The sequence below is a fragment of the Xiphophorus hellerii genome, chromosome 20 (assembly GCF_003331165.1).
Source record: "Xiphophorus hellerii strain 12219 chromosome 20, Xiphophorus_hellerii-4.1, whole genome shotgun sequence".
Classification (NCBI taxonomy): domain Eukaryota; kingdom Metazoa; phylum Chordata; class Actinopteri; order Cyprinodontiformes; family Poeciliidae; genus Xiphophorus; species Xiphophorus hellerii.
The window spans coordinates 18,821,807-18,925,756 of record NC_045691.1 but is presented as its reverse complement, the minus strand read 5'-3'; the positions used below and the strand labels follow the sequence as shown (position 1 = coordinate 18,925,756).

Below are 103,950 nucleotides of genomic sequence, written 5' to 3'. Positions count from 1 at the left end.
ACTGTTCATGGATGCTTGGATTAACAGAACGAGCTTTACTTTGTAAAATTATTTCTGCATCCGCCGGACTCTACATATTTTGTAGTTTTTAACACAAATTTCTACTCTATTGTATTAAATAAATGTTCTTTCATAGCAATACGTTTTACCTCAAGCTGTGAAAGACCAACAATTTATATACTGGTCAAATGTATATTTTTAAGTTTCATATGATCGTTTCCTGTGACATGATTGTCTGCGTCTGACGTCACACGAGACGTGGTTGTGGAGAAGGAAGTGAAAGGAGAAGCCAGATCATAGGCTGGGGTCCTGGGTAGTTAGCTGATTGGGAGACAAGAAAGCTAGCTCTCTGGCGAAGTGCTAAATTTAAAACTATTTATTTCTGTATTTCTTTCCTCAATTTACGATCGGTTTTAGTTTTTTGGTGTTTACGCCAAGGAAAGCACATTTTTTGGGGGCAGTTTGAGCCGAGTCGTTCCCTAATTATCGCTGGTCGACCAGTCGAGCTCCGGAAAGCTAGCTGGCTAACGCAACGCCTAATTCGGTTAGCTGTCTTGAACAATAACAGCTAGTTAGCTCGCTGCCCGGCTCCGAAACGGTCCAGAAGTTGGCTCTAAGGAGTGTTCGCAACTTTAAGGTGAGTTTCAAACGCCAACAGTTCGTTCATGTTGTTTAAATGTCTGCTTGGTGGCCGGTGTACCCTGATGTTGAAACCATTAATGGTGGTGCAGTGTTTTTTTTTTTTTTTTTTGAGAAGCTGGTTGATGTAGAAAAACAAAAAAACAAGGCCGGCCTTTGGCTCAGTCTGGGTCGATTCCAACGAGGAAGGAGAACCGGTGAGCCGAGCTAAGGGAACATCGTGAAAAGAAGCTTTATCATATGTTCGACGGTTATTTCTTTGCTTACATAACAATATTTAAAATGCCATGTATGTGCCGAGAGATGGAGGGTTGGTCACCACCCCATTTCCAAATGTTGGGCTGGTTTTGGACCTTATGCTACAGTAAACTTTATGCTGACGGGGGTCCAGGTTTGACTCATCACCTGACAGCTGGCTGCGGGAAGCATCTTTTTTATATTTTTGTTTTTGTGTTGCCAGGCAGTGGAAACTTGCCAGTGTTCTGTGACAAGTACTTATTGTTTAGCTTATGAGTCACAGAGTTTGCGGAACAGATCATGTACTTTAATCTTAACTTTAACAGTTTGGTTGGAAAATTTGGGACTTATGAGGAAGTCGGTATTAAATCAGGTGTACTTTTAAACGACATCTTTATTTGTTGATTAGCGATAGCTATGATTGCTTCCTAGTTGGTACAACTGAACAACTCTTCTGCTCTGTACCACTTCCATTTTCCTATGCAAGAATTTAGACATGTTTAAAAATATCTGGTATTTATTTTTGATTTATTAAAACAAAATAGAAGACCTAAGATTTTAGTTCATTTGTGTCCCTCACTTTTACATTGCAGCTTGTTTTAAATAAATTTTTACCCAATATCACAGAATATTATAAAGGTTTAAATAAATATTATTTAGCTATTACCATGAAATATTTAATAATTTTGAGTTTTTGATAAACGTTATGCCTTTTTGATACAAAGAATGTCAGAGACTTTAAAGCTCAAACAACAGTGATATTAACATGCCGACATCAAGTCAGTTGGATTTCCCCATGTTGGCACCTAAATACCTGAATGGTGTTTGAGTTTGTAACTAAAGTTGTTGATGTCACCTTCATCGTCCATTTGCATTTCATTGAATTTCAGCCCTTTAGCGGGTCAGATTAATCAGAGGATAACAGAGAAACACAACATGAATGTTGGAAAAGGATGTGGGCATTTTGATAGATGGATGGTTTGTTAGAACAACTTTTAGGGAGATGAATGAAAGTATTTTATCAATCAGTAACGCAAAGGGGAAAAAAAGCCTTCAGGTGTTTATGAAATAATTGTAAAAGCTTAGTTTTTAAATTTCCAAACCAGTTATCAGACGGTACATTTTTGTTTAGTCTGTTTGATTTTCTAAAAATCTAAATTTAACCTTTACCGGACGGCCCGTCTTCTTGCCTCGTGATGTGTTTTTAATGATTGACTGCTGTCATTGGCAAACATTCCCAGAACGTAATCAACTTCTTAGTTTACTCAATACCAGTGAATGACTCAACATACCAGCCTGTTGTCTTGGAATGGCTTGAATTTTGGTTATCGCTCGGCTTTGTTTATTCAGTCCACAAGTTTAACATTTTAGTGTCTGATGTTGTATATTGTGCCTTAAAAAACAATTCTAAACTACTTTCCTATTTATTCGTTTCTCTGCAAATCTAGAAAATACTGAATTTGTTACAACAGGTTGTTTCTGTTTGGCTCTTGTGCTAAAAAATGATCTCTGTTCTTTATTAGTTTGCTTTTTCCAAGTTATGAAAACTTACCTGAACCCTTAAAAGTGATCAGACTCTGAGACAAACTGAGCAGCGAGAAACATTTTGCCTTCTATGTTTAATCCTGCTTGTGTGCATTCTTAATCCATGTCAGTGAGTAGATTTTAGCTGCTCTCGTCTCAAATATGCAGTCTGAAAGGAATAACTTTGCTTAAGTTCATTGAGTCACATTTTTCAACACATTTCCCAATTTGGATTCAAGAGCAGTTATGTAATATTGTACAGTTTTGGTGCAATGAAACACTTTTTTATTGTTACTTCAACCTACAAAGAAAGGGTTATAATTGACCAGAATAATTAGTTGGGAAATAAAAAAAACTTGTACAGATAAAATGTATTGTGCAAATCTTTTTAAGTAGTGATGGGCAACACAGATGCGTCAAGCCCATAGACAGAACCCCGTGTCGGTGCGCGTATTGCTTTCAGCAAGTCACGTGACCGATACAGGAACTGTTTCCAAATGACGCTGGCGCGGCAAACTGTGTTTATTAGGAGGCAAATCTGTCAACGGGATGCATTTGCCAAAAGAATTCTTCATCTTTTACGCTACAGCGTCAACTATGGAGCAGCCTCAAGGCAAACGAAAGATTTCGTAGTTTGGTACCACTTTGATCTTACTTCAGAAAATAAGGTATTGGTTATCACTTCGTTGTTGTTTCATTCAGTTCTTTTCAGTTTCTACTTGATCTATCTGAATCCAAATTCAGCTGAAATTGACTCTTAGTTTATTTTCATATTATGTTCTGCAGGTTAAGTGTTGCATATGTTTGACAAAACTATTTATTTAAATAAATCCACCTCCTCAATGCTGAGGCATTATAGGGCCAGGCATCAGAATGAAGTCCCAGATACACCTAGAATAAACTCAGGTATACAGCCATTCTACAAATTACTCAGTTGCTTTTTATAAATTATTTTATATAAATGTATTGTTTACTTCCTTTTTTCTACAGCAGGAGAAGTTGTGTCATAAAAGCGTAACAGACTAAATTTCAAAATGTTGGAAAAACGTATTTTTTTTTAATGAAAATTTGTTGAAAAAAAACCCCAGTCCACAAGCATCCTCATTCCAAACACGTTCACTGAAATTTTCACTTTATAGTACATGTTCACATTATTTATTGACTGTATCTAAGAATATCAAATATATTTTGAATTTAACTGAAGATATGACATAATACAATATATAATATACAATAAAATACAATGACTTAAATCTTATTGTATAGACTAAGGTCATCAACTCAGTCTGTCAACTATGTTGCCTGTAGGGATTTTTAATGTCCAGCAGGTGTCAGTATTCAGTGACACAGTATCAATACAGTTTTGCTATGGATCGAAACGCTTCATGACGCCTCATTTACCCATCACTATTTTTAAGCATTAATTCCCACCATAAATAGGAAACCTGTTGTTACAGCTCAGTAAAACATTAAATTATTTGCCACTTCGATTTTTTTCATGTCAGAATGACATGAGCTCTTTGTCCGCTTTGTCAAGCCGACTTTCTTTCGTTTAGAAACACATCTCCTTTCTCTCAGCTGTGCTTCAGTGATACCTGATCTTGCTTTGTTCAGTACTCATGTGACTGTGGTCTGAACACGTATTCACTTCAGGTGCTTGCTGTTGTTCCAGCTCCTGGCGTGCTTCACAGGAATGTTGTCACTGGAGAGCCATCCTTGTTCTCTTCATGTGCAACACAAGTTTACTTTGCTGCTCTTGAGGGCTACAGCTCAAGAGTTCTGTCTTTATTATTATTGTTTTCTTTCAAACAAAACTTCTTGGTCTAGAATTGATTTAAACACAAAATAATAACAGTTGGGACCGTTTTATTGTCCTGCCGTTCATGCCAGGATGTAAGTTGACCCGGAGCTGATGGGAAGTGGTCAACTTTTCTGTGAAATTGTTGTACAGTCCGTTGTTGTGTTTCACTGGCTTGAAAAAAAAGAACAAAGCAGACATGTATTTCCTTTTGTACTAACAACAGAGGTGCTGGATGATGATTATCAAACTGAGAATAATGAGTGTTTAACTATTTAAAACATCTCTGGATAAGATATGAAAAACACTTATGTATCTGGGACATAAATGGCTGGGAAAACACTGCTAGATATTACAAGGTGTGCAGCAGTTGCCAACTTGTTGTTTTTTTTTCTTTACTCAAGGAATGCAGCGATTCCTTGCACCTAAACCAAATTTCACAAACGTCTGAGCAGAGATAGAGCAGACTTTTATTGAACCGTTGCTTCTTTAGTCTCTCTCCTGTTTGTGGAGGGGAATGTTTAAGATAATCCTTGGAGACTAAGTGTATTTCACTGTGCATTGGTGGTAGCTTTGAAGATCCACCATCAAAACACATGTCCCAAGCCTTTATTTGTTGTTTTTATGAAACTTTAAAAAAAAATATACATTAATGTATTTGGAAACTGAAAATAGTATTTTTTCCCTGTTTTTGTATTATTTGTCCTCTTCATACAAGGAACATTCAGAGATTGAGTAGATCTCTAGTTTTAGAGCGTTTGATAAATGCTTTGAGAATATCTATACTTCACTTATTGGTTGTGCAATTCAGGGATTAATTTTATTAGCCTTGATAAAACACCAAAAAATAATAGTGCTGAATTTCCTATTTTTAATTTTTTTAGCTTTAATAATTCATAATATACTTTGTATCGCCTATCTATGTCTTCTATTCTGCAAGGACTACCTATCTAATAAAATTAAATACTAGGATAAAACCACAATTTGATCAACCCATCTTGTCTTGTGCAATTTACTCATTTCTTGCAGTCACTCATGTATTCTCAATGACAGCCCGTTTCTGCTACTTTTAACCCCAAGTTACGTTGATTATGGTTTGTTAGAGTTAAGGTCCAGAACCTGGAAAATATTTGATCCAAAATATTTTACTACAAATCTGTTCTAACATGAAAGACCATTTCTAAATTAGAGTTAAAACATGATGTTTCAAGATGTACCAATCAGTAGAGAGCAGAACCAGCCAGTTTTCCCATGATCACCTCTAATCAACAGTTCACAAGTCAAATAGTGAAAAAAATGATTTCCCCTGTATTTATTAAGTGTGTCAATAGGTAAAACTCTTCCCATTTATAAATGCATGGACTTCCAATCAAACTTTTTCTTTTTAATTCTGAAATCAGATTAAGATTTGAAATGTGCTTGGATAAATAAATAGGTAAAATCACTTTATTGAAAACTCTTGCAGTTTTCTTTCATTTCCTCGTCCATAGACAAAGTCTGAGCTGTCAGGTGAGACCAACCATGTAGTTTGTAGAAGCAGTTCAGATCGTCTTCCTGAGGTATTTCTGATGTTTGCTTGGGTCCTGGAAATATGTTCTCTATCAGGTCATTATCTCTGTGCCGGTAATATCTGCAAGGGTTGACCCTGTTCAACAACTTCCTGCTGTCTGCGTGTGTAAGAAAGAGAGAGAGAGAAATAAAAGGAGAGGGATGTGTGCCTCGTGATTTGCTCGACAGCTTAGGAAGCACATGACTGGAATAAGTCGCATTCAAACTTTACTGCCGCAGGAGCGTAAAAACTGAGCTCAGATTTCTACGCTAATGTTTCTCAATAGGCCAGTGATCGTTTAGTTAACTGTCAATTTTTTTTTTTATCATCATGAAGCTGATTAGTTTTTGATCTAAAATGAATAGGTTAGCGGGGATATAAAGAGTTTCAACAGTTTTATTTTTTTTCTTCCTGCAGCTGAACAATGACGTCTAGGAAGAAAGTGCTCCTTAAAGTCATCATCCTGGGAGATTCTGGGTGAGTCATAAGATGGTCTATTATTTTTCTTCATGCCAAATTCAGCAGGGTGAAGGACCACACAGATCACCACTAAATATAGTTTGGGGAAAAAACTTACTCTTTTTTTTAATTTTCTTTTTCTGGTAGCTTTTCTGGTTGGAGCGAATGCTCAGTGCTACTTCCTCATTGGCGTCAGCAGTGGCCATAAGCTGTATCCAGGCAGATTACCACCTCTGCTTTCTCTAATGATTTTAGGGTTTTACCCGTAACTTAAAAAGCTTGACTTTTAATCTGCGGAACTGTTGGAACATGGCCACTGCTGTCATTTAGAAATTTTCTGCTTGTTGTGACCATGAAGCAACACTTTTGTTTAGTGATTTCAGTTCCATTTTCTACCAGAACTGAAACTATTTTTCAGGATTCATGTTTAGTTATCAGTTTAAAGTAAATGACAAGAGGAAGCAAGTTAACTTAGCTAGAAAATTGCTGCTTTTTGATGTAATGCAGTTCCACCTTTCACTTTAAAAGAGAAAAGTGAACATTTTGAGATCCTAACAAACATGAAAATGAAATTTATTTGCTTTGTTTGCCCCGTTTTAGCAATTACCTAAACGAGTTTATACATTTGGGCAGCTGATTTTGCAATTGTTTTTACAGCAACGTTCAACCTTTTTCACTGAAAATGAACTAGATCTATTCATGCAGCTTACTTTTTATTTCACTTTCAAAATGACTGGCTTTATTTGCTTGTTCAGTTGTTTTTTCTTTCACGCAGCCATTTTGTTACTTTATTACTGTTCTTCTACTGCCACCTGCTGTCTGTATTATTTAGCTTTGTCTATTCAGACATGCAGTTGGTGGAGATGAGCTTAATGTAAATTATTTTACTAAGCTAAATTTTATTAGGCTATTTCATAATTGGAAACACAGTTATATGGAGTTGACTAGAGCTGCTGGTTTTACATAAAACAAGAATAAAATAGTCATGACATGTCATTGCTTTAGATTTAAAAGTGAGTGAATTTTTGTTCACTCACACTTAGTTGCAGTTCGATTGTTTTGCATAAACTTTGCATTATATCTTCCGTTTCCTTCAGCATCAAAGATGTTTTTCATGGTAAAATTAATGTTAATATTTGCTTAATATTACTATCTAAAAAAAATAAAATTACTTGGATATGTGCATCTTTGCTCTGTGGTCGATGCAAACAGCATCTCAGTACACGGATAATATTTCAGTCCCATTTAGGAATCAGTACTCTATCAAATACGCCCTTCTGCTATGCAATAAAATGTCTAATTGTGATGAATTTGCATGAAATAATCAATCATGCAGATTTTTTTTTTATGTGGTGCTGTAATTCATTATTTTTAAATGCTCATAAATGTAATAAAGTCTGTTTTAACATTCTGAGAAAAGCGTACTTCAAGTCTTGATGCTTGACAGAAGTTGCCAGCATTGCACAAACTAAAATCTGTTTAAAATATTGTAGAAGTTGTTTTTCTCATGTTATTTTTTTTTCACTGAGAATCAGATTTTACTGTACAAATATGACAGCATGCTTTTGCCTTATTTAGTGTAACTTAAGGAAATAAATCTTTGTTTTATATTTGTATGCTATATGCTTCAAATTGATTTGTTCCCATGCCTGTTTTAAACAGAGTAGCTCTCATGTTTAGTTTTTTTTTTTTTGCTTTCTCCTCAGAGTTGGAAAGACCTCCCTAATGAACCAGTATGTGAACAAAAAGTTTAGTAACCAGTACAAAGCAACAATAGGAGCAGATTTCCTCACCAAGGAGGTAATGGTGGACGACCGACTTGTTACAATGCAGGTACATTTCCAACTTGATGACTCATTTTGTGACATTAAAGTATTGTTAAAATAATTTATTGTTATTTTAAAGTATTGACATTGTTTGAGTTGATTTATTCTGTTTTTTCCTAAAATTTTTTTGTCAGATCTGGGACACAGCTGGCCAGGAGAGGTTTCAGTCTTTGGGTGTTGCGTTCTACCGCGGGGCAGACTGCTGCGTGCTGGTTTTTGACGTGACTGCACCCAACACCTTCAAGACGCTCGACAGCTGGAGGGATGAGTTTCTAATCCAGGCCAGCCCCCGAGACCCCGAGAACTTCCCTTTCGTGGTGCTAGGCAACAAGATTGACCTGGAGAACAGACAGGTTGTTATCGGTTCCACATTCCTGAAACAGAGACCGTGTCTAATGCCCACTCTGAAGGACTGTGGTGCAGGAAATGGGTTGCAAATCTTCCATCTGCATGTGTGCATTCTTATGTTTATGACTCGCTCTCTACATTCTGTTATAATTCTTCAGAGCGACCATAAAACCCTAATGGTTTTGCTGTGCGTAATTTGACTTATGAAGATATGACTGTAATTCCTCAGTGGAGAAGTGCTGTAAAGGAGCAAGTGGTGACAGCACACAAATAATTAAACCTTTCTGATGGGAAGTAAAGCATTTTGCCCAGACCTGAGGATATTGCATCAATATATGTCTTAAAAGTCTCTTATTGAATTTGTTTAATATGCTCATTAGCAAACAAAATCCAAACTGAAATGAAAAATATTTTAGGAATCTAAAATAAAATGGTTGCAGTTTGCATTTGAACTGGGAACAGGTGAAGGCAGGTGGAGGCATCCGGACACTGAGGCAGGAAGAACTTCCTTTATTTGCTCTCATGTCAGCAGCGCTGCTCTAGTTTTCAGTGTATTTTAGGATTCAAGACTAAATTATTTGCATGTATCCAAAAAGAAGTTGCTAACAAGTAAGATAAAAGTGGGGTATGATGATACATGGTTAGATTGTAGAATGTCCTGTTGTTCTGTTCTCCTCAGCAGAGCCACCAGTTTTATTTCCCTCCTCTTCCTCTTGTGTCGCTGCAGTCCAATTTATCTGAATGTTGTTTTTGACCTTTATGTTACGAAGCAGTTTTTAAGTTTGGCAGAACAGTCTGAGTCTAGTTTTTGTTGGGATTACCTACACATTTGGCCAAAATGCTCCCCATGATAGCTAGCATGAATTTCACATATAGTTTTGGTCAAAATAATCCCAAGTGTGTTTTAAAAATCGTGGGTTTTGCCTTTTGTTTCTGGATGGGGTGCTGAGGCGGTTGGTCATGTGGTTTGGGTTCAGTCATGTGATAGTGATGCAGAACAGGATTGTGGGTAGTTCAGCTGAAGCAGTGGTGAAGTCAGCGGTGTGGTCGATATTTTTCAAAGGTCGAGGGAATACTGAAGTTTCTATGTAACATTGGCCTTAAAAGCAGTATTAATACCGTGTATTGATATCAACCGATTTTTCATAGAAAAAACAAAATGTGCTGTGTTTATATGTTGCGATGTATCCGAAACATTTTATATTTCTCTTTTTTTTAAAAATCTGATTTCCTTTAACCTTTTATTTTTTGATGTTTGCAATCCATCGAAAAATAAAAATTAGAAGAACATTCGTGTTCATGCATCAATGTTAATGTCCCTAATCATTTTGATTTTTGTCTTAACTGCAATATAGTGTGGATCACTGCATACCCTGTTTATTGGTTTACAGACTATTAAAGGTAGTTTTCAGTTAATAACAAAAAAAAAATACATAGCCTCCTGATCACTGAGAACTGGCAGCTTTTAATCACAGTCCGCTACTCGGTACAAACTGGCTGTTTAGTGAATTATATTCTTTAAAATAACAAGTCAGGCAATTCTAGTATTCGAACTTTCCATGTCATCGTTGATGGATGTGTTTTTTTCTTTGTGTTCAGGTGACCACTAAAAGGGCTCAGGCCTGGTGTCAGAGTAAGAACAACATCCCGTACTTTGAGACCAGCGCCAAAGAAGCTATAAACGTAGAACAAGCATTCCAGACTATCGCACGCAACGCTCTCAAACAGGCGAGTTGAACAAGAAAACAGAAATTTTAACATTTCAGTGTATATTTGTACTATTAATTAACAGAGAATAGTTACTAACTTGTGTTTTTTTTTTTCCTGTATGCTTCTCAGGAGACAGAGGTGGAGTTGTATAATGAATTCCCAGAGCCCATAAAGCTGGGTAGGAACGACGGAGCTAAACCTTCTGCAGAGAGCTGCAGCTGCTGAGGGACAAACTGGACCATCTTCTCTCATCTCATCATCACCCTGTTACATGTCATCAACCTCGCTCCCAGGGAAAAAAAAAAAACAGTTTCCTTATCGGTCTTCCTCACACACCGCTCATTCCATCGACACCACCCCTCACATGGATGTACGTCCCCTCTCCCCCAAACCTCTTTCTCGTTCCCCACTTAGTACATAAATTAATACACTAGTTTCCCCCTCACATATAAAACGATGACAAATCCAGCGCAGTAAAATCACGAGAGAAGAAACGCACCCTTCATGACCTCACACCCATGACTCAGTAGTGAGTGAACTCCTGTATTTTGCCATGTTTGTCAGGTTTTGCCCCTGACTCACTCTGAGAGGGCGAGGTCGTGGAGCCATGTTCAGGGTGCAATTAGGAAATCTGGACGGACTCCAGAGCTCTCAAAGCAAGCTCTGTTGTGAGGTGATGTTGGCTTTTCCCCAAGATGCAGCATCCCGAATATCATTCTCTGCTTTCTACTCGTTTTCTTTTGCGCCTTTCTCATGAAATAAACTAGCAGAACTAAATAAATATTTGTTGTAATTGGCGGTTAATTTAAAAGCCGATCTTAAACATTTGTGGTTTTGCACTTTTCTTTTTATGTTTTTTTTTTTTTTTTTGCCTTTAAGTGTTATGGAGGGATGACTGATTTGTTTTTGTTTTTTAGTTTATTTTTTGGGCAACATCTCCTATCACATGCCTTTTGGTAAGCTCTAAATTTATACCTCCTCCCTCCTTCGAATAGCTCCTGAGAATCTTCTGAACAATCTGATGATTGTATTGCCTTTTCACTTCAGGATTAGGGTTTCTAACTGCCTCACACTGCTGAATATATGTTACTGTGTCAAGTAAAAGCTGATTAGGCAGTCACAGTGTAACAAGTTAAAACCTTATGTAAAGTTTGCCTTTTATGTAACATTACTTGTACTGCTACTATTACTGCTGTATGTGTGATGTCCTCCTTATCAGACACCTTTCAATGGTAAAGGGTGACCACATGCATCACCAACACTGCATACACCCGTCTCCTGTCCCGTCTTTCACTATTGCTGTTCTATCTATCTGCTTGTAGCTCAGGTTGGCTAAGTACTTAATATTTTTAACGGATTGTGTATTACGGTGTATAGATGGTATAGAACTGAAATGTTTCTTCTTTCCATTTAAAGAAAATATTCAACAATTTTCCCTGGTATTACTCTTATTATTTTTTTTCCTTACAGAAAACATTACAGCAATGCCAATGATGTTGTAAAAGAAAATTTGAACGTCAAATAATAAAACTCTTGAATATATGAAGAGGTTGGTGTTTCATGTCTTACAGGTGCATCTTATAGTGGATATTAAAACGTTAATTTCAGTAATTGAAAATAGGACTAGACGCTTTAAATAATTAAATTAAAATTAAATACTTATTTCCAGAGAGAAATTCAATGCAGCTCATATTACATAATCTTCAAAGAGCTGATGTAGATGCTGTGAGCAGGAAGAATCTCCTGTAGTGGTCTGTATTACAGCAGTTCAAAAGAAACTTCTGACTGAAGACACATATGTAACAGTCATGAAGAGGACGCTTACGGCTGCTAGTAAACATTTTTATTTTATGTAGAATCCTGTGCACAATAGTCTAAAATTAAATTATCTTTATGCTAACCTGGATGTTTGTACCAATACTTAAAGTTTAATCTTTCTAGATAAAGTAAATACAAAAAGAATGTTGGTAATCAGTGGACAACTTCTTAGTTGCTGTCTGGCAGCAAGAAGCTAAATGCTGTGAAGGTTGTCTGTAATGTCATTGAATGTGACTAATTGCATAGAATGTACACAACAGAATAAAATGGTTTTGGTTTTACTTCCATCATTACGCTGCATTTTGTTCGTTTAACTGAATCCTTAAAATATAAATGAAATAGGTTTTTAGATTTACAATAAATGGGAAAAGAGCATCTAGAATTGATAAATTAGCTCAATACTAAAATGTGTACTGTAAATTAAAGATTTCTTTGCTATCCTATTTTTTGTAAAACCGTCAAAATTCAAATGACAAAATAAAATGGTTATAGTTTAAATGCAGAAGATACATATTTAATTTTTTTTATATCTTGTGAGGTATTTATATATATTTATTCAGGCAGCCGTGGGCACTTCCGGTGTGTTGGCGGAAAACGCAACAGTAACTACTTCCGCGTTTAGCTCCCTCTGCTGAAACTGAGAAATGGTGAGAGAAATTTGACATATGTCCGAATAAAATGTCCAATTTTAACTATTATTTATATCAGATTTTTTGTGGTTAGTGAGTGTTTTGATATTACTTCCGTAGCTAATATAGACGGAGGTTATTTCTGTCCATCCTGTTGTCATTTGAGACATAGCTTCGCTGCTAACGATGGCTAATCGACAAGCTAAGAGAGATTTTAGGGTTTTTCCTAATATCAGGTTGTAGCAGGAGGATGTCTTTAGTTGTTTTAGTAGCCATCGCTTTGTAGTGACATATTATAGTAATACTTTTTAGTTTAAAACAGGGCTGCAACCACTTAAAGGAAAATTATATTTGGTGAAGCTTCCTACTTCCTTTTTCATTAGACCTGATGATGGTAATAATGATAAAATTGAAAAAGATGTCATGTATGTTTGCCGTCTAGAGCAGATTTCTCCCCATCATTAACAATTGTATGCTAAATATTTATTTAACCCATGCAAATAAAGGCGTTTCACCAGATTGCTTTTTATAATCTGTTTGAGTTCAGAGATTTAACCACCAGGAGTTTGTTTCAGGACGTTTATTTTAGCGTCGTAAATTAAAATGTACACTACTGAATTTAATGTAATAAAAAAAATCTAATTTCTTATTCTGGGAATTCAGAAAACAAACATGTACCACTGGAAATGTTTAGTCTTGAGTAATAAAAGGGGTCTGTCGTTATACGGTGTTCAGATCTGATTTCACTTATAAGTCATTTGTAGTTGTGATTATTTCAGTATGAATAAATGAAATGAAAACTTTCCCTCCTATTTGTTCGGTAATCCTGTGGGTCTGTTGTGTTATAGGAGGTGTTATCAGTTAATACACTTTGAATCCTCTTTAGACAAGAGGACCACTATGTGTCAGTGCAATCCTCCAAAACATTTCTAACGTAACAGAAATGGTCACTTTGGTTTTGAAGGGATTAGAAGCTGTTGGGAGGTTTCAAACACACCTGAATCACATGACTGAATTACTTCATCATGCCATCAGGTTTGACAGAGGCCTGGCAATGGGCCATTCATTTGCTTCAGTTGTGTTGGAGCAGGAATGCATCTAAAAGTTGCAGAGCAGTAGCAAGACATTTTGGAGGAATCAGCAGGTTAAAGGTCTCCACAGTCATTCTTAATACACAGAGTGAGAAAGTATCTTTTGGAGAGCTGGTTATTCATCAACCAGAAACATGTTGAATTCTTTTAAACCAGTTCAATGTGTGGTGAGGTGCATTCATTTTTCATTGGAAAGCATTTTTCCTCAGTTCAGCTTTTTGTTTTCCACCATCAGACGGCCACTCTGCGTCCGTATCTCAACGCGGTGCGTGCCACGCTGCAGGCCGCTCTTTGCCTGGAGAACTTCTCCTCTCAGGTGGTGGAAAGGCACAACAAGCCAGAGGTGGAAGTCAGGTGAGACAACCGTCACAGTTGAGAGAAAGATATTCAGTTTGCCACTCATGGTGACGTGCACTTTATTGGCGTTTTTGCTCGTGTCCAGGAGCAGCAAAGAGTTGCTCCTCCAACCTGTAATCATTAGTCGTAACGACAAGGAGAAGGTTCTGATCGAGGGCTCCATCAACTCTGTCAGAGTGAGCATCGCCGTGAAGCAGGTCAGCCAGATTTCTGTCCAGAACCGACACAACGATGACCAACACCTGAACAGCTTCCTGGCTTTAATGGATGCACATTTTATTTGCTGCTGCAGGCAGATGAGATCGAGAAGATCCTGTGCCATAAATTCATGCGCTTCATGATGATGAGGGCGGAAAACTTCTTCATCCTGAGGAGGAAACCAGTCGAGGCAAGTGACTGAAAATGCCATTGAAACTATGCATTCAGTTTTATAGCAGACATGTACAAAATACCTATGACATTGATTATGTCCTGTTAAACTCTTCTATGTCCACTCATGCTGTGTAGATACATTATTTTTTCTTTAGGAGATGAACTTTAGTTACTTTAAGATATTATTGAAATATTAACAACATTATGACTTACCGCCATCATGATGAGATCAGGAGTAATCTCATCATGATGGCATCTGGCATTAACCTGTCCATGTATATAGCCTTGTTTTTTTTAAGCTTTTGTTTCATAAATAAATAAAGTCAGTCAGGAAGCAATCTTTTCCATTAGTAGTGATATTCAGAGTGGAGCTCTGCAAGCTAAAATGTTCAGTCTTGACACTTTCTTACTTTAACAAACTGGTAAGTTTAATTGCTTAAACCAAAGTTACCTTTTTTCAAATATATAAATTTTAATTTTGAGCCTTAATTCTTTTTCTTCGTGCAAGAAACAAGTGAAAAATGTATCTTTGTAAGGATATGAGTATTTCACAGTACTAATCTCGAATATTTAATCATGAGATTTGTGTTTTGCAGGGATACGACATTTCTTTTCTCATCACCAACTTCCACACTGAGCAGATGTACAAGCACAAACTAGTGGACTTTGTTATTCATTTTATGGAAGAAATCGACAAGGAAATTAGTGAAATGAAGCTGTCCGTCAACGCCAGGGCTCGCATCGTCGCAGAGGAGTTCCTCAAAAACGTACGTCCGGTTTTCAGTTGCTCTTTCATTCCGTTTTCTTGTGCAGCATTTTCTGCAGCTTAAGCTTGAAAACGGCATCTTGTTTTATTTCTGCAGTTCTGAAAGCGAGCGAAGACCTAAGAACACATTCCTTTTGCAATACTGGCCGTCACTGTGGAGTCGACTCACGGCACGGCAGACCTTCACTGGCGTTATCCGCCAAGAGGAGAAAAGAAGATAAAGAAGTGCAGTGAGGCTGTGAGGGCCAATGGGGCTTTTTCCCTTTAACCTGAAACTTGTCCTGTGCTCAAATTATTGATGTTTGTGTTTAATATTCCCCACCACACCTTCATTTCTTGCTGTGAAAGGTCAACACAGCCTCTATAGTATTGAGCACAGGATGAAACAGATTTTTTTAAAAAGATAATTTAAATGTTTTTAAGTATATTTACATATATATATTATATGCACATAAATTTCATTTTGTTACCACAAACATTGAACCATGAGGGCAATCAGTTAATGTTTTATTTCACATGCAAACAGATGAAACAAATTTACACATCTGGCAATTAATAAAAATAAAAATAAAGTATACTTTGTAGTTTAGTGGTTCTTTTTCATCTGTTTCACATTTCCATTTCCAGAGCTGAATATTCAGCACAGTTACGTACAATAACATGATAGAGATGTGCATCTACCACACTTCATACTTTAATTCAGAAAGCAGACCAGGAACAGGACTGCAGATATATTTTCAGTTTAGTATCTAAGCATGAAAATCAGCTACGCTAAAAGTCCTTGATTTTACTGCAGTTGTCACATTTTGGATTATAGCAACAAAAACACATTTAGAGTCTTCTGTAGTTTGTCCTTCAGTGGAATGCATACGGTTGATCTGGCTCTGTTAGTTCTTGCGGCACCTTTTTTTTTTTTCCTTTATAGCTTCAGTATAAAATATAATGCAGTGAGTTAAAAAAAAAAGCAATGATCTAAAAAAAGAACACGTATTTGTGAAATACACCATTATGAGGTTCTTCTGGAGTTCTGAGTTTTTCAGTTGATTAAAAACATCTTCCAAGTCAACGGAGCGCTACAGTCACAGATGATACTGATGAGATTATTTTAGCACCAGTAACAGTGGTCCCACAGATAAGGAATAGATTTCTCCCAATAGAAACTAAAAGTACTGCACGGAGTCGATTGAAGCTGCAGAGCAGGCGTCGTTTACACCGAATGAGGTTCCTGCTGGAGCAGCGATTCCAGATATTAGAGGTGAGCTGGAACCGTCTGCAGAGCGTCTTCGGTGCTGCGCTGCACGTTCACGTTCTGCAAGAAGCAACAGAGGGACGGTCGTTATCACAACCTGTTAGATCTGAAAAGTACTGACACAGTAAGAGAAACTTTCAAAACTAAAATCCTGCATGAAGCGAATGGTGGGTATGATCTTATGAAAGAGGCTTTTAAATGTTAAACACTATTTCAGGTTATGTAAGAGAAATAATCTAAGCAGATTAATTTGTATATAGCGTATTAAATGTATATTATGTCCATTTCAAATGCAAATGAGCAAAATTAGACATTACAGACCACTAGAGGGCAGCAAAGGCCTTCCACTAGGAGCCTTGTGGTGTGTGGAATATGCATTTTCAGGCATAAGTGGCTTTGGTTGTTTCTAGGCGTAACTAGATGTATAAAAATCAGAGACAATATGAAGAGGCTGTAGAATACATTTAGTTGTCTCCAACCTTACTGCTCTGAATATAGTGCTGAAATTTTATGTAGAATGAAGAAAACGTCTTTAAAAATATAAGCCACTATGTCTGCTTTACTTTTGACAAAATAAATGATAATTTGGCCAGAAACAATAATTGAAATGAACTTGTTTTATTTATAATGCACAAACGTTAACAATGTCAACATAAGACAAATTACATTCGATTGAAGTATAAAACACAAACTTCGAAACTTAACAGCAAACTGAAAACATTGCTGGTAAATATCACAGGTCAACCGTTAACATTTAAAAACAATACTTAGCTTAGGCTCAAGGTGCAGCTTTAACAATGACTCAATAGGCAGGACAATTGTGCGTCGTGTGCAGCATGATTCAGGTTAAGATTTCAAATTGTATGTACAGCAGCGACAATAAATAAACTAAAATTAAACTTATGATGAAACAGAGAGGTTTGAACTAGAGATTAACCACAAGCACGCATACAAAGAAATACAGATGCACCAGTTAATTATCCAGAGATTGAAATATGATAGTTTTCTCTTTATCAGCTCTAATCTGCAATCAGCTGGTTAAATATTAATGTATGTTAAGTGCAGTGATTGTTTGTCCCACAGGACTCTCCGTACTGTATTGATTTGTCACACTTTGTTTATAGAAACACAAAGCTGAATTATTTTCCTAACACTGGAAACAAGAATGAAATGATGGGTCAACAGATTGGGCTGTTTTGTGATACATTCTTCATATTCTGTCACAACAGGAACGGGCTGAACTCTGACAGCTGAGCTGCAGGGGGATTCGGACCTGAATATGTAGGATGACGTGATGTGCCTCCTGAAGAGCTTAGGCACAAAGTCACAGTCTGTGTGTTTAGAGAGAGGAACCCCCACCCGACCCGACCCCGGCCCAGATCTGGACGAGGTTCACGGACGGCGTGAGGTTGATGACGCAGCGAAGTCAACGCTCTGCTGTCAGACTTCTCAGTATGCTGTTTGTGATACCCACCTCTGGTCGGTCTCTGTGTGTGTTCACAGACTCCACGCCTAAATACACAGACTCCACTTTACATCCTGAGGAGGAGAAAACAAATAGGAAAATAATACATTATTCAGAGGAAATAAGTTTTGTATAGGCACGATAATAACCTCTGTGCGCATCAGGCTGCAGCTGGTCTCCTTTAGCTCGTGATGAAGCTGTTTTCAGGATTTCTGAGAGTTTCACTGCTTTAATTTCAAGACTTCCTAGGACTCTTGAATTAAAATTTAAAGGTGTTGTATTATGTATTTTCCAGCCACGTAGAGCACAATCAAGTATGTTACCTCCAGCTGTTATAAAAATGCTAAATATATATATCAAACATGACTTAAAAGACATTTGACTTTCCAATTGGGCTTCCATCACTTTAAGAAGCTCCTGCTCTGACACTCTACCTTCAGGAAGTCATCACAAACATACTACTCCATGATGCCGTTTACAATCGTTCTTAAGAGAGTTGGACTGAGGAGTAGTTTGTATGATGAGCTCAGCAGACACACAGTTACACCAGGTGTTTGCTAGTTGCTGCTGCTGCTAGTCTGGTGGAGCTGAGTGAGAGAGGAGCAAGCGTTTAGGCACCCCCAATGGCTGCTACCAGAAATTCAAGGATTCTTCAAACATGCATGAATCTAAGCAACACTCCAGTTATGTTTTTGATGAGGGAATAACATTATAACATGACATAAAGCTTTAAGACTTAAATGAATTATAGAACATAACTTCCCAAAGAAATTTCTACATACTTAATAGCTGATAATATGAGAATAACTTTCGTAGCAGTTACTGATGACAAGTTTTGTCAAATTACATAAATGCCTGTTTTCAAGCCTAACCTGTTTCACACACACTATCCAACTACGAAGGAGCTGTTAGCGTAATGCAACCAGAACGCTACACTGCCTGAACAAGCAATACGGCAATTTCAGATGCGGAATGACTTCACAGGGAAGGCTGGTTGTCCACAGAGCTTATTGCTTCTCTGCATTATGAGGTTGTAATTTGTCAGTATAAAAAACATCTCAGTTCCAACCCAGAACTACACAGTGTAGAAGAACGAAACACTGTATAAAAAAACAAGTGGAAGAAGCTAAAAATAAACACATTTTTGACCTATAGTGGAAATTTTGTGGGGTTTTAAAACCTAAAATGAAGATAATCACATTAAATACCTATTAATATCGATAGCCTCTCAATATACAGCATAATCTGGCTGAAAGAATACTTAGAAAAACATTTATAAACTCCCCAAAAATGCTCACCATAAGCAACGGGTGTCAACTTTAAGACGGTGTGCAGAGGACACTTGAGATAAGGCAACTCATCTGTAGGAAAGAGAGAGAAGCAGAAAATCACAATAAGTCCTGGTTGGAGTTCACTTCAAACCATGAAGGAGAGGCTGTAATATAAATGTATATCTAAAACAGCTGTCGTTTTGTATTTAAAACAACAGCCGACTCTTTATAATTTTAAGCAAGAGTTATTAAGAGCCATTAAAGCTCTGGAGCTGCAGGCTGTAGGTTTAGATTGAGACATACTCATTAATTAAATTGGCCCAGTCAAAGCCCTGGCTACAATTCAGTTGAGAATCTGTGTAAGGACTTAAATGTATGCACTCACATGCACTACATTAAGTATCTGCTTGAGCTGGTTGCAAACAATTGTTTATGAAATGGCTGAACACAAATGGATGGCAGATTCCAATTTTTACTTGCATACAGACTTGAAACCATATAAAGTTTTCCTTCTGCTTCAGACTTACAATTCAAAAGATATGAATAGACACATTTTAAGGAGACACAGTCTCTCTTACGTGAAGTCTTGTCCAGGAAGTACGCCAGCAGGCAGCGCATCACAGCCTGGTGACAAATGACCAGGACATTCTCCTGTCTCTCCAACTCCATGATCACAGGCTCCAGCCGCTGCACCAGGTCTTCATACGACTAACACAGAACCACAAAATACTCAAAATATACCACAAAAAAACTCGTCTAACTCATGTAAAAAATACAGTAAAACATTCAGAGAAATCCCTTGAATCACCTCTCCTTTTGGATAGCGGTAGCGGTACTTGTCTTGGTCTCTCAATGCGAACTCCAGAGGGAAATGCTGCTGGATCTCCTCATACATCATTTCTTCACACACACCCTTCGTAGAAGGAAGAAAACAGATTTCAAAATGATACTTTGGCAATGATATCTCTTCTTAAGGGATGAGACCAGAAGTGAACTTACAGCGTCGATCTCGTTGAGGGATTTCCATTGTTCATATGGAATGCCAAGGCACTCTGCTGTCTGGATGGTTCTCTTCATCTGGCTGGTCCAGATCTTCAGATCCTTGATTTTCTGCTCTTCGAGGTAGCTCCTCAAGCGTTTAGCAAACTGCATGATAAGAAACCATTTCATGAAGATCTTGATCAAGTTTAATCCAGGAAGTTACAATCTCAACCATTAGGACAAATTCACTTTACATTCGCAAATTTTGCACAGACTTGCAATTTTCATCAATCATCGCAATTTTTCCACAAGTCTGACCAGTTATCTTAAAATGTTCTTTCCTTATTTTCTGACCAATCACTGAAATTCAGATGAATTTTGATCAGTCACCTTTTGCCCCTTTCTAACTTGTTTTTCGATGTCTCTTAAATCCGAAGCCGCAAGATGAAAGCTTGTGTGACGCTGACCTCTGACCATATGAAATTCTACTTTTGCACTTTGACAATTCCTCAGAACATTATTCTAACTGCATTAAGGGTGCTACTTTACAAAGGTACTCGAAAATGTTATTTTCACTTAAATATTTACTGTTAAAATACTTTATGGGGAGGTCGTGTGAAGCAATTTAAACTTTTTTGAAGACCACGTTGGGGCAAAACTAAAGCTTAAAAACCACAACTTTTTAGGAAAAGGTGCAGAAAATCTGTAATTTTAGGCCACAACAATCATAAAAAAACTTTGCAACATCCTGAAAGGGCTGTTTAATGTGACAGAAGAAAACAAATAATTGATAAATGGAAGAAAAATGACACTGGCTAGATAATTTGTGGAGTCAGATATTTCTACTTAGTGGCATTTCTTTAATCTTTACAACATGAACAAAGGAAAAATACTTTGCCAAAAATCCATGTGAAGTTCAGGGTAGAAAATGTTAACAGGCAAAGTTTTTTTAATCACAAATGCAAAATGTATAAATCTTTTGTACAGTTTTGGCTTAATTACTGCAGTGAATAAGTTCTTCTATCAGCAAACAACCTTTTGGAGGATTTTATGGTCTGTATGGTTAATGATTAATTGATTACTAAATTAATTGACAATTATTTCAATAATCGATTCTTCACAATGAATTTGATGAATCATTTCAGCCCTGTCCCTTAAATGACTAATAGGAAACTATGTACAATCAAGTTTCTTATGCCTTTCTTCAATGAAAGCCTAAGGAACGTTTTGCACATTCCTATATGTTTCAGACATGTACAGAAACTGACCTCTTTCCCCCTGGAAGACAAGCCGGAGTCTCCTCCGATGCGTCCCTTGATGTTGAGATCGCTCTCGCCATGACGACAGAGGTAGATGGAGCGTGGAGTGATGTGGATATTCATCAGGTAGTAGACGATTCGGCTCTGGACGTGGTCAACAACGCGGTTCACCAGGTATCGACGGCCCACATCCATGATCTTTATGTAAGACATGTCACTGAAAAGAGAGGAAAATCGGTCAAACTTCCTCAACACTGAGGTGATTTCATCATCGGGTCGGTTCGTTTGTGGATCTTCACCTGTCCAGATCTTCGTCCAGAGGCTGGTAGGAGGTCTCGTAACACTTTACTCTCTCCATGAAGTCTTCGATGGCCTCCTCTGAGCTGCAGTTCATGTAGTCTGGGTTTCCCAGCTTTACTTGCTTCAAAGAGAAAACAGCATGTGAGCGAAGGAAAAGCAGGAAGCAGACGTTGGCTGAATCAAAACAAACCCGTCCGCTCGCGTTTCTAGAAGGCAGATTTACACAGCTGCATATTATTTGATATAAACACAGAATCAACCCAAATGGTGCTCACCACGATGTTTTGTGCAATGACCTCTGGGTCTTCACACACAGACTCCACAAAAAATACCTGCAATGAGAAGAACATACTGTAAAAAACTTGGAAGCTATCAACTCGAAGTTAAAAGCAGATCAATCGATCATACTTTGAACCCGTTCTGTTCGGCGAACTTCATGATGGTTCCTCTTCTGTCTCTTGTCGTGTTTGTGGCGTCAAACACCTGAAACAGCAGGAAAGAATTATTACTGCAGCACTTTCACATAATTGCTGTGCAGCTGCTTTGCTTGCAGACATCAGGGAGGAACTGAAGGACTTACAGCAACTTGTCCTCCTTCAACACTCAGATACTGCCGCACGTCATTCAGCGCAGACATCGCACATTGACTGTGAAAGGACACAAGAGGAGATGCTCCTTAAAACAATTTACAGATGAGTCCGTCAGGACTCACTGAAATGTACAGAAATGGATTTGGACATTTTCCAAGTCGGGGTAAGTAGGGGAAAATGTTTCAGTTTTTAGAGTTTATTCCTTTCTCTATTGATGAATATATTAAATTCAGGATTTCAAAATTAATAAATGACTTTTTACATTGATTTCTATCTAGACTGCTTCATTTATCAGCAATCTACTCACCAAGAACAAATATAAAGGCGCACCCATTAAAAACTTTTAACAAGTGGGAATTTTTGTGCTTTTGTGTCCTCTGGGCCTCTTATATCATGATTTAAAACTGCATTGTGGTTCTTAAACTGCACACACTTTAGATGCTAAACAAAGCACAAAACTATCAGTGACTTATATTTCTTGTAATTTTCACAAACAAGATAAAAGTATCACAGATCAGAAAGTATCTCCATTCAGTCTGGATTTGATAAGTACAAGGGTTAAAGATTTTGAAATAGAGCTGATCCACGTTGGTCCAGATGCCAAAATAAAATGGAGCAAACGGCTTTTTCCCACATTGCTGCATGGGAAGCCAACAGTTTCTGATGATCTTTGTAATAAAACATCCTAAAACCCAATGGGGTAAAGGTTTTGTTTAGCGTTTTACAAAAGAATCTAGGAATTTAAGCTTGGAAAAAACTAAATTTCAAATGGAAAATCTGGCCAGCTCAGTGTCACTCTATTATGTTTCCTCTCCGCCTATATGTCTGAATACTTTAGATCCTTAAAACGTCTGTGAAAACTCACCGTCTGATTTTAACGCCCTCTTCGTTATCTGGACGGAAAAACTCGAAGGACTTGTAGATCTTCAGACACTCTCTCCGATAATCACCGACGTTGAACTCTGACAACCAGACAGTCGCGTTTCAAACCAAAGAGAGCAGCTGCTTTTCACTTTGCCCTGCGGATAATTGTCAGGATAACTTCTCTCATACCTTTGGTTGGCACTCCTATCCAGTTCAAGTAGCGGGTGAGCTTCTTTGAGATGTACGTCTTTCCTCGGGCAGGAAGTCCGACGGTCACGATGAGCGTTGGGCAGTTTGTCATGCACACTGAGGGAAGACGAGAAAAAAATGGAAAAAGGAGTAATTCAAGTATCTTACATTAAAGTGGCCATATTGTTATTACTACTAAGTTAAAACATATGAAAAAGTAGAGAAACAATTGGGCCCAGATTGGGTCCAATCAGACTTGTTAAGTGACTAAGCAGAGACATGCTCTTGTTAAATAGGGGCAGCATTTCAGATGTTGGACAAAAGCCAGGACTGAGCTTTACAGTTATTTAAAGTTCACAGCTTCTATGTTGATGCTCCAGGATCAGGGAAATATTTAATTGCAATACTACACCTGGACACTGCCATGTCAATATTTGAAAACAATTAACCCATATTTTCCTGCCAATTTCCTGGTTTTACCATTACACAACTCTCAGCCGGCTTTAGCCTCTCAGCTTAAGGAAGACTAGAGTCCATCCACAGAGTCCAAATATTTATAGGCAGCCCATAAATCCCCAGCCAATAGCGTCCAGGCAGTCCTTTGAAATTCAAATGTTGCACATATTTAACCACTGGGATCTGATAAAATGTGCAGCTCTGCTGGAGTTCTCACAGTTGTTGCGATTTTGCATAGTAGCAGGTTACTCAAGGCATAAACGAAACTATCAAGGCTTTCGCAAAAGCTCTCCACTTTTTATACTCAAAACAGATGAAAAAACTTTAAATTATGTTCTAGAGGAATAGTCAGATGTAAATGTGACTTGAAGGTTAAAATGTAGGTTGTGTAAATTATATTATGTCATTTTGGATGTACATATTTTCCCTTTATCCTTGTTTTATTTTATATATGTCTGTGTACTGTGAGCGCTTGAAAATCAAAGTTAAATTCCTTGTTTGTGAACACAATCTTGACCAGTAAAGCTGATTCTAATTAAAATAATTCTAGTTTATTTCATATCCTTTTATTAATGTAGGATTAAGGACAAACACATGTCTTCTAATTATACAAATTAAAATATTCAGAGTTTAACAGTTATTTTTATCTAATTTATGTTGCTGGTTCAACAGTGTTTTTTCTATATGGTTATATTTTTGCTTTTAATTATTGCGGTTTATGTTTCACTACGTTGTAAGCAATGTTATACTTTGTTCAGGACTTTAGTAAATTATGCTAATTTAAAATGTGATACAGAAATAAATTTTGACTTTATTTTATTGGTCAATCATTTATGCTCATTGTGTCCGTATCCGAGTCGCATTCATGCACTTTGCTGCTGAAAGTTATCTGTATGATAAAAACACAATTTTCCATGGCTGCTTGTTAGCAAATGGAGAAAATCAGAGAAATAACCATATCTTCAAAATTTATTTATGGCTAATCATTTAATAATTAACATGAATAAATTGAGGGTCAAGCAGTTTAAATGTTGGCTTGTTATCGTAAATCTTGAAATAAAAGGATGATAAATATGTCAAAGATTTAAATCATCCCCAGGCACTTTAAACAAAATGTTACAAAAGGTTTGACAGATCCATGAAGTTAGCCCTTACATAATGTTCACGTCCCTTTAGTGGAAACCAGATGCTGCAATTTGAATTAAACTCAAGTCAAGTCCTACTTGACGTTTTGGTGCAACAAAAATATCAAATAGGCACTTTGCTAGTTATTGGTATTGCAATGTGCAGATATAGTGGTAGATAAAGACATTTGTCCCTTTGTCAAAACCTTATTGGATTTCTAAGTGATTTCTGATCAAATTATTTGGAATCAAATTATTATTATTTGTTTTTATTTTGTTGATGTTCAAAATGAACTTTTATGGGTCATGAGACCTATTAAAAAGTTCAAATCTAAGCTGACTATTGTTTTATTAAAATGAACAAACTGACTAATTGATTTTCTGACTATACATTTAATATAGTGTTTTAATTAAACTATCAAATGGCAAAATGCATTTCCTTATTTAACATTTTTTAAATTTTCAGATGATTTCTTATTTGTTTTTTATTTATTGGCTTTTTGCCCTTGATGTTTATGAATTATATGTTATAGTTATTAAATGTTTAATAAATAAAAGTGAAAATTCCTGTGAGACTAAGATCATTCTAACAACATTCCTGCCATTATGAACTAGTTCCTTTTAATCAAGGCTACAACCACCTGTTTAGTTTTTTTGAGTAATAATTATAAGAATAATATTAACTGGAACACAATCATTCTTGATAATTTTGATGATGGTTGCTTGTTTCATAATTGGTTGCTGTATAATGTTTTTATTGTTTAAGGCACTTTGGACTGCCTCAAATGTGTTAAATAGATTTTACTTGACTTTGTTGTACAAATTCAAATTAAAAATACAGGCTACATATATTGTAAACTGGAAGATTTTTTACGATGGGAGCAGAATATCGTCACTTTCCGAAAATAATGGGTTAAGTCACTTTTTGCCAAGTCATTTTGGCAATAAAAAAAATCATATATATATATATATATATAGCCTCTGTCCTCTTGCTGAGGTTGTTCATTAACGGATGAACACCTGAGACAGACTCTGGTGCCTTCACTTCAGCTTTACTTTACTTCCAGTAGCAAAATTATATAACAGTTTTCCTTGTCTGATATCAATTAAAAACGTACATACTTCTTACTATACTGCAATATGCTTTTATGCCTTTAATCCCCCTTCAAATTGGAGTGTCTGTTTTCTCCCAGAAGGGGGTGCAACCATTTTAAGGAGATGGGATTAAATTTAAGTGGGACCCCCAAATGAAAGTCTGCTCAGGGCCCCATGCAATTTTTGGCCAGCTCTGGCATTTTCTAAAATAAAACATTACATCTTTTTTTTTTTTTAAATTACTGACAAAATAAAGTTACTAAACCATTTATATTTCAGTTTTAAAAGGGTTTAATCGCAGTAATCTTTGCATTGGAGCTGCAGAGGGTGTTGTCCTGTCCTGGACTGGTTGCAGCTATTAAAAAAAAGGAAAGCAGAGTTTTGAGTCAGTAGAAACGCGAGCTGCAGAGAGAACAAACCAGACAGGGAGCAAAGTGCCGTGTGAGATTAAAGCGCATCTGCCAAGTCTCACACCCAGACAGGTTAGTGCTGTTTCAGGCTAAATTAAGTTCCTTCTCTGTGCTCCTGAATGCCTTTCCTCTAATCCGTGGAAGCACCGATTGTGCTTCCGCGGATTAGAGGAGCATGATGCAACACTTCCAGCCTCACCGAGCAGCGCCTTAATGAGTTAAGAAATCAATCTAACATGAGGAAAAATAACACAAGCCGAAAACTGACGCAAATTGAGCAAAAACAAGAAATAAAAAAAAATAAAATATCCGCAGATGTCTGTCCCGGTCGCATCTTGTGTTGGCGCACTTGCAGTGGGGTCAGCCGCATCTCTTACCCCGTCTGTGCCCGATGTGGCTGTTCTTATGCGGCATCCAGATCTTCTTCAGCGGGTTCTGGGTGAGTTCCCGCGGGTGGTTCTCCAACAGATGGTCCTCGTTGTCCAACATCTTGGGTCTTAGGGTCGTTAAAGCGCCTGTCTGCAAAGTGAGGCGGTGGGCTGCTGTCCTGTTAAGTCCTGACTGAGGAGGCTGCCGGGGAGTGGATGCCTCATATCAGCTGAGAAACAGCAGTTTCTCGTTACCGTAAGAAGTGGAGGCGGAGCGCAAGGAGAAAGAGGGAAGGAACAAAACACGTCCGGGACAAAATGTTGATGCATGGCTTGGTCCTCTCATCTTAAATCACCCGCCTGCGTGAGTTAATTTTTAGAATCATGTGTTTATGTTATGTTTTTGTCTGGCAAACACTTATCACATACATCCCTCATAAACTTTATATATCCTATATAAGACATAAAAGATACATATATATATATATATATACATTTTTTCCCAGTCGCTATAATGCACTTTTTATAGTGCATTCTAAAAATATAGCTGCCATATTTTTTTTGTCTCTTCTTATTCTGTTTATTTCCTTCAGACAAACCAGAATCTCCATTAACTGAGAGTACCAGGGTTTCGACCTCTCCCCTGAAGTCCCGAAAGAGTCCCGAAAGACCTGAGTCCAAACTGACGACTCTGATGGCTCAAATTAGCATCCCTTCTTCAATTGTAAATGTGGCCGTTGACCGTCAGGCCAGAAGGTAGGAGTGTGAATAGTCCTTGTTGGGGGTGGGTATCTATGATACCAACAGGAGATCAGATCTCCTGTCTAGTTTTGAAGCATACATGAAGTGTTTTTGGAGAGATGTGACCTTTTGCAGCTGATCCATGATGTTGTGCTGCATTATCCAGGTCATTTTGCCAAATGTACATAGAGTTTGCAAAACATACAATCTGTTTCAAGAAATATGCAAAGGTTTTTCTAAAAGAAATTAGTAATGTTTTTCTTTTAAATAAAGCTAAGTGGGTTTAAAATGACAGTTTAGAAATAAACTAACCAAATTAATTGTGTTGATCCACCTCAAAAAATCATGCAAAAAGTGTAAGCAAAAGAAATCTGGGAGACTTTGCACATGCAAATTTGCATGCAGCCTTTTGTGCTGTGGAGGATAAATAGGTGACTGCTTCACCTATTTAGTTCACAAGAACTAATGGCATTTATTTCAGTCATAATCTTGCGGGGGGTGACCAAGGTTCCATCACTATGTGACAGCTGGTCAGCAAACCTGGCAAACATGATTGACATGGCAGCACTGAATGCACATGTGCTTTATCAGGCATGCATTGGGGTGCAGGAGAGACGGGTGGACTTCCTGGTTGAGCTTGCAAAAGAGTTGGGTAACTCTCATGTGAGTGAGAAGAAGGCACACAAGGAGAAACTGCTTCGGCAACAACCTTCCACACCCAGCTCAGGCAAAAGGGCGAAGTGTCAGGTCAACCATCGATGCAGGATGCGTGTCCTGAGGCCGAAACATCATCAGTGACCCCTCACACCCCCACCATGGACTGTTCTCCCTGCTGCCCTCTGGAAAGAGGTTCCGCAGCATCCGGTGCAGGTCCACCTGGTTCCGAAACAGCTTTTTCCCACTTGCCATCAGACTGCTGAACTCTTAACTGGACTGCACTCAAAAACTGGTCTCCACTTTATACCTTGCACATGTACAGAGCTAAATAACTTCTATTTTACTGTCAGTCCTGCACTTTATATTTTATATTTAGATTTATATTCATATTTTATACTGTATTTTATTTTACTCACAACATTGGAACCTCAAACATTGTCCTGAGCCGTATGCAACGAAATTTTGTTCTGTATACACCCTGTGCATGCAAAATGACAACAAAGTCAGTCGAAGTCGAAGTCGAAGTCTAAGGAACAATTGTGCAACTGTGAGATGCGTTGAGGCCATTACCAGGGTACTTATAAGGTAATGGCCTTATTTACAGAACAAAAGCACCTGCTAGATAAAATCCTTCAGGTCAGTTGGCCCATCTCTGGACTCCAAAGGTAGAAATACAAAATGGCCTTTCTCTGGTACTTGCAGTACCTCTTTTTCAGTGGATTTTTTAAAATAATTTTTGCCATTTTGTTGTGTAATGATAGCAATACTGATATATGAACATAAATCTTGAGACCTGTGCCCCCTTGAACATTTGTGAGGCAACATCTGCTGTATTCGTTGTCATAAAGAGAATTTCTTCCTATACATACAAATTTTACAACTTGAGGAACTAAGCGCATTGTATTAATAAAAGAAACCCTCCTATGTTCAGCTTATGAATGCACCATTTAACAGCCTAATCCACTCTTTTTGAGTTTAGTAAAAATCAAATAACAGGGCATATATATTGATCTTGCAATCGCGTCACTATAAGTTAGATTAAAAACTCCTACCACAATAAACCCAGACTTTTTATGATTTATGTAAAAATCCTTAAAAACCGAGAGGAAAACAAAGGAACTTATATTAAGTGCTGTGAAACAATGTAAAAATAATTAAGATACAATAATTGAAACTCACTGAAGTATGTCCTTTTTAAAACTAATTGTACAAATGTATCATAAAATAATCTAACTGGTGAAGGGGGATGTAAAAAGTAAAAGCGGTAGCCATTACAAAACATTCTGCACTTAAAACTCCTGTTACCAGCTGTTTTTCCTGCACTGGTGTGACACTGTTTTGAATGGAACCATCCAGTGCATGTTCCGGATTCCTTCAATAAAACGTACTAAAAAAACATCTTCAGTACCAGGATGTTCGGTCCTCCTTTCTGAGAAAACGTGTTTTGAAACGTTACCGTAATGTTTCAAGTACGTCGGCAAGCAAACATGCGAGAAGAAAATAAGCGTTCTGTTGTTCACATGATCCACACATGGACAGCGAATGCAGCTCAGAAATCAGCCAATCAGAGGACAGAGCAGACGCTCGGCAGCCAATCGGAGAGGAGAAGGGATGAATGGGAGGCGTGCTGCCTGCACCAGGCTCACGAAAACACATCCACATGAAAACTATAAGTCTCGGCTTTTACACGAGCCCGTCACGGGCCCCACGGAGTTTTCCTTACACTCAGTAAGCAGCTTCTGACACGCTCCCCACTCTTAAGCAAACAGAAAGAAAGTCATGATGTAAACATGTTGACTTTCTGCTGTCAGACAACGTGAAAAATAACAGATTGCTTTTCTTTGTTTGAGCTTGTATGTTGCAGGTCGTCAGGTTTATGAAAGTATAATGGAGACTGCATCCAACTGCAGTCAGTCTGCTACTTTGATATATTGGACAATATTTTACACAGAAGAAATTCCTAAAGATACTCAAGTTACACTTAAAAATCAATTTATTTAAATGCATTTTGTCATTATCAAGCCACAACACAAAATGCATTTCGTTCCGCTCATGATACCACACATTGTGACTCTGCGTCTGCAGAGTAAGAGACAGAGAGCTAGCCATACAGTAAATAAGTGAAGCTACACGCAACGAGTCTACGTGTAGCTTGGCCTATACAGAGAGAGGGGAAAAGGTGGTTTTGAGTTGTACTTCAACTCAAAAGTAGTTGTGTTTTCCCAACATTTCCCTTCCCCTTTGCTGTGCAGCATAGCACTAAATTAATAATATCTATATTTCCAAGTTTCATTGAGTTAACGGAATTATTCTACCTTGACAGCACGGCTATAGATGGCATGTGAAAGTATCAGTGTTGTATAAAGTACTGAAATCTCAGAGTCAAGTAAAAGTATAGGTACCTCTCCAAAATATGACTTTGGTAAAAGTCCAAGTCACTGACTGAAATGTTACTTGAGTTAAAGTCTTAAAGTATCTGAAACTTCTTGTACTTAAGTATGGAAATTGCTGTAAAAATGGATGTACTCAAGTAATGTAATGAAAAGTACAAGTAAAAAGTAAAACAAGGCAAATGCAGTTTGAATGACATTTTTTATATTTTGGTAAACTTGTCAAATACACTTAAAATAATGTACACAACCAAGTGCAGGCAAAATTAAACCTGCTAATAGATATACCTGCAGGCATCATTTAGTTAAGAAAATTAGGTGCTTTACCTATAGCACAAGGTTAACTTAACCTGCTTTACAACTGATTATTATTAGTTAAATTCAGTCTAAATTGCTATCACTATGGCTTCTGTCCCCCCTTGAACAGAGGAGTCTAGGTAGCCTGCTACAGTCAACATTAGGCCTAAGCTAAATACACCACGTGTGGAACTGAAACAATGCCAAACAAAGTTCATTTATACAGGTAACGTTATGCTCAAGATTTCACAATAGTGCCTAGTGACCAAGCTATAGTTACTGAAACAGGAGGATTATAACCATTTCATAAGACGTTACCTCGATGTGTTTCTTCAAGTTGGACGGGGAGTTTTTGTAAGATAGAATTTCCACATCTTCGGGCAGGAATAACATAAACTTCATGCGGTACGACGAATCTTTAACACCCACGAAAGAGTATATTGTGTTTAAATAAGGCCATGGGCTCTCATCACCAGCTGGTGGTTCCCCTGGAGCCACCAGCAGTCGTTGTGGTCTCGGTCTCCTCCTCCATGTGGCTGCTGCTGATTGAGAGACTTGCTTTGTGTTTAATGGGAGACGCGAAACAGGTGTATCCTATTGGTGGTGATGAACAAGCCCAGGCAAGCAGGCTACCGACTTTGTTGCAGTCAATCAGTAGGTGGGGTCAAAACACTTGCGTTTCTCTCTCTCGCTTTTTTGTAACGAGTAACTAAACCACACATTGAAAATGTATCGGAGTAAAAGTACGCAATTAAGTTCGGAAATATAGTGAAGTAAAAGTGAAAGTTATCAAAAATTTTCATACTCGAGGAAAGTATGAAGTACTCCAAAATATACTTAAGTAAAGTAGTGAAGTATTTTTACTTCGTTACTATACAACACTGGAAAGTATACTGTAGTCTTTTTGCCCTTCAATGTTGTCTGCATGCATGAAATATCCGTATGTAAACAATAACATGCAGGGGGTCTTATAATTTTGACTAAGTCAGTGCCTCACCAGACTAGTCTCGGTATCAATCCAGTTGTTCTGTAAAGATCTTTTAGAGAACATTGAAAAGCACAAAGCACCATGAAGACCAGGGAGGGAATAAATCAGTGATAAAGTTGTGGAGAAGACGATTGGGTTATAAATCAAGAGAGCTCTGTTAAATTATTTATCCAGAAATGGAAAAAAATGCCATAACTTGAAACGTAAAAAGAAAAAGCTGTTCACCTGAACTGCTGCTGCCCGTCTTTTTACCAACATATCTCACCTGTTCTGTCATCTCTCCCCTGTCTGCCTGTGTGACAAAGAATTGGTTTTAAAATCTTTTTCTTAAGTTTTGAATGTGTTATCGATCTCACTCCTCCATACTTCTCTGACCTGCTGCAGCTTTATGTTTCACCACAGGCCCTTTAGCTGACTGAATCATTTCCAGTCGTACTTCCAAAACTAAAAGCTCCCATTACAAAAAAAGCACTTATTTTTAATGGCATTTGATACGATATGAGTTGGTTTGTTGTTGTTTATTTCTATGGTACAAATCCCATTTTATTCAGCTTTTATTATTTTCTTTCATATTTTCTTATTATTTTAATTTGTATCTTGGTTTGATCTGTTTTAGTACTGTACAACACTTTGGTTAAAACATTTTTTTTTTTTTTATGAATTTTTTTTTTAACATGAAATCACCTTCATACTGTTCTTGCTCTAGCTTTTCATAAAAGTCCTACTATTAATGTTCTGATCTGACTACAAGTTGTTTTGTTTGTATTATGTATGTACTTTGGTAGCCTCTGGATGTTTAGGATATTAGAACTAAACATCCAGAGGTGCGCCAGTGTGGTTTTAGATAAAATTATAGTCATGTCAGACTGACTCATTCAAAGCCAAGCCCTAAATCCAGCAGACAATCTGTGGTGAGTCTTGAAATGCGACATTTCAAGATTATATTTTGAACATTATTTTCCACAGAAAATGGGCTAGAATGACATCTTTTGGATGCACAAAAGATTTGTTGCATAAGTTGCAGTGGAAGTATTCACTCATGGGGGCATGCCACACTTTTCAGATTGTATCCACTTAAAAGCTCTGTACTGCTTTGTGCTACAATGATGCTTGTGGTTGTAACAAGACAAAATGTGAAGAAGTTCAAAAGGCATGAATACTTTTGCAATTGTGGTGTGTTGCTCATGTTGTTAATTTATTTAAAAAGTACAATATTCTAGTTTAATTGGTAACCTTAGCCAACTGACCTTAAAGAAACTGACTGATTTTACTGATTTGCAAAACGAACAGTTTTCTGATTGTCATAATTTAAAACATGTTTGACATTTTTATTTCTAAAGGATAAAGAAGGAGCGTGGCCATAAATGAAGAAGCTAACTTAGACGTCTCGCTGCTCTCCATTACTCTCACATGTTGTGTGAATTAAGGGTCAGGCACTGAACAAAGTTAGCTGGTTCAAGAAAAACATCCTGTTCTTTTGGCAGCTTCTCATCCTGAAGAAAAAAACTGCGTAGTGCTTCAGTAAATTCACTAGAGGGCAGTGTGCTACCACACTTAAAATAAACATTTTCTTTTAAGTCTATTTCACCAGTTTATGCACAAGTTACGACAAACATGGGTGTCCTGTGTGAGAACAAAAGAGTTCACAGCTGATCAAAAAGCTTTGTTATCAACTCAGCTTCTGTTGTGAGATGGATTGAGGTCAGAGGGTGTTAGGAAGAAGTCACCATGTCAGCAGGATTAGTAGTAATCTGTTAAATTTACTACAAGACTTCTCACTAATCCCATAAACACACACAGACGTGGTCGCCTCACCTGCTGTAAAGAGAACCTGTACATCTGAGTACATAAACAGTGGGATGGATAAATTACTAAAGTTGTTTGAAAGCATTTAATGACATTAATGCACAAATAAAAACTAAATATTCAGAAGCACAAATAAATATTTAAGTCAATAATTTTTTTAAAGATTTTTTTTGAAGAATATATATTTTTAATAGGAATGTAAAATAAAATTATCTCCAGATCCAAGTAATCCACACAAACAAAGAAATCAACACAAATAAATCCATTAATTACGAATTCAAAATGCCTGCAGCGGAGAACCCAGTCACATGCTTTGCTCAAGTTTAAGGACAACAATATCAATGTTTTGGAGGGGCCATCACAAAGCTGTGATTTCAGTCCCATGGGTAGTTTCTGGGCAGAACTAAAAAGGTGTGTGTGAGCAATGTAGGCTACAAAGCTGACCCAGTTATACCAGTTCTCAAGAGGAATGAGCTGAAATTTAAGCAAGACGTTTGTGAGAGGAAACTCAAAACACCTGATCACAATATGAAGCTTGAAAGACAACTCTATCAAATAATAAGGAAATGTATGGCAAGTTCTGAATATAAAAATGGGTTTATTTGAAGACACTCTAAGTTATCTCTATAAACATAAATAATTTTTGTCCTAGCTAACCTAATAAAGTAAACATTTAAGCTCTTAATGTCAGACAGAATGAAAAAGAAGATACCGTATTTTCCGCATTATAAGGCGCACCTTCAATGAATGGCCTATTTTAAAACTTTTTTCATATATAAGGCGCATAGAATAGACGCTACAGTAGAGGCTGGGGTTACGTTATGCATCCATTAGATGGAACTGCGCTAAAGGGAATGTCAACAAAACAGTCAGATAGGTCAGTCAAACTTTATTAATAGATTACAAACCAGCGTTCTGACAACTCCGTTCATTCCCAAAATGAATAAACAGCTGTTTTATTATTTTCCCAAGGAAAAGTAAGTGACGTGGTATTTTCATGACACAGTTTATCTTTTAACAACAGCAAGACTTAGACTTAGACTTGTACTTTATTGATCCCTTGGGAAGACTCCCTCAGGAAATTGAAGTTACCAGCAGCTCCCAGGCAAAAAACAAAGATAACACACAGTAAGCAAAAGTGCAAAAGAATACAAAGCAAGGTATAACATATAGTGGAGGGGAACTTTTCCTCGATTCAATAAACACGTAAAAAACAGTCTGATACTGTTACGGTAAATCAAACGTTAGTGCAATCACAATATATATCCACTTCCGCACCTCTGATTCGTTCATGTTAAATTCTCTCGCTGCTGCTCTATTCCCGTGTTCTACTGCGTGACTGATCGCCTTGAGCTTAAACTCTGCGTCGTAAGCGTGTCTCTTAATAGGAGCCATTTTGGGGTCTTTACACAAAACCCAGCGTGCACCGCTGGCTGCATCGGCGGCTGCTTTCTCCCGTTTCTTCTTCTACGGGGGAAAATGAAGTCAGCGGCTGCTTACCGTAGTTGCGAGACCTGTTGTGGCTCAATATTGGTCCATATATAAGGCTCACCGAATTATAAGGCGCACCGTCGGCTTTTGAGAAAATTGAAGGTTTTTAGTTGCGCCTTATAGTGCGGAAAATACGGTATATGTTTTTTCATACAGCATTTGGTTTCAATATACTTAGTGAGAAGACTGATTGACCAACACTCTTGTTTTTGGACAGTTGGAGAGCAAGAATACCTAGAAAGGATGGACAGAGAGAAAATGCAAATGCCATGCACAATTCATTTTCTTTTCTTTTGAACCCAAAACTCTCTTGCTGCGGCACAACAATGCTGCCAACTGTGCAGCTCATTTTACTGAGCCAATAAGATTCAAAAGGATTTAGACCAAGGCTACAAACTTTTAAAGTACTCTTGACATGATCGACAGTGTTTATTGTTAGGAGTAAAGCTAAAACCAACATACATGTCTTGTTTCCTCTAATATTTAAATGCCTTTTCCACTTGAACAGGCATAACATTTTTGGTTACACATATTTTAAAGTTAATTATCTAGCTTAAGTTCAATCAAAACAAAGGTTTGTATTACAAACCTGCTAAACCTGTTGCAAAGGTGTGTCACTTCGGACTGCGTGCAAAACAGGCACATTCATCACAGTCTTGACATGTTCCTGCTGTCACATGTCCCTGTAAGATAACCATAGTTTTCACTTTTGTTCTTTGAAATCAACCTAATTTTGCTCCTATTTCTTGGCAGTAAGAGAAAGTGAAGTCGAGACTGGAATATAAAAAAAACACAGTACAGAGTTTATCTTAACTTTAGGGAGCTACTTTAAATATTAAAAGAACAATAATAAACCCAGGTGAATCTTGTTTCTGGGTTAAACATAAAACCTTTACAGCTATCCCTGAGACACAGAAACAAAAAAAACAGTGGTGACCTCATTCTGGATTAAGAGTTTCAGTGATAAACGGTGACAGGCTGATAAAGTGTGAAGCTTGATTAAATACTGTTTTGATTTTTTTCACCAGAACAGTAAACAGATAATTGCACATATATTGAATGCAGTCAATGCTTTTCATGTGGCTACTGGGAAGCAACAAGTCAAGACAAGGGTCATTTTTGTAAAAATCCCACAACAAATGTATTTGAACGGATAACAATAGTTTGTTTGAAAGGTAAATAAAGGTCTAATTTGCTGTTTATTGAGGGAAAGTACCAGCATGGCAGTGTTTGTGGATTAAAGAAAGAAAGTTTCTTCTAGGGTTCAATACTGCAGCATCAGTAAGAAGTTTACATACATGGGGCGTCGTGAGGTCAGAGTGTGCGCCACGTATTCAGAGGCGGGACGACTCAACGCGGCCGTCCTGAGTTTGACTCCCATCCTGGGTTTCCTTTGCCACATGTCTTCCCCTTCCCCCCTTTTCTTTGCCCCCTGTTGTATTATTGTCAGATAAAGGCCACCAGTGCCAAAAAATCTCTTTAAAAAATTAAGTTTACATATTCATCATGCACATTTATCAAAATGGTACTGTGAATGGAACAATGAAGAACTTACTCTAAAATCTTAAGTTTCACCTCAACTCAACGACAAGATGATTGAAACACAACTGCCCAACTTAATTGCTGAAGACACCAAACTTATTTAAAGGAACTTTGTCAATTGTTATATAAAAACTGACCCAATATCAAGGCAGGATTATCATACCAGAAGCTTGTTGAAGGCAACAAATAGTTACATAATCTTGTCCAACGTCAGTGTCTGACCTCACATATGTGCTTCCGGAAGAAAAGTCAGTTTAGACATACAGTATGTCTGAACCTTGTAGACAGCCTTCTCAGAACAGTTGAAGTGGCTCTACTTTATTAAAGCCTTTGTATTTTGAACATTGTCATACAATCCCCAAAAGAATGGTTTGAATGTGTCTCCATAAAAGACAATAATTAATTAAACATTCATGTACCTGAATTGCATATTCTACTACATTCCTACAGCTAATTCAAATAAAAAAAATACCATAAACCAATCCCAAGCTGTGATGGTCAAACATGCCAAAGAGTCAGCTGTGTCTGTGCAGTGCTCAGTCACACAGTTGCTGCACTGCCACAACACAGGCCCGCCTGAAGCCGTTAATGTGATTCTGTGCAAGCGGGTGAACTTTCCCCCAGATAAAGTCGACACACACAGAGAGGGAGGGCGGAGTGAGGGAGGAGAGGAGAGAAAGCTCTGCTTGGAAGGACAACAGTGATCATCGAAGAGGGCGATTCACAGCAGAAATCTGTCACAGATATGAATGCAAAAACAAAGATTTTTGATAAAAAATCAAATAAGGGAAGACAAAGAAGAAATAAGGCTTTTTTACTTCAACCAGCCTATAGCTAATGGCATATACAGCTATTGTTGTGGGTATATAATTTCATAAACACTACAGAGGTCTGCTGCACCATCTGAAGTGCACCACTGCACATGTAGGGAACAAAGACTCACAGTTACGTCTGGCACTCTAGTAGCTGAAATAAATACCTACCTGTATCAAAGTGAAGGCGTTTAAATGTCTTAGAATACATAAAGCAGTCTCCACAAGAAGCAAGATGCACTGTGGTGTGTTTTTAGGCACAGCCCCTCCTCTCAGGAAGTGTAAAAATGGAGCACATCTCCATGCATCTGCCCATAGCAGCCATCTAAACCACTGTTACCGCACTCGGATCTGTCTGACTGCATGCTGCTTGGTAAACATGACAGCCCAGCAATATTACCCTACAGAGGCTTCCAGGACATATGACTCATGAAATTGCATAACAAAACCTTCTCACAATACATGAGACTCTGTATTATATAGGTCAGAGTACAAATCCTTCCCCAGGTGCATCATGCTTACCTTTCTCCTCAAAGAACTTCTCAAACATAAATTATATGGTGGGTTTTATTATTTTAAAGTAAGGCAAACAGAAACTTAGTGGCATTCAGATGTTAATGTGAACACTGGAACACATTCTGGATTGGATTTCAAACCCCAAATTAACACAGAAATCTCTCCCTCTGTCCGGTCCATGCCAACATATGTTACCTGCAGCAGGTGCAAACAGTGCTTGTGCTATTTCACTGTGGGTCCAATTCAACCTATTTTATACAAGTTTTAAATTAAAGCCATAAAATGTAAACCTTATTTATAGTAAGTGCTCAAAACATAAGCGTCATGTAGTGTCAGGGAACTAGGATGCACAATCTTTCTGCTAAGAAATTAAGGATTATGTTTTAGTGAATTAAAATATTCTCTCACTCCTTTTTTAACATTTTATTTTAAATGATTTTTTGCAATAATAATAATAATAATAATTTTTTCATGCATTTATTGGGTGACTTGCTGGAAACAGCATTTTTTTGTTTGCTTTTTGATTAAATTATTTACTTGCTGAAGAAAAAAATCTCTTGTTTACTTCTTCCTGGTAGCTCCTTATCAATCTAGATGCAGAAATAAACAGAAAAGCCTCATTTTTGTTTACTTGTGAATATGCTATATTAGTGGCCTATTTGTTTTCTGAAAACAAAATCTTTTGAAGTAATATTTATTCACTTATTATCCTGCCTTATTTACTTAATGGAGTATTTATCTTTTGAAGACATATTACCGAAGTGATAGTGAAGTTAAATTAGTCTGTGACAAACTTACTGAAGCTGAGTTCCGACCTTATCATGTGATGTGTTTCAGAGGCATGATGCACTAATAAACTGCATGCATGTGTAGCTTCCTTCAGGAATCAATTTACACTTTCTAGATTTCCCTCTCCAAGCAGTCAGCTGCTCATAGGCTGCAGCCAGGCTAAGCAGCTGATAATGAGCTGCTAACAACAAAGTCCTCTCCATTTTACCAAGCTTTCTTTCCACTATATAAACCCGAGAACAACATTATTTAGCCAGTTTCACGGCTGTAAGTGGCAGCCTGCTCCGCCTTCCCCACCCGTCATCTCTGAAGGAAGCCTACGTGACACTGGCTTGTTTACTTCATCCGCCTGCTAACCCAGCTGTAGCTCTGTCTGCACACAGTGTTCGCTCCCCAGCAGCTCCACAACGTGAAAACACATGAGAGCGCGGAAAGGATCCGGTTCGGTGCCTACCTGTCCTGTCCCGCGGGTTGTTCGGGTGGCAGGAGCCCCTCATGGTCTCGGTTTAAAGCCTCTTGCTGTCAGTGTGCAGAGCGGCTTGAGTGGATGATGTCCACAGCAGAGCGCAGGCAGCGATGAATGAAGTGGGAGAGCTCGCGCGCTCAGCATGCTGCTCCGTGAACACGGGCGCGTGCATGTTCCCCTCCACGCAAACACAGAGAGCACATGTTTGTAAACCTGCATGACTGTGTGCGTGACCACCGTCACTTACCAGTTTCTCCAGTTTTTCCACGCGGAAATACCGAGCTGAAATCAAGTTTCTAGAAATGGAGGAGCACAGCGGGAAAGAAAATACTGAATAAAAGTTTGTTTTATTTGTCCCAAACTTTATGTTTCTTTGTGTTGCATCCATCCGTTCATCCTTCCACCCGTTGAACCACTCTGCAGTGTGAAATTATTGCAGGTTCTTCATATTCTGAGACAATTATTGTTGAAGTTGTATATTAAATAATGAGAACTCTGGAAGTTTGAGTCTGGAAAAGTAGATGGAAATTCAAATCAACCAGACTGAAATAAACACAGAGCCATGGTGTGAAAATGGTTTATATATGTGTATATTTTATTAACTGTTAGTCTGCCAGACTATTGTTTTAAATCTTCCACACTCTGGAAATATTTTTTGTCTTTTGTATTGTCGTTGTCCTACACCAGCGACCTGCAACCTACGGCTTTGGCCCCTCAACTGTGGACCTCATAAAACCAAAACAAAAATGTTTTTGATTATGGATGCAACAAGAAATTAGAATTTTAGGACTTTCTTGTATGTTCTTATGCAAAATGTGCTTTCAATATCTACAGCAGGCTATTAAAAGTAACTAACTTCAAACTATGTTACCTATCTTACTTTGTCACAAAGTTGATAAAGAATTAATTTTCTTCTAAGATTTGAAAATAGAATAAAATTTTAGTTTAGTTTTGTTAAGTTTTCATTGCAAAATATTTTATGTTGTTTAAAAATGGTTTCTTGCAGCTCTAGGCAAATTTTATTTTGTGGCAGCAGGGGCAAAAGTGGCCCTTTGAATGTAAGAGGTTGCTGAGTGCTTACGATTGTCCTACATCATTAATAGGTAAATTTGCACATTTTGTTTTCCTTTCAAGCCCTTCTGTGACATTTTAAAGTTATTTTGTTCAATATTTGGATAATTTTTAATCATTTCATCTTTGTTGTGTCACATTTGTCTCTCACTTCAATCCTTTTTGTCTAATAATTATCTTATGTTTGGTCATGTGTAGCCATTGATTGGAATGTTATTTCTCCTATCAGTTTTTGGATGTTTTTCACTATTTTATCTTTGAGTGCTGTACTAATCTATTCTTGGCAGTGCTGTGTGTTTGGGATGGGTTCAGTTTTTCCCCGTACGCCTTGTTGACAGTTTAGCAATTCATTTACACCTTAAACCCTGGGGGAGCCTCAATGGAACCGTTTCACTCCAGTGCCGGTTCTTTTTAAAATAGGTTAATTATCTTCATATATTTCCAAAACACCGTTACAATGTTTTTGTTGTGACTGCCGTTTAAAACTAGGTCATCTAGAATAATGTTGGAAGAACTCAATGGCTTGTATTTTTATACAAGCCACTGTATAAAAATACAGATCACAAATGTGATGTGAAAACATCACATTTGTGATGTTTTCATTACAAATGAAAACATCACAAATAAAAAGCCCAAAACAGACTTCTAGAACAAATTCAAGCTAACTACTGTCTCGCGTTTCCCATGTAAATATTTTATGGCTTCTCTGTAAATAATCCCCAAATGGAAAAAAACGATGAAGTTTTATCAACAAAACATCACAGAAAATCTTGGACTTTTCTATGTTTATTGTGAGAAGGTGAAATACGAGTGTTCAGTTCTTCACAGATAAATGTGTGACCGTCACAATTCATGATGCTTGGAAACATTACAAACACTGACGTCAATTAAATAGTTAAATAATTAAATAGAGAGCCTCCGTGGATCTTGTTCCAATTAACTGAAGAAGTAGTCAGTTTTGAAAGCTATTTTTAAAACTCCCGCCATAAACAAGAATCCAACACACATCATTTCTGCATATATTTATTTGAAAGCTTCTGTGGAAACTTGCTGGTGATCTTTAAGTTTAAAGACGTTAAGTTTACTGAGTTGCAGACGATCATCACTTTCACGTCCCACCTATTACCTGCAGAACTTTCTTGCTGCTGCATTAATGACTTTGGGTGAGAACAATAAAAATCATAATCAGCTCATATATTGTAAGTCTTGCATATCTTAATGCATCTGCTGCTCCACCATCTACCTGGCTTCCTTAATGTATTTCTGTTTTCTTTCTTAAGTCAGCTTAATTTTGAAATTCTCGTGAGGTTTGCCGGAGCATCTGCTTTTGATTGAATACTTCTCTCAGCGCCTTCAGGATGAGATCGCTTTTTTGTGGTTCTGCTGACGAGCCCACCTAAAAACACAAAGCAGTTGGCTTGGTCTTTTAGTTTAAAGAAATACAAATGCAGACAGACAGAGACTCGAGCTCCTCTTACATCTTTAAAACTGGCACTTCTTCTCAATCGTCCAGGTCCGGGAGCAGCAGGAGGAGTATACTGACTGTCACCTGTTCTGGTTGTGCTATCTGTTGTCTGCTCAGAGTTTTGGGTTGAGGGGACCGGTGGTAGAGGCCCTTTCTGCAAAGCGAGGGAAATGGATGCCCCTGCAGATCTTGGTAAAGTCTGTGAAACTGTGCCTATAAAATGTACCAGAGAAGTCACTCAGACTTATTCAATTGTTGATCTTTTTAAATAAAAAAGTTAGTAACTGAGAGAAAATCCGTTGTTTCTAAAAAAAAAAAAATTCCTTTCGAGAGACAAATACCTTTCTTCTTCAGCTCTTTTTGCACAGCTTTCAGTCCTCCAAACTGGTTAATGATGCAGTCGACAACTTCAGCAACGTCTTTGTTTTTAAGGTCTTCCTCGCTTAGTCTTGCCTCCATCAACAGCTTCTTCATATCAGGATCCAGATCTGAGAACTAACATCAGAAAATGGAAAGATGTATAGAGACCTTACAGTATTTCTATAGTGTTGTTGCAGCCGGCTCACCAAACTTGGAGAGGCTGGAACCGGTGGGAAGCAAACTGGCTTTTTGTACAAATGATCCTCTTGTTTTTCCCTACAAAACACAAGCAGGGTGTAAACTGCCTTTTCAAAAGATTTCTCAGTCTTCTCATTAAAACATCAATAAAATGTCTTACTCCAAAGCAGGTGGGTTGCTTCTTGAGAAGATCTTTTCTTCAGTTTTTGACTTCCCAATCATGGCTGTCATCTTTTCTTCAAAAAGAAACATGTAAAAGGAGATTAACCAGGAATATGTCTTGTAACAGTTTCTCTTTTAATATGATATGTTATGAAGAGGACCAAACAAATTTCATGTGAGACAGGACAGACAATTGATCTGCTCCTTTTTCTAACCTTGAACATCCTGCACTGCAGACTGAAACTCCTCTGCCTCAGATTCGTTTGCAAAGTTGAGACCGACCTGGTCGGCCTGCAGGGAAGAGACAAATATTCCGATGGTGAATTACAAAAGTATTTGTTTCTCATTCTTTTTTGTTTGTTTGTTTGTTTTCAAACTAGAGCTACAAACTTTAATGTATCACGCTGGGATTTTTATAGACCGACCCCATTGGGACATGTTTTTCTGTTTTATTACTAAAAGTGTGGAAAGTTTGGTGTGCAGACGCCTTTAATGTGGTCCCAATAAATAAAATCTAGTGCAACAAATTTCTAATATAGTGGTCATCTAATAAGTAAACACCCTTAATATTTAATCTAAGAATAAGCATTTTTTTTCTTTAAAAGCACCAGAGGTTTGTTAGAAAACATTAGCGAACAAACGGCATCATGGAGACCAATAAACAAAACAGACTGGTCAGGGATAAAGTTGTTTAAAGAAGCATTAGGTTGAGGAAGAGCGTAGGAGTGGGACTAAGGAAGGCTGTTGTTGAACAAAACGCATAAAATTGATGGTGGCAGCATCATGCTTTGCCGATGCTCTTTTGCATGGGAAAATGAAGGGAGCTACAATTGAATAGCTAACATCAAGTCATAATAATATATTTGAATGGGCTCAGTCAAAGTCTAAAGTGACAAATCTGTGACAATATCTGAAACTGTGAAGTTTACAGATGTTCTCCGTCCAATTTGAGGTTATACCATTTGAACTTCTTCACATTTTGTCACATTCCTGCCTTAAATTTTAACTTACGTTTGGGTGTTTAATCCCCACCCCTTTGTTAGTAATTCATGGAGTCATTCTATTTATTTTTTTTAATCACAGTTTTGCGCTTTTGGAGACTGAATTTTGAATCCAATTTTTAAGTCTGAGTGCTTTTGCAAAACACGCCAACACACTGACAGGCTATTCAAACAAGATGACTTACTTCTCCAGGGAAAGTATGGAAGTATGCTCGACTTGCAGCGTATTTGAAAGGAATGTACAATTCCTGCTCCCACAGTAACTTGGCACGCTGTAGTAAAGGGGGGGACAAAGCAAAAAGAAGAAGTAAAAGTGCTCATAAACTGTGAGCTGTACGTGCAACAGTGCAGATGCACCAATTTAAACAGGGCTCATTGTTTGTAGAGGAAATTGCAGATTAGAGGAAGCTGACCCATACGTGCAGCTTTGCTTTAACACACAAAACAAACCAAAATGGCTGCCACTTCACAGAGGGGAAAAAAACCTTGTATATTTCTGCATGTGTGAGTGGGAGGAGCAACAAGCTCTCTACTGTTCTACTCACCTGGACACAATAGAGACGCAGGAAGAAGGACTGCAGAGACGTGTCCTCAATGAGGCAGACCACACCGCAGTCCACACGATGCCAGCTCCTGCTCCGACCCTCGGAATCATTGGCCTGGAGTATCTGGGCAACCGTAGTTTTGACCAGCTAGAATACATTTTTTAAGTTACCACATGCAAATATATATTACATATCCTGTATTTGACTGTGACATTTATTGCATCTCCAGTAAAGATGTACAAAAAGCAAAGGAAACAATGATTACTTTGTATTGCAGCAGCATAAACTCTCTGTCTGTCTTTTTTTTTTACCTCCCTTTTTATGCTCACTGCGTTTATTGTCAAAACAAACATGGATCCATGTTTAGTCTAAGCTGTCACAGTTTGAATTGTTTAAACCTTTTGTAATTACTGGTTCGTCAGTAAATATGGTCAAGTTTAGGTGTGCAATCATTTTCTTTCAACTATTTCCTGAATTATGTAGATCACTATTGATCACCTTACCTGAATGATATGTTTTCTTGTATTTCCAATTTGAAGAGTGGCTATAGAAAATATCCTTCTTAACTGGGTCACTATGTTTAATATTTATAAAATTTTAAAATACCTTAGTTATATTTTGTTTGTAGTTATGGCTAATTCTGGAACTGGTGACTTTATGAAAATATGTGACTTTATGGGCTTTAAATCGACATTTGTGCACAAATATTCAGTCGGACTCATATAGCTTTATTAAAGGGAGAGTCCTACATTGAGTTTATGCATACACATTTAATCCACGTTGTCAAAACAAAACTAGGAAAAAATTGGAAACATTTTCATAACAAATCCTATGAGTCATAAAAACTCTGTAAAAGAGAACGATCTGTCAGTCTATCAGTCTGCAAATAATCTCTCCAAAGTCTGTTTTACTAACTGTTGCTAATTTGTTTTCGCTGTTTTTCCTAGATAGTTCAGTTTTGTTTTGTCTTTTCATTCATGGTAGTCATTCAGAGAAACTTCTCTGAACAACTTTCTGGTTCAGTTTCAGAGTTACAGAGCAGACGGGTTGCCCTACAGGAGACAAATGACGTCTTGGTATTAAACCAGCATCATCCTTTTCAATAATATCATAGTTTATTGCTTTGCTTATTGAAAGTGAAGTCTAATGAAACTTGTATTTTTTAATAAAACAAACATCATTATTTTAAAGAACAGGGATTTAATTATTTTTAAGTGGACACTGGACACATGCAACATGTTTTAGATAAGGTGTGCATTAATGATTACCACTAAGAAATTGCAAGTTTACTTCATTGATTTCATAAGACCATAAGAGTTGGTACCCAACATTATACAGTATATGGCAATGTGAGGGATCAAAATCTAATTAGAGGTAGAGATGGTTTTATTTCTATCTGTGGAGTAGACAAAAAGGATTCAATAATCTGTCTCAAAGTTGATCTTAGTTTCAGTGGCTTTGGTCATCCTAACGGTGTCACCAACAAAAAATCGGTGTTCCAGACGGGGGCCGCTGGAAAACTAAAGCCAATTCACCCTGCAGACCTCCTGATAGATGCAGCTGATAACATAGAAACTGTCATAACTATAGGAATCATGCTTTTATAGGAGCAAACATCAACCACATAAATAAAGGTTTTGTTCTGTGTTAAATTTTTCTACCTATTTACCACATTTGACTAATTTGGTTCTGTAAAGTCGCTCTAAACTGAACTGACCTTGCAGTGCGGCTCCAGCAGACGAACGAGGATGCCTTTCTCACGGATCGTCAGCAGATCACTCATTATATGAGACTGGAAGATCTGACTGAGCGCCATCACTTCCACTTGGTCTTCTGCTCAGCTCAGCTGCCTCAAGCCTTTCCTTGCGTCCTTTCTAAATGTGTCCATTGAGTCCTTTCTGATCTTCATACCTGCTCTGAATGACTTCAGTTCCCTCCCGTGAAACCAGCATTTATGCAAATTTATGGACAGTGGGTGAACAGAGCACATTTTTGAATAGTCAAATCTGTTTATGTGCTGTAGCTGTCAGAGAGCCACCATGAAAGAGTTCAACCTGTTCAGCTCATGCACACACATGTCCACATAGAGCTGCAATCATTACTGATTTAGCCCAAGCAAATGTTTGAAACTGGTGTTGCATTTCCACTTGGGTATCCAAATCTGAACTACAATTGTACTTTAAAAATTGTTAAATTACAAGAATTCAATTTGGATGAAGTTTGTTCATTTATATATTCTTTTTGCAGGCTTTAATTCACATTTGGGTCAAAACATTTGTTTGTCCTGCTGGAATCTAATTCTTTTCAGCCTCTAACATGTTTTCTTTGAGTATTGACACTTATTTAACTTCCCATCTACCCAGCTTCTTTGTCCCTGCTGAAAAACAACATTCCCACAGCATAATGCTGCCACCATCCTCCAGATGAAAAACCATTCAGCATAGGAAATTAATTTGTGAAGAATAATCTTGATCCATCTAACCTTCCCAGACCAGAATGCTCTTCCTACAGAGACGTACCGAACCTCCAAAATGCTACTACACAACAAATTCTGCAGAGTTATTTCAACAATAGTTTGAGTAGTTATAACTTTTTTAAATGTTAAAATTAGTCAATTTCTTGTTGTTTGTTATCTCTGAAGAATTTGCTGTGTACTACTCCACAAAATGTGTTACTACAGCAGTATACTGCATCATGAATGTCTTCAAAGGATTGGTTGTGCCAGAATCTATTAATAAAAATATCCATTGATAAACTGTTAGAATGCTGGGTCTGTTATCCAAGGAGCACTTTGTAAAGCATATACAGATAAAAACTACTTTGATTTCATCGATAAAATAATATCTAAACACACAACTATTAACTGGAAGGTTCTAATTATGTGACCCTCTCCAGATAAATAGTTATGTTATATACAGCTCTGAAAAAAATGAAGATCCCACTGCACTGAACCCCAATGAAAACCTCCTGGTTGTTCCACCAAATATTGATTTCTGAACTCTTCCTGAATTAAAACATTAGTTTTGTTGTTTCTAAATGAATACAAACTTGTTTTCTTTGCATTATTTGAGGTCTGAAAGCGCTGCATCTTTTTCGTTATTTTGACCATTTCTCATTTTCTGCAAATAAATACTAAAGTTTTGATTTGAAGTTCGGAGACATGTTGTCAGTACTTCATAGAATAAAGGAACAATGTTTATTTTACTTAAACATTTATCTATAAAATTTAAAATCAGTATCATTTTGCAGTGGTCTTTTATCTTTTTTTCCAGAGCTGTGAACCATTATATTTAATAAATGCCATTTATCTTTTTTACTCTCATTTGCAATTTTTTTTGCTTTTGTTAGAGAGTAAATAACTTGTGTGCAGATTTATCTTCGGTGTAAAAAGTGACACGGAATGTGTTAAACAAAATTTATTTTTGTGCTTCAGAGCTAAAATTGTTCAAATACAAATGTGATTTTTTTTCTACTAATGAGTAATGAAACACAAACAATAAAGACACAAAGTAAATGATATGTGGAGGGAGTATTGCGTACAGCTTGGTTTTACACTAATTTTGTCCAGAAATTGTTTTACCATGCTCTTCATTAAAGGCCACCTCGTTCTGACTGATGCACCCCACGCCTCCGTCCCTGCTGCCCCTGTCTGCGCCCTCTGCATGGCCTGTAGCGCCACCTGCTGGCCTGTTGCGTCTCTTGTTTAGCAGAGGGTTGTTGGACGTGTCCAAGTCCTTAATCTTCACCTGGTCGTAGTCCACACGCATGGTGGCCAGAGCGCTGGTCATTCCCTCCTGCAGGAACAGGTTGAGATATAAATGTGATCTGGTACGTGTCTGCCACCTAGTGGCAATTTTCTAAAAATGCATACAAGAAAAACTCCATGCAGATGGACCGAGCATCACCTTCACATCGTCCCACAGCTCCATGTCTTCAGTCAAAACCCGAGACGTGTGCAGAGGTGTTTGTGGGACCGCCATCGACTGCTGTTGGGTCAAAGCATAAACATCACACACAGAACAGACTACTGTTATGATTTAGAGACAGAGAGAAAGCAAAGTATGAACTTACACTGATCCAGGGATGGTTCATGAACTGACCGATGGTCATCCTCTCACTGGGGTCTGTCTTCAGCAGCTGAACAATCAGTTGTTTGGCTGCAGGTACAGAAGCAAACAGCTCTTACTGTAATGTGCTTTTATGACAATGCATTTAGATGCTACAATTAACTGAATTCAAGCAAGATATATGTTACTTCCAAAACCAGAGAAAGCATTATGTTCCCTAAACATGCAGCCTGTTTTCAGAGCTTCTGTTCTGTGCTAAAACTTTAAATCTTTACTAAATCTCTTTATATGTTGCAACTAATAAACTTTGAACTTCTCAATTCCTTCAGTTTAGTCAACTAAATGTTATATTTGATCTTATGCCTTGAATTATTGGCATTCTGTCACAAAGACATTCTTATTCCTTCTTGGATACTTTTTACATTTTTCTTTTAAATTTTGACCCAACACTGTTTAATCTGTTAGTGTAGCAGGTAACACTGACATGGTAATGGACAGAAAAGGAGCAAAAAAGGAAGATTTCAAGGAAAGATTCAGCAAGTGTTGATCCACAAAAAAACTGAACTTTGAGGTTTTTTGCAGGTTAAATACCTCTTCTAGTTTTCAGTGCATAAGATCTAAAATAAACGGTTTAATAATTATAACTCTGTTGTGTTAATTCAGAATATTCTTGTGATTAAAATAAATAAAATATATGTTATTTACTTATTTAATTTGTGTGCTGTAGTAAATGGTAAAAATACTGACCTTCCTCAGAAACGTCAACCCACTCAGGGTTGGGAAACTCATACTGGCCCAGTCTGATCCTCTGTTTCATACCTGGAGAGATGGCCTGGCCTGTGTTGGAGTAGAACGGGGGAAACCCACAGAGTCTGCAAAACAAACAAATCAACAGATAAGGGGACAAAGGAAGAGAAAGGAAAATGGAAACAAATAAAATAAAAGTCAGAAAAAGGATAGTAAATTAAAATTAAGAAGAAAATATTAGAAAGAACAGGAAATAAGAAAAGAAATAAACAATGAAAAGGAAAAGACAAAGAAAAAAGTAAGAGACAAATTTAAATAAATCAGAGAAAAACATTTTTTTTTTGTTTCAGCAGGTGAGTAGCACATCTACAGTACAGGCCAAAAGTTTGGACACAACTGTGTGTCCAAACTTTTGGTCTGTACTCAACACAGACCAAAAGTTTGGACACACTTTCTCATTGAATTCAATGAGAAAGTGTGTCCAAACTTTTGGTCTGTACTGTATATAATAAGCTGAATGAGGTCAAGACATACATGCTACTCACAGGATGTACATGATGACCCCCAGAGACCACATGTCACATGACTTGTCATATTTCTCCGGCCCGAGCACTTCAGGTGCTGCATGGAGAAAACAAGAATAAAACAAATCAGTAATGAGCAAAGAAAGATGCTCCAAAGTGATGCAACATAAAAAGTTGACATCAGTCAGTTATATAACAGCTGATAGTAGCTTCCAGTGGTGGTTAAAGCTCTCACCAACATAATACGGGGTGTAACACGGGGTTTGGAGGGAATTGTGCATTTTAGTCTCCTTTGCAAAGCCAAAGTCGGTAAGTTTTAACGTAGCATTGCTGTCCTTCGTCGTGTAGAGCAGGTTCTCAGGCTGCAACAGTAAAAAAGAAAAGTGAAGTATGAATCCTCCTTTATGCTCTACTAAGGCTGGACAATAAATCAATAACAATATCAATAGATTATATGTCTGATCAATAATTTCACTGATCTCCGATCCAAAGCCGCACAGCATTCTGGGTGATGTAGGTAGAGGAAAAAGCTTTATCTGCTCAACCTCTCGTAGACAGCTAAGCTAGGTGGGTGGCATCAAGTAACTCACCCACTCTTTGGTTACCTAGCAACAATCTGCTGAGTAACACGCACTGCAGCAGTTTAACATTTGTAAACATGCCGCATAACTGCTTTAAAAAAAAAAACAATGACGTCACTAGCTTGGCTAGTATATAATTTAGTAATTTCAATATATTTCATATATTTAAAACAAAAAAGTAATCAATAATTATTGATATCGACTGATATAAAATCCTTATATCATGATTTTTCACCCGTATTGTCCAGCAGTGTTACCTTCACGTCTCTGTGAGCGATGTCCACATGGTGGAGGTACGCTATGGCCGTGCCAATGTCGTGCATGATCTCCGACACCTCTGAGGGACAAGTTCAACGTAAACACTGAGGCGAATCTGACGAGACGTGAATCAGGCGGCTGAACAGAAGATCTGACCCACCTCTCTCAGTGAAGGCCTGGTCTCCTCTGACCTGGATGCGGCTGAACAGCTCCCCTCCCTCCATGCTGAGACAAGGTGGACAAAAGAGATGAGAACTGGGACAGAGTGGACACTCTTGGCAAACGCTTACGGGACGGTTCTCCACAGCACATTAGAACAAAGCAAACCATTGTGCCTGGTCAATTAGTGTTTAGAGAAGGTCACTCTTCAGAGCAAAACCAAACTCACTGCAGATTATAACACAAATTTAACACGATTTATATAAAAAAGCAGAAAAGCTCTGCAAAAACACAAAATCTTACAAAGTAATTTTGGTCTCGTTTCCAGTGCAAATACAATAGACAAAACGAACTTACAAGTAACTTTTCAGCAAAATCAAAGAGATTGTTTTACGACAATTATTTCTTAATATTGATTAAAAATTCCTAGTACCACTAGGAGATTATTTTACTTACAGCAAGACATTTTTCCATGTCTTCAGTGAAAACATCTGCCAATGTAACTAGTACTTTTTCATCAACATTAAGGAATTATTGCCTTAACATAAGCTCCTATTTCTTGCTGAAAAGTTACTTGTAGGTTGGTTTTGTCTTATTTCAAGTGTACTGAGATATTTGCACACAAAAAAACTAGAATAAAAATACTTGGAAAGATTTTGTGTTTTTGCCGGGTAAAATGCAATATTTTACAAGTGATTTCCAAATTACCCCAGCTTTATTTGAATATGATCCATATATTACTTGTGCTCTGTACACAGCCTTACTGTCTGTTTCAGGATTTTGCTGCTTGGTTTTAAGAGCCTGGATGGAATAGCTCCACCTGAATAGTCAGAACATTTACACCAACACAACCCAATTAGAGCTCTGGGATTCAAAAACTAGCTACTTTTGGGACATTTACAGAGTCAGGGTCAAAATCAGAGGTAAAACATTTTAAAGGTGGCTGCAAATCTGTAGAACAGTCTAGTTTTGTTACTGACGCCTCCTACAGTAAATCATTTTAATTTCCCTAATTAAAACCCATTGGTTTTCAGTCACTTTTAATATTAGTTGAACATTTTGCTTAAATTACTTTTCATTTAAAAAAAATCTCATTTAAATGTACTTGTATTCAGCTGAAACTACATTAATATACACTGTGCAGTGTATATACAAACAAAAGACAAATAATCTGTCCCTCCCATCACTGCTTAACTTAACTTTCCCTGTTTTAGGTCAGTTATGATGAACAAAATTATTTCCATTCGCTAAATATGAGAATGATGACAAAGAAGATTTAGATTGAGATTTTTTTTGTTTGTTTCTTCAGAAACTTAAAAAATAGAAAACTGTGCACCTTCACAAGTATGGTTTATCCTTGAGTTCAAGTTCAAGATGCACGAAGAAGCCACTGTCCTCTGTTCCAACAACTAGGGAGGCAACCGATTTGATATTACCCTGAACCTCCAGGATGGGGCTCTGTAGCAGAAGGTCCAAAAATGATGGATGGGATTCATTTTCTCAATAACATATCCGAGGTTAAGCTTTTCGACCGCTCATTTAAAAGGGACTTAAGCTTCTGCAGAGACATAGAAAGCAAATTCTCCAATTAATGTTATATTTTATTGTTAAACTTTTTATGTTAGAAGTATAACTGTTTTTTATGTTTTGGACCTCAAACAGACACAATCACAACACCTGTTTCTCAGTAACACTTTCCAGGCATGTAAGGCCATTTTATTGCAAAATCAAGTAACTATGCTGTCTTAAGCTATTATAACGATGCTGTATGCTGTATAGCAAAAAAAAAATTTACTTCGCAATCTGACGCCTTGAAATTGGGCAACCGAATGGTTGCCACGGGAGACTAAACGATTTCTCAAACGAGCAGGAAAGAATCAAAGCGACACTCCAGATATGTTTTTGATGAGGCAATTACATAATAACATGTTGTAAAGCTCAAAAGAGTTGATTTTACATAACTCCACCCCTTTAAGACAGTAAGAAAAAATAGGGAATTACCTCAATTTATTACATGTTTGAAAATTAAGAGTTTTCACCGAGTTTAGAGCATCTTCTATGCAAAAAAAAAACATGTTCTGACTACCAGTATTGATGTTGACGTATTTTCTGGCTCATCACTTTAGTGCAACAAAGGTAGTGATGGCAGAAGTCTGCAACCATTACACTGAATGAAAATACAGCTAAAGTTTTGGAGTTTTGAGTGACTTTGTATACAGTAGGTTACAGAGTAAACCCTCACAAACTTGGCAGGTTTTAAGCTACTGAGGAGTGATTTGGGCAAGTCTGTCAACATCAGATCATGTGTTTCAAATAAATATCATCACTAATCAAAATGCAGACCAAAAACAGTCCAGGGGAGATTAAGGGTTCAGGGTAAACAGGATTCAGAGGATAAACGTTCAGGGCAGCATAACAGTAACATCCCTTAAAGCCAAACTGGGCCAAACCAGAACAAGCAAGTTTAATTTATAAAGAACTTTAAAAACAGCAGACACTGACAAAAGCGCTGATAATTGTGAATAAAATAATTAAAAAGAAACAGAATGAAATATTTAAAAGTTTAAAGTGAAGTAAAGCAAAAGTAAAAAAAAAAACATGTTATAGACACACAAAAAACCACATTAAAATAAAAAACTTCTGGTTCACAGGCGATAGAAAGGTGGAAAAATAAATATTGATCTAAGTCAGAGTTCAAGTTGCTGTTTTTAACTTGAGAGCAAATGTAAAAAAAAAAAAACCAAGGCATTCTTTTGTGGCCATATTTTTATTCAAAATAGCTTGAATTTAGTTGTGGGAGTTGAGACGCAGGTTTTGTGGAAATGTCTTATCTCTAAGCTTTTTAAGAGAGGAAAAAGTGGAGCACACCAGAACAAGTTCTACTTTTAAACAACTACCAAAAAGCCATGAACAAATAAAAAGCAAGCCGTGTTGATTACGCCTCGGTGAATCATCTGGCATTTTTCTCCCTGACTTGCATTTATGAGCTTTTTGTTGTTTAACTTGATTTCACCATCCTTGTTGCCTGAAACAAAGATGGTGACTCTGGTTACAGAGTCCCAAAAACATTCAGACGTAATACAATGACAGGGCAAAGTAAATTGTCATTTATGGTTAGTTTTCTGCTTTTGGTTTAAACATTGTTTAGGGCCAAATTTTAATGAAACCCCAGTTTTTAGCTGTGGAGTTTAAAAAGATTAGGAGACTTCTTGTCGTTCCAGGTAGTTATTATCTGTTTGGCACCAAGTGGTAAGCTGTTTATGTCTGAACGTGTTCAATTGTTGGTGACACTCACCACTCCATCACAATGAGCAGACATTTCTTCCCCTGGTGCATGTTCTCGTACAGGCTGAGGATTCGCACGATGTGGGGGCCTCCTGACACTCGCCAGTGAAGCTCCACCTCGCGTCTGGCTTTAGGAGTGTCATAGAGAATCTGACGAAGCACCAAAAATACATTTCTCATGTTCATGTAAAACCAGAGTTATTGTTAGTTCGTCGTCATCCAAAGCTGCAACTTCACATAAAAATGCATTAGCACTGAAACTATGAGACTGTATTCAGTAACATGACTCATTTATGAGGCGAAGGGCATGACGTTTTCCCCCCCGGATCCACGCTTCAATCCTTGAGAAAATCACAAGTGCAATCTGAATCCTGGAAGAGCAATGAATGTGAGAAAACGTTCCGCTTCACTGAAGGAGTCTGTCCAAGTCCACTCTGCCAACACATAACAAGCAGCGTAGGGGAAGTTTATCCCAGCCAACAGAGCGAGAGCTGAAAGTGTTTCCTGTTGTCAGGTGTTGCCTCAAATTAGGTGCAAGAGCCGTCTGAGCAATAATGATGTGTTTATAGGTATTCAGAAAAGTAGTTTTCGAGGTTTCAGTGAATGTTATGTCTGACAGCTGAAAGCATTCAGCTGGAATAAATAACGTGACGTAACAGAAGATTTGAACAGGTCGTGTACAAATGTTTGTCGGGAGAAAAGTTGAAGGCTAACGCAAGCAGGAACATTATCTACAGAAAAGGCCTTAGTGAAGAAAGAGGCACGTATAAAGCTCACCAGAATTTTTTTCTAAATATAGAAAAAAATTTAACACATCTGTTTGGTATTATTCCACAAACATAACAAGAATAAACATTTAATTTCAGTTTGTTTGAATGAATGAAGGCATTTTAAAGCGGTTTGTTAGGGTTGGAGAAAAACGCAGTTCTCACTTTACTGCTAGTTCATTCTAAGAAGAAAAAGAAAACACAGTTTGAAGGGAAAAAAGTTTCTTAAAAAGCAACAACAATAATTGAATAAAGAAAATTTAAAAAGTTGCAAATGTTTGACTATAATTACTTTTTCAATTCTGTTGAAAACGATCTTCCTCTGACAAGTTATTTCACCTGCAAAATTTGACAACCACTGAATGGAAATGAAAATTCAGTGTGCTAATTTCAAACCCAAACCCGTTTTGTTCAGTCCAGGCCCAAGTGAGGAAAATCACACTAATTAGGTGTTTTTTTAAACCAGCTGTTTTGAAGAGTGTGCTACTCATAAATGAGTCCTGACCAGGAATGCAGGAGCTCCCAACATTTCACCATAGCTGTTTAGTCATAGCTTCAACAGACTTTCCAAAGAAAAACTCTTGGAAGAAGTCACTTGCTCTTCCTGTTTATTGTTTAGAAAGCTCTGCTGCAACGTGCTACTTGTTGATTAAATCTGAGCTCATTCCTGAACACTCACTGTGGAGCGGATGAGAGGAAAATTACAACTTTTGTTAAATGTCAGAGTCATGCAGATTATTATGCAATATCATTACAGAGCATATCATTGTCCAGGCAGCGGAAAAAAGGGGAAATAAAACAAAGAGAAAGCTGAAAGCGACACAGACAGCACGTCGCTGTCTGGGCAGTCCGCTGACAGATTTGTTATTGCTGCTTAAAATGTATTTTTGTAATAATTATATTTGAATAAATATAATAAACAACAAGAAAGTTAATTAACCTGCGCTAATGTTGGACATTAAAGCATAAATAAAAAAGATTGAGGGGAAATTCGTTATTGATGGTTTTTAATACATTGAATGAAAGGAAATACAAACCTTCAGGGCGCATTTCTCCCCCGTTTTCTTACAGTAACACTCCAGCACTTTGCCATTGATTCCCAGACCAAGAACCTGAGACGTGATCTTATAGTCATCCGTCACCGCGTTTCTCCTAAACTCCACTTTAGGGTAAGCAGGTGGCAGGAGCCCCGCTGTGCTGCTGCTGCTGCCCAGGCTGGAGGAGCCGCTGCTGCGGAGCGCTGTCCCGTGTTGCCCGGGGCTTGGAGTTCCGTCCAGATCCTCCTCCTCCTCAATGTGAAGCATTTTCACTTAAAACCGAACCGACTGAAGCTCACTGCCGTCTCCAACAGGAGCAATCCAGCGGCATTGTGATCCAACAAGAGGACTTCGGTATTTCCAGACTGTTTAGACTGCAAAAGCAAGAAACAAAAAACAAAAAAAGAAGAAGAGGCAAATCTGAAAATAAAGAAAAAGAGGTTCTCAGAAAAGGGCGGTGGTTTAAGCGGAACCGTTATGTCCGCAAAAAGTAAAGATAAGACAACTTAAAACTTAATTTGAAACATTGAAAATGAGCATAAATAATAATAAGAAAATCAGTTCCACCCCCTATGCGGTCCTCATTACAGATCCCTGCCGCTTTCTGAGGGAACATCAACCTCTGTAACCCTTTACGTCAGCGCGGAAAGCTCAAGTTCAGTCACCATTCACAGATTTCTTAAAGGAACAGGCGCGTAACGACGGACAACCAGCAGGGACGGATAGAAAGCTGAGAACAGTGCTGGTCATCGTCCGACCTCACGGCTGCTGAAACGGAAACTTGATCCCTGGAAAAAATATCGCAGCCAGCGGGAAAACATTAACTTATGGCAGGTCATTGTTACATATATTCAAACCACACTGCTAAACAGAGGCGTTGTTAAGATCCTGCAGGATTGGGGGCTTAACCTGGCCCAAAAATAATAAGTTATGTTATATTAAAATATTCTGGAACATACTCCAGTCTTTTCCGTGTAGGCAGTTTTTTTCTTTTTTTACCAAAAATGGTAGAATTGTTAGAAGTCTTTGAACATGGGTTAAATAGTATTTCATTTACCATTTCATTTAGAATGGCTTGCTTTAAAACAAATAATTTTGGTGATCTTCAAAAATCTAGACTGATTTTGCTCATATAGTCCGAAAAAATGTTTTCAAATGCTCAGAAGCCGTGCTCACCCCATGTCTTTTATAAATGTTATCTTCTCTTTATCTGACTTAAGTTCCTGTTTAGATCTAATGGTTCCATCAAAGTTGTACCGTCCTCAGCTTAGGTTCCTCCTTTTCCACATCAATAACAAGATAATTAAAAAAAAAAATCTAACTATTTCTTTTTTCAGAAGAAAATATGAACAAGAAATATTTTACCAAGACAACAAAAAAAGTACTTTGCCAAAGAAAAAATAGGCGTTCATTGGAAGGAGATGAAAAAGTAATTTGCATGTTTTAAGACTGTTTTTGTTATTAAATGTTCTTCATGTTTTATTCCTCTTCCATGACAGAAGAACTTCTCACCGTTTCTATAAACAATGACAGAAAGGTTTCAGACCATCTTCATAAGTCAGTCTGGATGAAATCTGTCCAACCTGATCATGTGGAGGAAGGATCTCAACTTGAAGGAAAAGGACCAAACATTTTTCTCCTCCGCCAGGCTCGGCCGCAAACCTCTGACTGATAAAAAAAACAACCTGATAACAACTTCATGACGACAAATCTGAGACACTGTGATAGTAATCACCTGGTGGCTGTCTGTGTAGTGCTTCTGTGAAATAATAAACCTGTTTAATTTAACATTAATAGTGACAAGTTGATGGAAGGGAGTTGTATAGAAATAAAATGTTTTATTATGGAACTCCAATTATGTCTGAGGGTCTTATTGGATCCTTTTAATGTAGTTAAGGTGATCTGGACATATATCAAAAAACAAAAAACATCCAGTGTTTCAGACCAGAGAGCCCGGGTCCCTTTATTGCTTTTACAACATTTTAGTTATTGCTCTGAATAATATGCAACCTTAGTCAAATAAACTCTGTTTTTGCTGGCTCATGAAAATCAGCACACATCTAACTCCCTTTAATGACATGTTTTACTGTTGTTCCCTTTGTGAACACCGAGTTGCAGCGAAGGAACTCTGTGTAACTGCACTGAAACAGGAAGTTACACATTGCTAATTAAGTGATCCCAGGCTCTTAAAAAACAACAACCCTGAATGACACTTTACATAAACGCTTCAGCTTAATTTGTCTTACAGGGTGCCAGTAACTGTAAAGTTGTTTCGTTAATCCCTCCACCCAATAAACTCAAGCGAAAGGCAGGATTTTAGGTTTCTGGTCTTACTACAATCAAAAGATTGCGCTAATAAGCAAAGAGGACTGTGTAAAATGAAGATTTGCACAATTCAGTTCTTTCTAGTCAAAGCTGATATTTTAGATCAACCTTTCAGGTATTTGAACTTTTGCTGACAGAGAATGTTATTTATATATTTAATTATTAGGTATTGTGCCCTAGATATTCAAAACTAGACCCCAAATGAAAAACAAACAAAAAACAACAAATTCCCAGAAGACAAAACTCATATTTTATTTATTTGTATAAATGTTAATAACACTATTTGCTATTGCTCCTGTTTTAAGTTAATATGACATTTGATGTACAGAGGCTTAAGGAATATTTAAATAATATCTTCGTCCTGGATTTTTATTTTGATTGCAAATATACTATTGCCTGAAACTACCTTCAAACAAGTCATACATTAAATGTTGCCCATCCTGGATGATAACTTATAAATATCTGAAACTGCTTTTCATATCAAATGTCTAGTTGAAAATGTTTTACTGGGATTTTAGATATCTGGAATGAAAGTTTTCCCATTAAGAACGCTGTAGTAGATACCAGCAAATACTAATCTAGATAGGATAATGTACTTCAGATATATTTTCATCTCAATAGGGTGGGGAAAAGTGGTCAAATTTATCCTTGAAAAATTGTTTGAGAATCTAGTTCAGTTATTTAATGATAATTTAGCTTTCCATATAATTATTGTTGGAGATGTCTGAGTTAAAGAGAAACATTAACATTTTCATCCTGTTGAGACGTGAATATCAGGTGTTGCTCTGTGTAACTGCGTCTTCTATGTCTCTGTTTGGTTTCCTGCCAAAACACTTTTTCAATAGAAAAAGCCAATACTTTCTTACTAACTCATAAACTATTTATTGGTACAAGGCTGCTTTTACTTAGGCAGGAGAAAAACATCTTGTTTTATTCACGGTTCACCACAAGTAAATGACAATTAGATTACGACAATATGAGACACAAACAGCCATTTAAATCTTCAATATTAAAACAAACATTTTATTTATTAATTTGCAGCACAAAAATAGATAAAAGTGATCAAACATGATAACAGTATTCAATTGCATTGAACCTTTCCTCTATATAATGGCTTTACCTAAAAGCTGTCCAGTTTATTTTGTGGGGGACTTTATCTATCCATCCACTTTAGATGGACCATCCTAATCACATATATTAGTATCAATATGTATTATTAGTAATATACATTAATGGTCCATCCATTGAAAGTTGGAAACCATACAATCACTGCAGGTTTGTTGCTTCTTGTAGTTTTATCTCATTCTTTAAAACAGACATTATTATAACACACACATTTTCAAATCATGACATTAACACTGTGGGTGATTCTTCTTAATCTGTATAATTCATACCGCTGAGTAAGGTCTTATTTCGATAAATACACTTAAGTAAATACATCTACTGCCTTCCTCTGCTCTCTGTGTCTAATTAGTTTAAATCATCACCAGTCATCCCTGCAGGGCTCGGTCCAGCACATGTTCATCCTGCACTGGGAATGGCATGGTGACGCGGAGCTGCCTGTTCTCCTCCATGGTGCGCTGGATCGTCTCATAGGCGTTTGTGTTTCCAGACCAGCAGCGACGAGCCACCTGCAACAAGCAGAACCACACAGGAATGCAGCCGACCAGAGCAATGACTCCACGCCGATGCATCAAGCTGCTGCTCCGCCTGCAGCCTCACCCCGTTGGAAACGTCCCAGTTGAGCATCAACCTGGCGCGCTTTGCCGCCTCGTCGGAGCCGTCCAGCAGCAAACCGAATCCTCCGTTTATTACCTCTCCCCTGATGGTGAGAGACAGACATGAATACACAGTGATTCACATCGACCCAGCCAGATTACTATGTTTACTGCCCTCACCAGCCAACACCGCCGCCATTATGCAGAGCGACCCAAGTGGCACCTCTGAAGGCATCGCCAACAAAGTTCTGGACGGCCATATCTGAAGAAAGGAAGCACCGTAAAAACTAAAATGTCTCTTTTATTCTTTTATATCATGTCTACAGTTGAAAATTATAGACAATCATACAAAACTGTTATAATTTTAAAAGGGTTTTCCAAATGCTGTTAAACTGAGTAAAAACAGAAAGAAAGACAAACAGCTTTTCGTAACAGCTGAGGTTTATTTTGAGTGCATAATTACCGTATTTCACTTTGCACCCATAAATGAAATGATTAAACAAAAGCCAAAAAAATGATTGGGTCAAAATTGTTATTCATTCCTGATCTTATTAGTATACTCTAGTTTTCTGGAGGCAGAGGTCTGGTGTTTTGGTCTTTGCCATGTTGGAAGAAAAACAAAACCCAAACCAGATTTTGCTGCAAACTACCTCAGGGCTTCTTTCAAAATCTTCACAGTTTCTTCTACAGAAGAAATAAATAAATAAAGGCATTATTATAAATAAACTTAGCATATTTACTCATTAACATAACTAAAGTTACGTTAATGTTTGACAGCTGAAAACCTGAAATAGTTTCAAAAAGTAAATTCATGAATGATCAGCTTTGTAAACTTGAAGTTGTAACTACCTGCACATAATCGACAAACTATTTAACTATTTTCTTTTACAGAGCCAATAATTACAATACATTAATTGCACTTATTCACATTTTGTCATGTCATAACCTCTAAAGTCATTGAATTATACTGGGATTTTATGTCACAGACCAACATTAAGTAGCACATTACTTTGTGGTGAAGGTGAAACATTGCATGATTTTCAAGGGGTGTGAATATTTCTGCAAGGTGCTGAAGCATCAGAAGGTACAAGCAGCAAAAATCTCAAATTTCCATCTCAAGGCAGATTCATCATCTTAGCTGTGTATAAAACACACACCTGCACAGAACGCAGAGCCGTCGTACACGTTAGAGGTCTCTCTGAAGGGGCTGTCTGTGCCGCTGACATCATGGTGGTCTCTGCTGATGACCACCGGAGCCTGAAGAAACAGAACAGAAAACAACAACACTAAGATTCATGTGTCAATTCATAATTATTAAGACTTCAGCTGAGTTCATCTTCTTACTGAGACTCTTCCGTCAGCAACAGCCCGGTTTATGGCTAAAGCAATGCACACTCTTCCCTTCTGGTCCGAGTACAAAATCCTAGCTTGAGATCCAACAACCTAAACAAGAAACAACACAGGTTAAAAAAATAACCTTTTATTTTTTTGTCTCCACATAATTCCCTAGTTAGAGATCTTCTTTAGCTGACCATTTTGTGCTTTCCAGCCTCTCTGATCCAGCGGATGTTGTCTCTGTACTGCTGCCTTACACGTTCCGACACGTTGGCAGCATTTTCCTCCAGCACCTTAGTGGCGATGTCGTCGGTTACGGCCAGGTCTTGTGGATCACCAGACGTGCAAACCCAGCGAAACGGCCCAAACCCCAAAGAAAAAATGTCCCTGCAGCAAGAATCTATTACTAAGCTGTACTAACTGGACCAACAAATCACTGGATATATACTCACCCCATAATATGTTGGACATAAGACGGATACCGGAACTCGGTTGCTCCTCCACCAACTTTGCTGACCTCTGCACCTATTAAAGCCAAAAACATGTTCCTGTTTACTGCTCAAATCTTCCCTGAGTCTGATACTCTTTGTGTCATGTTTTATAAATAACTCACCTGCTCTTTGGGCCTCCAGCAGGAATGCATTGCCGTAATCCCAGAAGAACATACCTGCATCCGATAACTTGTTGATGGCCTTTATGTGTCTTCTGAGACTGTAATTGCATTGGTTACATGGTAGTAAAAACAATAACAGCATTGAAATGCTGCACACGGTTCAGCTCTGAGATTAATTGAACTGAACCTCTCTTGGACGAAGCTCTGGAAGCGTCCAAGATCTGTGGACATGAGCTGGTTGGCCTGGCGGAAGCTGAGTGGGGCGGGGTAGTAGCCCCCGTTGTAGGGGTTGTGCAGCGACGTCTGGTCTGAACCCAGATCCACCAGGAGTTCCCCTGTCCTCTCAAACTCCAACAGCAGCTGTTCCCTGATTACAAACAGAAAAAGAGGACCAATTTCAGCAACAATTGAGCTAAAGTGTTTACCAGACCCTGACTGTGTCTAGTGAAAGTTTTCACAGCTCACTCACCACAAGTCTACGACATTCCCATGGTATCCCAAACTGAGGGGCGTCTTGGAGTTCCTGGCTTCTCTGAGAGACAACAACAGAGAAATATTAAAGATCCTTTCACCGGGAAATTTATCAGTTTTCAAAATACATATCCTTCAAATTTGATTGCAGTTGGATTTGTAAGATAGATTTACTTTTTTGTTTTGTTTTCAGTGCATATCTGAAGATGTATATGAATATCTATGTACTATTGTATTTTCTTGACTTGTCTTTTTAACTGTATGACCTGAATCAGCATTTATGTGTCCTGTCACAAACATCCCACAGTATTTAATGTGTTTCTGGCCCATTGCTCCTGACAGAACTGGTACAACTAACTCACGTTTGTGGGTTGTGTTGCTCACAGATGTCTCTTCGACATTGATTTTGCTGTCCTTAAGAAATTTAATACAAGCAAAATCCTTACAGAAAGACCCGAGCTAGGATTTAAACTCAAGACCTTCTTGCTGCGAGGCAACAGTGCTAACAGGTACCCTTACTATAGATAACATTTTAACCATCCAACAAAGATATTATTTGTAGGAAATGAATTATGACGATGTGTTCTTCTGTGTTACCGGATGCGTTTGATGCACTGCTCCAAGCTACTGGTCACCTCCATGACCCAACCCTGCTCATGTCTCTTCCTCAGTGGAGCTTCATCCACCTACACAGGAATGACAAACATTTTCATTTATTCTGGCTCTCAAAAGTGACTTTCAATGAGACACAGGAACGACTGGAAACCAACCGACCTCGGCAATCACTCCGACACAGCCTGCGATGACGGCCGCTTTGGCCTGGGCGCCGCTCATTCCGCCGAGGCCTGACGTCACGAAGACGCGGCCCCTCAAGTCATCGGTGCCCAGGTACCTCCGACCTGCGTTTAGTACAGTCAGCTGCACAGAGAAACGATATTAAAAAATAACCTTCAGTTCACTATGTATATGCTACGACAAAATGGTGCAGTATGTCATGATATGGATTGGATGTGAGGATCTTCTTCTCTTTTTTTATTTTATTTTTTACAAACCATTGTGCCATGAACTATTCCTTGAGGTCCAATGTAGCAGTAACTGCCTGCTGTCATTTGACCATACCTGTATGCAAGACACAAATTACACCATGTAGCCGTAACACAGTATAAATACCATGCTGGTCAGAAGTTTATAAACAATAATTTGCAAGAATGCCAAATTAAGTTTAGGCTGTTAAAGGTGAGGTATGTAACTTTTATAAAAGTATGTTTTTGACATATTTGTTAAAACTGTCACCATGTCAAAACAGTATGGTATGAGATAGGTAATCTTTGAAAAAATGAGCTATTATTCCCAGTGCTAAATACAAAATTACAGCTCAGTCTGGAACAATCAATAGAAACCATGGAGAGGGTCTCAGCACTGTCAATCATGCTTGTGTACATGTAACTCACTACCTAACTAGAATAATAACCATATCAATTTGTTAGAAAGGGATCTTAAATCAATACAAATAAATAAATACTTGAGCCCAGCATGAACTGTAAGTCCACAAAGTTTCTTAGCTATTGTGACAGCATGAATGATACTCTGGTTATTTAGTGGTGACCCGTCTACAAGATTCAGTATCATTTGATCGCAGTTGGCTTGTTTAATTTACAGAACTGAGACATTCAACTTAAGAATCACAATCTTCACACATACCAGTCTATATTTTTGTGCAGAGACAAATAATGAAGAGGAAGGCAAATATTTTTAAGCTTAGTTAAACAAGCGCCGAACTATTGCATTTAAGTATTTCGAGAAACGTGTCAGTAAGTTTTTAATGTGTCTTCTAGACAACTCAAGATCCAGAGAACAGGCTCCTGTTCGGTGGTAACTAAAAATGTTCCCAAACACTGAGCGTGGTACAAGACAAGAGAAAACTGCTCAACTCTTTGCAAAGAAACAGTCCATGGCTGAACCACTCTGTGTTGCAAGGTGATATTTTGACTGCACACATTTCTTTCTTTCCTGGAATCGACCTTAACGTCTGAGTCAGAGTTTTCCAGAGTTTTCCAGCAGGAAAAGAGCCTTATTTAAGAATGCCAGGATTTAACTTCACTCATAATAAGGGCAACACATGAGAGAGATGCATCTGGGTTTTGGAAATAGTCAAGAAGGCAGAATTAGTTTCCATTGCTAGAAAATGCTTCCCCTGATAAAACTTCAACCAGCCCTTTGCCAGCCCTTGAATAAAACTTTACTTCTGCCAATGGTGATACTGTTGCTTGAGCATTATCCAGTTGATAAAGATTCTCTTTTAAGTTAACCAATTTTTATTAACCTGAGGATCATAGCTTAGGTAAAACCTGAAACCTGCATACATTTAACAGGAGCAAGATCCCAAAACACACATCAAAGCTGGTTTTTGGATGGATGAAGCCAACAAACATTAATCTTTAGTGTGATCCTGTCTTCATGCCTCCACTGCAGTTTGTAGATTTTCTTTCAACCAAATCGACTGAATGAAAATTTCTATAAGCATAGAAGATGAATATCCAGCTGGAATTATAAAAGAACCCTATTGAAGAATACAAAAATGCATGAGTGAAGCTAAATCTGAAAAGCTAGATTTATTTAAAGAGCAGTGGAGGTTTATGTCTGTATTTGATTCAGTAGGAATGATTTGAAATCTATGTGGATTAGAGAAAATCCACACTAAATCTAAACTTGTGGATGGAAATGTAATTTTTTTGGTTTCAATCATTGCACTTATGAATTGTAGTATCATTCCACCCCAGAAAACAGAGCAGATAAAGTGCATTATTGAAGGCCCAGCATGTATGCAACCTTCTGACTGTCTTCTCTTTCTTGTTTTCCATCACAATCAGTCCAGCAGCTTAGAAAAGACTTACATTGACACACCAAGAGCGAACATCCTCTCATATTGTTCTCTGGAGGAATAATTTGGAATAACCTGAGGAAACGAACAGAACAAACACACAGAACCAAATGTGAGTTTGTTGTTTGTGTCTGTTGTTAACACGTGGTGTGTGTTCTGCCGGTACCATGCCGTTAGTGATGATGGCCCGAGGAGAGGAAGGCAGGCTGGGAAACAAGCCCATGGGGTGACCGCTGTACATGACCAGAGTTTGCTCCTCAGTCATCTCACTCAGGTAGCGCATCACAAGGCGAAACTGGACTCAGATGCAAACAGTTACTATTCAGCTGTTTTAAGTCAGCATATCATATGAGAGATAAATTATATTTTGGGTTTGCTCAGGACTCACCTGGGCCCAGTTACTAAACACCTGTCCATTCCCTCCGTACGTGACGAGCTCCTGGGGAAACTGCAGGAGGAGGAAAGTTGGTTTCCTTCATGCCAGGGCTGCCCAAGTCCGTCTACTATCCTGCAACTTTTAGAGGCATCCCTGCTCCAACACCTGTCACATGACTGAACTTCCTCCTCTGTAGACGGCTGGTTACCAACCGTTCATTTACTCAGTGATATTGGAGAAGGTTTGCACCCAAACATTGTAGGATAGTTGCTTTTGAGGCCTGAACTTGGACGCCCCTGTTCATGATATTAAATTAGACATGTTTAGTCAAGCAGAGCACAAAATGTTCACCTGAGCAACAGCTGGGTCCAGGTTGTTCATGATCATTAGCATCATAGCTGCTGCTTGTCGTGTGCGGCACGGATACTGATCAATAGGATAGGCTCTGCAGAAGAGACAGGGATTCACATCGTAGCAGCAGTGCAGGAAATTACCTTCAGCCTCAACAGTATTTGGATACAATGCTGGTTAGATTTTTTATTAGCATGAAGCAAAATTGGCAAAAAAAAAAAAAAGTATTTCATTTTTGAAGATATGAATGAAAGCTGATGTAAAAAATCTAAACAAAACCTTTTTCACATTTTGTCACGTTACGGCTTCCTTCCTTTCATTACAATTTTTTGTGACTGACCCACAAAAAGCCATGAAAAATTGTGGAAGACAAAGAAAATTGACACATTCCTTCAAAATTTGTATCTATAAAAATCTTAAAAGTATGTAAGCTATCAATTCTCAAATAGATTTTGATCAAAAAGGTGAATACGTTTTGATCCAAACCATTCTGAAGCTCTGGTTGTTCGCTTATTGTCACTGGAAGATGAACCTCCAACCCAGTCTGATGTCTTTTACTGCCTCTAACAAGTTTTCTTCTGAAATCTTGAAATTATCGCCATGTATTTCTGAAAAACTTCCCTGCCCCTGCACAAGAAAATATGCTAAAAGTATAATGCTGCCACTACTATGTTTCATCTCAGGTTGACGTGTATTGTTCATTTTCCTGCATACATGTAATCTTGCATGCAGACCAAAAAAGCCCATTTTGGTTCTTTCAAATTTTTGCTTTATTCCATACTTAAATATTTTCCAAAATTATTTTTTTATGATGTTTCTTTTTTTTGAACAGTCATCCCCACCCCTCCTTGCTTAAAGGCCAGATTTTTAGAGTGCATGAGTAATAGTTGTCAGTTTAACAGTGTTTTCCACCCATGTGCTTCAGTAGCTTCGCCAGAGTTACCACAGAGTCTCTGTTGCTCACTGAATAATCCTCTCTTTAGATGTCCTTCTATGTCAAATTTTCCATGTTATGATTATGAATTGAATAGTTCTCTTTAGAAAGCTCATATCTAGGGGTATCATTTTCTAACCTCTTGTTAATGTTCTCTAGCAAACCTCACAGCCTTTAACAGAGTAGCTGCTGTACTTGTGTTACTCTGTTAAAGCCTCTGAGATTAAAATAAATACACAATGACTCCATTTACTGGCTAGGCAACTTATAAATAAAAACTGCTGCATGTGATTCTATTTAAGGGTATCAGTGTAACTAGGGTGACCACATCTTTCAGAAAATGCGTATTTTGTCTTCTATTTTACAATTATGCACTACTCTGTGTTGGTCTATAGCATAAAATTCTGATGAAATACATGGAAGTTTGTGGTTATAACATAACATAAGACAATTTGGAAATGTTTGAAGAGTATAAATACTTTTAGAAGGCTCTGTTATATAATGACTTAATTCAAACGTAGCATTTATGTTACATTTGTTATAAAACCTAAATATATGGCTTTAATATTTTTCAACGTACTTTATTTAAATTTAGATGATTATATGAAGTAAAGGGAATTTCAAGCCATTTAATCCTGTGAAACACTAATGTCTAACTTTGACCCATTGAAAATCTTAACCAGGTCTTCATTAGGGGCCCCGTACCTCATCCGCGCCGCGGGGCAGAAACGGTACATGTATATATGTCCGTACTGCCGGAGCTCCTGAGCAAATTCAGATGCGAGAGTTGAATGGTGGGATGGTGGGAAGTAGCGCAGAGCATTTCTCAGTGCCAGCTGTAGAAGGATAAAGACGATTTACTATGAGTTAGTGAAAGCAGAGCCTTGACAAACCTGTCATTCCTTTTTTCTCAAGTTTTCATGTCAGACATAAGCTTTCCCTGCTTCCCTCTTTTAATTATTGACTGAGGTGTTTTTTCTGAGTTTGTGCAATCATTTTAGGACCTCTGAAAATAATCAATTTAGAGGTTGAACCAACAGAGAGTGATGCAAGAAAAAATAGAGTGCAGATGAGGCTCTGACTACTGCTCTCAGCTCTATCACTTCCATGGTAAATTTTGATCTTTTAACAGTGTTATCATTCATACATTATTAACAGGCAGAGATGTAGTGAGTTTTTACATTTTATGGGGTGTTATGCAGGTTTCAGTTTACAGTGCGTATTTAAATGGTAATGGTAATAGAATCAATGCTGAAATGCATGCAATAATAACTACAGCCAAAACATCTTCCAACAAAATACTTCCATGAAAGGACAGATGTCAGGAGTTACTCACTCGTTCCTCCTCAGCTGTGAGGTTAGGAGTCCGGACCGGAGCGTGTGGCACATTTGGATCTCTTCCTCGGTTTGGTGGCAAAGGATCCAGGGGTAGACCGCTGCAAAGCTCCTTTAAATCCGACATCCTGGAGACTTTTCTCTGTTATACGTTTGCAGCAGAAACCAAGGAGGCAAAGTTCAGGCCACACACCGATGGTAACTACGACTGATGCAACAAACAAGCATCTGTGTAGAGAGAATCTGTGTATTTATTGAGGCCAGTCCCTCTTCCCTTTCCGTCCCATTGGTTTTTACGTTACCTTTGATCTGGAAGGGTTCACCAATGAAAATACACTAAGTCCACAGGGATGTTTGATAATTATTGATCCCTGAAAGAGGCTGAAGTAGCACAGACTGAGCAGACAAACATGGAGACCAACCTCTGTTTTATAACAAAGTGTGATACAGTGTGTGACAAAATCTGATCCTAATCATTTGGATGTACTCTGATTGTTCACAATTTCTGAGAAATAATGAATTCTCCAAAACTGAAATGCTTGAAATGCTCATTTACTGTTTCAGTGCCTTGATTAAATAGGCATTATTAAATATTGTCTTAAATTCTGTTTATAATGAAAGTGGAAAACATTAGCCATCATAATTACAACTTTTTATACAAAAGCTCAAGCATGAAATCATACAGAAGCACTCTGGTCATATTCAGTATTTTAGATTTTAAATTAGACTTGATTAATTCAAAATGTAAAAGATGTGCAAGAAACCTTAAAATTTGCACCAAGCTGGAAGTTGCAACTCAAATGTCCCTCCAGATTGACTGAACATGCAGATAAGCAATAAAAAAATACATAGTTGGGGCCCTTGTGATACCCCACATTTAATGCTGCCCTGGACAGTGAGCCATATTACCAAAATCAAAATTAACAATACACTTTAGCAGGCTTGAGTTCTGACCTTAATGCTGACCTGCTCATCTGTAGTGTTGTTTTTTTTAAAAACACTTTGTGCATTGCAACATTACCGCAGTAAAATAGGTCCACAGCATGATGCTGCCACCACCGTGCTTGATAGTTGGTAATACTTTGGAGTATTCCAGGTCCAAGTAAAAACATTAGTTTTGATGGTCAGGATAGTTCCAAGTCAGTTTTACTTGGTTGGTTGCATTAATATTTTTAAAAAATAAAGTGCAACACAATGAAAAGTTACAATGCTTTTTATTACAAAACTGTAAGCAATTTTCACTGCAATCGTTCTTTTGCTGCACACAAAAGGTTGAGTTTGGTTCAGATGAGGGAAATACTTCAAGTCTGGTTATAAATTAAGAAGAATAAGTGCAGCCTGAGAGGCAACAGTGGAAACAACACTGAGGAGCTCACAATGAAAAGTGAACAAAGTATTCTTCAGTATGTTAACTCTTCATATCTTTGAGTATTCAGTCACAGGACGGTGAAAATAAATACACTTTGAGCTTTCTATGAAATTTTGCAAAACCTATCTGTAAAAAGGAGGGCACAACCAAAAGTTTAAAACACAAGTTACTGCAGTTTTACAGTTTCTGAAGTTATGATCAATCAGAGTAGACAGAAAGGCAAACTGAAGTATACACAATGTGCACCCGGTGAGCATGATGTGCTTGGTCCTGAAAGATCACAAACTAAAGTCAAGTAATTATCTCCCGTTTAACCCATCTTTGACCTGAGGAAACCACAAACCTTAATGAGTTTTGATAATCTGTAGCAGAATTGGTACTGTAACATTTCTGCTCCATAAATCCCAAGAAATGAGTTCTGTTCTGCAGAGTAACCACTGGCCAATAGAAATTAATGTTGACTTGACGGCAGCTGCTGCTGGCCTACATGATCAGCTTGTATGATATGAGTTTGTTTTGTTTACAGCGAAACAAGCCCTTTTATCTTAGTACTTTTAATTCTGATGAATATTAATTGGAGAAATCTGTATGTTTTCTTTTTTTTCCAGATGTATAACAAGATGCCTGAATGTGAAATGAGCTATGAGCTCCACAGTAAGGCTCAGTATTAGCTCTCTGCTGAGCTCTCTGTGTTAGACAGTGTGGGATCGGAGGAGTCCTTCTCAGAGCCAGCTGCTGGGTCTGACGGCTCCGCAGACCCAGCAGATTCCTCAGACGCCTGGCTGGATGGTGCATCATCCTCCTTTGGGTAAAGCTCTGGGTAGCGCTGCAAGCACTCCTGCATGGTCCTGAACTGCTCCAGGCAGTCAGAGCCTTTCACCTCCTCCTTACTGTAGTGGAAGCAGGAGAAGGCGTCCTTGAATTCAGTCCCACAGGGACCGCTGGCCATCCCGCCCAGGCAGGGACAGTTCCAGTTTATCTCCCCACTGGGGAGAATCAGACCTAAACGGAAAAGAGTGGAAGTCCAGGTTGAGACGTTGCATAACAGAAATCAGAGACACTCATCCAGAGACCGGCTCACCTTGCTCCTCATACGGATCATTGGGGTCTTCCTCTACAAGCTCAGCACTGCTCGGTGTTTCATGATCCTCTTTGGTGACAAATATGATTTTGTCTTTACCTGCAGCAGAAAGCAAAAATATATGACAAACTATTTGAGAAGACATCACAAAACCAAATCAAAGAGAGAGGTTAGAGCTTTAATCTGTTACAATCTTGTTTAACAAATTTCAGCTTTCAAAGTTAAAAACCCTGAAATGCTCCTTATGAGCATCTGCTCATTAAGAGTAGATGCTAAATAGTATGCAACATGTTAGGGACATACAGGGATGTTTCCATCCTAATGGATTAATATCAAAATCCGGTTTCAGACGGAAGCTAAGCAACCTTTATTAATTTAATCTTAGATATGCGCTAGTTGTGACATGCATCTTGTGTGTGCTCAAGGTTAAACCCTGAGATGATCACAGCAGGTTTTCCGTCCGCTGCTAATACACTTCACAGCTTCAAAATGTCCCGCCTCACATATGACAATAAGTTATTGTTTAGACATTGCATAAGAACCCCAGGGTTCATTTTCTAATCACACTAATAAACTTTAGTGATAGCCTTCCAGAAAAGTTAGCCGCCGGCTAGCTCAGGATGCTCACCTTCCTGTCGGACCGAGCTCATTTCTTCCAGCTGGAACAAGCTATAGGCCTCGTTTAAATTCACTTCAGCAGCCAACAGCTCCCGGAATATATGTTCACACTTTAAAAATTAAAACACACACTAAACAGCTACACGTTTCACTACATAATAAAGTAGCCGTTTCACAACTATCTTTGTTAAAGCATGATGCGATCATCTTCTTCTTTTTTTTATCGTTTCCGGTAGCGTCAATGCTCTGCTGCCCCCTATAGGTCAAAAACGCCAGAAAATGTAAAAAGTACGCTATTTTAATGATTGGTGCAAGTTGCATTTCCATTACTTTAAGAATATTCATCTATATATTGAGCAAAAAATAAATATTTATTGTAAAAATTAACCTTCCAGGCCAATAAAACAACTAACTCAATGACAAAACAGAATTTTTAACTTTTTTACAAATGAAAAATATGACCTTATACAAGCTGTACTTTGCAATTATACATTTGTAAAAGTGATAAATTCAAATGTGTGTAAATCACATAGTATGGATTACATCCCTAAATAACTAATTAGCAACTTCTACAGCCAAAATGAAATAAAAAAAATAATTTTATTTTATTTTAAAGCATATGCAAAATCAAAATGTCTCAACTGCTGCTTAAGGTTTTGAAATCGTACATCAAAATAATTGCAATTTAATTACACACTGGACAAGTTATTGAAAAATACTTTTTTCACAAAAGTCTCTTTTATTCAGAATGTTTTTTAAACAAGTTTGTTCTGAAATGTTTTTATTTTCTCTTTACATATTCAAAGACTTTATTTTACTCTTAAGACAGAGTCAACATTATTCAATGTTGAATAACATTGAATAATGTTATTCAATGTGTGGTCTATGTACAGAAACATAATAAGTTTGTCTGAAGAAAAGCTATAAGAAGAGGGAACAATTTAAAAACAAAAGAAGAATCCCCCAGATGTGGCTAACAGGAATGTTGATGAGGTGTGAGTTAATACTGCAGATCCCTGAATGCCACACATTAAAAGAACAAGAACCAACACTTAATGGATGAGTGTTCAGAGCACCCCTCCTGAGGCTGGAGCCCAATGTGAGCTCTGAGGCCTCAGGTCCAAATCAAGGCTACACAAAGGAACATTTACAGTATTTGAATCAGCACTTGACAGGCCAGCTTCTGCCCGCACCCTAACCTGATCGGCAGAGAAATAACTAAGCTATAGTAAAAGTTTAACCAAAGACATACCACTAAGCACTCAGGCAGCTGGCAGCCACTTCCTAATTGAGTATGCCTGCATACTGAAGCACTAAATCCTGTGTGGGGAAAACATGGAAAAAAAAATAAAATATCACTGCCAGAAGCTATTCAGAAAATCTTGGTTTGAATCTTGGTTTGGAGTTGTGACGATATCCAGCTGAAGTGGTGTTCTCTTCATCTCCTTTGGGATGTCTGAGGAGTGAGTAAATGATGTGAAAGTAAGCATGGCGTTCACTTCCCCAAAGCGTCCCATTTCAGCTGGGACTCCTGAGGGTTCCTCAATGTCTTTAGCAGAGCAGATATTGTTCATAGATGTAAAAAAGAACAAAAATGAAATACAGACAAAACTCAATAAAAGCTGGCAGGAGATGGCAGGATCACAGCTTCTTTTTTTTTTTTTTAGAAGAACATGGCCGACATGCTGCCTATTTCACTTTGTTCTTTCACAAAGATTTCAAAGTACTGATAAATGATGGTGACAGCCAGTAAGATACCGGTGCCAGAACCGATGGCACCGAGAAAGTCCGCCATCACCGATAAACCGCCGATGCAAAGTCCACCAAAGGCAGCAGCGGTTGGAATGTACCTAAAAACAAAAACATTTGGGGAAATTTACATGGCTGAAAAAATATTAACAAATACAGTCAGAAGTAAATAAAGAAGAGTTTAGACAGTCATCATGGCTTATCTGACCAAATAAACACCATGAAGTGAAAATCATCATTTTACCTGTTCAGTTCATGAACCATTGAGGTTTCTCTGTGTCCTCTCATCACCATCTGCTGTTCCTTCAGCTGCTTCGCTACCTGGATGGTGATGAAGAGCACAGCTTAAATACAAAAATGACGTTGAAAACAAACCCACACCTCCACCACTTGACAGACTGCAGCCATGACTTACATCTTTTGCAGAAGAGCCTGAAACTTCAATCCAAGTTTTGGAGAAAAAGGCACATGAGCCGAGCATGAAAAAGATGTAAATTAGTGCATGGACTGGGTCCTCTAGAACAGAACCAAAAGATTCTGGTGGAGAGAGGTAGTAGCAAAGTCCTCCGACAGGATAGGCACGAGCTGGGCCACCTGATGTTACATCCTGTAATCGTGAACAGGTAAAGAATATTTTATTAAACAAAAATGTCCAAACATCTAGAACTATATGAAATACAGGCTTCCTATAAATTATTTTGCTAAACAAAAACCTGGGTAATAGAAAAATGTCTTATGGTTGGTTTATGATTTTAAACCGTATAGTCAACAAGCGATTTGAGTGTAAACATAGACGATATGTAGCAACTTTCAGTGTATGAGGAGCTCTGCGATAATGATAAAAGACAGTAAAATATTACAAAATCATATAGTGCCAACATTTGTAGAAACTTCCTGCTTTCAAACCCAGATAAGGCTAATATGTCAGTTCAGCAGCCAGCCAAACTTGTAATATTTCACTCTATGGCATGGGTGCACCGATTTATCGGCCAGCCGATTTATCGGTGCAGATTTTCTTAATTTTGGCAGATTTTTATATGTGAAGACGATCTTATCCACCGATGTCATCAACCTCGGCAAAAGACTAAAAATCAATCACCGTGCTTTTCTTTTCTTCTGTGAGAGAGGTTTGACTGACAAACCGGCCGACCAGGTCATGTCTGCACATTTACAGTTAACAATAGTCACCCGGTTATTGCCAATTCAGCAACTGTCTCGATACATTAAGCAACATTTCAGACAAAAAACTGGTATCGGCCAAAATCGGAATCGATTAAGTTAGGCTTTTTAGAAGATCGGTAATCATCAATCGACCAGAAAACTGCAATCGGTGGAGCCCTCCTCTATAGCACTTCAGTTATTCTGAGGTCTGAGAATATTTGTTTAAGATTTCCCAGCCAAGTTTGATCTTTATACATTTACATACTAAATATTGTTTCGTCATCTGTTTTACTATACATCTTCACATTTGGATCCTTATACAGACATGACCATGTTACATCCTAATCACCTGTTAGTATATGGTAGAAAAAAGAAAATTTTAAAATATTTTTAAAACACAGGGAATCATAAAGTATGTTTCAGTGCTTAAAAAAATAACTTAAAGCACGTAAATACTGGTGTACTTACAGACCACGTTCCAAGCAGATTCACCAGGAAATTCCCACTGAAGCGTGTGGAAAGCATCTGGGAGATAACATACAGGTTGGAGACCAAAGCAGACTGCAGGATGATGGGAATGTTGGAGGTGTAGAAAAGCTTGATGGGGTATGTGTTATATTGGCCACGGTAGCGAGCAGATTTGATGGGCAGATCCACTCTGAATCCCTATAAGAAGATCAGATTTTTGTATAAGATGAGGCTCAATTAATACTGTAGAAATCAGTCCCAGAAATCATCTTTCCATCAACTTTTCTAGCACATTTCAAAGCATTGCATTCAAAGTTGGAACAAAACAGCAAAAGTAAAAAATAAAAAATTAATAAAATCTTAAATTTTGCAAAAAACGTTTGTAGGCTTGCTTGGTTTTTCCAGAGTTAATATGTAAAAAAGGGGAGATGGAAACATATGCTCCAAATAAGTTCTGGCATAGCGAACTTTTTCATCCACTGAAAGGTCTGTGAATGAAACTCCAGAATGGAGCGGAGGACTGTCAGTCTGGGGTGACCAGGGAGAGGCTCTCCTGGCTGAGCTGGGAGTGATGGAGTTCAGTCTTTGGTTGGTTTTTTAAACCGTGATGGGAAAATCTGGAGACTATTGATTGATGAGACCTTACAATTCACACATAACTTGGTACATTTTCAACTTTGCAGAGAGTATGTTGTGGAAGTAACTCAATTAATCAAAAATAACAAAAATTTCCATCTGAAATTCATCTCTGACCATAACAAAAAGGCATCTCACTAGTAGAGAGCTGACAGAGTGTTGAAGAATTTGGACAGATCTGGTGCAGAAGAAGTGCATTCTCATTCATTCAGAGAGTCTTGTCAAGTTCAGATCGCTTCAATTGGAGAAACGCTCCCTGATTTCAAAACTTTAGCTAAAATTCTGCTTGTAATTCCAGTTTCCATTGCGGCTGCTGAGTGTGATTTAGCCTCCACATCAATATAAACATTGAGACATTTGTTTATGCACAAACAGGAGAACAATTCATGTCCATGTTCATTCTTTAAAAGTAATCATTTAATTTTAATGTTTATATATAGTTACTAGACCGCAGTGAGTGTTTTTTGTCATTACGGAGAAAAAGTTACATGTATTCATCTACTTGATGTGAGATGTGCACAATTGTTGAATACTAATTCAAGGGAATAAACATGAGAGGTATTTGAATTTGACATTTTCATTTTTTTAAAAATGACAGGAAAAAATAGTTTGACAGTTTTTTTTTTGACTGAGTCAAATCAAATTGATGAGCAACAAAAATGTATTCTGGGTTGGATGCTCTAATCCACTGATGGTTTTGTGTCTTCATAGAGGCACTAAACTTAGAGAAATTTCTACATTGTATTATTTTACAGCCAACATCTGACGAAATAATGCTTCATGTGACCTGGTTCTGTCTACTGGTTTGAATAGCCTCAAACCAGTAGACAGAAAACACGCCTAATTCGCATTAATTTTGTTTTTGGGGCTGTTAAAAGTTTGCTCACAATTCGCTTGACAGTTGGATGGAAACACAGCTAGAAACAGAAGGAAAGCAACACACCTGAAAGTATATAACTACAGCAAAGACAAACACTGTAGCGATGAGGTTCATGAGGTTGGGGAGGTTCTGCCTGTAGAAGGCCTCCCGGAGAGCCCGCACTTTGTCAGTCCTCGTGGCGAGGAGGTGAAAAAGAGCGATGACTGCTCCCTCAAATTCTGTTCCTGCAACACAAAATTTAAAAAGTAATAAATATTTCTGTCATTTCCTAGGAATAGAAAAACAAGTTTGAGAAAAGCTAAAAGAGGCATATTTAATACATCAAGAAATTTATTGGAAGAGTGGTCTCTGGTTGTTTACCTCTTCCTGTGTTCACAGTGGTGGGACTAAAGGCCTTCCAGACGATGGTCTCACAGATGTTGGTGGCAATGAACAGGGAGATTCCTGAACCGAGGCCGTAGCCCTTTTGGAGCAATTCATCCAGGAGCAGCACAATCAGCCCGGAAACAAACAGCTGCAAAGACGTACAACCAGTCCAATTAATACAAATATATACATAAAAAAAGATGACTGGGAGCTTAACTGTCTTATGGCATGAGGTTTGCATTCTACAGAGTAAGTCGATGTTAGTCAACATGTAAGGAATAGCTCGATGCAACTGATATGCACTGTTTGGCAGACCTCTTCTAAATTTCTTCAGAAATTTTCTAGTTTGCACATCATACTTTCAAATGCTTTGATCAGTCAAAACACTTTTTGCCATTCTTACCTGAATGATGATGAGCAAACAGATCCCTGCACCCATCTCTGATGGATCTCCATACATGCCAGTCATCACATAAACAATGGCCTGGCCGATGGTGATGATCATCCCAAACACTGAAAACATTAAAAGATTAGATGATCCAAAATACAAATGAAATTTTTAGATCACAGCCAGGTCTGTGTTTCATACATTTCTGAGCTCCATTAAAGAGCGCTCTATCCTTTGGGGTGTCTCCAACTTCAATGATCTTAGCTCCAGCCAGCAGCTGCATTATCAGGCCTGAGGTGACAATGGGTGAGATACCCAGCTCCATCAGAGTACCTAGATGAAGGTAGATTCATTAGCTCATGTCAAAAGGACTTTATTTTTGCTTAGCATGTTGGACCAATACCTCTATTTGAAGCCAGGATGACTCTCATCCAGTAAAATGGATCTGCAGAATCTGAGGACATTATGCCAAAAAGCGGAATCTGAAGGAACAGAGTTCATGAGAAAGACTGAATTAGTTAGCAGATAATGAATAAAGTAACTTTTTTCTAAAACTATTTATGACATATATTGATGGTAGGAAATTAGCGTCTGCCACAGAAAAGATGGCAGATGCCAATTTCATATTTCATATGACACAGACAATGTCACATTCAGCTTTGTAAAAAGATGAACATGACAAAAACTAAATAAATATAACTACTTTTTATGAAATATATTTGTTAGAATTAGAGATGAATAGCACAATCAATTAAAGACATAAACAAAACTTTTACAATGAATTGGATTTGGAGGAATTTTCATTTTACTATTTGCCAGAGGTGTATTTAAGGGGAAAATATGTTTAGGCAAAAATATGCAAAAAACTCCAAACTATAGTTAGATACAGATTAACCTGGTATTTCTAGAGTCAAAGAAACAGCAATGCTTGGCATAATAAGTAGACTGTAGTACATTGAAAGCATTTTTTCTAATTACCTGGCAACACACAAGAAAGATGAAGAGAGTAATTGCCGTCCATAGCACCTTTTCTCTGAACTGGATCTGTTGGACACATATTGTCAGGAATTACAAAAAGAGGAAGCTTCATAAACCAAGATTAAAGGTCATTTAACACCAAGAAAATAATAACAATATAAATGAAAAATATCTACCTTTCTTTCAGGTTTCTGGATCTCTGGTAGCACCGCACAGAACGGCTTTATTACCTCCAAGAATTTAACTGGAAACAATCAAACATGAGAGTTTTGACTGGGAATAATTGGTGGGATGAGAAGGACGTGGCATTGAGAATGGGGCGGACTCATGGGAAATTTAAATACCCAAAATGCATAATATTATAAAATATTTCTTATTGCGCTGTTGCTGACTGTTTTACAAGTATTCATCTATACCACGTGATTGTAGTACCTGATTTTATTGACAGTGAGATAAAGATAAGAGCAGATCTGTTATGCATCGTCATCACTAGACTGTCAGTGTTTGAATGAGTGGTTAGCTCATTATAGGTTTCTAGCTAACTCGGTCTGCAGCTTAGAACTTTAGAACAAAAAGAAAAAAAAATAAACCGCATTTATAAAATATTTCTAGTTCGCTGAATTATTTCCACAAATAGGTTTTTTGGCAGAAATATTTTATAGCGGCAAAAAAGGCAACAATTTACACGTTAGCTAGCAATAGAAGCTAAAGTGATAATAGAGTAAGCTAACTAAGTTAGAAAACGGACTAAACAACAACATGAGGTTTTCTTCAGAGGCTACAGGCATCAGGCTGATGAAGATTCATTCAAAAAGTAGTACTTACTGCCCATGATGCCTTAACAATGGTCGTATATCCTTTCCCCTCCAGTGAAAATCAGCTCGGAGTGAATCTCAATGACTGACTGACTGAGCCACCGGGAGGAGGAGGAGAAAGACACGTCACCGTTACAGACACGAAGCTCAAAGATTTAAAGAGACAGCGTCCATTTTAGCGGCTTCGCGTAAAACGTATTCGTCAGTGGCCATACCTCCTGTTCTCATTGGGTTAAAAGATCAAAGTTATGTTCGTAGGGTTTTTCCTCTCTCCTCAAAACGGAAGTACTACTACCGCATTGAGCAACGTGGAAGTGTTCAGGTTTAGCAAAGAGTGCCAGCACATCTTGAAAGTCTGTACTGCAAACAAGTGCAGTTGATACAATCTTTACTAAAAACGCAAGGAACCGTATTTTTTTGGAAACAAACAAAACTAAATGCACAAAAAGGAGACGGAATTAATTGAGAATATTTTCATTTACATTTAATTTATATATATGATCATTTGAGCTTCATTAAATTTATTACAAAATTTTATTTTGTGTCGATAATTTATTGAATAGGCTACTCAATTGAAAACTTGTGCAGCCTAATTTATCAAGTATTGTGCATTACCTTTTTGAATTAAAATCAAGTTTATTCACTTGAGTATTTATTTAGCACTCTGCCAGTGGCGCAAAAGGTGGCTATGCAGTGTATGCAATGCATAGGGGCGCTGCACTAGAGGGGGCGCAAAAACGATGTGGGGAATTTTTTTTATATAGTCAGCATTTTATGTACTTAACAGCTGTTTGTGTATGAAATGATCAATAACAGAGGAACAGCACTGATTAGGCGCCCCCCTCCCATACAGGCAGCTTGGGCAGCGGCTGAGGCGCGTTTTGTTTTCTTTTAAATTTGTAGTAATGCCTCAACAACAGGGAGCTAAAGATGGGGCGCAGAAAAAACTCCGGGGCCCAAAACAGAAAACGGAAGAGGGGGAAGGATAAAGATGTTGGAGAGACGAAGAAAAGCTTTTCAAAGTGGTTGAAAGACAGAAGGTAAGAAATGTCAGTGTATCAACAAGAGAGTTGTAAATATTCAGGTTAGCTTAAGCTAGCCTACAATGATGATGTTCGCATCCACCTCAAAAATATGTAGTTGCGGCCCTGGCTGCAGCAAACACAGTTTGACTCTGATAATGTGTCGGATGAATGAGGATGTGACGTCAGCGCAGCAGGTGCAAAGAGCCCATTGGTACATTGATCTTGTAGCCAGAGAAACTGTAATCTGTTTTGGATTCTTTAAAGTGGACTGCAAACATTTGTTTTTGTTTTATATTGGCAATAAAAATAAAGGTTTTAGGAGCAGAGCTAATGGTGCATTTGAAATCCATGAAGGCTATGTGTTCCTCTGTTTGATCAATTACTATTTAATAAGAGAGTTAGTTTTAGTTTCACTGAATCAATTAAAAGTAAGTCCTGTAGATTTAATATTTCTCTATCTTAATAAAGTTTTGTTCATTATTAAAAGAATGTTAAGATGTCCAGAATCAGCTGCAGCTTGTTTTTTTTTAATCTGCGCAAAGAAAAATTAACATTCTTATCTAATATTTTAATTCTTATAATTCTACATAATTATTACTCAGATTTTTATAAACATCCTTTGGACCATGCAAAGCATTTTAGTTGTTTCTCTATAAGATCTATTTTCTATTTCCAGTTATTAAGTTCTTCCAAACTGCTATGAGAGCAACTTTGAACACAACGATCATTTTAATTTGATATTTGTTCAAATCATCTTTCCATTCTCTTACTTTGACTCACTTGCTCCTTGCCTTTCTCCTTATTTCTAAATCACCACATATGCCTACTTACCAAACTACTCAGTTTATTAATTCCTGCAAACCATGAGCTAGTAGTTTTCATCATTATTTTTCTTTCTATGAAACTTTAACTGTTTAAAGTTTCCTCATCCTTTTCCTTCTTAAAAAAACTTTCATATTCCCCTTTCTTGTGTTTCACATTCCTGTCTGTTACTTGTTTTCCTTTATGACTTTTGTTCCAGTTTTTGGATATTTTTTTATTTATTATATTCATCTACTTATTCCTGTATTTATTTATTTAGTTAGTGTTTCATTTAGTCATCTATTTATTTGCCAACACACTGTTATCACAATCTTCTGTTTCCTTAATTTCTTGGCTCTGTCTTTAGTTTTTTATTTTATCCTTTAGTTCTAGTTCTATTTTAGTATTTAATTAACCTTTTAACCTGTACTTTACTATCCATTTATTCAGATATTTTGTATTTTATCAGGGTCCTGCCCTTCAACACACTCCCAATATTTTCACTGCTGTTAATCTTTTGATTTACATTTACTGTTGAACTATAAAGCAGTAATTCGTTCAATGGTTGCTATGCCGCCATCTGCTGTGTATTCTCCAGTACTGCAGTTATTTTTCTACCATTCCGGACAATTTAAATGAATTCATTTATAAAAGAAATTAAACGAACACATATTGAAACACTTCTCTCCACTTCCTGCTATTTTTACCCATTTTAAACAATTTAGACCAGTTTGTCAACACCTAGGCTGTTCTAAAAACTGGTTTCTTTTTTTACAGTGGGTAACAATTAAAAATACCAATTGTGGTAATCCTTTCTTGGACTCTTACGAGTGGAGGATTCTTGCCTCTGCATCCACAATTGGTTTGCTCCTTCCAAACCCGCTACTTTAAATGAGATAAAATACCTAAAGGTGTTTATACCTCCAATCACACTTCAGTTCCGGAGCTGAAGCGTCTTCACGCAGGACTCCGCCGCCCTGTTTTTTACGGAATGAAACTTTTAAGACGGATTTAAGCGGCTGCTCGCTGGACTCCGCCATCCAATTATCACCACAACAGCATAAAGTTAAAGCCGTTTAGTTTCAGCTGTTAGAGCCCAGGATTCACAGCGTTTCTTACACAGGATTTCTTTTAACGCGAACGCCATCAACTCATTCACGCTTTTCTTTTAAAAGACAATTTACTCTCAGTAAACGGAGTCCCGTCAAGCGTCAGATTCCAGCTGGTAAACCAAATACCAGTCCCGGAAAAGGATCTAAACTCATTCTGAAGAGTTTAGCCGTGCGCACGGTCCTTCTGGATTCGGTCTCACCCGCTGGAATCCTTCAGGATCTTGGGATCCGGCTTGGAAGGACCAAATTAATGTCAGGTTCATCTACCTAAGCATTCTCAAACTGAAAAAGAAGAGAGACAAGTGAGTTTTAGATTTACTTGCAAGGAGAACGGACAGCAGCGTGCTTTAGTTACAATCTACCCGCTCTAAAACAGCTCCTCCCAGAGACTTTCTTTTTATTTCCTTAGGGCGGTCCTAGTTACAGAGCCTATTCAGGGGTCTCAAACTCCAGTCCTCGAGGGCCGCAGTCCTGCAACTTTTAGATGTGCCTCTGCTGCACCACACCTGAACAGAATAATTAGGTCATTAAGGCTCTGGAAAACTGATCTACACAAGGAGGAGGTCATCAAGTCATTTCAATCCAGTGTTTTGTACCTGTGGCACATCTAAAAACTGCAGGACTGCGGCCCTCGAGGCCTGGAGTTTGAGACCCCTGGATTTGGTTATCTTGAGTTAATCACATAGCAGCTGCTTCTTCTGTTCTCTTGAGTCACAGGTGTGTTGCACCTGCAAGCTGCCGTAATGTAGAATGCAAAATTCAGAGTTCTTGTTTATTTCTTTCTGTAGAAACCATGCAGGAACTGATGAACCCACAGAACAAGGAGGTGTCTTGTGCATCCGTGTCTCATGTACAGTTCCTCTGTTTCTGGTTCATAAACTTCGACCCTTAATCATCCGTCAGTCATCACTCTTGCTGCAGACCATCTGGTGTCAGCTTCCAATTTGACCCGTTTAGATGTCTTCCTGCAAGCATCTCTCACTAGGCACAAATTCCAAAAGCAAACAAGAGTATTTATATTTGTAATTAATTTAAATGCATCACTATCCCACAACCCACTATCCCAGCAACCCAAAATATCCTTTACTGTTAAAAAAAAACCGAGGGTGGCACCCAATACGCCAACGCTGAATCGTACACATGCATAAAAATTCTCCCTACTTTCTGACATACTGAAAGTTCCTCTTCCTGGATATTTACCCTGACTGTTTCTTCCCTTTGCTGGACGTCTTTGCTTTTTTCCGCCAGCCTGGATTCGATCCTGTCATTTTTAATTTTCAGAGATACAATCTCTTTATTTAACTCCTCATTTTCTCTCTCTAGCCACTCGAGTTTTTCTGTGTTTGCTCTTAATTTGTCCGCTGCAGTGTTTCTCTGTTTTATCCGTTCCTCTTCCAGTTTATGTTTTATTCTTAATTTGGCTTCATTATCACATCTTAGCTGGCATATACTTGCATTTTCTTCCTCCAGGTCCAGATTAATTTTTCTGATTTGTTTTTTGTAAAATGCATTTGATTTTAGAAGTAAGCAATTTTCCTCATGCCAGTTGTGTTTCTTGTCCGTTCTGTTTAGTCTCTCTAGTTTAGTCTTCAGACTTTCTATGGTTTTCTGAAGCTCTTGGTTCTCCTCCTGCAGCTTGCTGCGGTTCTTCTGTAAATTGTTTATTTTTGTCAACAAAAAATTATCCTCTTCCATCTTTGCTCTCTGGTTCAGACTGCAAATGAATTTCTCTGTGGAATCTGGCAATACAAAGGCAGCCGCCAGTGATGTCATAGACAGGATGAGTGACATCACTGTGACATCAAAGCCACAAGAAGTCTGTTGGGTGTGGGGGAGGGGGGATGTTTTTTTTTAAAACTTTATTCACAGACACACTGTACAACGACAGAGTGAAACATTTGTTCTGCCTCCAGAACAAAAACAAATACAGATAAATATATTCAAGATGAAGAAAAAGCTACGGGGCTTCGGTTCCCAACTGTTCATTCAAAGCAGTACAGAGTTCAATTGTTTTAATAACTATTTTCTGTCTTTGATAGTCTGGATATAAAACTTAAGTTCATTGTAAAATGCAGCAAAGCATGGCTTCCACTACCTGGAACAATGAATATGATATTTAAATAGTGACAATAAAGGATTTATGAGAAACTCTGAACTGTTGGGCTCTTTGCACCTCAGCTTCCGCGTTCGGGGCAAAGCGGCTCAATCTTTTCCGATCTATTGAAAAAGGCTCTTTACACTGGGCGTCTGCAGGGCTTGTCCAAGGTAACAATTAATGATGAACATCGATCCGAAGCCCCGACAATAAGCTGGAGAAAGGTTTTAACATGTTCGCCTCGTTATACACAGATACGAAGGTGAGTTTTACTTCCTTTAAACTTTGTGGCTAACATTAGCTTTAGCTTATGCTAGACATTTTTCTTGTAAAAATGTGCTATTTAAGTATCTAAACATTTTTCATCCACTCTAACGGACAATGTTTTTACCTTGTTTTCAAGTATATTACCTGCGTTTATTGTCGTTAGTGTCAGAGACCAAGTAACGGTCTAGGGTACTATAATGTCCCCTCCAGTTCTCCCCGGTTCCTACGCCTACGGCTCTGACTGTAATCCTGGACCTGTGCTTCTGTCTGCTCTGTCCTCTCAACCCTCAGCCGATCACAGTACAGTCACAACGCTCATACTGCTGTTCTTCCTGTTGAAAGGGAGTTGTTCTCCACCACAGTCGCCCCGTGCTTTAGATGTAGAAATTGTTGGTAAATCAACAATCAGATGGGCTTAATTTATATCCACTAATCAGTTTGTAACAGTGATGAACTAAAATTGTGACTGGATCTGAATCTAAGTATTTTTTGTTCAAATGAATTGAATTGATTTAAACTGAATTTAGGCCAAACCAGACAAAAACTGGTTTGGATGAATTTGACCTGGTTGAATTATAAAGTGGACTAAGCTGACAGCAGTGCAGTAAATTCCCTGGTAGATGGCTTTGCTGACTTTATATTTGATAAAAACAAAGTGGACATGAACAGCGGATGGCGTTGCTGTCCAAATCCTCTCTGACTGTGGAATAAACTTCACACTGGACTTCAAGCACGGTCGATTCTGTGCCTCTACACTTTTCCTTTAGGTTCTGGGACCTTAATTCCCAAATTAAAGTCAAAATGTATTTTCATCTATAAAGGCAACTGGGCAACTTTATATCCCAAGTATGACGCTCATGATGTTGTCAGATTACTTTACGACTAAGTGTCTTCAGTCAGAGGCTTCATCAAGTTTGCTGTAATGCAGACTGCTACAAGAGATCCTTCCTAACAACCATTTGAAGAACCTTGAATAACATGATATTTAACCATATTTTACTTAATTTTAGGATCAATAATGTATTCTTGAATTCAAATTGAATTTAACTTTGTATGTCTCTTGAGACTCCAGTGGTTGTCTACACCTTCTGAATCTCTCCCAAATTCTTTATTGGGCTTCGTTTCACAATCCTGACAGATGTGCCCATTGTCCTACCACACTTTCTTTCTTCCACTCAACTTTCCATTAACACGCTTGCATATAGAGCTTTGTGGCGTACCCTTCAACATTTTGTCAAGATAATAAAAATAACGTATTACACAAATCAAATATATAAATGAGTTTACTTTTTCTAACTCAAGTATTCAAATAAAACTTTTAGACAATCTTCTAATTTATTTAAACCCCTCCACATGCTGGCTTGCACGCCGAGCCTCCCGACAACTTGCAGGTGTTGTAGCCAGTGGCGCAAAAGGTGGCGCATAGGGGCGCAAAAACGATGTGGGGATTTTTTTTTTTATATAGTCAGCATTTTATGTACTTAACAGCTGCTTGTGTATGAAATGATCAATAACAGAGGAACAGCACTGATTAGGCGCCCCCCTCCCTGCCAGCCGCTCTCCTGTCCCATACAGGCAGCTTGGGCAGCGGCTGAGGCGCGTTTTCTTTCTTTTAAATTTGTAGTAATGCCTCGACAACAGGGAACTAAAGATGGGGCGCAGAAAAAACTCCGGGGCCCAAAACAGAAAACGGAAGAGGGGGAAGGATAAAGATGTTGGAGAGACGAAGAAAAGCTTTTCAAAGTGGCTGAAAGACAGAAGGTAAGAAATGTCCGTGTATCAGCAAGAGAGTTGTAAATATTCAGTTTTTCTTAAGCTAGCCTAAAACGATGATGTTCGCATCCACCTCAAAAATATATAGTTGCGCCCCTGTTCGCTGCAGATCATAACAAAACTAGAAAATTCCTGAAGAATTTTAACCGGGGCCTGCCAAAGTGTGCCCGTCGGTTTGGAGCCAGCGTTCTGATGCTAAAAATTTGCATCAATGCGACCACCTAGCACTATAATGATGCCTTGGCTGGCAAGTTACACTATTTGATTTGGGGATCAAATACACTATAAATATGGAGCATATGTTTCTTGAGAACTAATATATTTATTTGAAAAATTATATCATTTGAATAGAGTATCCCATGTAAAATAAGTGTACAAGCCCTCTAATGTAGTCGGAGGTGAACTGAAAGTCTGAGCTGCCAATCTCCTTGTCTGAGGAAAGTCTTCAAGCCCTCTAATCCATTTATTCATAATCAATTAATCCATAATATTATGTAATATAAACAATATAAAATACATTCTTCAGGGGTTGAGTTAATACTGCAGATCCCTGAATGCCACACATTAAAAGAACAAAAACCAGCACTTAATGGATGAGTGTTCAGAGCACCCCTCCTGAGGCTGGAGCCCAATGTGAGCTCTGAGGCCTCAGGTCCAAATCAAGGTTACACAAAGGAACATTTACAGTATTTGAATCAGCACTTGACAGGCCAGCTTCTGATTGGCAGGTTAACAGAGATATAACTAAGATGAGAGTTAAGGTTTAATCAAAGACATATCACTAAACACAGGCAGCTGGCAGTCACCTCCTAATCATGCTTATATTCTGAAGCGCTAGCTCCTCAGTCTACGGAAAAACATATAAAAAGTAAAAGAGATTTCTTTGAGAAGCTATTCAGAAAGTCTTGGTAGTTATCTGGAGTTTTGAGGATGTTCAGCTGAAGAGGCGTTATCTTCATCCTCTTGGGATTTCTGAGTGAGGAGAGAGTAAATTATGTGAAAGTCAGCATGCAGTTCACTATCCTACAACATCCCCTTTCAGCTGAGCAGATACAGTTCATGGATGTAAAAGAGAGCAACAAAAATTGTTGTAACAGCTTTCTAAAAAGCTGTTATCTTGCTAAAAAAAAAAGCAAAGTAACAGCTTGTTTTAGAAGAGCACCGATGCCATGCTGCTTACTTCAATTTGTTCTTTCACAAAGATTGTTAAGTACTGGTGGATGATGCTGACAGCTATCAGCATCTCGGTGACGGAGCAAAAGGCACCAAGGAAGTCCACCAACACCGTTAAACTGCCGACGCAAACTCCACCAAAGGCAGCAGCTGTTGGAATGTACCTAAAAAAAAGATTTGGGAAAAATTTAGATGGCTGAAAAAATGATAAATGCTGTCAGAAGTAAATAAAGAAGAGTTTAGACAGTCGTCATGCTTACTCTGTTTTTAACTATTAAGATGATATCTTATTTTACATTCAACTTTAATGTTATTTAATAACCAATTATTATGGTAAATGTTTCTTAGCAAATTGCAGAGAAACCACACAGTCCTTGTAGCCATCAACAAGCTTCTGAAGGATATTTGACAACTCTTCCAAACTATTGAGATCAATTCAGTTTATTTATACAGCACAAATTCTCAACAAATGCCATCTCGGGGCACTTTACAAAGTCATTCCAATGCAATCATACATAGATTCCAATTGATCCTAGTTACCAAACAGTTCAGTAAGCTCAGTTAATTATTCAAAGTAGCTTGAAAAGTTTATATTTAAGGAACAGCAGATTGCATTGAGTCACTGACTTTCAGAATTCACTTCTCTCTTTATGGGCGGCAGTGGTAGTTCATCCTGCAATCGGTGCGTTTGATTCCATTCTATCCGGTTTGATTCCTACTCTGTCTGCCTCTGTCATTGTGTCCTTTGGCGAGACACATCTCCTTGCCTACCAGTGGTGGTCAGAAGGGCCGATGGCACGACATGGCAGACTACCCAAGTAGCTTGCAATCGTCAGTGTGTGATTGTGTGCATGAATGGAAATGACTGATTTCATTGTAAAGTATCTTTGAGGGTCATGAAAAGCACTATGCAAGTCAGAGAGGAAAAAGAAGCCTCCAGCAGAATCTGGCTCACTGCAAGAGGCCATATGCCATGACCGACTTGGGGGTTTGAAAAGACAGAGCAGAATGCACAAAAAGAAAGAATTATTTTTGCTCTTCATGAAAGTAAAAAGTTAATAGCATTAGAAGGAGAATGATTAGTTGATGGCAGCATTTTCTCAGCCAATGTCCTCCAGGAAGGTATCACAGTCAAAACAAAATACCAGAATTGCCAGGGGTTATTAAACTTAGGTCGTTTTCTGATACTGATAGTTTGTACATGGAATTATGTCCTGCTGGAGCTTCAAACTCTGAGAAAGTTTCAACCAACTGGCTGTCGATTAAAAGAAAAACTGGAGATTGAAGTTGTCTTCCTACCCACATACAGTAGTGCAATGCTCCAAATATGAACATTAATGAAACTGTATCATGCTACCACCATCTACAAGAAGGGATAGAGCAGATTGTACTTCTCGAGGAAGCAAAGATCCTTCGAGGTTTGCACCAAGATGCTGCAAATCTTCTATAAGTCTGTTGTTGTGAGAGCCATCTCTTCTGCCGTCATCTACTGGGGCGGCAGCGTTAGAACCAGGGACCTAAAAATCCTCAACAGCTTGAAAAAAGAAGGCTGGTTCTGTTCTGGGGACGACTGTAGAACCTCTGGAGAAGGATTCTTCATAGGAACACAAAAATTATGGACCACTGTGACTATCTTCTTCATGAGCCTACCTTGGAAAGGCAGAGCATCTACAGTCAGAGGCTTCTTGTTTTTCTCTTATCTGTAATAATAAAATGTCTTCTCTTGGCTTGTCTTTTGACTGTTTGCTGTATTGACTCATTAATCAAGATGGTTGAGGTTTCTGTTTGCTTAGTTGATTAAAACCCCAAATAAACCCATAAAGTGAAAATCTTGATTTTACCTGTTCAGTTCGTGAACCATTGAGGTTTCTCTGTATCCTCTCATCACCATATGCTGTTCCTTCAGCTGCTTCGCTACCTGGATGGTGATGAAGAGCACAGCTTAAATACAAAAATGACGTTGAAAACAAACCCACACCTCCACCACTTGATAGACTGCAGCCATGACTTACATCTTTTGCAGAAGAACCTGAAACTTCGATCCAAGTTTTGGAGAAAAAGGCACATGAGCCGAGCATGAAAAAGATGTAAATTAGTGCATGGACTGGGTCCTCTAGAACAGAACCAAAAGATTCTGGTGGAAAGAGGTAGTAGCAAAGTCCTCGGACAGGCTTAATACGGGCTGAGCCACCAGCTTCCTGTAATCATGAACAGGTAAAAAATATTTTATTAAAGAAAAATGTCCAAACATCTAGAACTATATGATGCTTACCACAAATCACATATAGTGATACAAATATGTTTTATATTTGGGCTATGATTTTAAATGAACAAGCATACTTCGTTTTATTTTTTTTAATTATTTTTCACTTTCTCAAGTTTAGACATTGTACTTTCACTGTCTTGATTTTATGATTTTGGAAACCTAAACTATGTCTAAATTTTCCAGCAGCAACCATGTAAGCAGACATGAAAATCCTAAATTGAACTTTTAGTAAAAATAATGATAGATTGTCATATTACAGTAACAAACCTGTTATATCTTAATTTCCAATATATGATAGAGAACAACTAAAATAATAAGGACTGCAAAATTTAGAGTAATATGAAGGTGAGGTCCAGTGCTTTAAAATCAACTTAATTAAAGCAGGTAAATACTGGTATACTTACGGACCACGTTCCAAGCAGATCAACCAGAAAATTTCCACTGAAGCGTGTGAAAAGCAAATAGGAAATAACATACAGATTGGAGACCAAAGCAGACTGCAGGAAGAGGGGAATGTAGGAGGTGTATAAAAGCTTGATGGGATATGTGTTATATTGGCCAAAGTAGCGAGCAGATTTGATGGGCAGATCAATTCTGAATCCCTGTGAGAAGATCAGATTTTTTGTTTTAGACAAAACTCAATTTCTAATGGAGAATCAGACACACAAACAGTAGAAAGCAACACACTTCCAAGTATATAACTACAGCAAAGACAAACACTGTAGCGATGAGGTTCATGAGGTTGGGGAGGTTCTGCCTGCAGAAGGCCTCCTGGAGAGCCCGCACTTTGTCAGTCCTCGTGGCGAGGAGGTGAAAAAGAGCGATGACTGCTCCCTCATGTTCTGTGTCTGAATCACAAAAGTACAAAAATAAATATGTACGTCATAGAAAAATGAGTTGGAGAACAGTTCAAACAGGCATACTCAATTCATCAGGAAGACTACTGAAAGAGTGGTCTTTGGTTGCTTACTATTTCCTGTGTTCACAGTGGTGGGACTAAAGGCCTTCCACATGATGGTCCCACAGGTATTGGTGGCAATGAACAGGGGGGTCCTAGAATCAAGGCCATAGCCCTTTTCAAGTAATTCATCCAGGAGCCGCAAAATCAGCCCTCCTACAAACAGCTACAAAGGAATACATTCAATCAAGGGAAGCTGTGTAAAAATGTTTCTTATTTGCAGTCAATGCACATTATTAAATTGTTATTTATGCAATAGACCCTTTGGCTCTGGGAATTAGTCTATATGTTTAAGTAAAACCCATGCAGTGACCTAATGCATCATACTGTCTAGTTGCAGTTTGTCATGACCACAAATTTCAGGAAATCTTATTGGGACATGACACATATTTCACACATTCTAAAGACAATAAATGCAGTGAATATTATGTAGGGTTATCAGACTAAAGGGGGCTTAAATGCTAAATACAAGCACACACCATGCTTTTCAAATTTTTATTTGTCCCAAATTGTAAAACGTTGAAGTGTCGGCTTATGAGGTGACATAGTGCAGATAAAAAAACTCAAGAGGTATGGATACTTTTCTAACACGCTGTATGGTAATTTCTTCTCTAAAAATGCCTTTGTACTAACTTAAAGATTTTATAATTTACACATTATCTTTTCAAATGCTTTGATCAATCAAAACACTTTTTGCCATTCTTACCTGAATGATGATGAACAAACAGATCCCTGCACCCATCTCTGATGGATCTCCATACATGCCAGTCATCACATAAACAATGGCCTGGCCGATGGTGATGATCATCCCAAACACTGAAAACATCAAAAGATTAGACGACCCAAAATACAAATGAAATTTTTAGATCACAGCCAGGTCTGTGTTTCATACATTTCTGAGCTCCATTAAAGAGCGCTCTATCCTTTGGGGTGTCTCCAACTTCAATGATCTTAGCTCCAGCCAGCAGCTGCATTATCAGGCCTGAGGTGACAATAGGTGAGATACCCAGCTCCATCAGAGTACCTAGATGAAGATATGCTTGTTAGCTCATTGTTTGCAAAACTTTAGTATTTTATTTTACTTTATTTTGCTTAGCATGTGTTGGATGGATTGGATACCTCTTTTTGAAGCCAGAATGGCTCTCATCCAATGGAATGGATCTGCAGAGTTTAAGGACCTTATGCCAAAGATGGGAATCTGAAAGAAGAGAGTTCATGAGATAGATTGAATTAGTTAGTAGATAATAATTAAAAATATCCTTATTTATATATATATATATATTTATGATCTCTATTCAAGGTAGGAAATTAGTATCTGCCACCAAAGAAAATGGGGTTAATTTTTCCATCAATTTTCTAACACCCTTGTCCCTAGTGGAGTCGGGAGGGGTGCTGGTGCCTATCTCCAGCTAACGTTACGGACGAGAGGCAGGGTACAACCTGGACAGGTTGCCAGTCTGTCGCAGGGCAACACAGAGACAGACAGGACAAACAACCATGCACACACACACTCACACCTAGGGAGAATTTAGAGAGACCAATTTACCTGACAGTCATGTTTTTGGACTGTGAGAGGAAGTCAGAGTACCTGGAGAGAACCCACCATGCACAGGGAGAACATGCAAACTCCATGCAGAAAGACTCCGAGCCGGGAATCAAACCCAGGGCCTTCTTGCTGCAAGGCAACAGTGCTACCAACTGCGCTACTGTGCAGCCCCAGGTACATTATATTGCATATATTAAATGCCAAATTTGGCATGGCAAACAGAAACTTAAAAATATTTTAATTTAATGACCATCATTGGAAAAATAATAGGACAATCTAAAGAAACAGCTTTTATAATAAACTTGATTTAGGGGAGCTCTCATATTGTCTGCCAGTGGTGCATTTATTGAGGAAAATATATTTATGAAAAAATAAGTTGTTTGTCAATTATTAATTTGAGTAATTACATACATCCGTAAGTATGTGGATACATACTTACTACATAATAATTAACTATTTAATAATTGACAAATTAAAAACTGAAAAACTTATTTTAGCTGTTATTTTTAGAATTAAATATTTAGTAATAACTGTAAGACCAGGCATTTATGTAGTATTTATGTAGAAATACTAACGTTTTACATAAATACTGATGCCATTTTTTCTTACCTGGGAACCCTCAAGAAAGATGAAGAGAGTAATTGACGACCATAGCACCTTTTCACTGAACTGGATCTGTTGGTCAAGCACACATTGTCAGGAGTTACACAAAGATAAACCAAGATAAATGTCATTTAATAACTTCAAAATTATAACACTGTAAGCAAAAAATAAATAGAAATAAATATCTACCTTTCTTTCAGGTTTCTGGACCTCGGGTAGCACCGCACAGAATGGTTTCATTACCTCCAAGAATTTACCTGAAAGCAATCAAACATGAAAGTTTTGACTTTGAATTAATGGGGGGTGAATAGGACGTGGCATTGAGAGGTTTAGGGTTATGAAGACAAAATAGATATTATAAATAATTTTATTATTCGACTGTTGCTGACTGCTTGTAGTAGTTCATTTTTGAGATAAAGATAAGAGTAGATTGATGCTCCAACAGGACTAATAAAAAAAAACACACCATGCAATGTTAGCAAAAGTGAACAGTAATTAGAAAACATGTTAAGCAACGTTTCATTCGTCAATCTTATAAAGAACCATTTAAATCTGACAAAGATTAATTTAAAAGTAGGGCCTACACTATATGGTCAGGAAGAACTTGCTGTCAGAAACTGAATTTGAATAAGTTCTGCTCGAATATGTATTGCTCAACTTCAAGGAATAAAAACGTAATCTGAATTAGCATAATCGGAAATCCATTGTTTTGGAAATTATTGTCTATGAAGTGAAACTGAATTAATTTGCTTTGAAACTGTATTTTGTCTTTGTGAAAATTCAATTCTCAAAAATGGTCAGTTTCTGTTTTCACCATTCACTTTCAGTACTTAAAATCAATGTTTTGGGTCGCATGGTAATCAAGCGCAGATTGACCAAAATACGTTGTACCAACACATTCTCACTCCCGAATCGTCATATATTGACGAGTTGGGACGATTTCTGACCATGCGTCGCATATTGACGCGAAGGGTACTCCCTTCGCGACGACTTGGGCAGGGTCCTTCGGCGTCACATGTTGACGATTTGGGAAGGTCACGTCTTTTACGTGGATTATTGACGCGAAGGGTTCTCGCAACCGCTGCCGAACCTTCAAAACCCGACGATTTGGTTAGGTTTAGGGCAAAAATTACGGTAAGGCCCCTCGCGTCACATATTGACGCGAAAGGGGTACCCTGCGCGTCAATATGTGACGAGGACGGACTTCAGCGAACCGAACCTTGGGCTGCAGGGGGACACAGATCAAGTTCATTCTTCACGTCAAATGGGCTGCGGTCTGAAACTAGACGCTCTGGTTTGTAACAAATGCATTACGTGTCCAGGAAGAAGCGTATTGTAAACAAACGATAGCCTAAAAGTAAATGTTATGTTAAGCTGATAAACCCTAACTTAGCTTTCACATGACAGTTTTTCTTATAATTGATGTGTTTTACTGAGCCATTCCATTCCGTTGGCCAGATCTATTGAAATGTCCAACTGAAATTTTGTGGTAAAAACAGAAAATGAAAGTATTTGAGAGCTGAAAGTTTACTAGCATAAAATACAGTTTCAAAGCAAATTAATGCATTCAATCTTTAAATAACTAGGATAAAACTCCTTAAGATAAAATATCTATATTACAAGAGTGTCCTGACAACAATATTTAGTTAGTTATAAAAAAATAGAGCGCAATGTTAATATTAACGCCATTAAATAAAACACACTCCACTGACGTGAATTTAGTGGCATATTTTGTTTCTGCTAAATGAATTCAGTTTGAAAATATTAATTTCAATTTCAATTTCCCTTTCGAGACAATCCTTTCCAAACCTATACACTGGATTTTAAATGATGTAAATTCCGCATTTATTGTATACAAATTTAATAGAAAATTGAAGAAAATAGAACCTATACTGAAATTCAGTTTCTGATGGCACTGACAAAGTTCTGCCCATATTTAGTAGCTACTCACGGCCCATGGTGTTTTAATAATGGTCGTAAATCTTTTTCCAGCTCTGATTGAATCTCAGTGACTGCTGCTGCCTCGGTGCCGTATGATAGTTCTGACACTTAGAAAGAATCAAAAGCGGTCGTGAGTCGTTCATGAACGACCTCTTCAAATGAACGAATCATTTTAAGTGAACAAACTGAAGCAAAACTCCTTCATCAACAGATTTGTTGATTTGAGAGTTGTGATGAGCGCCAGCTGGTGGAACTTTTGCGTTCTGACACGTAATGATAAAGATTCATCCCAATCAAGTCGTGATGCGTTCATGCTCTGGAATTCGCAGTGTTGCCAGATCACCACTAATTTAAATAAATAAATTTAAAAAAAAAGCAGAATGATGAAGAAGCAAACAAGTTGCACATCTCTGCTGTAAGATTATTCACGAAGTCATGAATTGGCCTTGTTTGATTCCTTTTAGCTAATTAAGTTTATTTATACTCATTGTTTACTATAAACAGGGATTAATTTGTCTGTCTAGAGTCGACACAGACAAGACAAAATAAACCAATAAAAACAAAAAGTCAAAAGGATGAGTTATAGAGTGCCAGTTTGTTTTATTTCCTCACAAACACCCAATTTGGAAATCAAATGATCTGAAACAGCCACCAGAGAGCAGAAGAGACCAGAAAACCATCCAGTTGTTGAAGCACAGGTCAACACACAGTGACTTGGAGATAGGCAAAATAACAGCTACAAGTTTCTGTTTCAATTGAAGTTATTAATTAGCTTGCAGTTCAGTTGTTAACTGTTGAAACAGTTTATATTCTGAACAAACGCATGTTGAAGCTATAAGCAGTAGAGAGTTGCATTAACAGCTGAAGAAGCATCACAAGTAATACAACTTGTCTTCTGATAAATGTAACAGAGTTTCATATGTTTCATTTTGTGAAGAGGTCAGAAAACAAATCTAGCCTTAACTTGATCTGTTCGCACAATTTTTAAATTCATAAAAAAATTCAGTGGTGGATTCATAATGTTTGATTACAGTGCCAGGTGGTCTCTCACTAGTGAACAAGCACATCTCCCAAAGTTTTTGGTGCCTTATACTTTTTTGTTTCAATGTTTCTTTGTATCTTTTGTGCATTTTTGTGCACACACCATTCAGTTATTCATCCATTCATATACACATCACGCTAATTGTGTGATGGAGCTACTGAATTGTAGCCACGTCTGCTCCTCAGCAGTCTGACAGAGATAAGGCTGCCATGCTCCGGTGTCACTAGCTCCTCTGACCACCAACAGGAAATGTGAATGAAGCGTCTTGCTCAAGTTCGAATCCCAGCCAGAGTGGGGATTCAAACTTGAAATCCCCGATTACGGGACAAACTTCTGCAACCGTAGCCATTGTTGAGGCTGCTCTGAGAAAGACTGTACTGACTATTTGTCCACTGAAATATGGGGTTTAGTATTCTAGCAGACACCATTCTTTTTAAGAGAATATTTAGCTTTGTCACTTTGGAGAAATCCTTGTTAACACAAAGAGTCCAGAGTGGTCACAAGGGAAAAGATAAAAGAGAGGCTCCCATAACAAAACAGGACCAGACAGTACCTGCAGACTGACATAAGGAGGTAGGATATTCAATTTGGTTGGGACAGTGACGCTCACAAGAACATTAATGTGAGCTTTAGAAGCAGATTAACGTACAACTTTTAAAAAACTATTTATTAAACGTTGAATAACTAGAAAGTACTCCTCTGCCTCACAGATCCTGTTGCTGTATTTTAGTTCATACATTGCATCTTCAGCACAATGTTTTCTCCTTTCAATATTTCATATTTGTCATGTAAACATGTTCCTAACCCACTTCCCTTTTCTCAAAAATTAAAAGTAAAACTTGTCAGAGGGAGCGGTGAGTGAAGCAGATAATGTGCTTAGCTATCATGTGGTCATAACCAACATCAAATCTGTCATAAAACATTCTGGCGAACCCACAATCTGGCATGGATGTTAGCCCTGAAGCAGGTCCAAAATATGGGTTTTCTTTTTCTTCCTAAATTGATGTTTTCCAAACAACATATTTAAACATTTCCAAAGTGGTTCCAATCCATACCACTAGTGGGTGCTTTTAATTTGTTGTAGTTTCACAGAGATATTTAATCAACTGTTTGACAAAAACTACTTTATAGATCCACTTCCCATAAAGCCCTGAATCACAAGCGCATCAAAGGTAACAATGGCATGCTTTATGTTTATACTTTATGTCTTCTTCTTTGGTGTAGTTTATTGACAGAATTATATCCGAATACAGTTCAGCATAGATTCAGGCATACTTTCTGTATTCAGGCTATACATTGCTAAAGAAACTCACAAAACAAAATATTAGATTGTACAAAACAGTCTACTCACATCTGTCATTTGTTTCACTCTTACTTGGAAGAGTTCAATTAGCACAAGCCCCCTGACTCCATTATTTCAGTCTTAGATTGAAACTATAATTCTGCAGTTTTTAAATATTCTTTCCTTTTGCCTCTTTTGATTTACTTCAATCATTATTTTGTTGAAATTTACCTCCTTTGACCCAACTCAGGAGAGTTTCTATCATTTGTTAAAAGTGGTAGATTAGAGAGATTAAAACCACCCTGTTTCCACTAGGGACATCAAAAGCACACAATCTGAGTCTCATTAATGTTGTTATATTTGTTTTTTTAGACTATAGAGGCAAACAAATGATCAGACCTGTGGAGCAAATAAACAAGTGGTCAGTGGTGAAAGGAGTGAATTACACTCTTCAGAATTTCCAATGTTTATGAGATAAGCTATGTTCTCTGTCATGTACTGTACCCATATGGTTCTAGGAAGAGGGGCGTAGGATGGAATTGCGTGCTAATATGTACAAAAGAAAGCGGGTGGGAATGTAAAGTCACAAGCTCACCATGAGACCTGGAATGTGAGTCACTCCCTTGTCCCGCTGATCCAAGCTGCTAGTCGAGAATAACCTCCGCAGAATGCTGTTCAGTCAAGACAAACTTGTTTGGACTCTCGCTGACCTTTAACTGCCTTGCATTTTATTTTATTATAAATCTTCTAGAAAGAAATGTTTACATCATGTTTGTGATAATGGAAGTGAAGATTTAGTCAGTCTGTACGGGTCAGAATGTACAGCTGATTCATTTGATTTATGGACAATTCTAAGAAACGGAATTTCTCTAATTTTCACGACTCAGCATGCCAAAGGTCAGGGGTTCCTGTTCAAGGGTTTTAACTGGGGGATTTAATTGTCCCAGTAATCCATTACACTGGTCTCCACACAGAGGAACAAGGCGTCTTTGAAATCAAGCATGAAGTTACATAAAGATCTGAAGTCCAGAGGCCACTTGGTCTTTTTCACACAACATAGTTTAACTTGATACATGAGGATAACATGAGCAGGGTCAAAGGTAAAGATGCACAAATGCAACAAAAAAAATATAGATTGAAACGGCTGCGTCATTAGAATTCAATTTTAAAATTAAAAATAGTATGTTAGCATTTTCAATATAAAAACTGAAAGAGTTATTTGTTTATCTAAAATAAAAATGAATCATTCTGAATTTTAAATCAAGGGATATGAAACATGATGGATTCTTGTTGCACCTAGTTATTGCAAAGTCAGACTCTGCAGTGATGTCCTGTTTTTCCTCAAAACAAATTCATCTTAATTGAAGTAATACTTCACAAGAGCAGCAAAGATATACAGTTCTCTGTCCATTTATCTTTATATCTCGACTCTCTAAAGAAACAGGAAGTCATGGATTAATTTTGAGCAGTTCTTTCATATTATTAATTACTTAAAAGTTTGTATGACCTCTTATACTTCTTATAGTCATAAGAAAGTCTTTTCTTGCCACAGAATACATTTTTTCAAACTATCAGTTGGATGTTTCACATTGTTCAATCTGAGATTTGCACATTCCTGCTACTACAACCACATACATAACAAAATTATCTCTATTATCCAAGTGCCACAATAATAACAGACAAAATCTTCATTACTTTCTTCAAATTCAGAAGATTTTCATCCACTTACTTTGACTTTACACTATTTAAAGGCAAAGCCCAGGTTACAACATCATTGCTTCTGTTAAGCTCCACTGCAATAGAAGGTAATAGAGTTGAAACTGTGTAAACTGAGACCCTCTTACATCTAAATGTTAACCAAAACAATGGCAAAGCTCTGACATTTAGAAAGTGTTTCGCTTGCATTATTGAACATTTTTCAAAATCCAAGGGTCTAAGAATAGCTTTAGAAAATGACACTGCTATCAATCAAATACTTGCTTAGATGGTTGATTCAAGGGGCTGCAATGTAATCAAGGCTAAAAGGCTTTTGGGGCAAAGCTAGCTTTAGACCAACTCCTCTAGTGTATAAAGTGTTGTGAAGTAATTGGTCTGTAAAATATCTAATGTTGAAATAGATTAAAACATTGGATTAGCAGAAAGGGAAGTTGATTTTCTGCTTTCCTTTTTTTTCTGTAATTCAATAGCTGTGGTACAAACCAGGCTTTGTATAAATGTCTTGCATAACAAGGCTATCCTTTTATATTTTGCTCTTCTAAACAAATTGCATGGCCAACAGTCAGAAATTAAGAACTTTTCATGATAATAAAGTGGAAATGCACCAGAAAATTGTTGACATTTAAAAGACTCTTCTCTTCGTAACATAAATGTCTTTGTAGAAAAAGATCAGTGGAGAAATTAACTGTAATTTAATAAAATATAAGCATGATGCATGTTTTAAAAATCAGAAATCCTGCTCAGTGAGGCTCTTCAACACAAAACCTTTTAAAAAAATCCCTTCTGTGATGCAAAAGACGGGAATCATATTGGATTACATGTCACAAGGTGAGATGAATCTCTCTCTGACTCATCTTGCCTTCACCTCCACCTTACACATCTTTACTGTAATCCCCCTACGAGTGCTGCTGCTCTGTCAGGGAAAGAGTTTGGTGTCCCGACGGGTTCAAACATGCAAGTGGAATATTTCAAGCGGATTAATTGCCACAGCTTTAACCAGCAGGGAACCAACACAATCCCTCCTGACCTGAAAGCCACAACATAAGACCATAACAGATGACCGCTCTCAACTGGACTGCAGTCATCAGCCTTAATCCAGATTATTCCAGACTATGAGCTGGTTCTACACTCATCATTCCTGTTGCTTCTAGTGTTTCTGTCTGGGCTATTTAAAGACCACACAGTCATACTATTCTGTGTGCTTGCTGCAGGGAGAATTGAGTTAGCATGCATATGTGAACAGTTCTTTCCGTTCTGCGTATCACATCTACTGGCCCTCCAGCTTCATGTTGCAGCACATAAATAAGGTTTGAAGGTAGTCAGAACTGTCGGCAACTCTCACATCATAAATCCTCTCACCCCCTCAAACACTTTGCAGCATCTTGCTTCTTGTTTGCCTGTCTGTTTGGTCTTTGTTTAGATCTTTGGGTCTCAAACAGTCTTGCAGTAACAACTCGGGCTGCCTTTAGAGAAGAAAAGAAATTTTTAAATGACAGTGAATCAAGAACAAGAGCTGGTATTTACATCTGATGTTTTTCATTTACAACGCAATCCCAGCTTTGGACATTTAATGCAAGTGGAGAACTAATGACATTAAAAGTAAAAAAAAAAAAGAAGAAAAAACTCAGCTTGGATAGTTTTTTCCAAGCTGGTGATTTTCTGATATTCTGCTGTGATCATCTGGCTGAAAAAATAAATTCTCATCACCTAATACTACTTTTATTAAGATAATCCTCTTCATGATCAAACTAACAATCCCAAATAAACAGAAACAACCATGAACAACAGTAAAATACAACTCATAAAATATTGTTGTTGTTTTTTTAGCTTGAACACAACTTTTGTGTTTTAGTGTTGTTCATATGTCAACATGGAAATGTAAAACACCTCTTCCCTACTCTGGTGGTCCAGATGGCTCAGCTACTAATTTAGGAATGGACTTCAGATTGGTCTTGCTGGTGTTTTGTGGATTTCTCCCTGTAAACATTCAGAGGCATGAGAGGTTAAAGCACTCTCTCTTTTTTCCCTATTTTACAAACAACGCTCCCTATTCCATGACGTAGAAGTCAACACATTATTTCCCCTTTTCTCAATAGAAACAACACGATGGCAAACAGATAAAACTTTACCATGATTTCTTGCTTTATAATCAAAATGAGGAAAAAATATCACCATATTAAAATTACCATCGAAAGGATAAAGATCAGTGGAATATTTTTGGCTTTTCCTTCCAAATACTGTTCCTTTTATTTTGTTTTTTGTAGACTCTTGGAGAAGCAACATGAGTGTCGAAGCTGCCCTGAAGGTTTAGTGTGGATTCATAACACTTCCACGTTTCTCATGTGGATTTAGAGTTTAAACAGCTGCTGATGCCCTGACATAACCCCTGTGGGAGTTGGGGAGAAAGGAAACAAACAGTGTGTGACACCACTGAGGAATTACACAACACTATTTTCTATTTACTCGTGGGAAGAAAAGATATCTTTGAGCTCTTATAGTACTTTATCTCAGAAATCCGTGCGCCTGACCTTAATATTAAGAAACTGAAGGACACTTTCTTATAAAACAGGAGCTAGTAAATTCAAGACAGAAGTATACACATATATCTAATATCCTAACTAACTAAATTAGGTACAAAAAGCAGTATTAAAGGGCCCCCTCTGAGGGTAAAGTGACACACTTCAGCAGATGTTCATTAACTATTCAGGGTCAAAGTTTAAAGGCCTGTAAGTGCCACCAGGGACCTAGAGTTAGAAATGTGTAATATAAAACAGGCCAATATGAAATCGAGCCAACAGATATTGGTACAAGGCGTTCAGGTTATCATCTTCAACGTCCATCTCAGTGGCTGACTTATCTCAGGGATTCTTTCCCTGAGATAAGTCCCCAGGAGACTTATATAACACACTGCTGACGTCAGGGTTTGAACTTAAGCCACACTGTTTTTCCTTTAGTCACCTGTTAAACCTGCTCTTGTTCACACAGACCATGACAATGTGTACATTTCTGTGTTCAAAACATTTGTTTGAACTTTGAACAAACCAGTTTCAAACCATTGTTCCTGAACTGGACAATTGCGATTGACATACATTAAGATTTGACTTCTTTAGAGTGATAAAAGGTCAAGTGATCTGGTGAGTCCAGATTTACCCTCTTAGAGGAGTAAGAAGAGGGGCAGATGAAGAGATGCACCCATAATGACTAATGTCTACTTTAGCAGCCTTTGGGGGAAGCACTATGACCTGTAGTTGCTGTAACTGACTGGGTCCAGGTCCAGCAACATTATGAGGTAATGAAAACACTGAAGGTCCAGGTTATTCCATCAGTGGATGTTTTCCTCCCTGACCACACAGGAATATTCCAAGATGACAAGGCCAAGCTTCACGGGCTCTGACCAAAGAGAATCTTTGTGATGTTCTGGAGAAACCTTTGCACCATGGCCAGACTCTCCCATCATAAGAGCAATAGCTTGGAAAAAACAAAAATTCAACACGGGATGGAAATGAATCTTGAGACATTGCAGAAACTTACTGGAACAATACCACAGGAAATGTGTGCTTTAATCAAAGTCAAAGGTGGACCAACGCAATACTGTCACCTTTTTCTTTTGGTCAGGCGCTGCATTTGTATCAACCTCAGCTTCCCTGTCCAATTGCAGCTGGAACAGATTTCTGATCACCAATAACAACAAACAGGAACAGGAAGGTGTAGAAAAATAATGCGTTTCCTGTCTGAGAATGTCATGTAAACCAGTGTTTATTATTTGAACCTTTGATCACAAAGGTGATTTAATGATGCTTTTGTGCTCCTGTTTGGATTATTTTAAGCTCCAATTTACTCTGTTTTTGTTGCTGCAGGTAAAGAGGCAGTTTTTGTGCTGCACTCTAGATAAGCCATTTATTCTCAGTGCTTCCTTTCACAAAAGATGTCTCAAGTAACGCTTGGATTAGGATTCCTTGTAAAGTCACTAAAGTGCAGGCAGCTGGAGTAGGCAACCTGATAATACATTTGCATAACCCTTGAACTGTGAAATGCAAAGCACCACATTGTGATATCAGACCCCACAGTGTGCAGGTTTCCATGCAAACACACAGGAACAAGTTGTGTGCTCATCCCAGTGTAGAGACATATGTACGTCTGCTTTCAGGTGTTATCATACCAGGATTAATCACACAGTTTTACATCAGGACTGATGTCTGTCTTTGTGTCAGGTTAACTTGATTTACTTGCAAAACTATTTAGATTCCTTAAAACATTTCCCAATCTGTCAAAATGTAACTAGGAATTTTCACATATTTCATGGTAATGTTTGTCTGGCACACCAAGCAAAATAGTGCATAATTGTGAAATTGAAAGAAATAAAATAGTTTTTTTTTTTTTTACATGCATTTGTATTCACTCCTCTTCTGATTTTGCCTTAAGTCTTCTAACAGATTTTCCTCTAGGAATACCCTTTGTGTGTCTCCATTTATAATTTAATCAACTCTGACCACAACATGACGTCTCTGCCGCCCTGTTTCACTTTGGAAATGATGTGTTCAGGGTGAAATGCAGTGCTAGTTTTATGCCACAAATATGCTTTTGAATTTAGACCAAAAAGTTTGGTTTTGGTCTAAATCCAACAATTAGTTGTAAAAGCAAAAGATTCTCCCACCTAGACTGTAGATCTCTGCAGCTCCTCCAGACTCTGTGTTGGTCTACTGTACAAAGTCCCGAACAAATACACTGAAGTTTTAAATTACAATGTATGAAAAAGCTCAAAAGTAGTGAATACTTTTACAGGGCACTGGCTGTGATGTTTTCTGACATTTAATTACATGAAGAACTTTGAGAAAGACTTTATAGTTTAGCCGTAAAAAATATATCAGACAGTGAAATTACACTTGTCTCAATAGCAACGCATCACTTTTACTGGCACACAATACAGACATGGAAATAAAATTTCCTTATTCCTGAAAAAAAAAGGCAAAATAAAGAAAGAAAGAATACAAATCAAACAGAAAATATAGTTTCAGTATCTTTATTAGGAGTTACCTATTTATGGTTGCAGTGTCTGCAGCTCAGGAGCAAAACAAATAAATCTAAATCTGTCCCCCATCAGGCAGCAGATGAGCAGAGATTTTGCTGCTATTTTTAGATCTGATGAGAGGAAATTAATAATCCTCCCTGTCTCGTGCCACACAACTCTGGCCTCACACTATCGTATTTCATCAGGATGATTTTAGCGTGCTGCAATACGAATGACAGGAAGAGTGGAGGCAAAGTCAGCTGTTGAGAAAATTGTAAACAATTTATTTATTAAAAGCATGAAAACAGCAGAACTGTTTCCAACTGTGGTTTTGAATGTGAACAAATTTCTTGTACATGATACACAGCTACAGTTTGACTTCTTGCCAGAGGAAATTATGTACAAATAACCTTAATAAAATCTGTAGATTTTTTTAAGACTTAAACAGGAGTAAACCTCATTAAACTACTCCACATGCTACAGATATTTGGAGTAAAAGTGAAAGTCAGCACTGGTCACGCAGCTGGATTGGTCACAAATTATGACGTTTCCTCTCCCTTTTCACTCCACCCCACCCTTGATGTGTAAAACAGGTGAGCCTATAGCTACTAAAAGAAGTCGGAAAATTTTGAACACAGTTTCCATGATGCTCTGTCAACCCACTTTGTTTAGCTCATAGGGTTTTCCAGCATTACAAAGCGCAGCATATTGCTCACCTGATGAACCGTGACGAGTGAAAAACAGTTTCTTGCTTTCACTTTGCAGCTGAACCACTCCTGCTGAATGCCTTCCTGAGTTTCACTATGAAACCATGAAGGAAGTTTGTTACGAGTGCTTGAAGTCTGTAATCTGAGCTTTCTGCCAATGTAAAGCAGATCAGTCACCGTCGTCACAGCTGTGGGAAGCTTGGCCAAGAACATCAACTAAACTGCTTATTAATGAACTCTGGAACCAGAATGACGCATGCTTGGGAAGCTTGGTATTCACCGACTCTTCAGCAAATTACTGAAACTAAGCTCAAGGACTAT

The 103,950-nt window shown here is 37.8% G+C and overlaps 9 protein-coding genes and 1 long non-coding RNA gene across 15 annotated transcripts; 3 read left to right on the top strand and 7 right to left on the bottom strand.

Annotated features, from left to right (window-relative positions):
- The first annotated feature begins 265 nt into the window (after positions 1-265).
- LOC116711143 (ras-related protein rab7-like) lies at positions 266-11,636 on the top strand. Its single transcript, XM_032550532.1, has 6 exons — positions 266-637; positions 6,165-6,224; positions 7,913-8,039; positions 8,167-8,385; positions 9,980-10,108; positions 10,220-11,636. The coding sequence occupies exons 2-6, from the start codon at positions 6,172-6,174 to the stop codon at positions 10,313-10,315; spliced, it is 624 nt and encodes a 207-aa protein (XP_032406423.1). The 5' UTR covers positions 266-637; positions 6,165-6,171; the 3' UTR covers positions 10,316-11,636.
- Positions 11,637-12,451: 815 nt separating this feature from the next.
- arpc4 (actin related protein 2/3 complex, subunit 4) lies at positions 12,452-15,705 on the top strand. Its single transcript, XM_032550533.1, has 6 exons — positions 12,452-12,555; positions 13,864-13,982; positions 14,071-14,182; positions 14,278-14,373; positions 14,954-15,124; positions 15,221-15,705. Exons 1-6 carry the CDS (start codon positions 12,553-12,555, stop codon positions 15,224-15,226), a joined length of 507 nt encoding a protein of 168 aa, XP_032406424.1. The 5' UTR covers positions 12,452-12,552; the 3' UTR covers positions 15,227-15,705.
- On the bottom strand, positions 15,618-39,361 carry pfkfb4b (6-phosphofructo-2-kinase/fructose-2,6-biphosphatase 4b). Of its 3 annotated transcripts, none has more exons than XM_032550526.1 (14): positions 26,754-26,865; positions 23,292-23,408; positions 23,104-23,200; positions 22,229-22,295; positions 22,057-22,131; positions 21,924-21,980; positions 21,648-21,769; positions 21,358-21,565; positions 20,108-20,254; positions 19,917-20,021; positions 19,687-19,816; positions 19,136-19,198; positions 17,847-17,911; positions 15,618-16,432 (listed from the first exon to the last, which is right to left on the bottom strand). In XM_032550526.1, the coding sequence occupies exons 1-14, from the start codon at positions 26,863-26,865 to the stop codon at positions 16,373-16,375; spliced, it is 1,425 nt and encodes a 474-aa protein (XP_032406417.1). In that variant the 3' UTR covers positions 15,618-16,372. The 3 variants fall into 3 exon arrangements, with proteins under 3 accessions (XP_032406417.1, XP_032406418.1, XP_032406419.1); XM_032550527.1 differs by lacking the exon at positions 26,754-26,865 and adding an exon at positions 39,228-39,361 and having other exon boundaries at positions 16,373-16,432; XM_032550528.1 differs by lacking the exon at positions 26,754-26,865 and adding an exon at positions 37,640-37,694 and having other exon boundaries at positions 16,373-16,432.
- Positions 28,734-45,612, top strand: LOC116711145 (uncharacterized). Its single transcript, XR_004337168.1, has 4 exons — positions 28,734-28,843; positions 30,962-30,963; positions 37,745-37,749; positions 45,602-45,612. It is a non-coding gene; the product is annotated as an uncharacterized LOC116711145 (long non-coding RNA).
- On the bottom strand, positions 41,084-46,055 carry LOC116711141 (wiskott-Aldrich syndrome protein). Of its 3 annotated transcripts, XM_032550530.1 has the most exons (10): positions 45,759-46,055; positions 44,042-44,188; positions 43,682-43,768; positions 42,711-42,786; positions 42,494-42,569; positions 42,342-42,411; positions 42,117-42,270; positions 41,789-41,988; positions 41,554-41,706; positions 41,084-41,467 (listed from the first exon to the last, which is right to left on the bottom strand). In XM_032550530.1, the coding sequence occupies exons 1-9, from the start codon at positions 45,855-45,857 to the stop codon at positions 41,596-41,598; spliced, it is 1,020 nt and encodes a 339-aa protein (XP_032406421.1). In that variant the 5' UTR covers positions 45,858-46,055; the 3' UTR covers positions 41,084-41,467; positions 41,554-41,595. The 3 variants fall into 3 exon arrangements, with proteins under 3 accessions (XP_032406421.1, XP_032406420.1, XP_032406422.1); XM_032550529.1 differs by having other exon boundaries at positions 41,084-41,706; XM_032550531.1 differs by having other exon boundaries at positions 41,084-41,706; positions 42,494-42,564; positions 45,759-45,872.
- Positions 46,056-47,442: 1,387 nt separating this feature from the next.
- Positions 47,443-56,248, bottom strand: LOC116711131 (MAP kinase-activated protein kinase 2-like). The gene is made up of 10 exons (XM_032550515.1): positions 55,467-56,248; positions 53,673-53,812; positions 50,379-50,443; positions 50,218-50,297; positions 49,615-49,741; positions 49,401-49,476; positions 48,856-48,980; positions 48,113-48,198; positions 47,947-48,027; positions 47,443-47,835 (listed from the first exon to the last, which is right to left on the bottom strand). The coding sequence occupies exons 1-10, from the start codon at positions 55,731-55,733 to the stop codon at positions 47,596-47,598; spliced, it is 1,287 nt and encodes a 428-aa protein (XP_032406406.1). The 5' UTR covers positions 55,734-56,248; the 3' UTR covers positions 47,443-47,595.
- Positions 56,249-58,793: 2,545 nt separating this feature from the next.
- On the bottom strand, positions 58,794-68,059 carry uroc1 (urocanate hydratase 1). The gene is made up of 19 exons (XM_032549292.1): positions 67,807-68,059; positions 67,176-67,306; positions 65,537-65,630; positions 65,198-65,257; positions 64,976-65,104; positions 64,823-64,884; positions 62,981-63,047; positions 62,703-62,846; positions 62,526-62,614; positions 61,927-61,989; positions 61,645-61,824; positions 61,458-61,555; positions 61,297-61,369; positions 61,042-61,231; positions 60,854-60,952; positions 60,667-60,766; positions 59,690-59,771; positions 59,514-59,613; positions 58,794-59,422 (listed from the first exon to the last, which is right to left on the bottom strand). The coding sequence occupies exons 1-19, from the start codon at positions 67,930-67,932 to the stop codon at positions 59,282-59,284; spliced, it is 2,028 nt and encodes a 675-aa protein (XP_032405183.1). The 5' UTR covers positions 67,933-68,059; the 3' UTR covers positions 58,794-59,281.
- A 941-nt stretch (positions 68,060-69,000) lies between these two features.
- On the bottom strand, positions 69,001-71,114 carry LOC116710309 (mitochondrial intermembrane space import and assembly protein 40-A-like). Its single transcript, XM_032549296.1, has 3 exons — positions 70,884-71,114; positions 70,256-70,354; positions 69,001-70,176 (listed from the first exon to the last, which is right to left on the bottom strand). Exons 1-3 carry the CDS (start codon positions 70,903-70,905, stop codon positions 69,842-69,844), a joined length of 456 nt encoding a protein of 151 aa, XP_032405187.1. The 5' UTR covers positions 70,906-71,114; the 3' UTR covers positions 69,001-69,841.
- Positions 71,115-71,454: 340 nt separating this feature from the next.
- Positions 71,455-78,755, bottom strand: LOC116710308 (protein transport protein Sec61 subunit alpha-like 1). Its single transcript, XM_032549295.1, has 12 exons — positions 78,325-78,755; positions 77,676-77,743; positions 77,500-77,565; positions 76,925-77,003; positions 76,723-76,854; positions 76,537-76,646; positions 76,128-76,281; positions 75,831-75,991; positions 74,252-74,449; positions 73,038-73,229; positions 72,867-72,943; positions 71,455-72,723 (listed from the first exon to the last, which is right to left on the bottom strand). Exons 1-12 carry the CDS (start codon positions 78,329-78,331, stop codon positions 72,537-72,539), a joined length of 1,431 nt encoding a protein of 476 aa, XP_032405186.1. The 5' UTR covers positions 78,332-78,755; the 3' UTR covers positions 71,455-72,536.
- A 6,934-nt stretch (positions 78,756-85,689) lies between these two features.
- Positions 85,690-94,067, bottom strand: LOC116710307 (protein transport protein Sec61 subunit alpha-like). 2 transcript variants are annotated; one of them, XM_032549293.1, is made up of 13 exons: positions 93,885-94,067; positions 92,123-92,190; positions 91,940-92,005; positions 90,904-90,982; positions 90,677-90,808; positions 90,491-90,600; positions 89,797-89,950; positions 89,514-89,674; positions 89,231-89,428; positions 88,573-88,758; positions 88,402-88,478; positions 86,568-86,724; positions 85,690-86,359 (listed from the first exon to the last, which is right to left on the bottom strand). In XM_032549293.1, exons 1-13 carry the CDS (start codon positions 93,889-93,891, stop codon positions 86,300-86,302), a joined length of 1,455 nt encoding a protein of 484 aa, XP_032405184.1. In that variant the 5' UTR covers positions 93,892-94,067; the 3' UTR covers positions 85,690-86,299. The 2 variants fall into 2 exon arrangements, with proteins under 2 accessions (XP_032405184.1, XP_032405185.1); XM_032549294.1 differs by lacking the exon at positions 89,231-89,428 and having other exon boundaries at positions 89,493-89,674.
- Between the last annotated feature and the right edge of the window lie 9,883 nt (positions 94,068-103,950).

What these genes read in the sequence shown, in the direction of transcription:
- LOC116711143 (XM_032550532.1), top strand. Translation starts at nt 6,172, where the DNA reads ATGACGTCTAGGAAGAAAGTGCTCCTTAAAGTCATCATCCTGGGAGAT. An exon ending in ATCATCCTGGGAGATTCTGG is followed by an intron (nt 6,225 to 7,912) that starts GTGAGTCATAAG and finishes CTTTCTCCTCAG; the next exon opens with AGTTGGAAAGACCTCCCTAA. An exon ending in CACGCAACGCTCTCAAACAG is followed by an intron (nt 10,109 to 10,219) that starts GCGAGTTGAACA and finishes TATGCTTCTCAG; the next exon opens with GAGACAGAGGTGGAGTTGTA.
- arpc4 (XM_032550533.1), top strand. An exon ending in AAGCCAGAGGTGGAAGTCAG is followed by an intron (nt 13,983 to 14,070) that starts GTGAGACAACCG and finishes GCTCGTGTCCAG; the next exon opens with GAGCAGCAAAGAGTTGCTCC. An exon ending in TGAGGAGGAAACCAGTCGAG is followed by an intron (nt 14,374 to 14,953) that starts GCAAGTGACTGA and finishes TGTGTTTTGCAG; the next exon opens with GGATACGACATTTCTTTTCT.
- pfkfb4b (XM_032550526.1), bottom strand. Translation starts at nt 26,865, where the DNA reads ATGTTGGACAACGAGGACCATCTGTTGGAGAACCACCCGCGGGAACTC. An exon ending in TTGAAGGAGGACAAGTTGCT is followed by an intron (nt 22,132 to 22,228) that starts GTAAGTCCTTCA and finishes CTGCTGTTTCAG; the next exon opens with GTGTTTGACGCCACAAACAC. An exon ending in TCATTGCACAAAACATCGTG is followed by an intron (nt 21,770 to 21,923) that starts GTGAGCACCATT and finishes TTCTCTTTGAAG; the next exon opens with CAAGTAAAGCTGGGAAACCC.
- LOC116711141 (XM_032550529.1), bottom strand. Translation starts at nt 45,857, where the DNA reads ATGGCGCTCAGTCAGATCTTCCAGTCTCATATAATGAGTGATCTGCTG. An exon ending in TGCTGGAGCCGCACTGCAAG is followed by an intron (nt 44,189 to 45,758) that starts GTCAGTTCAGTT and finishes AATGTATTCTAG; the next exon opens with CTGGTCAAAACTACGGTTGC. An exon ending in TGCGTCTCTATTGTGTCCAG is followed by an intron (nt 43,769 to 44,041) that starts GTGAGTAGAACA and finishes CCTTTACTACAG; the next exon opens with CGTGCCAAGTTACTGTGGGA.
- LOC116711131 (XM_032550515.1), bottom strand. Translation starts at nt 55,733, where the DNA reads ATGCTTCACATTGAGGAGGAGGAGGATCTGGACGGAACTCCAAGCCCC. An exon ending in GGGAGAAATGCGCCCTGAAG is followed by an intron (nt 53,813 to 55,466) that starts GTTTGTATTTCC and finishes GTGCTTCGTCAG; the next exon opens with ATTCTCTATGACACTCCTAA. An exon ending in GGGGTCATCATGTACATCCT is followed by an intron (nt 48,981 to 49,400) that starts GTGAGTAGCATG and finishes TTTGTTTTGCAG; the next exon opens with ACTCTGTGGGTTTCCCCCGT.
- uroc1 (XM_032549292.1), bottom strand. Translation starts at nt 67,932, where the DNA reads ATGTCGGATTTAAAGGAGCTTTGCAGCGGTCTACCCCTGGATCCTTTG. An exon ending in GCTGGAGGCCCAAAGAGCAG is followed by an intron (nt 61,370 to 61,457) that starts GTGAGTTATTTA and finishes TGGCTTTAATAG; the next exon opens with GTGCAGAGGTCAGCAAAGTT. An exon ending in CGGCTCTGCGTTCTGTGCAG is followed by an intron (nt 59,772 to 60,666) that starts GTGTGTGTTTTA and finishes TCCTTTCTTCAG; the next exon opens with ATATGGCCGTCCAGAACTTT.
- LOC116710309 (XM_032549296.1), bottom strand. Translation starts at nt 70,905, where the DNA reads ATGAGCTCGGTCCGACAGGAAG. An exon ending in GAGCTCGGTCCGACAGGAAG is followed by an intron (nt 70,355 to 70,883) that starts GTGAGCATCCTG and finishes TTTCTGCTGCAG; the next exon opens with GTAAAGACAAAATCATATTT. An exon ending in TGATCCGTATGAGGAGCAAG is followed by an intron (nt 70,177 to 70,255) that starts GTGAGCCGGTCT and finishes TTTTCCGTTTAG; the next exon opens with GTCTGATTCTCCCCAGTGGG.
- LOC116710308 (XM_032549295.1), bottom strand. An exon ending in CTTTAATGGAGCTCAGAAAT is followed by an intron (nt 76,647 to 76,722) that starts GTATGAAACACA and finishes TAATGTTTTCAG; the next exon opens with TGTTTGGGATGATCATCACC. An exon ending in CACTGTGAACACAGGAAGAG is followed by an intron (nt 75,992 to 76,127) that starts GTAAACAACCAG and finishes TTTGTGTTGCAG; the next exon opens with GAACAGAATTTGAGGGAGCA.
- LOC116710307 (XM_032549293.1), bottom strand. An exon ending in GTTTGTTCATCATCATTCAG is followed by an intron (nt 89,951 to 90,490) that starts GTAAGAATGGCA and finishes ATTCCTTTGTAG; the next exon opens with CTGTTTGTAGGAGGGCTGAT. An exon ending in CAGGTTCTTCTGCAAAAGAT is followed by an intron (nt 88,479 to 88,572) that starts GTAAGTCATGGC and finishes ATCACCATCCAG; the next exon opens with GTAGCGAAGCAGCTGAAGGA.